Genomic DNA, 126200 nt, shown 5'->3' with positions numbered 1-126200 from the left:
AACCCGAGTCTCATTCCCGCGGCGCTGCCGAGGCACGCATTATCTTTTTAGCACCGTTTTGGGGCTTAGCTGTCCGAACCTATTTTTAAGAAGCGTCAGAGCAGCAGCTTGCTTTGGCTCTATGCCTTGTTGTTTTGTTTTGTTTTGTTTTTTAACCAAAGGATTAAGCGCCTGACTTGAGCTCTCACTTCTTTAACCAACGTGTGGCCAAAGGACATTTGACTGTTTCCAAAATTTAGATCCATCCTCCGTAGACAAAGATTAAGCAGGGGGCGCCTGGGTGGCTCAGTCGTTAGGCGTCTGCCTTCGGCTCGGGTCATGATCCCAGGGTCCTGGGATCGAGTCCCACATCGGGCTCCCTGCTCGGGGGGAGGCCTGCTTCTCCCTCTCCTACTCCCCCTGCTTGTGTTCCTGCTCTCGCTGTCTCTGTCTCTGTCAAATAAAAAAATATCTTTAAAAATAAATTAATAAAAAAGATTAAGCAGGAGTCTCTGATATATGTTTAAGGCTCTGAGCTCAGAGATTCCTCTGAGTATCCAGGCTCTCGGCAGACTACTTGAAGGGAGCGACAATTAGGTGCAGAAACTGTTGTATGTTTACATAAATAGTACCCTCCCTTTCCGAGTACCCAGTACCCTTCACAGGGTGAATCCCGGCCTGTGCTCTGTAGCGCCACCTCCTGGCTCACAGTCACACTTCCATTTGCTTCCTTCCTGATTTCATCTGTGCGTTCACTCTTCCACCATTGCTGGCGCCCCCGTGGCGGGGGGACGACAATGGTGGCCCGTTCACCTTATAAAGAACTACATAGACCATATGTATGGACTCTGTAGTAGCCACAGTTCATTCCAAGTCCTATTTCTGAAAATGTCAATATTTGGTTAATCTAGGGAATACATACATATAATTTAAAAATTCAAATATTGCAAAAGGGTGTGTGTCTTCCTCACTGAGTTCCCCAGTTCCCCTTCGCAAAAACCACCCTGCCGTCAGTCTCTCGGATATGCTTCCAGGTACAGGCTGCGCATGTGCAAGCCCACTTTTTTCACACAGCTGTGGGATGTGATCCTCTTTCTTCATTTAACAATACATCTTAGAGATCTTTTTGTATCAGCACCGTAAATCCTCCTTGCTCTTTTTAATGGCCATGTAGTAATGCTTCATAATGTAGATATGCTCGTTGATTTAACTGGTTCCCTAGTGGTGGACTTTCAGGTTGTTTCCTTTCTTTTTTTTTTTTTTTGGTCCTGCAAACAGTCCTACAGTAAATGTCTGTATGCAAAATGTTTTGTGCAGATGTGTAGGTATATCTACAGGAGAAATTTATAACTTGGAATCATGACATGTGCATTTATTTTTTTTTTTAAGATTTTATTTATTAGAGAGAGAGCACAAGCAGCGGGGAGGGGTAGAGGGAGAAACAGACCTCCCGCTGAGTGGGGAGCCTGATGTGGGACTCGATCCCAAGACCTGGGATCATGACCTGAGCTGAAGGCAGACACTTAACCAACTGAGCCACCCAGGCACCCCAAGAGTATGTGCGTTTTAAATGCTGTTAGATAACGCCAAGTAGCCTTCCAACCCAAACTCAGTTTTTCTTGTTATTGTCATCTGCAGCTGCACAGGTAATTACTACATCTCTGTCAGTCCTTTTAGATGTCCATATATACATCCTCCAAAGGCCCCCCTCAGACCTGTGAGCTCCCTCTTGGCCCCCACTCTGTTGCATACCTGAAAGCCCAGCTTTCTGAAACTGACTCTGGATCCTGGCAGATCTTTGGTGTAATGAGTCCTTGGCCTTGATGCTTGGGTTTGGAATTTGAGGATGGACATGCACGGGTGGACATGGCCAGGACTCAGAGCTAGCCTTGGGCACCCCACCCCACCTCTACAATCCACACCACCCCCAGCAGTTTCCTGGGGAGGGAGTGTGATCTGACAAGAGGGGCCCTTATAAGCTGATATGACAGGGGCTACAAAGATAGAGTCCAGCCTAGCCCTGGCAGGGCTCCCGTGGGCAGTTGCTGGTGCAGTGACCTCAGGCAGAAACAGCCAGCTGTCTGGACTCACCTGCCCACACTGCTTTCTTCCTGGAGCTTGCGAAACCACACTCCTGACAGTCCACTCCTCCATTGTCCTGTGGCTCTTCCTTCTAGACCATACCCCAGTTGGCACAACAACTGCCCTCTCAGCAACCCAGAAGAGCTGGGGCCTTGACAGGGCCGTAGCAGTGAACACACTTGCTGGCCAGGCCCATACCCCTCACCTCTTGGGGTGCTGGGGGCCAGCATATGGAATAGCACAGCTCAGGAAACAAACAGCTGAAGTTGTAAAGGTTCTATCATTAAAAATCTCTTGATTAGGTAGCAAAGTGCTCTGAGCCTGGCCCTTGGGGCTTCTGAACACTTTTTGAAGAGAAATGAGAGCAAAGTATCTCCTCGAAATGACAGAAATGTGCTTCATTGTCTGGTGTGGGACTTTTCGCTGTTCCAAGAGACATCACTTTGGCAACTCTTGCTCACGTGGATGTGAAGATTCATCCACACTCATCTTTGGACACTCATGACCTCGGGAAACCCTGCCATGTCACACTGGGATGTCAGGGCCCCTCTCCAGAGAAATATCTTACCCCCCTCTCTTCTAGTCCAGCTCACAAAATGCACCTCAACTCAATCACAACTTTTGGAGATGGAAAAAGAACCATTACCAACCACAAAATACATTTATCCATGCAGTTATTTACCACTTTTTTCTTACATAATTATTTAGGATCTTAATATCCGAAGGACTTCTGTGTCTGGAGACAGATAGCCCTGTGACTTGGCTTTCTTGCTCATTGTATGAAGCAGAATTTTCCTAAACATTTAAACACTTCATACTTGGGCGCCTGGGTGGCTCAGTTGGTTAAGCGACTGCCTTCGGCTCAGGTCATGATCCCGGAGTCCTGGGATCGAGTCCCACATCGGGCTCCCTGCTCGGCAGGGAGTCTGCTCCTCCCTCTGACCCTCTTCCCTCTCGTGCTCCCTCTCTCTCATTCTCTCTCTCTCAAATAAATAAATAAAATCTTTAAAAAAAAATAAACACTTCATACTTAATCAAAACTTGTAAGATGCATAAATCAAATTATTTTAAATCTTGAAATGTTGGTTACAAACAAAAGTCAAATTCTCTTACATATTCCTGTAAACCCTGAGTCAGTGGAAACTTCTACATGTCTCACCAGCACCTCACTATAGTTAGCAGGCATCCAGAGGTTCCCCTGTCTGCAGAGAGGGGACAAAGTCTGCGTGTCCTGCTGGGTGGACCCTTCTTCTACCCACCACTCAACGTAAGAGACAGAATGTGAGCGGTACCGTTACAGCGTCCTGTCTGGCTTCTCCATTCCCACCCTGGCCCTGCCCCCGGAAACCATAATCTGGAATTTTGTGTTTACTGTACCTTTGCTTTGCTTTATAGATTCCTTTCCTGTGCATATACCTCATTCCAATACTATTTCGCTTTTGCAGGCTTTGAACTTTAAGTGGGATATATGTATTCTTCTGAGACTTATTTTTTTCACTCAAAATGAAGTTCCTGAGAGTCACTCATTTTCACTAGAGATTGTTTTTTTATTATACAAGTATTGCTGTGATCTGATTGTATTCCCCCTCCAAATTCATATGTTGAAATCCTATCCCCAAAGATGATAGGATAAGGAGGTAGGGCTTTGGGGAGGTGATGAGGTCATGGGATTAGTGTCTTTATAAAAGAGGCCCCAGAGAGCTCCCTTGCCCCTTGCACCATGTGAGGACCCAGCAAGAGGCACCGGCTATGAGCCAAGAAGAGGGCCATCACCGGAACATGACCATGCTGGCGCTGTGATCTTGGACTTCCCAGCCTTCAGAACTGTAAGCAATAAATTCCATTGTGTATAAGCTACCCAGTCTGTGGTATTTGGTGACAGCAGCCCAAATGGACTAAGACAAATACGTTTTATATTTAATACGTATGTAAAATTAGTATATTAATATCAAGTATATTAATTTAGTCATTTGTATTAGAATTGATTCCGTTTTGAGAGATAGAAAGCCCTAAATAACAATGTGTATCAGTCAGCCTTTGCCATAATATTGCTGCATAACAAATATCCTACAGATTGTGGCTATGACAGCATGCATTTATTCTTATGTTTGGGGGTCAGCAGGTCGACTGTGGTTCAGCTCACCCCTGTGGCACTCCAAGTGGCTCTGTTCTGGCCTGTGGATCATCTGAACTTGGCTTCAGACTGTGCATGACTTCAGATCTGCTGCAGGTGTACTATTTCAGGGATCCAGGGTAAGTAAGGGTCAGTGGCTCTCTGGGGCATGCTCTCCCACAACAAATCACAGCCCTCTGCTTGCATCCTGTCTCCTCAGATTCCATTGGCCAAAGCGTGTCAAGTTCCCACCAACGGGGAGAGTGATCTGCTTTACTCAAAGTTCACCAATTTATATGTTAATCTCACCCTAAAATGCCCTCACAGAGACATCTAAAGTAATGTTTGACCAAATATCTGGGCAGCCCCAGGCCCAGTCAAGTGGATACATAAAATGAACCATCACATTTGCCAACACCATGCAGACCTGTCTCATGTTCATATTCTAAGCCGTCATAGTCATTCTGGAAGTCAAACATTACAGTGGTTACTTCCCGGGCAGCAGCCCTAAGCCATGTGGTACAGGAGATGTGAGGGAAAGCAGATCTTAGGGCTCCCAGGAAAAGTTCCTTTGATCTGAAGAGTGCAGCATGATACCGTGCTCTCTTCCTCCTCTGGATGTTTTATGGTGGAAGGTGATGGCTGGGGAAAGGGACAAAGCCAGGTCCTCTGTCACACTGCCACTGACCCAACCTGCCCCAGAGCCTCCTCCCTCTTGTCTTTCAGCTGAGATAACACACAGCCTTATTGTTCAAGCCACATCGAGTTATGGTTGTGTTCCTTGAAGCTGAGGGCTTCCTAATATAGATCTATCCAGAGAGACTTGGTAACTTCTACAGCCTTTAATTGCACTGCCTGTCTATGACAGGCAATCTTCTGTATACATAATAAATTTTGCTACTACAGCAGAGTTCAATTTTTCTTTTTCTTTTCTTTTTTTTTTTTTAAGATTTTATTTATTTGCCAGAGAGAGACATAGCAAGAGAGGGAACACAAGCAGGGGGAGTGGGAGAGGGAGAAGAAGGCTTCCCGCTGAGCAGGGAGCCCGATGCGGGGCTCAATCCTACGACCGCGGGACCATGACCTGCTTAATGACTGAGCCACCCACACGCCCCCGGAGTTCAATTTTTCTAATGACATTTAACACCACAAATATGTTTTTAGATTTTAATTAAAATTCAACCACACGTGGCGCTCCCAGTGTAACCAGTCCATCAGAGGTCACGGAGGTGAAGACACCATCTCCTTGAAGTGGCTGGTGGACGTCCCCATCACCTCTCCTGGTGCCAAGTTTCCCCGGGGAATGACTACAAGATGCAATTCCATCTCACAAATGTGACAATGTGAGAAAATGTGAGTCTTAGAAATGAGGGAGCATTTTTTTTTTTGATGTGGGGAGATAGACATTTCTACTGTTTTTTTGGGGGGGTTCAGGGCTGAGAGTACAAAACAGAGGTGACTGAAGACGGGACCCTGAGCTGAGGACAAGATGGCCTCCAGATGTGGGCCTTGACTTCTAAAGCATAAAATGCCATCAAGGGGATGCTTCTTTATTCTCTAGATGTGTCCTAAGTGCCTTTCTGTCACTTTGTGCCTACGATATGAAAACATGAGCCATAGTGATCCATATCCATATTTCTGCTAATGCAAAAAGGTTTTCCTTCCTTTCTTCAATAACTTTTACTGAAAACCTCTATGGAGTGACGGTGCCAGACCATGGGCCAAGGGAAAGAGACACAGGGGTAAATAAGGCACACTCCTCTCAAGGACCTCTCAGTAGGTCAATGGACCTACTAATGGCTTAGTAGGTACAATGGACAAGTGACAATATGTGTATTATATGTGTGTGTAATATGTACGTATGTGCTTGTATAGCGTAAGGCTGTAGTCTGAATGTTCGTGTCCCCCTGCAGGTTCATACGTTGAAATCCTAACCCTCAAGGTGGGGCCTTTGGGAGGTGATTAGGTCATGAGAGTGGAGCCCTCGTGGTTGGGGTCGATGTCCATATAGAAGAGGCCTCAGAGAGTTAGCTTGTCTCTTCTGCCACATGAGCACACTGTGACCTGGACCCTCTGGGACATCCAGGAAGTGCGCCCTCATCTGACACTGAATCTTCCAGTGCCATGATCTTGGACTTCCCAGCCCCCAAAACTTGAGAAATAAATGTCTGCTGTTTATAAGCTGTCCCTCCGGGCATCTGACATTTTGTTATATCAGCCTGAATGGACTAAGACACAAAGAGAGTAAGAGTTGGAAGACATTGACCTCCAAGACATTGACTGTTCTTACCTGCCTCCTTCATACATTGTGCTCTTTATTAGTATTATTACTGTTTTAACTGGCGTGTGTTACGGGACAGGGGGGAGACCAGTGAAGAGGCTCTCCAGTGGCCCAGATGGTGGCTTGGGTGGCCAGGGTGTAGAGGACGAAGAGCTTTGCCTGGACTGGAAGCTATGGGGGAGGGGCAGTCAGGATGAGAGCAGGAGACAAGGATGGCTGGAGTGCTGGGGTGGACAGTGGAGGACACACTGGAAGTGATGTGTGGGGGCAGTCCCTTGGGCAGCACCTGCCCAGGTAAATGCAGGACGAATACCTCTGCAAGGTTCCCACTAGCTGTTCACCCAGAATAACCTCCCTAACTAGAGAGGTTGGCTGAGAACTCTACAACCTCACCTCCCCGTGGCCTCTTTCTGGGGCACTTGTCCCTCCAGGAACCCGAGGCTGGGTAGCCGTGCAGTCTACCAATAGACCAGTGGTTCCCCTGCTCATTTTAAACTGGGGGCTTCCAAGCCAGGGCTGTGGAGCCACGCCTTGTCAGGGCCCGCCTTGGTGAGGCTCCCCCAGGGGCAGCCTCCATCCTGCTCTCTGTCTGGCATGCCGGCTTCCTGGTGGCATCCACCTTCCCCCCCTCCCCCACCTCCCGGTCTTGGCGGAGAAGGGGCACAGCGACGACTCTGATGTGAGTGCAGAGGGTGCAGCCAGGGCCCATTCACACAGCGTGGAGTGGGCCCCCAGCCCAATCTCGAAAATCTCCTGGGGGATGGATCCTTCTCAGCTTTAGAGAGAAAAGCAGGGTGGAGGCTTCCTGGGGATGGGGAAGGGAGAGCTTTGCTGGGCTCTGAGGGGGCGTAGGGAGTGCTGCGAAGCGATACAGGGGTAGCAATGGCGGGAGGAGAGAAGGTCTGCACCTGAACGAATGAATTAATGAACAAACAGTAGCTTATCTTTCATCCACTGTTACTCAAGAGTCTACGGTTGGAAAATCCAACCTCCCCTCGCGGAGCGAGGTCTCGTTGTTAGCTTTCGTCTTCTCACCTGTTGCAACTTGCATTGTAAGATATAGGTGCCCCGCTCCATGAGCAGGTGGGCTTCTCCAGCTCGGAGCATCAGGCGGGCCGTGGTGGTCGCCGTGTCCCCAGAATTCCCCAAGTCTGCGCTGGAATCAGAGAGCAGCGTCTGCGGCCCGGGACCACGCTGGGCCCCCCACCCCTTGGGACGTATGACCCCGCCCCCTGACGAAGCCCCGCCCAAACCCCCGCCCCTTCAGCCCCGGCCCCGCCCCGTTTGCGGACAGACTCCGCGGCGCCGCCCGGCTAGCGCCTCCGCCCCCGAGCGCCCAGGCGGGCGGAGTTGCGGGTGAGGGGCGGGATGTTTTGGGGGGCGGGGGTCCCGATGACGGCATCGGAGCGCGCCGCGCGGAGGCTCGGAGCCTGACTGCACCGCGGGGGGACTGTGCTCCCACCCAAGCAGGTGGGTGCGGGCCCGGGAGGGGTGGAGGTCGAGGACGGGGTGGGTGGGGGGAGGCGCGCGCTCGCCCCCTCCCCGCGCAGGCCTGGGCCGGGTGGCGGTGGGAGCCGGCACCTGGGGAGCTCCCACCGAGCACGAGGAACCCCCATCCTTGCGTACCAGCCTCCTGGAGGCCCCTTCCTGGGCGGGCGAGAGCACCCCCTTCCCTAAGTCGGGGGCCTGAGGCCAGCATCCCGGGCCTGGGCGGGAGGAGCGAGCGCCGTCGCTGCGAGGGTCGGGTCCGCATTTGTAATCACTTTTCCAAACTCCGGGAGCTCCTGTCCGGTGCCCGCCTCCTCCAGCGCCCGACCGCACCGGTGGAGTTGTCCGGGCGCCCTCGGCGCGCGGCGCTGGAAGAGCTCAGGGTGCGGGGCGCGCGGAGGAGTCCACTGTATTGCGCGATGGTTACCGCTGTGTTCCCAGGGCCCGGCACCCGGGAGGGACTGGGTGAGTGAGGGAACGAACGAACCGTTACGTGTGTTGAGAGTTAGTGACAAAGTGAGGACTGTGGGCCCGGGGGTAGGGGGCGGTGTGGACTGCGATAAGAGGAGAATGGGGACGGGGAAAGTTTTTTGGATGCAGTTTCATCATCACTGTTGGGCAGCTACTAAGCGACCGACCTTGTGCTGGGCGCTGGTGATACAGCACGAAGCGGGACAGCAGGGTCCCTGCCTCCCAGCTCCCTCTGCAACAGAGTAGCCAGTGGCTGGTGGGAGCACCACTGGGCGCTGTGTGTGTGTGTGTGTGTGTGTGTGTGTGTAAGCCCGGGAGAGATGGAGTGTGTTGCAAGCAGAGAAAGGTGAGCAAAGGTGGGGTGCAGGAGGTTAGTAGACAAGGTAGGCAGGGCTGTTAGACTTTTGAATATCAAGGGCAGTGGGGAGCCTCTTTTGGGAGTGTTTAAGCAGGAGAGTAACAAGATTGCATTTGCAGTTTTGAAAGATGCCCCTGGTTGTCCTGGCGGAGGGCACAGGGAGGCTGAGAGCAGTGAGGAAGCTGGTCAAGAGGTCAGTGGCCAGGACCCGGGTTTGGCCATAGAATGGGGAGAAGCAGGTGAACCTGAGAGATATTTAGGAGATGGAATTGGCCGATCTGGTGGCGGGAATTTGGTCTCGAAGGATCTGACTGTTTTGAAGAAGGTGGGGCCGGGGGTGTGAGGTGACAAAGGCAGAGATTATGGAGACCCCGGTGGGTATCGGGGAAAAGAGTTCCCCGGTGTGGCGGTGGTGGTAGTGGGGGGTGTGTGTGTGTCCTAGGAGACGGGGTTCCAGGGGAAGGGTACAGCTAGAACACAGAAGCCCATGGGCCTATTTTGCCGGTGATGGGAGCCATGAAGTGTTACCTGTAGGACTGAGTCGGCCCTTGCAGTATTTGGGCGCGAGGCTGGTGCAGACGACGCTCTGAACTTTAATCACCCTCCCTCCCTGCTCTCCAAGGTCAGGAGCCCCAGCATCTGGCTCCAGGTCACCTGCGGGGTGGGTCCAGCCCCTGGAGTACAGGTGCTGATGGGAGGGGCCTCTTCCTCTCTCTCTAGGGCCAGGAGGAGCCCCCCTCCCCGACATGGGGCTGGAGACCCAGAGGCTGCCAGCTGCTGAGGAGGCCCCGGTGAGGGTGGCCCTGAGAGTCCGCCCGTTGCTGCCCAAGGAGCTGCTGCATGGGCACCAGAGCTGCGTGAGGGCGGATCCTCAGCACAGCCGCGTCACCCTTGGGCGAGACCGCCACTTTGGCTTCCACGTGGTGCTCGATGAGGACACTGGGCAGGAGGCTGTGTACCAGGCCTGTGTGCAGCCCCTCCTCGAGGCTTTCTTTGAGGGCTTCAATGCCACGGTCTTTGCGTACGGTCAGACAGGATCCGGGAAGACATACACCATGGGGGAGGCCAGTGTGGGTGAGTGACCCTGCTTGAGGCCCCGGGCCCCGTGCTGAGGGGCCTCGCTGTCTCCGAAACTTCTGCCTTTGCCATTCCCTGTCGAAGGTGGGAGCGCTCGGGCAAGGAGAGCAGGTTTCCTCCTCAGATCTGCAGCCCAGTGGGGGGACCAGCCATGGCAGTAGGCTGACCAAGGGAGGAAGGGAGAGTCCTTGGAGGGGGGGTCTTTCAACTCCAGAAACGAGGTCACACTGTGTGGTTCTGGTGATCTCGGCGGGAGGAAAGGCAAGAGAAGTCGGCTTATGTCTGGAGGTTGTCGGGATGCCTGCCAAGGGTCAGGAATCCGTGTTCAAGTCAGAGTCAGAGTAGTTGGAATGGGGACGGTCCTGGGAGAGCCATGCTTTGGCTGCCGCCTGGTGAGGGAGCAGGCAGTTCAGTGGGGCTTGGGAGCAGACTCTTGGGAGATATGCTTTGGGCCAGTTGAAGGAACTGCCCCCATTTCTCTTGGGTTATAAAAGTATCCGTGTTTGTCATGCAAAATTAGGAAAATACAGAAAAACACAAGCACAAAAGAAAACTTACTTGATAATTGCTTTTCAGCCCTGTTAGCATTCCAGTTTCTTTCTCTGAAGAAATTATTTTGCCTTTAAAAAATGGGATTATACCCATTCTTTTATATCCTGTTTATTTTTCTTAACAATCTGTCATAAACATTTCTCTATTTCATTATTCTTCAAGCTAATTTTTTTATTTTTTTTTTCAATCTAATTTGTAAATGGTGGCTTGGCATTCTATGGTGTATATGAGATAATTTATTTAACCAGATCCCCTATTGGATCTTGGGACTTTTGCATTGTTTTGAAGTTGTGAAGAGTGCTGCTCTGAACATCCTTGGGATAAATTTAGGAGGTCCTTTAGATAACGGAGCATAGACTGTGGTAATGAGCTCCCTGTCCCGGGGAGTAATCAAGCCAGGGGTATCTGATGATCTATCAGGGATGTAGTGGAAGGGATGCTTACATCGTGAAAGGAGTTGGTGGGACCTTGAGAGGTTGCTTCCAACTCTGAAATTCTATAATTCTGCCTGACCACCCTGGAGCATGGGCTGGCTCAGGCTACCCAGCCATCCTGGCCTCTGCTTGTTGCCTTTATGCTGGAGCCCCAGCCTCCAGTTGCTGGCAGGGGCCTTGCGGCCTTGAGCCCTGTCCAGCTGAAGGCATGGTGGCAGGAGGCTCTGTGGTGTGTCCCCAGCTTCCCTTCATGAAGACGAGCAGGGCATCATCCCACGGGCCATGGCTGAAGCCTTCAAGCTTATCGATGAGAATGACCTGCTGGACTGCCTGGTGCATGTGTCCTACCTGGAAGTGTATAAGGAGGAGTTCCGGGACCTGCTGGAGGTGGGCACTGCCAGCCGTGACATCCAGCTTCGGGAGGATGACCGGGGAAATGTTGGTGAGGAACTCCCAGGGCCTCCACTGGCTGGGAGTGGGGCTTCGCCTGCTAAGGGGTGGTTCACCTGTCTGGGAGGGGTACCTCCTAACTGGGGAACCCAAGCTCTGGAAGGTTGTGCCTTCCTGTCTCCTGTCGCCACTGAGTTCAGTATATACTTCTGTACTCAGAGTGCAAGGCATTGAGGTGGGCTTGGGACAAGCTGGAGCCCCGAGGCCCGAGCCAGGATGAACAGGACACGCCACCCCCTACCCGCCGGGTGTCCCGGGCACGGGGAAGGGGCACCTGGGTCAGGAAGAGCCGTAGAGGGCCAGCCCTCTTCTGCCTGCCCTCCTGGCGGGTCAGTCCCGGGCAGCCCCTGGCCGGGGCTCACTGCCTTCCTTGCCCGCAGTGCTGTGTGGCGTGAAGGAGGTGGACGTGGAGGGCCTGGACGAGGTGCTGAGCCTCCTGGAGATGGGCAACGCGGTGCGGCACACGGGGGCCACACACCTCAACCGCCTGTCCAGCCGCTCACACACCGTCTTCACCGTGACCCTGGAGCAGCGGGGGCGCGCCCCCAGCCGTCTGCCCCGACCCGCTGCGGGCCAGCTGCTGGTGTCCAAGTTCCACTTCGTGGACCTGGCGGGCTCGGAGAGGGTGCTCAAGACGGGCAGCACTGGCGAGCGGCTCAAGGAGAGCATCCAGATCAACAGCAGCCTCCTGGCGCTGGGCAACGTCATCAGCGCCCTGGGTGACCCCCAGCGCCGCGGCAGCCACATCCCCTACCGGGACTCCAAGATCACCCGGTGAGGGCCCTGCGGCCAGTGGCCCACGGGAGCAGGGGCCCCTCTCGGGCTGCTGAGCGGGAGGAGGCGAGTAAGGGATGGGTCCCGTCTGGCTTCCGGGGCGCGCCGCCCACCAGTCCGAGGTGCCGGCCCGCGGGGTAGGATTCGGGGTCCGGGCGCTCTGGGGCCCCTGACGCGCCCCACCTGGCGTCCTCAGGATCCTCAAAGACTCGCTGGGCGGGAACGCCAAGACGGTGATGATCGCCTGCGTCAGCCCCTCCTCCTCCGACTTCGACGAGACCCTCAACACCCTCAACTACGCCAGCCGCGCCCAGAACATCCGCAACCGCGCCACGGTCAACTGGCGGCCCGAACCGGAGCGCGCGCCCGAGGAGGCCGCGGCCGGCGCGCGGGGGCCCCCGCGCCACCGCTCGGAGACGCGCATCATCCACCGCGGCCGGCGCGCCCCCGGCCCCGCCAACGCCCCTGCGGCCGCCGCCGCCGCCGCCGCCGCCGCCGCCGCCGCCGCCGCCGCCGCCGCCCGCCTGGGCGCCGAGTGCGCGCGCTACCGGGCCCGCACCGACGCCGCCTACAGCCTCCTGCGCGAGCTGCAGGCCGAGCCCGGGCTGCCCGGCGCCGCTGCCCGCAAGGTGCGCGACTGGCTGTGCGCCGTCGAGGGCGAGCGCAGCGCCCTGAGCTCCGCCTCCGGGCCCGACAGCGGCATCGAGAGCGCTTCAGCCGAGGAGCAGGCCATGCAGGGGCCCGGCGGGCCGACGGTGGCCAAGGGCCAGGTGTGGCCCCGGGGAAGGAGGGAACGGGGAAGGAAGAGGTCTTCATATAGCCAGCCGTGCCCCTGCCCCTTGTTCATCAGCAGAGCACATTCCCTATTCAGAGGCAGTACTGCTGATGACCTCGATCACATTCCTTACCCTCCCCGACCCTCAGGATCTCTATCTGTGAAATGGGGATAACATTGGTATCTACCTCTGGGCATGTTCTAAGGGCCGAAGGGGTACCAAGTGCCCAGCCCAGCATGCTGTGGAGCCTCAGTAGGTTGTTCCTAATAATAGTGGTGATGTTATTATTGTTAATAAGAGTATGATTAATAATGACAAGAGATGGTGCAAATAGCTTGCAGGGGGGACCACTGGCAGGGTGGGCTCTGGAGCCCCGATTGCTGCCAAGGCTTGCAGTAGAGTAGCCAGCTGGGCTAGGGGAACTCCTGGCCGTGCAGAGGGAGGGCTGGGGTGTCCCTCAGACAGGCAGGCTTGTCCTGAAGCCTCTCTCCTTGCCCCTTAGGACGAGGAAGGGGCAGTGCAGTTGCTTGCCCTGCAGAGCCAGGTGGCCCGGCTGGAGGAGGAGAACCGAGACTTTCTGGCTGCGCTGGAGGACGCCATGGAGCAGTACAAATTGCAGGTGGGGGGCAGGCTTCCTTGAGGTGAAATTCAGCTAAGTTTCCCGGGAGAAGAGGGAGTTAGCCAGGGCAGGCTTCTGACAGGGTGGAAAGAGATTGGGGAGGAACAGAACGGTGAGGGTGGATGTGCGGGATGGCGATGAGCGGGATGAGAGGTGGGACTGTAGGGGCAGCGGGTCTGGTCCCTGGAGTCAGGCCCTTTTGTCCCAAGGTGACTGGGTCAGCATTGCTCCTGGCGCCCTCTGGCGGCTGTGATTGGCATGGAAGTGGCGGACTGACGGAGGGAGGGATAGGACCTAACGGGGCGGGGTGAGTTTGACCCTGAACTAGTGCGGGGGCGGGGGGGGGGCGGTACGGGGGCCCACGAGGTGTTCAGAGGTATTGGGCCCTTCTCGGCTTTAGCCCAGAGAGGGTGGGGTGGCCTCAGACGTGTTCTTCAGTTTTCTGTCAGCATCCCTGCCCTCCCCATCCGCGTCCCCCGTCAGCCCCGGGAACTTGTCTTCCAGAGCGACCGGCTGCGGGAGCAGCAACAGGAGATGGCAGAGCTGCGGCTGCGGCTAGAACTGGTGCGGCCTGGCTGGGGGGCCCCAGGGCTCCTGCAGGGCCTGCCTCCCGGGTCCTTTGTGCCCCGGCCTCACACAGCCCCCTTGGGGGGTGCCCACAGCCACGCGCTGGGCATGGTGCCCCCTGCCTGCCTTCCTGGAGATGAAGTTGGCCCCGAGAACTGGGGAGAGGTGAGGAGGTGGCGAGGCCGGGTGTCTGTTGAACTGGACAGCCTCGGGCAGGGGAAGGGCGGTGCCGGGGAGTGTGCCCCTCACCCCAGGCTTCCCTGGGACCAGCTGGGAGACGCCCCTTTCTAGTGCCCCTAGAAGAAGGGCCAAAATTTGGGTGACTCTGTAGGGCCGCTCAGAAGGATCTGCTGCCATTGGGCATCCCTGGTCTGGCTGCAGATTGTGGAGGTTACAGAGGGGATTCTGGCTTCTGGCTGTGGATGGGAAGCTTGCATACCTCCAGAGATGGGGAGCTTATCACCTCTGAGGTTACTTCTTCTGTTTTTGCAAGTTTACTTTTCCATGAGCCCTAATCTCCCTGAGCTTGGCTTCCTACTTGGGACCTTTTGGACAATGGCCGCTCCTGCATCCTCCTGAAAGCTCTGGGTTATCTCAGCTGTAAAAGCCCGAGGCGCAGAGGAGAGGGAGGGTGTGAGGTTGGCAGGAGTCTGTTATACACCCACCACTCGGGCAGAGTGTTGTTGGTGAGATAGAGACTTGGGTACAGATGGTCTGTATAACAGAGATAGGGCAGACTGTCACCTGAGGAGTCCCAGGTGCTGTAGGGGGGCGGGGAGCTCCTGCTCCAACTTGGGATGGGCAGGGCCGGGCATGGGGGCAGCACCAAGACTGGTGATGGGAAATGCCTGGTGGAGGGCGCCCTGGAGCCTTCCTGTCCTGAAGCCCTTGGCACTCCCCTAGCAGGTGACAAATGGCAGAGAGGCTAGAGCCACAGCAGAGGCAGACAGGCCCGGAAGCGGCTCTTCAGCTGCCTCGGAGGAGGAGGAGGAGGAGGAGGAGGAGGAGCCCCCCCAGCGGACCCTGCACCTGCGCAGGTGAGTGGGACCAGCTGCCACCCGACAGAAACCACCTCAGGGCCCGGGCTGGGCTGGGGGAGGACCCCGCTGTGGTCTCAGGGTGCCCTCACCTCCATTCCCCCGTGCGGTTGGGAAGAACAGATGGGGGCGGGGGGGCTTGGGACCCAGAGTTCTCACTGGGGTGAATGTGCTGCAGGGTGGGCCGAGGCTTCACGGTTCTCAGCCTTCAAGGCAGCCCTCAGTGCCCCCAACAGCCCAGCACCCCCTAAGCTCAGCCCCCTGGCCTCAGCTTTTCCAGACTAACACCCTGGGGTTCCATTGGCCCTGAGGGGATAGAGGGCCCAATGGCTTCTCTTCCTTCCTCTGGCTGGGAAGGGTACAGACTCCTGCTTCTGTCTTCCAGAAACGGGCTCAGCAAGCGGAGCCAGAGGGTGGGGGCCTGCCCAGGGAGTCCACTCGACAGGAAGGGCCCAGAGCTTCACCTTGAGGAACTGGGTGCAGCCATCCCGGGGCCCAGAGGTGAGCTGGGTCCGGGGCAGAGAGGGCTCTGACCCTCCCCTCCGTGGTCCTGCACTGGCCATCCTGGGCAGTCCACACCTCATCCCTGGCTGCCCCTGCCCAGGGCATGCTTCTTCTCTCCCCCGCCACCCCCTGTTGGGGCAGCGGCCTTGACAGTGGGCTTGTTACAGTCGTTGGTGGGAGCAAGGCCCTGGCTCGACCCCGTCAGACCCCCGCTGCCATGGCCTCTGAGTGGCGGCTGGCGCAAGCTCAACAGAAGATCCGAGAACTGGCCATCAACATCCGCATGAAGGAGGAGCTCATTGGCGAGCTGGTCCGCACAGGTGAGGTGGTGGGCTTTCGGGTGGGTCTCCCACCTGAGGGTGGTTAGGAGCCGGGGCCGGGTGGTTTAAGTTTGGTAACCAGCTAGCCTCTTCCAGCTGTAGGACCTTGAGCAAGTAGGGTAGCGCCTCTGTGACTCAGTTTTCTCATCTCTAAAGTGGGGATAGTAATTGTCCCTGTTTTATGGGTTGTTGAAGTGAGTTAATTCAGCTGAAGTAATTAGGCTGGTTCTCGGGAAGCATTACCTATGAGTAGTGGTATTTACTAGTTGTCTGCTGTGTGAGGCACTGTGGGGCACACAGACCTCTTGGTCTTAGGGAGCAAACAGTGTCCCCAAATCATGCTCTACCACTGGTGACGTGTGTAAAGGGACTGGGAACGGTTTGAGGTAGTGACCAGCTGAGAGTTTTTATTTTAATAGTTACATGTTTGTTACAAAATGCCTGATGAAAAATTTCAAACACATGAGGAGACTGGACCAGTGGGGCCCTCCCCCCGTCACCCAGATTTAGTGTTACAAGGTTTTCCCCACATTGATCTCTCCCTTTTCTCTTTGCTGAGTGTTTTGAAGCAAATCCCCAGCATCTTGTCATTTGGCCCCCACGCATTTCGGTATGCCTCTTTTTGGACATTTTAACCAAAATGCCATGAGCACATCTAACAAAACTTCCTGTCACCTGGATGCCCAGAGCACGGCCATCCCCGCAGCTCCTCGGCAGGTCTGTGGACCGCTGGTTTGCTGGAACCCAGCTCCACACGTGTCCCACATGCTGTGTGTGCTTGTTAGGCCTCTGAAGTCTCCCTTCTAGCTCCTTCTCAAAGTCCTGTAGAGTGTTTGAACCCCCACCCCCCCAACCCCATGTTCTCGGTTTGCCTGTTTGTTTATGTTGTTATTTAACTTGTTCCTCTGTCCTCAGATGTCCTGCAAATGGAAGTTAGTTCTAGAGGCTTAATAATATGCAGGCCCAAGCTCTATGTTTGTTAGTATGTATTAGGTAAAACTAAAGCCAATTTAACCCATTCATATCCCTGGATTGCTGTTACCGATAAGGCTCATTTAAAAAGCGAGGGATTTAAAAGAAAGTAGATTAAGTAACTCATGGTACCGGTGGTACCAAGGCTTGGCAAAACCCGTGCAGGCGCCCCTGGCTGGCGGATGACTGGAACCTCTCCCAGGGGTGTGAAGGGATGGTCCTCCTGGGGGAGAGGGGCGGCCTGTGATGAGCCCCCCGCCCCCGCCTTCTTCCAGGGAAGGCGGCCCAGGCCCTGAACCGCCGGCACAGCCAGCACATCCGGGAGCTGGAGCAGGACGCAGAACAGGTGCGGGCTGAGCTGAGTGAAAGCCAGAGGCAGCTGCGGGAGCTCGAGGGCAGGGAGCCTCAGGACGCTGGCGAGCGCTCCCAGCTCCAGGAGTTCCGCAAGAGGGTCGCTGCCGCCCAGAGCCAGGTGCAGGTCAGTGTTGGGACCCCGGGGTGGCGGCTGGAGTCCTGGGATCGAGACACGTGGGTCCCAGGGTCCAAGTTCACTGGAACCTGTGGATGTTCAGGCCCTTGTGCCCCCAGCTTCCGGCTGGTTTGGTGAACACCCTCCCGGCCTCCCAGGGTGAGGCTGGTGTTACACAGAAGTTGGCAGCCTGGGGAGTCGGCTCAGCTTTAAGCACGGCAGAGGCAGGGAGGCCAGTCCTGCCTGGAGACCAGTGAGAGGGGAAGGGCGGGCATCGAAAGCAAGGTACCCATTCCTCATGCAACGGTCCCCTCCCAGTTCCCCCAAGCACTTATCTCTCATTCCATCCAGCCTCTGTCTTTCTACCCATCCGTCCATATGTCTGTCTCATCCGTACACCTGTTTATCATTTTGTTGGTTCATAACCCCCTCTGCAGCTTCCCAGGTATAACCTGAAATGGGTCCCCACGCTCGGAGGGAGAAATGGAAGAGACAGCCACTCCAAGTGGGAAGGTGGCAGGTTTACTAAGCAAGGGAACTTGTCTTGGGTGCCCCTCTTTCTGCAGTGGGCTCTGAGCCATCAGCAGGGGGTCTGATGCACTTGGAGGTGGCTCCTTTGGTGGCTCTCTGGCTACAGTAGAGGCAGATGCCCCAGCAACAACGTAGGCGCATGTAAGAGAGAATGCACAATAAGACACTGATTCCAAAATCCAGTGACAGCTTTTCCTAAGAGCCCCGTGATTCGAACCACTGATGTAATAAGTTCCCGAGGCTGGGGGTTGGATCACTCAGGGCATTCACTTATGTCCTTATGTGATTTAATAAAGATCATACGTTAGCTGGTACATCAGCTGCGAACACACCACATTGTTTGGATAGTGGCACCCAGGTGCCTCCTTGTGGCGTGATAATGTCTCAGGCCATCCTGTTTTGGAGAATAGCTGTTCTCTTCAGAGACATTTCAGTGTTCGGTAACAACAGACTTTGTTGGCTATCATCTAAGGCTTGCTGGATGAATTCAGTAAGGGCTTCTATGTGTGCTGTAACCTCCAGGCCAGTGAAGGGAACCAAGATGGCAGCCACATCTTGGGTGGCTCAATTAAGCGTCTGCCTTCAGCTCAGGTCATGGTCATGGGTCCTGGAATTGAGCCCTGCGTCAGGCTCTCTGTTCAGCGGGGAGTCTGCTTCTCCCTCTCCCACTCCCCTCTGCTTGTGCTTTCTTGCTCACTGTCTCTCAAATAAATAAAGTCTTTGAGAAAAATAATAATACTGCAATAAACATAGGGGTGCTTATATCCTTTCGAATTAGTGTTTCCATTTTCTTTGGGTAAATACCGATTACTGGATCATCATATGGTATTTCTATTTTTAGTTTTTTGTGGACCCTCCATACCGCCTTCCATAGTGGCTATACTGATTTGCATTCCCAGCAACAGTTCATGAGGTTTCCTTCCCCAACCCCCCATCCTCACCAACACTTGTTATTTCTTGTCTTTTTTATTCTAGCCATTCTAACAAGCATGAGGGGATATCTCATTGTGGTTTTGATTTGCATTTCCCTGATGATGAGTGACTTTGAGCATCTTTTCGTGTGTGTGGGCCATCTGGAAGTCTTCTTTGGAGGAATGTCTGCTCATGTCTTCTGCCCATTTTTAATTGGATTATTTATCTTTTGGGGGTTGAGTTGTATAAGTTCTTCATCTCTTTTGGATACTCACCCCTTAATGGATATGTCATTTGCAAATATCTTCTCCCATTCCGTAGATTACCTTTTAGTGTTGTTGATTGTTTCCTTTGCTGGGCAGAAGCTTTTTATTTTTGATGTAGTCCCAACAGTTTATTTCTGTTTCTAGTTCCCTTGCCTCAGGAGACCTCTCTGGAAAAAAGTTGCTACAGCCGATGTCAGAGAAGTAACTGCCTGTGCTCCCTTCTAGGATTTTTATGGTTTCAGGTCTCACATTTAGGTCCTTAACCCATTTATTTTTGTGTATGGTGTAAGAGAGTGGTCCGGTTTCATTCTTTTGCAGGTAGCTGTCCAGTTTTCCCAACACCAATTGTTGAAGAGACTATCTTTTTCCCATTGGATATTCTTGCCTCCTTTGTCAAAAATTTACCCTATAAGCATGGTTTATTTCTGGGCTTTCTGTTTTGTTTTGTTGATCTATGTGTCTTTTTTTTTTTTTTTAAGATTTATTTATTTGAGAAAGTGCATGCCCAAATGGAAGGGGCAGAGGGAAAGGGAGAGAGAAATCCTCAAGCAGACTCCTCACTGAGTGGGGAGCCCAACACAGGGCCTGATCCCAGGATCCCGAGATCATGACCTGAGCCAAAAATCAAGAGTCAGACGCTTAACCCACTGAGCCACCCAGGCGCCCCTCTGTGTCTGTGTTTGTGCCAGTGCCATGCTGTTTTGATTACTACAGCTTGGTAACAACATGGAATCTGGGATTGTGATACCTCCAGCTTTTTCATTTTCAAGATTGTTTTGGCTATTTGGGGTCTTTTGGGTTTCCATACACATTTTAGGATTGTTTGTTCTAGCTCTGGGAAAAAGTCAGTTGGTATTTTGATAAGGATTGCATTAAATCTATAGATTGCTTTGGGTGGTGTGGACATTTTAACAGTATTTGTTCATCCAGCCCATGAGCATGGACTGTCTTTCCATTTGTGTCATCTTCAATGTCTTTCATCAGTGTCTTAGAGTTTTCAGAGTACAAGCCTTTTACCTCCTTTGTTAGGTTTATTCCTAGATGTTTTATTATTTTTGGTGCAGTTGCAAATGGAATTGTTTTCTTAATTTCTCTTTCTGCTGCTTCATTATGAGTGTGAAGAACTGCAACAGATTTCTGTACATTGATTTTGTATCCTACAACTTTACTGAATTCATTTATCAGTTCTAGCAGGGTTTTTTTGGTGGAGTCTTTAGGGTTTTCTATATATAGTATGCCATCTGCGTATAGTGACAGTTTTACTTCTTTCTTACCAATTTGGATGTCTTTTATTTCTTTATGTTGTCAGATTGCTGTGGTTAGGACTTCCAGTACTATGTTGAATAAAAGTGGTGAGAGTGGACATCCTTGTTTCGTTCCTGACTTTAGGGGGAAAAGCTCTCAGTTTTTCACCGTTGAGTGTGATGTTAGCTGTGGGTTTATCATATATGGCCTTGATTATGTTGGGGTTTGTTCCCTCTGAACCTACTTTGTTGAGGGTTTTTATCCTGAATGGATGTTGTCAAATGCTTTTTCTGCATCTATTGAAATGATCGTATGGTTTTTATCCTTTCTCTTATTGAGGTGATGTAGCACATTGACTGATATGCAAATATGGAACCACACCTGCATCCTGGGAATAGATTCCACTCGATCGTGGTGAATGATTTTTTTAATATTATTGTTGGATTTGGTTTGCTAGTATTTTGTTGAGGATTTTTGCGTCTGTGTTCATCAGAGATATTGGCCTGTAGTTCTCTTTTCTGGTAGTGTCTTTATCTGGGTTTAATATCATGGTAGTGCTGGCTTCATAGAATGGATTTTCCTTCTATTTTTGGAATAGTTTGAGAACAATGGGTATTAACTCTTCTTTAAATGTTTGGTAGAGGGGCGCCTGGGTGGCTCAGTGGGTTAAGCGTCTGACTCTTGATTTTTGGCTCAGGTCATGATCTCGGGGTCCTGGGATCAGGCCCTGTGTTGGGCTCCCCACTCAGTGGGGCTTATGCTTGACTCCCTCTCCCTCTGCCCCTCCCCCTGCGCAAGCTCTCTCTCTCTCTCTAAAATAAAATTTTTAGGGGTGCCTGGGTGGCTCAGTTGGTTAAGCGACTGCCTTCGGCTCAGGTCATGATCCTGGAGTCCCGGGATCGAGCCCCGCCTCGGGCTCCCTGCTCGGCGAGGAGCCTGCTTCTCCCTCTAACCCTCCCCCCTCTCATGTACTCTCTCTCTCTCTCTCATTCTCACTCTCTCAAAATAAATAAATAAATCTTAAAAAAGAAAGAAAGTCAGCTACCTCTCCCACTCTTGAAAGTAGTGGCCTCATGAGGAAGAGGTCCTATAGTGCCCTGCAGTGCAGGGTCCCATTTTCCCCAGAACCTGGTGTTTCCAAAATATCTCGTATGTGTGTTGTAGGCACCCTAGTGTCGTGGCTGAGCCACTTCTGCCGTCAGCCCACTCGTCTGCAGTGGCTCTCTTTGCCCGTCGTGGGCAGGGTTTGGGTCCGGTGCCGTAGTGGGCCAGGCTGGGACCACCCTGGGCTCGAGCTGAGTCACACTAGGCATTTGCCAGAGCTATGGCAGCACCGAACTGCAGGGCCCTTTCCCTTTGTTCTCCTCCAAGAAGCTTTCGTCGGTGCACGCAGCCTTTAGTCAGACCAGATGTCTGCCCCCAGCCCGCTGCTGGGGCCGCAGTCTGACTGCCCCCGACCGGGGCAAGAGTCACTTTGGAGCGGTGCTGGCTCCTCTCAGGGCTGTTTGCACACCGCCATGCCCGTGGCCCGCGTTGGGATGGGCTCCTGCCAAGCGTGGATTGGAGGGGACGGAGATGCAACACGCACAGGGGCAGGGCATCCAGTTTTAGCAAGGTTTGCGGGCTGGTTCTCTTGTGAGAGGGAACCTGCCGCCATGTCTGGGACTGACCGTGGGGTGGGAGGGGGCAGAGCTGTAAAGCATGGGGCACAGAGTGTTTGCAAGGTTTGTGCCCTTCTTCCAGGGGAGGAATCCTGTCTCGCTGGGACTCAGGCAGGCCCGGCTGCAGGGGGCAGATCCGCTTGAGCACGGTGGGATGGGATCGGGGCTCAGTGTACGGAAGTTAAGTAGTGAGTGTTGGTGCTGCCTGGTTCCTGCAAGTGGCCAAGGATTGATGCTGGGGGACAGAAGAGGGAGAGGGTGCCTTCCAGCTCCTTTGTTCCTGGAGGAGTCTCGCAGTGACCTCTGTCCCTCCAGAACGCCTCTGAGATTAGTGAATTACTCTCCCTCCCGTAGGCGCCAGGCATTTTTCAAACTCCGGCTTCTGTGCTGTATCTCCTTGGCCCACGTGTTGTGCCGTCTCTTTCAGGGTGGGGACTCGGCTTCCTGTCGCCCTCAGGGCTCTCCCGGAGCTGAGCCTGCTCAGTTTTGTAGCTGGCTAGTTGCTAGTTGTAAGAACTCTGGAAATTTGGCCCCTCTGGTTTTTAAAGCCAAATGCTATGGCGATTGTCTCCCGTGCGGGCTCCCTGGTGCGAGGGTGTTTCTCTCCCTTCTCCACTTCCTTGGCATCCGTCCCCCTCCTGTGGACAGACCTGGGGTCCAGTTAGCTCCTCGTGGCTCTGCCCTCCCCGCCCCCTTCAGTGTCCCTCTTCTGTGCATTTCGTTGTAGAGTTTGTTCTGCCATTCTTGGACTGTTTTCTGCGTTGTTTGCTCCGATGTGTTATCTACTTGTACCCTGGGATGAGGTGCACCTAGGGCCCTCCTACCCACCCCCCCGTCCGCCCCCATCCCTCCCGCAGCTTTCGGTGTCCATTCAGCTTTTCACTGTAGCGCTCCAGCCATGCATCACTGCCCACTCACGGCTGAAGCTTTTACTGAGACTCTTCATCTTCTGGAGGCTGTGGCCTGGACTTGGGGCAAGGAAACTGCGACAGCAATTTGCAAAAGGTCTCCCCCCGCTTTTTTCTTTAGTCTCTGTGGGCAGCGCTTTGGTTATCTCCCCGGGTGTTTGTATTTGGAAGACATGATGAGATTTACAAACTTAAGGGACAGAGAAAGCATGCAAGTTTTCTTCTTGGAGTTTTGGGGTAGCTGCTCTTTAAATTTTTCCTTGGCGGGGGCGCCTGGGTGGCTCAGTCAGTGAAGCGTCTGCCTTCGGCTCTGGTCATGATCCTGGGGTCGTGGGATCGAGCCCCGTAGGGAGCCTGCTTCTCCCTCTCCCTGCCCGCTCCCCCTGCTTGGGCGCTTTCTCTGTCAAATAGATAAATAAAATCTTTAAAAAAAATAATAATAAATGTTTCCTTTGTGTCAGGGGTCAGAGGGATGGGCCACTTCGTCTGCTTCGTCCTCAGTTCCCACAACATCCTCCTCTTTGTTCCGATCGCCTTCCCAGAGATTCCATCTCTTACCGTCTGGACCAGGCTTTGTCACAAGCCCAGATGCTGATCGGAGGTGTCTTGTGCCCTCCTCCACGCTCGTGCTTCTTACTCTGCCTTCCCACCTTGTCCGCCAGCCCGGAAGGCAGCAGACTGGGAGACATTCCCACGTCCGTCTCTAATCTCCGCTCTTCTAACTCTACCTCAAGCCACGGCCTCTAGCTGGGCCTCAGGGGCCACATGAACTGCCCACGGTCGAGGCCAGCCCACCACGCAGCCTTGCCTTCCACTTCTTTGCCACAGCCCACGGTCCCCTAAATCAGCCAGCATTTTCAGGGCGCCCCCATACTCATATTCACGCGGCCATCCATAAGCATCTGAGCTAGGCACTGCCCCTCTGCACACACAGGCCGGTGGCTGGCTCAGGAGTTCCCCTGATGCCTTTTGCCCCGAGGCCCATTTCTTCAGTGGTAATCTCCTTGGGAGCTTCCCGGATGTGATCTTAAATCGGTCCCCACACGTGGAGGGTGGGGAGAGACCAAAGAGGCAGCCACTCCAGGTCGGAAGGTGGCAGGTTTAATAAGGAAAGGGAATTTATTGACAAAGCTTGTCTTGGGCGGAGCCCTGTGCCCACCTGCTACATCTTAAAAGTTTACCAAGAGGCCTTAACTGGGTTCAGTCTTATGAACCATGCACTGTTCTCAGCTCCACATCACCGTCTCAAGGCTGTGTCCCTGGAGCCCCTTCTGGGAGTGGGAAAGGCAAGCGGCACCCACATTCCAAGGACGGGGGAGGGGGGGCAGGTGCCTCTGATCATCCGGGTCCAGCTCATGGGTCAACCAGTGATCACATCTTTCGATGACCTTCCCCAACACATTCGGTCACAGTTGATGTGACCCACTGTTCATCCATCCGTTTGTCTATTGCCTTTTATTGATCCATGCACTCATTATTAATCTCCTCATTCTGTTTTTTTTACCCTTTTATGATCCCATCCATCTGTCTGTCCACCCTTCCATCCATCCATCTTTACAGCTGTCCATCCCTCATTCCTTCCTTTTCTCTGTTCAGGTATCCGAGAGACATTTCAGTAGAATGATCGAGACTGTGGGCTCCGCAACCCGACTGCTTGGGCGTGAATCCCAGCTCTGCCGTTTACTAGCTGTGTGTCCTTGGTCAAGTTTCCCGAGCTGTCGGTGCCTCAGTTTCCTAATGTGTGGGGATAATGATAATCCTGTTTTTCCATAGGAAGGCCAGGATCACTTGATACCAAGCACTCGCTGGGTGCCTGGTACGTAGAAACTGTCAGACTGGCCACCTTCACGAGTCTTCTGAGGTCATTGGTCCATGACCCCCTGGACTTCTGTGTCCCCCTCTGTCCGCCCCTCTGTCCACTCCCCGTCCTTTGGTCCTGCCCCCGCTGGTTGGCTGTCAGGCGTGCTGGCGGCAGCCCAGCGGAGGCTGTGTCGGTCCAGGTGCTGAAGGAGAAGAAGCAGGCGACGGAGCGGCTGGCGTCGCTGTCGGCCCAGAGCGAGAAGCGGCTGCGGGAGCTCGAGCGGCACGTGCAGCTCATGCGACAGCAGCAGGGGCAGCTGCAGAGGCGGCTTCGCGAGGAGACGGAGCAGAAGCGGCGCCTGGAGACGGAGATGAACAAGCGGCAGCACCGCGTCCAGGTCGGGCTTGGGTCGGGGGAGGTGCGGGCGCTGGGGAGGAGGGCGGCCGTGGTGGGGGGGCCAGCAGGCTGCATGTCGGGGCCGCTCTCCCCTCCCCCCCCCCCCCCCCCCCCCCCCGCCGTGGCTGTGTGACCGCCTAAGCTGCTCGCTTGGCCTCCCCGGGTGTGTTCTTTGGCCTGGAAGGGAGGAGGGCCGTGGGCACCGCGAGGCTCGGGAGGCGAGCCGTCTCCACACGAGCTTCGGGGAGCACGGGCAGCTCTTGGAGAGACCCGGCGCCCCCCACGGCCCCGTCGCTGAGCTGCTCGCCTGCTGTATCCCCAGGAGCTGGAGCGAAGGCACGAGCAGCAGCAGAAGATCCTGAAGATCAAGACGGAAGAGATCGCGGCGTTCCAGAGGAAGCGGCGCAGCGGCAGCAACGGCTCCGTGGTCAGCCTGGAGCAGCAGCAGGTGGGCCTGCGTCCCCGGGAGCGCCCACACCCGCCCTTCTCCCCCCCAGCCCTTCGGCCCCCCGGGGCGAGAGCTGAGTTCCCTCCCCGCCTCCCCCACCCTCCCCTAGAAGATCGAGGAGCAGAAGAAGTGGCTGGATCAGGAGATGGAGAAGGTCCTGCAGCAGCGGCGGGCCCTGGAGGAGCTGGGGGAGGAGCTCCACAAGCGGGAGACCATCCTGGCCAAGAAGGAGGCCCTGATGCAGGAGAAGACGGGGCTGGAGAGCAAGCGCCTGCGGTCCAGCCAGGTGAGGCCCCGCACACAGGGGGAGGCTCCGCAGGGCGGCCTCTTGAGGGAAGGGCCCGCAACCTCCTTAGCGTCAGCCCTGTGAGGACGGGGCTTGCTCCCTCCCCGACCCCTGGCGGTGCTGCCCCCAGGCCCTCAGCGAGGACATCGTGCGAGTGTCCAGCCGGCTGGAGCACCTGGAGAAGGAGCTGTCGGAGAAGAGCGGGCAGCTGCGGCAGGGCAGCGCCCAGAGCCAGCAGCGGCTGCGCGGGGAGATTGACGCCCTGCGCCAGGAGAAGGACTCACTGCTGAAGCAGCGCCTGGACATCGACGGCAAGCTGAGGCGGGGCAGCCTGCTGTCGCCTGAGGTAAGCCCTGCTGCTTCCCGAATGTGCTTTTCCCGCCCGGGAGACCCAGAGAAAGGGGGTGGCGGCCAGGGACATGCTGGCCTGGCCCTGCCGCCGGCTCTGGCCCCCGTGGCTGGGACACCTGGGCGCCCCTCCGCATCCTGCACGGTGTCGGCCCGTGTGTCCCACGCTTGGGCCCCCCAGGTGGGAATGAGTGTCAGCAGCACATTCCCACACCCCACGGCCAGTCCCGAGCAGCAGGGAGAGCCTCGTTGCAGTCACCTCAGCCCCGCAGACCCTCTGTGGCCTCCGTGGCAGTCCCGCCATGCCTTCCCTTCGGCATAGAGTGTTTGGCGCTCCCTGCTGTAGATCACGGGAGAGCTGCTGCGGAAGGCAGCCTCTGAGAGCCCTGGCCTCCCCCTGGGGTCAGGGCTGTGATGGAAACTGCCTGGCCCCTGTCATAGCAGGCAGGGACCCTGCTCCTGACGTGCTGACTGCCTGCTCAGGACGAGGGGACATGATGTCTCCCTCGTGGCCAGGGGCTGTCGTTCTGGGAGTGGTTGCGGGAAGCCGGGCCTCCCCCTCCACACGTGCCCGTGTCCCGCAGGAGGAGCGGACGCTCTTCCAGCTGGACGAGGCCATCGAGGCCCTGGATGCGGCCATCGAGTACAAGAACGAGGCCATCACGTGCCGCCAGCGGGTGCTGCGGGCTTCAGCCTCCTTGCTGTCCCAGTGTGAGATGAACCTCATGGCCAAGCTCAGCTACCTCTCGTCCTCGGAGACCAGAGCCCTGCTCTGCAAGTATTTTGACAAGGTGGGTCTCTGGCTCCCAGGCCCCCGGCTGCCGCCTTCTGGCGCTTGCCGGGGGCGGGGGTCCTTTAGGCAGCTGCAGAGATGGCCGTTTCCTCCCAGGGGTGGGGACAGAATCCGGGATAACTCCAGTCTCCAGGGCTGCCTCAGACTCTCCTTTTTAAAACCTTTCTTAGTGAAAGTAAGCCCCAGTTCTCTCCCCGCCCCTTTCCCCCCGGTCGATTGGCCCCTTTGGTGTACCCGGATCAGTGGTTCTCAACAGGGAGGGTTTTGCCCCCAGGGGACATGTGGCCATGGCTGGAGCAGCTTCTGGTCATCACAGCAGGGGGGGTGGAGACCAGGGATGCCGCTAAACCTCCTACAACACACTGGACAGCCCCCCCCCCCCCCAACCACACATTCTTTGCCTGCAACGTCAGTAGTGCCAAGGGTGAGAAATCCTGGCCGTGGTGACATCCCACCGCTCGAGGCAGGCACAGGACCGAAGCTTCGTCTTGAGAGCAGACTCTTGTCACTGGGAAATCACTGCCTAGCACGCTGTGGAGGTGTCTGAAGCTCAGTCTCCGCTCAGCAGGGCCCCCTGGTGATTTCCCAATGACAAGGGCCGCGGGGCAGTGGTGGCACGTTGGCCTGGCCCCTGCTGCGCCCGGTCAGGGAGGAGCTGGGGCGGGGGGCTGCGCTGGGGCACTGAGCGTGTCTGGGTTTGGGACAGGCCGTGGCACTCCGAGAGGAGCAACACCAGCAGCAGATTGCCTTCTCCGAGCTGGAGATGCAGCTGGAGGAGCAGCAGAGGCTGGTCTGCTGGCTGGAGGCGGCGCTGGAGCGGCAGCGCCTGGAGACCGACCGCCAGCTGACCCTGCAGCAGAAGGAGCACGAACAGAACGTGCAGCTGCTGCTCCAGCAGAGCCGGGGTGAGCGCCGCGTGCCCCGCCCCTGCCACGTGCCCCGCCCGCCGCCCCTCACCCCCTTGCCCTGGGTCTGTCCCCTCCAGATCACCTCGGTGAGGGGTTAGCAGACAGCAAGAGGCAATATGAGAGCCGGATTCAAGCTCTGGAGAAGGAGCTGGGCCGCCACATGTGGCTGAACCAGGAACTGAAGCAGAAGCTCAGTAGTTGGAGCGCTGCCGGCCCGGGCAGGGGTAATTCTCCCCCAAACCAGCGAGACGGCCCCCCCGGGTTCCCCGCTTTGCAGTGTCAGGCTTCAGCCTTGGGGGAAGCTTAGGAACCACGCTAACCAGCTCTTCCCGGGGCGGCTCACACGTGGCTCACGGTGCGGGGGTACTGGGAAGCCTCCGTCTCTGATGACAGTGCCCTTTCAGTGACAGGTGCGGAGAAGAGGACCCTGTGCCTGGAGAACAGGCCGCCCCCGGGAAACGAAGAGGAGCCCCCCGCCGCACCCGAGCTTCTCTGGCAGCAGGCCCTCCCTGACGGCACCCCCCGCACCCGCGACGAGGTGCGGGACTTGGTCCGGGCCCCGCTCCCGCTGACGTGGAAACGCTCAAGCCTGTGCGGTGAGGAGCAGGGCTCAGCCGAGGAGGCGCGGCTGCGGGAGGCCGCTGAGCCCCTGACAGGGCGGGTGCAACCCGGAGGTGAGGTGGGTCTGCCCTGGAACTTTGGGCCCCTGGCCAAGTCCCGGCGGGACCTGCGCAGAGCCAGCCCGGGGATGATTGACGTCAGGAAGAACCCCCTGTAGGCTCATGGGCGGAGCCTGCCTTGGGGGTGGGGGGGTGACCCTCCGAGCCTGCTGCGTGCCTTCGCTTCTGGGAAGGACAGTCTTTACTTCCCACTGCAGATCTGGGTCCCGATCTTTACCCCATTGGAGTCAACAAATTCGGGCTACAGCCCAAATGAATTGGACTCAATTTTTTCTAAAACATGCAAACTCCTGCCCCTCATTTCTTTTGAGCTATGGTACCACCTTGCCATCTTTTGGCTTGAGAGTTTGCAAAAGGCAGTTCTGGTCTCAAGCCTGCATGTGTGTGCCTGGCGATCTGGGGTTCAGCCAGTGCTGGACCCAGAACACTCAGTGGCAACCGGTTTGGGTTTTTAAGTGGTCTTTTGTTTATGGTGGGAATGGGGAAGTTTTGCCTATTTTTAGAATTTTGTAAAACCATTTTATAATAAATGAGACTCTCTGAAGGGAGAAATAGGAGTTCTGACTTGGTGTGATCTACAAGATGGTAAGAGAATTCCATCTGAGGACACGACAGGCTTGCAAGCTTTTCAGGCTCCCAGGAGGCCACTCCGCACCCCCAAGCCCCCACCAGCTGCATCTCCCAGAGCATGGTGAGGACAGGGCCGGGCCGGGTTTCAGGGCTGACTCGGAGACGCAGAGCTGGGAACCACTAGAGCTCGGCCAGAGTGAGGCAACCTGAGGCCTCCAGGTATAAACAGAAAGGCACTGAACGCTACGCAGCCCGAGAGGATTTTATTGTGACATAGGGAAGGTAAGAAATTGATTCTGCTGTTGGCCGCAGCCTTCAGCTTTGTGAGGGGCCCCTGAGGAGCCCTTCTCCCACTTCACAAGTAGGGGGGGTGGTTGTCGGACTGGCCTTGGGGTCTCAGAGGCGGGGGCCGAAGGGGAGCCTGCTCTTAACAATTCCTGGTCTGCCTCCCCAGCTGAGTCAGAGCACCCACCTCACCACCTCCCTAACAAGGGGCAGGGCTGGGAGGAAGGCACCCCTGGAGGGGGATTAAAACCCCTAAGGGACTCTTGTGGCAATTGGAGAGCTGACACAGTAAGAGAGGACTGGGACCAGGCTGACTTATCTTTTGAGCTTTCTTGGTTCCAGGGAGCCCTCCAGGGTGACGTAGGACAGCTTAGGCCCTGGCTCAGATGAACTGAGTTTCGGGGGTCAGACATCCTCTGTGACAGGGGCCTGGAATTCCTGACACGTCCAGAGGAAACTGCTCTCAGAGCACTTCGTCTGGCCTGGGAAGGCAGGCAGTGGCTCTGGCCAAGCTCAGTAGTGAGTGGAGGTTTAGGTCCCCCTGCCAGTTCCAGCCTAACTAGCTAAGGAGTTTCTTCCGTGTGTAAGTCCTGCTGATGGGGCGTCTCCTGGAGAATGCGCGGCTGAAAGGAGATTCTTCGGCCGTGGGGGGGACGACCTCCATCTCCTCATCTAGAAGAGGGCACAGGGGGCATGCAGGAAGTGAGGGCGGAACAGGAGAGAAGGGGCTTGAACGGGAGAGAGGTCCCCATGCAGGCACTGCCTGCCGGTGCGCGTGCTGCGCGTTCTTCCAGGCTCTCCACACTCACGTCAGCGCAGGGCTGGCAGCGGCTTGGAAAAGCCCAGTCCTGCGGTCTGAACTCCCTCAGCTGGATTGTGCATTCTGCTGTTTTGCGTGATTTATAGCCCGGTCTCGGGGGGGGAAGGGAATCCCTGGAGCCTCCAGCCTCCTGGATTCCCTTTCCATTCTAGATGTTTCTAACCCAGTGCAGAATCACTGGAGCCTCCAGCCTCCTGGATTCCCCTTCCATTCTAGATGTTTCTAACCCAGTGCACTGAGCACCTGCAAGCCTGTCCCTTTCCCGGGTGGGGGGTCGAGGAAAGGGACCCCTCAAGTCTGAAGGCTGATCACAGCGGCCAGTCCCTAATCCTAGCGCATGTACAGAAGCGCAAGGGGGTAACCCCCTGGGCGGGGGGGGGGGGGGGGGGGCGGGCTGCCATCGTGCTGCCAGACACACGCTCCTCAGGTGCCAGTGACTACACCGCACTGTAGGTCCACCTCTGTCACTGCTTCCAGAAGCTGTTTTATGACACAGGGGAGTGCTAGTGTGGTTTCTCTGGGAAGAGCACAGGACACTGCAGGGACAAAGTCCGCTGTCCCGGATCAGGCACGCCCTCCGACTCCACAATCCCACTGCCTGGCCACCCTGAGCAAGCTCTGGGGAGTCACCCGAAGGACCCCAAGTTTGGTCAGCCTAAATCTCCAGGACCTTTGCTCAACAAATTACCTCTGGCCTCCTGACACCGCGAGGAAGGCGTCTTCCCCTGGAACAGCAGCGGGGACTGGGTGAGAGCCTGCAGGCCGCTAGCCGAGAGGCAGCTCCGCGGCGCGTGGCCCGGCGGGGGCGTGGAACCTACGGGAGGGTCGAGGGTGAGCACGGCCCCGTGGTGCCCCCGCCAAAGGAACCGCCGGCTGCCACCCCAGGGCCGCGGACTCACCTGGCACGAACACGTCGTCAGCCCCCAGGGAGGGGACGTGCCACCCACTGGCACGTGGAGACCACTCCTCACTCCTGCTCAGCTCTGCGTCTCCTCTCTGCTCCTCACACACTCTCTTGGCTGGACACTCCGCTTCCTCCTTGGCGGGAAGGAGCCTCTTCCTGGAACCCCACCCGAACTGGCCCCAGGAGAAGGCTTCCTCAGCCTGAGGCGCACTGTCCCTGGGAGGCGACTGGTCTGGCAGCTGGCACACCCCCTCAAGCTCAAAATCCCCCAGGAGGGGAGTCCTGCTGCTGCCGAGTTCAAGGCCGCCTCCTCGCTCCCTTCGCTCCGGCTCGAGCAGGAACACGCCTGCGGGAAGGTCTGTGCCCATGTCGCCCCTCCCGGCAGAGCTGCCGCCCCCCGCCCTCTTCCTCCGCGGCCAGTCCTGAATGGTGTCAGGGGTGGTCTTCCCGCTGTGCTTGGGAGACGGGGTCCAGGGGACACCGTCTGTTTGAAACGGAGAGGGGGTGCTAGAGGGGCAGCGGGTGGGGGTACAGGACTGGCAGATGTAGGTCTGTCCCCCGCTCTTACCGGGGGTGCTGTGTGAGGGACGAAGGCAGGGGGGCGACACGTAGGTGGCTTCAGGTTTCCCTGAGGACTTGCTGGCCCCAGGCATGCTGAGTCCGGGGAGGGAGCTCTCCTCCCTTCTCGGGGGCTCGGCTTCCGCCAGGCAGCTGGGGTCTATCTTTTTAATGCGAAGCTTGGGCAGGCCCGAAGCTTGCATCTCAAGCTCCACCTCGTAGGTCTGGGGGCTGGCCGAGGCTTTCGAAAGCCGAGTCGAAGCCTGCAGCTTCTCCGGCGGCATGGCCGCCTGGCGCTGCCTTCTGTCGGCGGTGCGGCGCAGGACATAGGACGAGGCCCGGGGAGAGTGGGGCCCGCGGGAAGGAGGGGATGGCGGGCTCCCGGGGTCCGACGGAGGCGGCTTCTCCCGCCCCATCACCGGCCTTGACGCCTCACCTTCCGCTGCCGTGACGTGGCCTGGCGAGCCGTCGCTGCCGTGGTGCTCCGCTTCGTCCAGGAGAGCGAGATGGCCCGGGGCACTTGCCCTCAGCACAGGAGAGGACATACACCAGTCACTCCCGCAGCCGGTCCCAGAGGAACTGTGTCCTTCCGGGGAAGGCTGGTCCTTTCCAGCGTCTGTGAGGGCGGCGGGGCTGCCAGCTGCGGCGACCCTAGGAGCAGCAGAGGTGCTCGGCCGGCCCTCCAGGGAGCTGCTTTCCAGGTCCGAGGTCTCTCTGCACCTTTTTCCAATTTTTGCAGGGGCCCGAGGGGGCACGGGCTCAGACTGGGCGATCCGTGAGACTCGGTGGGGAGTGGAGGGACCAAGCCAGGAGAGAGACGAGGCTACAGGGGGTGCCTTCTGGGGCTCTTCCCAATCCAGTTCTTTGCGGGGAGGAGATTCTATCGAAAATTCCCAAAATGGACTCTTGGCAATTTCACCTAAGGGAGAGGCCAAAGGTTTTTTTGGAGAAAGATCGGGGGGAGAAGTCAGATTGGTGCTCCGCGGTGTCTTGGGGACTGAGGCAGCTTTATCCCTCCATTTCTGTGTGAGTTCCTCTGCCTGAGAAGCCCCGGGGACATGGGGATGGGGGTGCGCTGGATCCGGAGGGGTTTCTCTTCGCCCCCCCGGGGCTGCTGCTCTTGGAGGGGTTCTCAGTGCGGACCTGACAGGCGTCAGACCCTCACTCCCGGTCAGGCCTGCTGGGCAGGAGGTGCTTTTGGGACTGGAAGTCACTGAGGGTGGCCAAGTAGAATTCAGAAATCCAGGTGGCTGACCCCCTGGCCTTTGGGGAGTTCTTGGTATCTCCGTTTCAAGAGGAGAGGTTCCTCCTTTTGCCAGGGAGTGTCCTTTCCAAGGAGTGACTTTGGGTTGAGATGGTGAATCCCAGCTATGTGAGGAGTCTTTTAAGGACTCTTTAAAAATGACCTGTTTGGCAGGAGTCACTTCTGTAGGGGGTTTCCGCCGCCTTTCCGGGGTGCACAGTGAAGTTTGTGGCGTACGAGGGAACCTTCTTGGGGTAGCTTTAGAAGAGCTTGGAGACTTCCGGTTACTCTTCTTAGGAGTCTGTAAAGAGATGCTTATTTCAGTGCCTAAATATCATAACCCCAATTCTCTATCGAGCATTTTAGTCCTAAGGCAATGAGAAAGGCAGATGGGAGATTTCTGGGCCGATGGAATGACCGTAAGCTGATTTCCAATAGCAACACATTTCCACTTCCAACCATGACCCAGATTTCACTTGTCTGTTTTTTCCTAGCACCAAACACTGAATCTAATCTTGGGTCTAAGACAAAAAATTTTCGTAATATGCATACGGCAATAAACCAGACTTTGCCTCTAACGATGTGTCACTCTACCACTCACAGCTACCTTTCTCTTCAAGGAGATAGCTCCTTCTGATCTCTGCCTAACATGGCCTCCAGGTGTCACATCCTCTGCTGTTCACCTGCATTCAGCATGTGCTTGCCACGCCCCCACCATGTGCCGGGCCCCGTGTGAGTGTGTGTGTGTGTGTGTCTGTGACGGGGGAGGTAGGGTATGCAATATACAGACACCTAAAGTACAGCAACACAGCCATCTCAGGAAGGAGACCCCCAGCCAATCCCCCTCCCTTTCTGCAAAAGGCAGTTACACACCCAATATATAAAGGAGATCAGACACCTATCGTTTCTATTTGATTATCTCAAGGGAATCCTGGTCTAGTGGGCATTTCACGTTCAATGGGGCACAGCCAGATAACAACACAGTGTCACCAGTGCACTGACAGGGCCACGCACGGGACAACGTGGGAGCACAGGAGCGGGCTGGCTGTCTAACCCAGCTAGCAGGAAAGGGGGACAGGAACAGGGAGTCAGGTCTTTAAGAAGGGGGTGTCAGCAGGTAAAGGCCAAAGGTGGGAAAGTAGGAACTCTTCCTTTGCCTAAGACGAACAGCAGCAGCTGTGTGCAGGCCAGCATGCAGCCTGATGTGGCCGGGAAAGTGGATTATGAAGCAGAGGAGGGTGAGAGGCAAGGGCCATAGCCAGCCCACAGCAGCCCATGCCTGTCTGGGAGGACTGACCCTGGTCCTGGAGATCGGTGGTCTTCAAACCCATCCCCAGAGTTTTGTGTCCTCCCCCAACCTCTAAGCCGTTTTATTGGGTTTCCAAGCAAAGATTATTTTTTTAATAAAAGGGTTCCATTGTAGGAAAACCTAGAAAACCCTGCTTTAACAAAGAGTCATAGAGCTTTAAGCAAAGTGACGCAGTGTGAAAGACCACTCCGGCTTCTGGGGGCAGGACGGACATGAGAGGGAAAAGGCAGTTGAAATGTTCCAGGCAGAACTGAAGGCAGGCAGGAACTGCAGGGGATGGAGAAGAGGGAATGGGTATCAAATGCGGTCTATAAATAAAAGTGGTAGGATTGATTGATTGGCTCTGTCTGGAAAGAGGGAACAGTCAAGAGTGACTCTCAACTTTCTGAGGTGGGTGACTAGATTGGGTGGACAATGTAGGGGAAACAGGACTGATCCCTGCACATTTCAGAAAGATATATACATAGTGTTTGATAAAAGTGGTGGATGAAACCAACAGACCAGAGGAGATCATTTCTATTTTCTCCCCACCACAATGGCCTCAGCCAGACTACTGCCTTACATCCCCACATACCCAATATTCATTCATCTGGATCAACCCAACCACCCCCAAATAGCTGTTAGTAGCTACAGATCACCTGCTTTCTCATTCCTAATGTACTCAGTGGGTTTTCTGGGCCACGTCTCTGTTTTCCCCTCAAGACCACACTATTTTAAACATTACAGAAATGTTTTACCTGGTAAGCTATGGGTATCTCAGAGCCCAGTGGGTTTCTTGAAGGCCTCTGAATTCGAGCTGAACCCTTCTCTGAGGGACTGACCATCTCAGACAATGCCCCAAAAAACAGCCTCTTGGGAGAACGAATACTTGGGTTTGGAGAATTTTCTCTTTGGTCTGCAAGTCAAAAACAGTGAGTCTTTCTTAGCTCCTGCCCTCCCAATACTAATAGAACAGCCAGTCTATACAAGAGGACAATTTTTTAGAGCAAGTGGGAGTGGGGACGGATCCCACCTAATTGTGCCAGCAACTACAATTATTGCTGCCATCTTGAATTTTAATAAGCCCGCATACTAACTTCAGCCCTTATATATGTTAGGCAAGTAAAACTATTTGTAAATGTAAAAACACATATCTGAGGATCCAGACCTAATGGATAAAAGCATGAAGGACAAACCGATATCACCTTCTACCTGGACGCTTGAGTGTAGAATATGAACACAAGGTGGAAATAATGGGTAATTCCTGTTGAATGGATAAATCACCTCTAAGGATAGTGTGGATGACCAGTTGTAGGAATCCAAAGGGAGGACCCTGTTAATGAAGGTCATGGATCGTCCATCACTCTGAACCTCTAACGGACAGAGCTATTCTACTGCTCCAGTGTCAAGAAAGAAAATGTCAAATTTTGTACTTTTCCCAAAAACACTTCCCGCTGAGTCGGCCCAGACTTCTGAAGGCAGGTGAGCAAGCATGTTACCTGACTTGTCTTGCTGGAATGAGTGAACTCTTTGCACATTTCGAGACTTTAGCTGAGACCCAGAATAGAAGGAACCAGAATTCGTCCTGCTGAGTGACAACTGCTTGATTCGAGGACTTCGTCTCAAGCTTACTTCTGCAAAACCAGAATCCCAGTTAGTAACCAGGGAGAAATGCAAGCTTTTTACACTTTCCCACATATGAAATGGTAAAATTTACATAATGCCACATACAAGACGGAAATCTGACAAGTTACTAACTTGAGACTTCTGAAGTGTTGTAACAAAGCTACAAAGAGTATAATATATTGCCCCAGGGCACAAGAAACCCACTGATCCACTAGACTGTCACCCTCAGAAGTCTCAAACTGCCAGCCTTTTAACCACGATGTTGGGTGGGGGGGAAAAAGGGTTTATATACTGTGACTTTTGTTAAAAAAAAAAAAAAAAAAAAAAAATTTTAATTGCAGTTTTGTTTATGTTACATACATTTGTATAGAAACGACACCAGTAAGAGTATTATTAAAACTCAAATCTTAACGGTATTTCCAAATTGTGGGATCACCGACTATTAAAATTTTGCTTCTATTTTCTTAATTTCTACAATAAATTACTTGAATCATTAAAAAAGAAGGTTTTTTTGGGGTAACTCCTGAATCACAAGTACTATTTTTTTTTTTTTTTAAGATTTTATTTCTAGGGGCTCCTGGGTGGTTCAGTTGGTTGAGCGTCTGCCTTTGGCTCATGGGACAATGTGGGAGCACAAGAGCGGGCTGGCTGTCTCACCCAGCTAGCAGGAAAGGGGGACAGGAACAGGGAGTCAGGTCTTTAAGAAGGGGGTGTGATCCCAGGGTCCTGGGATTGAGCCCCGCGTCGGGCTCCCTGCTCAGTGAGAGTCTGGCTTCGCCCTCTCCCTCTGCCTCTCCTCCTTGCTCTTGCTTTCTCTCTCTCAAATAAATAAAATTTAAAAAAGAAAAAAAGATTTTATTTCTAAGTAATCTGTACACCCAACGTGGGGCTCAAACTCACAACCCCAAGATCAAGAGCTCTACCGACAGAGCCAGCCAGGTGACCCCACATGCACTTTTAAAATAAGCCACAGCACTTTGTATTATACAGTAGTGAGCCTGTACCCTGAATCCCATTTCTACTGTGTAAAAAGATTTCTCCAGAAATCCCCTTGGTAAATTCTGTGTAAGAGACCATTTACTAATAAATATTTACTGAGCTATACTGTGGGCCCAGAGCTGTCACAACATCTCTAAAATATCTTTAGGATATGCTGAGCGAGAACACAAGTACAGAAAGGTTTTCAGAGGAACTAGTTAAAATGCAACACAAAAGAGAGGCTGCTGGGTAGCTCAGTTGGTGAGGCATCTGACTCGATCTCAGCTCGGGTCTTGATCTCAGAGTTGTGAGGTCAAGACCTGTGTGCAACACAAAGCAAATGTAGGCACTACCGTCTGCTCCTTTTTCTGGGGACTCTTCCACAATGTCAATATCAGGACCAGGATCAGAGGACCTTAAGGAACGACAGGCATAAGGATTATTCAATGTCACTATTAACTCCTACTTAATGCACATTAGAGATACACCGTCTCTCACCTCACAAAGCAATGAAGAGCCCCGGGTTTGATAACACCAGTGCCGGCACGCATGCTCATACACGTTACCGGCTGAAGTAAAATGGTTAGCACGTTTTAGAAAGCAGTTTTACAATGTAAAAATTAATTAGAAATATGTATGCCTTCTAATCTATCAATTTCACTTCTTGCAATTTGTCCTGCAGATTCTTACACAAGTGTGTAAAATTTGTACACGAGTAATGTCTAGATGAAGCCCTGACAAGGCTCCCTTTTGTTCCTGTGACGTGCAGCTAAAAACCCTGGATGTTGTATAGAAAATGAACTACAGACTAAAAGGCGGCAAAGGAGGCAGATTGCCTGGGGACCTCTGGACTCCAGGAGAGACAGAGTAAGCTCCCGGAGTTACCTTTTTGCTTCATAGATCCCAGACTGGGTGCTGCGGGGGGACGGACAACCCAAATACATCAACAAGTACAAAAACTGCTCTAAGGAAAGCCAGTTCTCTCTGGCTAAAGAACCAGGAAAGGGGCAACCTAGCATGATAAACTCCCAGACACTAACTGCCATGGAAAACTTTGGCCCCACCACGCCCATAGGCCAAGGTGAGATCCTAGACTTCCAGTCTTGCCCAGCAGCCAGGACAACTCCCTCCATCCAATGATGAATGATTTTTTAAAAAATGCTGAATATCCATTTGATGGAATGCTTCTCAGCATGCGCGCGCACGCGTGCGCACACACACACACACACACAGATGAACTATGGACACATGCAACACCATGGATAAATCTCAAAATAATTATGCCAAATGTAAGAAGTGAGACAAAAAAGTACATTTTGTATGGTTCTCTGGCCTTTGTAGAATTTATAGAATGCTGAACACTCTTTGGTTATAAACAAGACAGTTAAGATGGGAGTCACAAGAGGCTTTTGGAGATGGACAACAGCCCACATGACCATTAGCAAGGCAGTGTGGGTGCACGAAGCAACTAGACAAGGATGTTACTCACCTGCCCTTGATTTGTCTATGAAGAAGCCTTCTGGACACTTGCTTATGTACTGGAGTCTCAGCCACACTCCTAGTCAGCAGTCTGTGATAACCTAAAATGTAAACAGCATAAATTTCATTTAACCTTATCAAGAAGTAGCAGCAAGCCAAAGAGGGCAGTTTAAACTTATGTATGGCTTACTACTCATGCCAGAGTGGTTTTTGTTTGTTTTCACTTAATGGTTTTTGGACTAACGTCTAACCAACCATAGGATTCAATTTAACATGATACAACAGTTTATCAGCATTAGAGACTAAATAACAACCCAATATAAAATATTGTAAAATTATTCTCTAATAAGCAATCCTGAAAAAAATAAAAAACACTTATTAGAGCTTATACCGTCACTCATCAGTGGTTCTTATATTTATAATTAAATGAAATAAAGTACGCAAAAATGCTGATATGTCATGCAGCTTTAAGGTATTTAATAAGATCCAGCCAGCTGGCATAAATTTCCGCAGTAGATTGTGTAACTCAGCTGCTCATGGGAGGACTAGTTTAAAGGGAGTTAAAAGTGACTAGGAAGTGGGACGCCTGGGTGGCTCAGTTGGTTGATCGTCTGCCTTCGGCTCAGGTCATATTCCCAGGGTCCTGGGATCAAGTCCCACAACAGGCTCCGTGCTCAGCGGGGAGCCTGCTTCTCTCCCTCCCTCTGCCTGCCGCTCCCCCTGCTTGTGCTCTGTCAAATAAATAAATAAAATCTTTAAAAAAAGTGACTAGGAAGAGAAGGGATATCAGCAGGAATGTGGCATAAGGACCTCTGAAATAAGTCTCCTCCATAAAAGGAATGAGAACACTGGGCAAAAATAGGCAAAATCCGTTTTAGAACTCTGGAAATTAACCAGTTTATAACAATCCATGGAGTATTTATCCAAGAAAAACAGTGAATGCAGTACAGCGAGCTTCACAGAACTTTATCTTGCCTGGGTCCTGACCCCCCTTCTCCCCAGCCCTGTAGCCTTGAGAACAGTCTGCAAACACTGTGCAAACCAACAGGGGCCTGTGAATGGGCCGAACCGGACTGAGGTTTCTCCAAAGCGCCACTCCCAGCTGTCATTATCTGACCTGTCTGGCAGCTTCCTGCAAAGCCCCAGGGTGGGGTGGTCTCTGTTTGACCTCAGAACTCACCCCAGGCAAACAACCTCTTTGCAGGGAGCGCTTTCTGAAACCAATCGGCAGCAACTGTAAACATCACAGCTGCCAGAGGGAGTGGTAACAGCTGGGGCAAACAATATGCTAACCAAAAGTTTAAAAGGGAACACGGGAAGGAGACGTCTACAGGATCCTCTGCAAACCTCCAACATACTCTTAGGAATCTGAAACTCCATGCAATGTAGGGGTGTGTGCATGCCCCCCGAGAAACCGCTAAGGCCTGGGGCGCCTGGGTGGCTCAGTTGTTAGGCGTCTGCCTTCGGCTCAGGTCATGATCCCAGGGTCCTGGGATCGAGCCCCACCTCGGGCTCCCTGCTCAGCGGGAAGCCTGCTTCTCCCTCTCCCACTCCCCCTGCTTGTGTTCCCTCTCTTACTGTGTCTCTCTCTGTCAAATAAATAAATAAAATCTTAAAAAAAAAAAAGAAAGAAACCTCTAAGGTCTAAGCTGTCACCCATGGCTAACCTGAGGCCTTCAGTACTCAGCCAGGCAGCTTACATTTCTCTCTGAGAAAATGAACCAATGCACCTAAGACCCTCACAGCAAAAGCTGAGAAACTTACTGGTTCCAGGCATTTAAGGAAATCTGTCTGATCATTAGCGGGATCGCTAAGCAAACTGAGTAGACGTCAGTGGCCACTCATGACAGAATACAGGCTTTAAAGAATTAAATTCAGGAAAGCCACCAAGCAAACAGTGGCACTAATGATGACAACAAACCCTGGCTGGGAGGGGACAGGTCTGTCAGAACTGCCTTATTATGTCTAACTGTCAATAAAACATAAGACATGCAAAGAAGCAAGAGAGTTTGGCTCAGGTACAGGAAAAGAGAAAAAAAAAAACCCAACAACAAACAGTCATTAGAAGCAGTCCCTGAGGAATTCCAAACATTGGATTTGTTAGACCAAGACTCTAAATTAGCTGTTTGAAATATGTTCAAAAACCTAAAAACTTCCATCCAAAGAACCAAAAGGAAGTAGGAAACTGAGGACTTGCCCCAAAGAGACAGAAATCCCAAAAAAGAACCAAACAGAAATTCTAAAGCTGAAAAATGAAAAAACTAGTAGCCAAACTCTGGAAAGAGCCAAGATGTCCATCAACAGATGAATCGATAAAGATGTGGTATATACATATACAATGGACTATTATGCAGCCATCAAAAAAACGAAATCTTGCCATTGGCAATGACGTGGATGGAACTAGAGGGTATTATGCTAAGTGAAAATAAGTCAATCATAAAGATAATTATCATATGATCTCACTGATATGAGGAATTTGAGAAATAAGACAGAGGACCATAGGGGAAGGGAGGGAAAAATGAAACAAGATGAAACCAGAGAGGGAGACAAACCATAAAAGACTCTTAATCTCAGGAAACAAACTGAGTGTTGCTGGAGTGGAGGGGGGTGGGAGGGATGGGGTGTCTGGGTGATGAACACTGGGGAGGGTATGTGCTATGATGAGTGCTGTGAATGGTGTAAGACTGATGAATCACAGACCTGTACCCCTGAAACAAATAATACACTATATGTTAATAAAAAAATTTTTTTTAAATTTTATTAGAATGGTTTAGCCACAGATATGAGGTAGGAGAAGAATCAACAAATTTGAAGATGGATTAATTTACATTATCCAGACTGAGGGACAGAAAAAAAGACGACGAGAAGCCGTCTCAGACATCTGTGAGACACTGTCAAGTGCAACATCCACATACGGGGAATCCCAGAAGGAGAGGAAAGAGAAGCATGAAGAACATCTGAAGAAATATGGGCTGAAAACTTCCCAACTCTGATGAAAGACATTACACATCCAAGAACCTCAATAACCCAAGAAGGATAAAGTCAAAGAGATCCACACTTACACAAATCATAAACTGTAAGAAGTCAAAGAGAGAATCTTGAAAGGAGCCAAAGATCAGGGAATTCATCAAGTACAAAGGAGCCTCTAGAAGAATAACAGCTGATTTCTCATCAGAAAGGAAGGACAAAAGACTGTGATGATGTATTCAAAGGGCTGAAAGAGAAAAAAACTCAACCAAGAATTCTATATCCAGCAAAATTACTGTTTCAAAATGAAGGAAATTAGCATGTTCCCAGATTAAAAACAAACTTCCCCCCAAAAAACAAAACAGAGAATTTTTAAGTAGCAGACCTGCCCCACTAGAGGGAGTCCTTCAGGCTGAACAGGCACTCAAGGGTGAGATGAATCCATGGGAAGAATTAAAGAGCACCAGTGAAGGAACTACATACATAAATATAATGTACAGCACAAAAACATTTTGTGTTTGTAACTCTTCTTCTCCTAGGAGTTAAAAGATAAAGTGACAATAAATTGGTGTCGATGGGGGTGCCTGGGTGGCTTGGTAGGTTAGGTGTCCGACTCCTGATCCTGGCTCAGGTCTCAATCTCAGGGTCCTGAGTTTGAGCCCTGTGCTGGGGCTCCACACTGGGTCATGGAGCCTACTTTTAAAAAAATAATTAAGTAAAAATAAAAATTGGTGTTGATGGGCATACGACGTACAAAGATATAATGTGTATGACAATATAGCACAAAGGAGGGAGTAGGAAAGAGAACTGAATTTATAGGAGCAAAGTCTTAGAATACTACTGAAATTAAACTGGTATTAATCTGAATAAGGCTGTTATAAGATATTAATCATAATCCGGGACACACACACACACACACACACACACACAGTGCCATAAGAAGCTCTCAAGGTTGGTCTCTCCACCAAAAACAACTAGTAAGCTAGGGGGAAAAATGATCAGAATCAAGTATTTTGGAACTATGGAACCCGACTGGACACTTGCAACAACAAGGGAAATGCTTTACATGAAAGCGAGATGCTGATTTTTGGTAAGGGAACGCCATGCGCGAACAGGTATGATTTCCTTTTCTCAGCCCCGCTGCAGCTGTGGGGAGAGGCCCACCTTCTCAGAGCGGCTGGCTGATGGGGAGCAGACAGACAGTGGGGACTCGGTCCTCCAAACCTGGGGTTGTGTGCTTTGGTCAATCTGGTGGACTCCTGTGGGGCTGGTGCAGACACTTGCCTTGTTTTTGGACCTCTCAGGATGCAGTGGCTTTCCCTAAATGCACCCCCGGCAAGATTTTTTTTAAGATTTCTATTTATTTTGAGAGAGAGAGAGAGAGAGAATGCGTGCAAGCGGGGGGAGGGGCAGAGGGCGAGAGAGATACTCAAGTGGACTTCACATAGAGCACAGAGGCCGACTCAGGGCTCGATCTCACAACCCTGAGATCATGACCTGAGCTGAAATCAAGAGTCAGGTATTTAACCAACTGAGCCACCCAGGCACCCCATCCCTGGGAATATTTAAAGGGACAAGAATACCTTCTTGCTTTTCCCTTTTTGGAGTCAGACATTTAAGGAAATCTTTGTCAGGTCACTGGTTAACAGAGCTAACAGAACAGAAACTTCACTGACCACACACAACATGGAATACGATGCTTTACAAAAAGTTTGGAAAACAGAGTTGATGCCCTCAAAATGCCAAAAACAAAAAAAGTCACTGGTCAAGGACATCAAAATCAAGTTTTCTAAATATGCTCAATGAGCTCAAGAAAATCATGAAAACAATGTATGAACAAAATGAGAATATCAATAAAGTGATAAAAATTATTAAAAGAGGGACGCCTGGGTGGCTCAGGTCACGATCCCAGCATCCTGGGATCAAGTTCCACATCGGGCTCCTTGCTCAGCAGGGAGTCTGCTTCTCCCCCTGCTTATGCTCGCTTGCGTGCTCTCTCTCTGACAAATAAATAAAATCTTTTTTAAAAAATTATTAAAAGAAACCAAATTCTCAAACTATTCCAAAAAATAAAAGAGCAAGAAAACTTGTAAATTCATTCAACAAGGCCAGTATTACCCTCATACCAAAATCAAAGACACTACAGAAAACTATAGGCCAGTATCTCTGATGAGCACAGATGCAATAATCCTCAACAAAATATTAGCAAACTGAATCCAACAATACATTAAAAAATCATTCACCACAATCAAGTAGGATTTATTCCAAAGAAGCAAGGATGACTGAATATTTGCAAATCAACGTGATACTTCACAAAAACAAGAGAAAATACAAACCATTATGATCATCCCAATAGATACAGAAAAAGCATTTGACAAACTACAACATCCACTCATGATAAAAACGCTCAACAAAATAGGTTTAGAGGGAACATACCTTAATGTAATAAGGCCATAGATGAAGAACCCCCACAGCTAACATCATACTCAATGGTGAAAATCAGAGCTTTTCCTCAAGATCAAGAACAAGAGTGTCTACTCTCAACCACTTTTATTCAACACAGTGCTGAAAATCCTAGCTGCAGCAATCAGACAAAACATAAAAGGGATCCAAATTGGTAAAGAATAAGTAAAAGTATTGGGAGATGAAACAATGCCAAATATAGAAAACCCTAAAGATTCCATCAAAAAGCTACTAGAACTGATAAATGAATTCAGTAGCGTTGCAGGATATGAAATTAATATACAGAAATCTGTTACATTTCTACACACTAGTAATGAAGTAGCAGAAAGAAAAAGAAAACAAGGGTGCCTGGTGGCTCAGCTGGTTAAGCATCTGCCTTTGGCTCAGGTCATGATCCCAGGGTCCTGGGATCAAGACCCACATTGGGCTCCCTGCTCAGCAGGGAGTATGCTTTTCCCTCTCCCTCTGCCCCTGCTCGTGGGCTCTCTCTCATGCTCACTCTCTCTCTCAAATAAATAAAATCTTAAAAAAAAAAAGTTTAAAAAAAAGAAAAACAATCCCATTTACAATTACACCAAAAAGAACAAAATACCTAGGAATAAACTTAATCAAGGAGGTGAAAGACCTGTATTATGAGTATAAAACACTGATGATAAAAATAGAAGATGGCACAAATAAATGGAAAGATATACCATGCTCATGTATTGGAAGATTTAATATTGTTAAAATGTCCATACCACCCAAAGCAATCTACAGATTCAATACAATCTCTATCAAAATACCAAAAGCATTTTTCACAGAACTAGAACAAGTAATACTAAAATTTGTATGAAACCACAAAGACCCCAATTAGCCAGAGCAATCTTCTCAATCCCAGATTTCAAGATCTACTACAAAGCTGTAGTAATCAAAACCTTATGGTACTGCCATAAAAACAGACTCAAAGATTGATGGAACAGAATATACAGCCCAGAAATAAACCACACTTATATGGTCAATCTACAGCAAAGGAGGCAAGAATATGCAATGGCACAAAGACAGTCTTCTCTTCAATCAATGGTGTTGGGAAAACTGGACAGCTACATGCAAAAGAATGAAACTGGACCACTTTCTTACACGATACACAAAAATAAAATGGATTAAAGACCTAAATGTGAGACCTGAAACCATAAAAATCCTAGAAGAGAACACAGGCTGTAACTTCTTTGACATCAGCCTTAGCAACTTCTTTCTAAGTATATCTCCTCAGGCAAGGGCAACAAAAGCAAACTACTGGGACTACACCAAAATATAAAAAGCTTCTGCACAGCAAGGGAAACCAACAAAACAACAAGGCAACCTACTGAGTGGGAGAAGATATTTGCAAATGACATATCCAATCAGGGGTTACTATCCAAAATAAGAACTCGGGCAAGTCAACACCAAAAACTAATCCAATTAAAAATGGGCAGAAGACCTAAAACAGACATCACTCCAAAGACATCCAGATGGCCAACAGACACATGAAAAGATGCTCAACATCACTCATCATCAGGGAAATTCAAATCAAAACAACCAATGAGATATCACATCTGTCAGAATGGCTAAAATCAGCAACACAAGAAACAACAAGTGTTGGCGAGGATGTGGAAAAAAGGGTATCCTCGTGCACCGTTGGTGGAATACAAGCTGATGCAACCACTGGGGAAAACAGTATGAAGTTTCCTTAAAAATTTTAAAAATAGAATTACCATAGGATCCAGTAATTCCACTACTGGGTATTTACCCAAAGAAAATGAAACTGCTAGGGGTGCCTGGGTGGCTCAGTTGTTAAGCGTCTGCCTTCGGCTGAGGTCATGATCCCAGGGTCCTGGGATTGAGCCCCGCATCGGCCTCCCTGCTCGGTGGGAAGCCTGCTTCTCCCTCTCCCACTCCCCTGCTTGTGTTCCCTCTCTCGCTGTGTCTCTGTCAAATAAAGAAATAAAATCTTAAAAAAAAAAAGAAAATGAAACTGCTAATTCTAAAAGATACAAGTACCCCTATGTTTACTGCAGCTTTACAATAGCCAAGATATGGAAGCAACCCAAGTGTCCACTGATAGATGGATGGATAAAGATGTGGTATATATACAATGGAATATTACTCAGTCATAAAAAAGAATGAGATCTTGATATCTGTGACAACATGAATGGTCCTAGAGGGTATTTTGCTAAGTGAAGTAAGTCAGAGAAAGACAAATACAAATACCATATGGTTTCACTTACATGTGGAATCCAAAAAACAAAACAAACAAACAAAAAAACCCAGACTCTTAAATACATAGAACTGGTGGTTGCCTGAGGGGAGGTGGGTGAGGGATGGGTAAAATAAAGGGAATTAATTTTCAATTATAAAATAAATAGGTCAAAAGATGAATAGTAATGCCCTCCACCCAGCAAGAGAATGCACATTATTCCTGAGCATACACAGAACATTCTCCACTAACAGGACAAATGGTAGAGCATAAAATAAGTCTCAAAAAATAAGACTAAAATACAAGGTTTGTTCTCCAACCACAATGGAATGAAATTAGAAATTAACAACAGCAGGAAATCTGGGAAACTCACAAATACACGGAGGTCAACACACTCTTAAAATACCCAATGGGTCAAAGAAGAAATCACAAGGGAAATTAGAAAATATTTTGAGATAATGAAAACACAACATACCCAGACTTAGAGGATACAGTTAAAGCAGTATTAGAAGGGAATGTGTACCTGTAACGCCTGTATTAAAAAAGAAGATCTCAAATCAATAACTTAAAGTTAACCTTAAAAGCTCAAAAAGATCAAACTAACACCAAAGCAAGTAGAAGGAAGGAAATGGTAAAGACTGCATAGGAAATCAATGAAATCAAGAATTAAAAACAAAACAAAAATCAATGAAATCAAAAGTTGGTTCTTTGAAAAGATCATTAAACTGACAAACTTTTAACTAGACTGACCAAGAGGGAAAACCCAAACGACTATGAAAGAGGGATCATAGATACCAACCTCACAGAAATTCTAAGGACTATTAGGGAATGCTATGAACAACTGTATAACAGCAAAGTAGAAATAGACAAATTCCTAGAAAGACACACTGAAAACAGACTCGAAGAAACAGAGAATCTAAATAAATCTATAACAAGTAAAGGATGGAATTAGTTATCAAAAAATTTCCCACAAAGAAAACTCAGGACTAGATAGCTTTAATGTTGAATTCTACCTAACATTTAAAAAATAATTAACACCTTAAAATATATGGTCATTTTACCTTTGACCAAGATGCCACAACAACTCAATGAGGAAAGAAGTCTTTTCAACAAACGGGACCGGGACAACGGGACAGCCACATACAACAGAATGACATTGTGCTCCTGTCTCACACAAAATAATGCACAGAAGTTAACTCAAAATGGATCAAAGACTGAAATGGAACAGCTTAAACTCTAAAACTGGATTAAGTAGCAGTTTTTTAGCTATGACACCAAAAGTATAAGCAATGACAAAAATTCATAAATTGCTTTAAAATGGACTTCATCAAAATTGAAAACTTTTTGTGTATTGAAGGGCACTATCAAAGTGAAAAGACAACCCACAGACTGGATAAAATATCTACAAATGATTTATCTGATGAGGGACTAATATCTACAATATATAAAGAATTCTTGCAATTCAACTATTACAAGACAATTTTTACCTGACATTTCAATTAAAAAATGGGCAAAAATTTGCACATTCTCTAAAGTAGACATACAGATAGCCAGCAGGCACATGAAAAGATGCTCAAAATTAGTTATCAGTGACATACAACTGAGAACCACAATGAGATCCCACCACACATGCACCCAAGAGGACAGTCTGAATCAAAAAGAGGGACAACAGGGGCCCCTGGGTGGCTCAGTCAGTTAAGCGACCGACTGTTGATCTCAGCTCAGGTCTTGATCTCAGGGTCATGAGTTCAAGCCCCAGTTGGGCTCCACGCTACGTGTGGAGCCTACTTTAAGATTTTATTTATTTACTTATTTTTAAAGATTTCTTTATTTATTTGAGAGAGAGAGGGAAAGAGAAGGGGCGAAAGGCAAAGAGAGAGGGTGAGAGAAACTCAAGCAGACTCCATGCTGAGCGCAAAGCCTGACCCAGGGCTCGATCTCACGACCCTGAGATCATGACCTGAGCTAAAACCAAGAGTCAGAGGCTCAACCAATTGCCCCACCCAAGCACCCCTTATTTATTTTGGAGAGAGATAAAAAGAACACACAAGCAGGGAGGGCGGGAGGGAGATGGACAGGCAGGAAGGAGAGCGAGCCTATCAAGCAGACTCCATGCTGAGCGCAGAGCCTGAGAGCCTCGGGGCTCAATCTCCCAACCCTGAGATCATGACCTGAGTCGAAATCAAGAGTCAGATGTGCAATCAACTGAGCCATCCAGGGGTCCCCAGCCTACTTAAAAAAAAAGGGGGGTACAACAGAAGGTAGGTGTGGAGAAACGAACCCTCATACATTGCTAGTGGGAATGTAAAATGGTATAGCCACTTTGGAAAATGATTCAGTAGTTCCTCACAGTTAAAGAGTTACCATATGGCCCTGCAATTTCATTCCAAGGCATGTGCCTGAGAATAGAAAACATGTCTACACACAATCTTGTACATGAATGTTTATAGAAACATTATTCACAATAGCTGAAAAGTGGAAACAACTCAAATGTCTACCAACTGATGGAAGGGATAAATAAAAGGCAGTTCATCCGTACAATGGTATATTATGGGCAATAAACAGAAATGAGGTGCTAAGACATGCTACCACACGTATATAAGGCTTAAAAACATTATGCTAAGTGAAAAAAGCTGGTGTATAGTGTATGATTCCACTTATAAGAAATACCCACAAGAGGGCGCCTGGGTGGCTCAGTCGGTTAAGCATCTGCCTTTAGCTCAAGTCATGATCCCAGGGTCCTGGGACTGGGCGCCACATTGAGCTCCTTGCTCAGCGGGGAGTCGGCTTCTCCCTCTCCCCTCTGCTCATGCTCTCAAAATAAAATCTTAAAAAACAAAACAAAACAAAACAAACCCAGAAATACCCACAAGAGGAGAATCCACAGAAACAGCAAGTAGATTGATTGGTGGTTGCCTCCAGCTAGGAAAGTCAGGGGAAATGGAGTTTCTTTCTAGAGTGATAAAAAGGACCCAGGGGGTGCCTGGGCAGTTCAGTCAGTTAAGCATCTGCCTTCAGCTCAGGTCATGATCCCAGAGTCCTGGGATTAAGTCCCATGTCGGGCTCCCCGCTGAGCAGGGAGCCTGCTTCTCCCTCTCCCTCTGCCCCTGCTTGTGTTCCCTCTCTCACTGTCTCTGTCAAGTAAATAAGTAAAATCTTAAAAAACAAACAAACACAAAAAAAAACGATCCGGAATTTATGATGATGGTTGCATAACTGTGAATATAACAAAGACAGGTGAATCATATTTTACTCAATTACTAAAAGAACAAAAAAGAAAAAAGAAAACAAACAAAAAAACCCTCAAAAGACTTGAAAACAACTGGTCACTATCCTTCTTCATTGGTTTTGTAAAATAGATGTTTGTCTGTGGGGGCGACTAGGAAGGGGAAGACTGAGCAGATACCAGGATCAAGTCTTCATCCAAGCTTGGAGGGAGAGAGACCCCAAGGGGAAAACTGATGGTAACCACAGAGAGGAAAACAGATCAATGAGTTTCTGCAACAAATAGAGTCTGGAGGCTGCTTTGGATCCAAGAGCCCCCCCTTCTCTTGGCTACCCTAAAAGATAGTACCTTTGGTCCTCCTGAAGTTGTCAAGTTTACACTCCAGACCTTCCACTGCGGACACAGAGTGGCTTCTAGGCAACCCCCGCTTTGCTGATCTCTTTGAAGGAGAAATCATTTCCTTGTTGAAGAGATTTCTTCGAACTTTGGTCACTTCTGAAAGCATTAAAAAAAGAAAAAGCAACATTTACTAATATTCACATTTACTAATAGGATTTCCTTAAATATTATACTCACATGATGCAAACTACTCTTACAAATTCAGTTTAAATCCAACTTTTCAGGAACATGAGGAAGGCCCACATCACTTAAATTAGAGGCTGTCCTCATTGTAAAATGGACACAATCCTTAAGAGGCTGGCTAATGGAGGTCAGAGTCCTTTTACTATACGCCACTGTTATGATGATTTTCCTCACTTTAGACCTTTTGACTGCTTTGTATTCTGCTCAACTCCAAGGAGAGGAACTGTTCCTTTCAATTCCACAAATCTCATTCTTCTTACGATATTTTACGAATTTGCTAGGTTATTTTAAATGCTCTTCTTGACTCCAGGACATGAGAATTGTGTGGCCACTTAGACTCAAAGTTAGGAGAAGCAGCTCCCGAGTCAAAAACTACTTGACAAAGCTAGCAGGATGGCATCTTAGTCCAAAGCAAGATGGCCCAGAGGCGGCTACCCAAACACTAAGGATAAATTCCTCTAAGAGCAGGTCATTTAAATACAAACCAAATTAACCCTGATCCACAAGCTGGGAGGAGCCCTGATATTTACCCACTAGTGACCGACATTACTGTTATGGACACCAACAACACTCAAGTTTCAAAACAAATGCCTGAAATGGATTTAGGACCTGACAGCCAAGTCTGATTTGTTCCTTGGTTTTCCCAAGTTTTTCAAAGTTTAATATTGACAGAAAGCTTCAAAGAATAACACATTACACATAGAATCAACACTAAAATTCACCAGCCATCAACATCTGTTTTCTCTCTGCACCTCTATGTTTACAGAATTTTTCCCCCACCGAAGTTGCACAGTAAGGTGGGGCCATCCCAACCCTTCAGTTCCCTGCACTTCAGTGCACATCTCCCAAGAACAAGGGCAGGGCACCCAGCATACTATCCATCTTCCCACTTCTCTCATGGTCAGCAATATCCCTTACCGCTCCCCGACCCCGACCCATGAAAGTTAAGACGCAAGCAGGGATCATGTGGTGCGTTCAGTGGTCACACTTTAAGTGCCTTCACCTAAACCAGTTTATCATCACTTCTTTTCCTTTCTGTGGTTTTCATAATAATAGTGTTTTTAAAAAAATTTCCAGCCAGTGATTTTGCAGAATGCAGGATTTTGAGACCATGTGAATACCTCATTCTCCTAGCACGTGGTATTTGGACAGATTTCATTAACCAACGATTATACAAAATTCTAATTTATAACTGTATGCAGCTGCTAAAATATGTGCAATTAAACTAAGTTTGTCGTGCTAGTCAATAAATGTGTGCACTGCAAGAGCACAGTGTACCTTGTACTGGATCTTTCACCGGAAGTACAGGCTGCTGAAGAGGAGGACGAGAGCTCTCCTGGAAGAGGAGGAAATCGGCATTCAGTTCAAAGAATAAAAATTCCACATGAAATCCTCTGACCCTTGCAGTTCCGCTTGTAGGAATCCCTAACAGTAATACTTGTAAAATGCACAAAAACAGATACATGTTCGAAGGACACTGAAGCCTGCATTGTAATACAAAACAAGAAACACCCTTGATATCCGTAGAGTGAAGCAAATTTTGATACATCCATCCAATGCAGACATTAAAACCTCAGGAAGACCTCTAGAAATAGAGAAGGAAGGAAGACCTATCTGTACGTACAGAGAAACAAGTCCACGATGGGAAAAAGGGAAAAAAGAAAAAAACGAAACCAGAACAAGTACAGCAGGTTTGTTCAGCTTGTAATGTGTACGTCTGTGTGTAACAGGGACGAAGACACCTTTGATGTGTGCTATCGGTATATAGAGAAAAGGGCCTGGGACAGACACAACAGTCATCAAGGATTACTTCTGAAGAATGAATGGTGGGGCGACTGAGTGGCTCAGTCAGTTGAGCATCAGACTCTGATTTCGGCTCAGGTCACGATCTCAAGGTTGTGAGATTCTCAGGGCTGTGAGATCGGACTCCTGGGGCAGGCTCTGCAGGGAGTCTGCTTGAGATTCTCTCCCTCTCCCCTGCTCCTCTCTCTCAAATAAAATCTTAAAAAAAAAAAGAATGAATGGAGAAGGGACATTCTTAAATTTAACTTTATAGGATTTTTAATTTTTTTTAACGATGACCATATATACTTTTTATAACTAAAAAATAAGGGAAAACCCATATAAATTAGAGGATGACTATACTCTTAGGGACTTCTCTGCATTAATCTATTAACTATTCAATAGTCTAAAAATCTAGATGCATCTAAACAACGGAATTAAGGGGCGCCTGGGTGGCTCAGTCGTTAAGCATCTGCCTTCGGTTCAGGTCATGGTCCCAGGGTCCTGGGATCGAGCCCTGCATTGGGCTCCCTGCTCAGCGGGAAGCCTGCTTCTCCCTCTCCCACACCCCCTGCTTGTGTTCCCTCTCTCACTGTGTCTCTCTCTGTCAAATAAATAAATAAAATCTTTTAAAAAAATAAACAACGGAATTGTTTTTAAAGCTTTTGTTTCTTTCCAGTTATGCCAATATATTTCTTGAAGAATGAACTACCACATAGAGGCTGACTTGAGTGCTAGAAAGGACTGCAAATCATTGTAACATCTAGAGAGAAAGGAGGTCTGACACCTTTGTAGCCACCCACTTCTGGATTTCCTGCTCTCCAATCAGGATTCCAAGATACACAAGATTTGCATTTTTTCACTTATACTTATTAAGGCATACTAAGGAAGTGAACACCACTAACTCTTAAAACAATCCCACCTCCAATTCCAAAGGACAGCTATACATCTCTAGAAACAGAAGCACTATTGTGATGATTAATGCTAGTAAAGCTAGTTCTTACAGAATTTTAACTCTTCTCAGTTCATGCAGTTCAAAAAGTTTCAATGCACCCTGTCTCCCTTCTTTCCTTACCAAGATATCAATTCTACTTAATAAACAGACTCCAGCTGGGTTTCTTTCTTTTTTGCAACCAACAAAGCCTCAAGTTCTCACACCTGCCACCAAAAAAAAACCAGCAATCACCTGGCTTCATGACAGCTGCCCCCACCCCACCTTACTGAAGTAAAATGTACTGAAAAGCACCTTCTGGTCTGCAACCAAAGTCCTATTATGATGCACATTATTTTTCAGTGGTCTCTTTGCTTTGTTATTATTTTTAAAGATTTATTTATTTTATTTATTTGACAGAGAGAGACACAGTGAGAGAGGGAACATAAGCAGGGGAAGTGGAAGAGGGAGAAGCAGGCCTCCTGCTGAGCAGGGAGCCCGATGCGGGGCTCGATCCCAGGACCCTGGGATCATGACCTGAGCCGAAGGCAGAAGCTTAACAACTGAGCCACCCAGGCGCCCCTGCTTTGTTATTATTTTGAGTTTGCTTATCTAAAGATTTTTTTTTTAAAGATTTTATTTATTTATTTGACAGAGAGAGACACAGCGAGAGAGGGAACATAAGCAGGGGGAAAGGGAGAGGGAGAAGCAGGCTTCCTGTTGAGCAGGGGCCCAATGCAGGGCTCGATCCCAGGACCCTAGAACCATGACCTGAGCCGAAGGCAGACACTTAATGACTGAGCCACCCAGGCGCCCCTCTAAGGATTTTTAATTAACTTATTCATTCCTTTCTGTTTTTCTTTGTATCACCTCTGTCATACTTTTGGGTAAACTGGTTTATCTTTAGCAAATTTATAGTTCTTTAGTTGTTGGATTCCAGTTGAATACTCATTCATAAAAACATCGTTTTATTTCTGTATCCTCCAGTGTCCACTTCCTCAAAGTAGACACTGCCCTTCAAGCTTATTGTGTCAACTTGTGCTGGGAGGAACAGATCTGGTAGCACTATTTCCTGTCCCTTGGGAAAAACTTACATTTTTTGTAGCTCTCTTGGACACTTTGGGGATCTCAATTTGTCGAAGATTCTGCGAAACCTCTGCAATGCTTTTATGTCTTATTAATGCATTTTTCCTTTTAAAAATAGAAACAGCCATTATACATTCAATAGAGGTTACGAGTAAATTAGAAAAGAATCAGGGTTGAAAATAATACACTAATAGAAGCCAGTTATGTTGGCATTGGCCTGAATTTGTAGCAAAACACAACTTCACAATTTCCAAAAGTTAACTACTATCAATTCAACTAGTTATGAAGAACGAAGAGCATCAAGGAAAACAGAAAGTACATTGAAGCCCGAAGCTTATCTCATAAAAGGCTCCTAGCTCCTGGAGACCCCACGTGGATAGGCAAGGGCACTGGGGACTACATTATCATTCCTGTATATTCCTTGGATAATAAAAAGGATGCCAGATGCTGCATGTTAGGAATGCCAATAGATGGCTTTTGGGATTCAGACAAAAGGGCAACTAGTAATTCAACAAGTTATATACCAAGACAACTGCCCTCTGTCAGAACTACAACAGAGCAAGTAATTCCTTCAATTCCTGGAGCTCCCACCTTCTCTTCTTAGCTGATCGGGTTCGAAGCTCCTCCAGCTGGTCAGATTCAGTGCCACCCGACACTGATCTATGAGCACTTGACAGAAGAGGCACAGAAAGAAGGGGTGATATGTTCTCTTGTGTCATGGAGTCATCACTGAAAAAATCTAGAGGAAGGACACCAGCCAGCTTCTGAGGAATCATAAACCCTAGGCTGTCATAAAGATTTCCAAGGGTCTTCGGGATCGAGTCAATATACCTGTGGAATAAATTGGTTAAATATGCAATGGCCACCATTCCACCCTCTCTGTTCCATCCCTCATCCAGCAGGACAAACAGTCCTTAGAATTCCACAATTCTCACATAATACCACATGCAATTCCTGGTAAAATAGTTCTAAAGTTAGTAGGCATCAAACTCACAATCCCAAAATTTCTTCCAGAAACTTTGCTAGGTATGCCAAATCCTCAGTCAAACACACCATGCGCAGCAAGTCTGTCACCTGAAGAAGATATTCGAAAATTACCATACGCCTTCTGCAGGGAAGCTAAGAGCCTCAGGCTTATTTCCAGCAGCACTGAGCTATATACTTGCCTCCTTCACCACCTGCTCCATCTCAACGATGCTTTCGTGTATGGAAGGGCACTGCAGACACAGCTCCAAACGAAGAAATACCTGAAGTTGGCACCTTGACAGAATAAAATACTTGGGTCATATCTATCTTGAGTGCCATTTAACTAAAAGCAAAGATCTGTTTACAAAAGAACCGACAACCAAAAAGGAGAAGAGCCACTGCCTTCTCCAAATAACGATATGCTTATCAGGTAAACAGGAACTCAAACTGCACATCAGAACATCACCAAGAATCAACCACAAAAAGCCTCTATGAGCAACTGGCAATCGAGTTTGCATTTATTTATTTACTTATTTATCAATCAATTTTAAATGGATCCAAGAAAATCTTGGAGCTGTTTTGTTGGAGTGATGGTAAAAAATAAATAAATCAAGGTAGTTACTTACTCTCTGACTTTATCTTCATCCAATTGTTCCCCTAGATTCTGTCGAAGACTTTTGCTAGTTTTTAAGAGGCTATTTTTTACTTGATTCACGCAGTTCCTCTGAAAATACAAAATTATTAAATAGAATTCTGAGTTACTTACTATTTCTAATTCATTTCACAGCTGATTAATGTCCTAAGAAGGGAAGTACATTCCCTTATGAACTGCTCCCTTATTTCATTTGAATGAAAAATAGTTGAAATGAATGTGCAGGGTGTCTGGGTGGCTCAGTCGGTTGAGTGTCAGACTCTTGGTTTCAGCTCAAGTCATGATATCAGGGTTCATGGGATCAAGCCCCCCCACTGGGCTCTGTGCTTGATGCAGTCTGCTTGAGATTTTCTCTCTCCCGCTCCCCCGCCCCACCCCGTGCTCACACACTCTAATAAAACCTTAAAAAAAAAAAATGTTTTTCCTTCATATTTTCAAAAGGAGCATGGTAAAAAGTATTTGAGAGCAAGGGGGCATAGCTACAACAAGCCTGCATATCTGACCTTCCTTAAAAAAAAAAAAAAAAGATTCCATTAAGTTAGTGACTGAGAAATCTAAGGACCATGGGGATGCCTGGCTGGCTCAGCTGGTAGAGCATCTGACTCTTGATCTCAGGTCTTGATCTCAGGGTTGTGAGTTCAAGCCCTGCGTTGGGCATGGAGCTTACTTTAAATAAATAAATAAGAAAAGAAAAAAAGAAAAGGAAGAAAGGAAAAGAAAAAAAGACTGTAAACAACTCCTGTCCACTTTAGAGGCGCCTGGCTTGCACCACTAAACACGAATAAAAACAATGATAGCATGGTCTAAACCAATGACTGGCAATACTCCCTGTGCATAAGAATCATCTAGCAAGCTTTTTTTTTTTTTAAAGATTTTATTTATTTATTCATGAGAGACAGAGAGAGAGAGAGAGAGAGAGAGAGAGAGAGAGAGAGAGAGGCAGAGGGAGAAGCAGGCTCCCAAGGAGCAGGGAGCCCGATGCGGGACTCGATCCCAGGACCCTGGGATCATGACCTGAGCCGAAGGCAGACGCTTAACCATCTGAGCCCACCCAGGCGCCCCTAGCAAGCTTTTTATAAGTACATATGCCCAGCCAAGGCCCAAAGATCTGTTTCAGTTGGTCTTGAGGAAGCCAGGCATCATCAGCATTTTAAAAAAGTGTTCTAGGTGACTCTGGGTAAGAAACACCAGCTTAATTCATGCAGCTAACATGCAGCTGAAGACAGAGATTTCATTAGAAAAGAAGTATATGTAATTACCACTACCTTCACTTGGCCTATTTCCTGGGTTTCTGCCTTACCAGTTCACCATGTCCACCTTCCAAGGTCTGGAATTATGTTTACCCCCTTGCTTATCTTACTTGTGAATCACATACCACATAATAGTCATTTCCCAAGACATATGAACCAAACCCACCAACAAGCAACCAACCACCCCATACTCTCTTACTTCTAATTCCTTGGTGCCTTTGGATTTTAGGAATGCTTTAATGGTTGATATCATATTCCGAGCACATGAATGCAATGTGATTTCTCCTGCGGCCACAGTCTTTTGGTAATTTTCATGTATGTAAGATAGGAGCTCCTCTTCGGTTTTAAAATCTATGAAAAAAAAAAGTAAAATTGATCATCACATCTAGCTGAAGTCATTGTATTGTTTAAGCCAGTGGCTGTCAACTGGGAATTTTTGCCTCCCAGGGGACATTTGACTGTGTTTGGGTTGCCAGACTGGTTGGGATGAGGAGGATGCTCCTGGCATCTAGTGGGCAGAGGCCAGGGATGCTGCTAAACATCCTACCGCACAAAGGACAGCCCCCACAACAGATTACCCCACCCAAAATGTCAATAGTGTGGAGGCTGAGAAATTGCAGAGATGGTAATTTTAAGGCTTTGCAAATCAAGTGTGCATGTTATAAATTTAAGGATAATCATTAATGGAAAATAAACTATAGGGGTGCCTGGCTGGCTCAATTGATGGAGCATATAACTTTTTTTTTTTTTAAGATTTTTATTTATTTATTTGACAGAGAGAGACACAGCGAGAGAGGGAACACAAGCAAGGGGAGTGGGAGAGGGAGAAGCCGGCTCCCAGATGAGGAGGGAGCCTGATGCGGGGCTCGATCCCAGGACCCTGGGATCATGACCTGAGCCAAAGGCAGACGCTTAACGACTGAGCCACCCAGGCGCCCTGGAGCATATAACTCTTGATCTCAGGGCTGTGAGTTCAAGCCCCATGTTGGGTATAGAGACTACTTAAAAATAAAATCTTAAAAAAGCAAAACAAAACTATATAACCTCCAAACCTAACAGAAAGGAAAAAGAGGAATAAATAAAACTTGATTAATCCCATAGTCTGCTAGAAAGGAAAAAATAAAAACTATAGAAAGCACAAAATAAGACACCAAAAAACATCCAAGCTTATCAGTAATTATAAACATTTATTTTACAAATATACTTGCTGGGTAAAAGAAACTATCAGATTGGATTAAAAAATTCCCTTACATTATGGATGTCAGAAAATATTTAGAAATAAGTATCAGTGAAAACAGAATATGGCAAACTTGTATAATGCAGTTAAACTTAAAGGAAAATTCATAGACTTAAATAATCTTTTAAAGAAAAAAAAATAGGGGCACCTCGGTGGCTCAGTTGGTTAAGCATCTGCCTTTGGCTCAGGTCATAATCCTAGGGTCCTGGGATTGAGCCCCCCCATCGGGCTCCCTGCTCAGTGGGGAGCCTGCTTCTCCCTCTGGCCCTCCCCCTGTTCATGCTCTCTCTCTCCCTCCCTCTTAAATAAAATCTTTAAAAAAATAAATAAAAATAAAAACCAATCGGCTAAGGGTCCAACACAAGAAATAACATGAGAGTAAACCCCAAAAAGGAATAAAGATAGGAACAATAGGAAAAGAAAAAAAGGAAACAAGAGAGATCAACAGAAACAAAACAATGATTCTCTGAAAACCCAAATATAGAAACCTATAGTAAAACTGAGCCATTTAAAATGGGAGAAACATAAATAAGCAACATTACAATGAAAAAATAGAGCAGAGATTTGAAATACTAGTAAGAGGTAAGGTTGAAGTTCATTTTCTCCATACAAACACCCATTTGTTGAAAAGATTATCCTTTGGCCACTGAATTACTGGGGCACCTTTGTCAAAAAGCTGCGTGCCACTGTCGGGCAGGTCTATTTCTGCTCAGAATCTAGTCCAGAAACAGTTAATAGCACACAGTCTTGGGTGCTGTTAATTTTGCTCTCCCTTGAATGAACCATCCACATTCTCGAATACTTTTATTAGCTCATTAAACATGTTCTGTCTCATTCAGACTGATGATCATCTATGACTCTAACATTCCACAGGCAAAAAAAAAAAAAAAGGCTTCAAGGAGAATTCGTTTATTTATTCCAGAATTCTCAAAAGAAATCAAAGGTGACATCATGCAGTTATTGCCCGAAGTCCATGAGCTATCTTTACAGTCCTCCCACAGGACTGGCTCTGAAAGTGCCCTGAGAAATGAGAAACCTACTGCAATTTTATCCCTTTTATTTTTTTATTTTTTATTTTTTGAATTTTCAAGCCGTTTTAATAGGATAATAAATGAATGAACAAAAAATAAAAATATCTAAATTGTTTCTCACTGTTCTTAAGCTTTCCTGTAACTTTCTGAGCTTTAAGAAAGCTTCTGGGATGGAAATACAGGCTATAATTTGGAATCCAGTTGGAACCTCCTCTTTTGTAGAATTCATACCAAGGCCAGTTTTCTGTTGCATCTAAACAAATACTGAGAGAATGACCTAACAGTCACTAGAGTTTCAGGGCATGGGGTGTTTATTCACGTCTGTTGTGTTTAATTATGTCATGGTAGATGTATGAGCCTTTAGAATCATAGTCTTGCCTTATTTTCTGTTCAGTGAGTTGGATGTTGAGCACTTTGAAGCCCTTGCTCAAAGGCTGCTGGATCTGGGAGAGATCATTTCATAGGGCCTGGAACATTAGAGTTTGTGAGCTTGCCATATTGGGCTAGGGTGACCTAGGAAGAAATAAGTCTGAATCAGATTTGATCTCTGCCCTCTAGATGCTGTCAGAAACAATCCTGCTCAAGGCCAGCCATGCAAAGGACCATGAGTAAGCTCAGCAATCACAGTGGCAGAGAGGTTAATCTTGTCTGGGACAATCTGGGAAAGTCTGTTGGAGGAAGTGAACTTGAAAGTGGAACTTGAAAGAAGAGCAAGAGTGTGGGGTAAAGCTGGATGATGGAAAACACATATTTTTCCTTTAAATCTTATTGGCCATTAAATACATTCATTTTTGCTGTCTGGCTTGGCAATGCCTAAGTCCACAGGGCCTTGGGAACATTGGAAGGTAGGACGTGCGGAGAAGTGAATCCGAGGCGATATTCGGGAGGATAGACGGCGGGGGAGGGGCCTCCGTCGGCCGCTTCTGGCAAGTGATAGAGCGGCGGAGCACAAAATCGGAACTGTTAGAAGTCGGCTCCGCTGAGAGACGTCGCTGCCGTGGCTAAGCAGGGGGTGGAACCCTCCCGGGACAGTGCGGTCTCAGGACCCTTGGGGTCACAGAAAGACCGGGGGAGCCTGAGTGCGCCAGAGCTCCCAGGGATCGGAGCGGGGAAGGCGGCTGCAGAGACGGAGCTGAGGCGCGGGCTCTCAGCTTGGGGTTGCCACAAACTGTGATCCGCGGCCCAGTCGGGCCACTGCTCCTGCAGCAGGGACCCAACAAGCGGCAGATCCGGGGAGACTCCCCTTCCTTCCCGGGGAGGAGCGGCGCGGGAGCGCACCGCAGGGATCCGCTGGGCCTGGAGACTCTTTATCCCTCTTTTAGAAAACAAATAAAGAATGGTAAAAATTAGGGGCACCTGGGCGGCTCAGGCCGTGATCCAGGAGTCCTAGGATCAAGCCCCGCGTCAGGCTCCCTGCTCGGCAGGGAGTCTGCTTCTCCCTCTACCCCTCACCCTGCTCTCATGCTCTCTCTCACTCTAATAAATAAATAAAATCTTAAAAAAAAAATAGTAAAAGTAATGTACTGGACGCAATTCTTCTGCCCAACTCTGAAAGACCTCAATACCCTCGATCACTCCCAAAGCTTTCTCCTCTCCCTTAATTCCTCAATGTATAAAGCTTCTTTAACCACCTCTCGTATGGCCATGCCATGGCCCGTCTTGTAACTTTGCTTATGCCAATCCCCTTCTAGCACGCTCTCTCTTACCTTGCTGCCATCTCAACTCTGCTTGCTCCTCAGCATCTAGCCTGGGCTCCCCTGACTCCTGAGATGCCCCCTCAGCCTGTTCTGGCCCAAGACTGCCCTTCAGTTCTCCAGTCCTTCCTGTTGTAGATTCCTGGCTCTCTCAGGTACTAGGCTGCATTAGTTCGTTATGGAGAGAGAGAGAGAGAGAGAGAGAGAGAGAGAGAGAGTGTGTGTGTGTGTGTGTGTGTATCTGCATATATGAATTATTATTGTGTGTGTGTGTGTGTCTGCATGTGTGTGTGTATCTGCATATATGAATTATTATTGTGTGTGTGTGTGTGTGTGTGTCTGCATATGTGTGTGTGTGTGTGTGTGTATCTGCATATATGAATTATTATCATCTTTGCGGCTGGATCTTAAACCTGAGAATAGGACACGATCTTATTTTTATTGTATTCCCCATAACATACTTTGAGGAATGCAGCAGATGTTTGATAAATATTCATTAATTGACGGATAGGATTAAAACTTACAAGAATCTGAGGGTATGAAAGAGTAAACCTGGCCTTAGACACCAAAAAGCTGTGGAACTGAGGAATACCTTTAGGTTTAGAGCTTCTTAGTGTCCTTCCTCGGTTTTCCCCTTTATCTGCTGTCCTCCCACTGGCCGGCCTTTGGACCCCCTTCTCCCCGGCCGCCTCTGGACTGCCTTCTGGACACAGCTTCTGCGCCTTCATGTTCAGCCTCGCCACGTTCAACATCTTCAGGGAGCGGCACATGGTGTTCATCTTCTGCCGCACTGGAGTCCGAGGAACCCCTCCTTCCAAAACAGCATGGAGAGAAAAGGAAAATAACTTTCACTTCTGCAAATTTAGGAACCACTTTAATTCAGATGAAAGAGTCTGTGAAAGAATACTGAAATAAAGCATATCCCTTTAGGAGGATCTCAATTTGGGGGTTCGTGCATCTCCTTGTACCTACAACCTGGAGTAGAGAGCTCTTCTTTAAACTGAGGTTTAGGAACAAAACATCGCAACAGGATCAGATGATTTTTAGCAAGGCAAATGCCAAACAGACCCATTTTGGTGTTCCCCAATGGTCAGAGTTGTGACGAAACTCTCCTAAAAGGCAATTGAGCAGTCTGCATCAAAAGCTACTTTCTCCCACTTTTTGGTACAGTAACTTGTTCCTGACAACTTATTCTAAGGAAGGCACTCAAAAAATAAATCACATGCAGGGCGCCTGGGTGGCTCAGTTGTTAAGCACCTGCCTTTGGCTCAGGTCATGATCCCAGGATCCTAGGATTGAGCCCCACATCGGGCTCCCTGCTCAGCGGGAAGCCTGCTTCTCTGTCTCCCACTCCCCCTGCTTGTGTCTCTGCTCTATCTCTGTCTGTCAAATAAATAAAATCTTAAAAAAAAAAAATCGCATGATGTACACTCTAATATTATTTATAATGATAAAAACTGAAAATCTGTTCGACAACGTAAGAATTTTGTAAATCTTGTGAAGCAATGAGGTAGAATAGTAACCAAAAAGGCAAGGTAGCAGATGAGTAAGTATTTATAAGCAGCACATAAAGTTGGATTTATATTTCTGTCATAACTAAAAACGGAAATGGTTTATTAAGAAAGTAGGATTGTGAGCGATTTTTTAATATCACTTTTGTAACTAATGTAATCATTTTCAAGTTTGAAATATAAGAACTTGTCCTTCTCTTATTCAGTTACAATTTCAACCACATTTTAGGGAATGCCAATCTTTTAAAACATACAGGCTCAAAAAACAGTCTATGCACTTACGTTTCTTTTTGCTGTCTTCCTGATTGGACACAATGGATTCTTCCCGAGACTTTCTCTGGTAGAGCTCAGACAGGCAACATATTAATTCACTTTCAGTTTTGGAAGACTCTTCCTTATTAGATGAGGCAGCCTGTAGTAACCTGTGAACAAGGCAAGATGTCTAGTATAAAGCTGAAATTCTGGTTTTTCCAAAATGCTATAACAAAATTCATTATCCTTTTAAAAGTTAATCAAAAGATGTCCACACAAGAAGACTTCAAAAATATTTTTTTCTCAGGAAGGAAAAGGTCCCTCTCTTCTCACTTACGATTTAAACACTCACACGAGGAGATAGGAGAGAAATATGCAGTAGACTCCCCCCTCATAGCTCTCAGAAGAAACCAACCCATGCAACACCTAAATGATCAGACTTGTAGACTCCATAATTGTGACACCATAAATGTTTGTTGTTTAAGCCCCTCACAAAAAAAAAAAACAAAAACACTCAGGAATGGAAGCAACCTGTTCACAAAACCATTAATCATGACATACAGTATTGACTTATCCAGTTATTTTTTACTCAGTGAATTTTTACTCACTTAATATACTGATGTAACAGTATATTAAGTGTCATAGTGAATTCTGAATAATTCTTTCACATAGTAGTAAACTAATATGGGATTGATGAGAAGGGGATGAAGTGAGGCAGAGGGGGTGATTAGTTATCAAATGCTTTTCTGCCTAGGACTACAGATCAGTCGCTAAGCAAACTATGAAAATGGCACAACTTTCAAAATGCATTACTTGTATTTCACTGTCCTCCATTATGTGATATTATTTGATTTAAAGTAGGAGAAAGTTATGGCGACATGAGTTGAATCTGCTGGGGCTCTCAGTTTCACATATGTAGCAGGTCTGAAGCAGACTAATTCTCCCTAAGTGTGGTGGGACTGCCTTTCACTGAGGGGCTTTGTTTAGAACTTATGAACCTTTCAAATACACAGTAGAGAAAGCATTATTAGATATGTACCTCCCAGCAAGATTAAATACTTGCTTACGGTTTGCCCTATCTACTTCAGATTTTTTAATGAAATTAAGCATTATAGACACAAAAAAAAGCCTACTCTATCTTTTCCCATCGCTTCCTTCCAGAGATATTCCTAGACCTGTATTTAGAGACATAGATATGTATGGAAACCAATATAAATTGCTATTATATGCATTCTAAGTTTTTAAAAATATCATACATCATCCTTTGCACTTTTTTGTCTGTACTCAACATATTTTTCATGAGCATATAAATAGCTCTAGTTTAATCAGTTCTACTAATATATAATATTCCCTTGTATAACTATATCACAGTTTGTTTCTCCATTTCCCCACTGAGAGACAGCTGGTTCTTTCCACTCTTTCACTTTTAAGGACTGGCAGTGAACAATCAAGTGTAGCTCTCCTCACGTTTGTGCAAAAACTTCTCTAATGTAGACACATGTAAATGGAATTGCTGGTTGTCAGTATGCGAAGTTTCTGCTTTACCAGGAATACAACCTGCTCTCTGAAATGGTTGTAATCATTTATAATTCATTGTCTAAAGTATCATTTCCCCTTGTTCTAGATCAGATTTACTGACCTGGGACAATCTAATGGTATAAAATAGAATCTTGCGGGGGTTTTCTTATTACGGTTTTCATTTCCATTTATCTAAACTGAATTGTTGTTTTTTTTTTTTTAAGTTCTATGCCCAATGTGGAGCTTGAACTCAGGTCCCTGAGATCAAGAGTCACGTGCTCTCCGGACTGAGCCAGCCAGGTGCCCCAGCTGAGTATCTTAGCTTTTCAAATTACTGCTCTGTTGGATTTCATTGCATGAACCACTTGTTCGCATTCTTTGCCCAATTGCTTGTCTTTTCCTTGTTGATTTTTAGGAGCTCTGTACTAATTTAGATACTAATCCTTTCTTAGTTATATGGATACAGCCACCTAGGCCTATAACTAGTCCTTTCCATCATACAGAAAATTTTAAATTATAGTCATCTATTTTCCTTCATGGTTTGAATGCTTAAGGTTTTATATAAGAAATCCATTCCCAGCCTGAACTACTCATCTTCCCTTCTTACGATTTTAAAGCTTTACTTTTCACACTTGTTTTTAAAATTTTATTAGGACTTTGTCATTGTGTATGCTGTGAAGTAGAAATCTAATTTTTATCCTTTTTCTTCTAGAGAGCGAATTGTCACACCACCATTTATTGAACAGTCTATGCTTTCCCAGATTTATAATTCTGCCTCTGTCATATGCTGAGTTCCCATACAGATGTGGGTCATTTTGGGGGCACTCTACTGTTGCATGGGTCTCTCTGTTGATCATTGCACCCATGCCACGGTGCCCTACTCATTAGAGCTTTACAGTAAACACTGCTTTCTTATAGGGGAAAGTGCACCTGTTCTGTCTTAGCCCTTTTGAGCTGTACCATGTTCATGAATCAGAAGACTCGTTATTAAGTCAATTCTTCTCAAAATGACCTACAGACTCAATGCACTCTTGGTCAAAAATCCCAGCAGGCTTTTCTGGTGGAAATTAACAGATTGATTCTATAATTTACATGGAAACACAAAGGATCTAGAATAGTCAAAGCAATTCTGAAAATAAAACAAAGTTGAGAGGATTATCTGATTTCAGTACTCAAGACAATATGACATGAACACACTGTCTGGACTAGGTTCTTTTCATAAATAGACCTACATGATGGTGGTGAACTGATTTCGACAAAGGTGCCACAGTAAACTCAATGAGAAAAAGACTATCTTTTAACAAATGGTGTTGGAGCAACTGGTTATCTGTATGGCAAAAAATAAATCTTAACTTTACGTCTTAATACTATTTTGAATTTCTTCTATATCTCTTACATTTTTTTTTTTTTAAAGATTTCTTTACTTGAGAGAGACAGTGGGGGGGAGGGAGCAGACAGAGGCAGAGACAGGATCTCAAGCAGACTCCCTGCTGAGTGCAGAGCCTGACGCAGGGCTCAATCCCATGACCCTGAGGTCATGACATGAGCCGACACCAAGAATCGGATGCTATACTGACTGAGCCCTGGGCGCCCCTCTTTTACATTTCTAATATGGTTGTGTCTGGGTGGCTCAGTCGGTTAGACGTCTGCCTTTGGCTCAGTTCATGATCCTAGGATCCAGCCCCACATTGGGGTCCCTACTCAGCGGGGAGCCTGCTTCTCCCTCTCCCTCTGCCTGCCACTCCCCCTGCTTGTGCTCTATCTCATATAAATAAAATCTTTAAAAAACAAAAACACTGCTTGATTTTGCTATAGATAATTCTATTTTATTTGGCTTCTCGAAAAATCACTTTATGTTTGTTGATTTCTATTTTTTTTTTTCTGTGATTCATGTTTATTCTTATCTTTATTACTGTCTTATTTTGGGGGTTTACTCCCTTGTGTTATTTCTTGTACTGGACCCTTAGTTAATTGGTTTTTAACTTTTCTTCCTTAAAAGGTAAGTTCTATAAATCTTCCTTGAAGTATAAACTTAGCTGCATTACACAAATGTTATTTTTCATTTTTGCTGAGGTTTAATACCAAATATTTTCTGACTTCCATAATGAGTGCATTTTACTTCCGTAATTAATTTTTTCCAATTTTTTTTTAATTGTGGTAAAACATACATACCATGAATGTAACATCTCAACCACTTTTAAGTACACAGTTCAGGGGTATTAAGAAGATTCATAATTAAGCTACCACCACCTCCATCTCCAGAACTCTCTTCATCTTGTAAAACTGAAACTCTATAACCATTAAACAATGCTCTCCATTTTTAATTAGTTTTTAATATTATTGGACTATACTACACAAACCAACCCATGTGCAGATAAGTGAAAGCCAATTTCATCCACCAATATCCAGAGAAATAAAGAAGTTTTACCAAAATGACTCCATCAAACTGGAACTGGCCCCACTAAGGTTAGAGCAAGGAAACCACTTCTCCACAACAGCCGCACTCCAGGGACCGGTGCGGCCGAGCTCCTGCTGGGCCCACTCTGGAACAGCAGCAGCTACAGGGACAGGAGCAGAGATGGGAGAGGAAGGAGAGAAAAAGAGGCATTAGGCCCAAAGCGGAGAATGCAAGCGCTTGCCCTGCCCTTGGACAGGCGGCACTCTCACAAAGGACACACAAGGCCACATCATTAACAACATTCCTTCATCTACACCACCAATTCCAACGGGCCTGTGTTGTCTATGAAAAATGCTACCCCAACAATGTATAAACGTAGGCTAGCTCACGGCTCCTCAAACACAGCAGACACCCACCCTTCCAGAGTCTTGGCGCTTGGGGTTGCCTCTATCAGCAACGTTCTTCCCATTATCACCTTCCTTCAAGCCTTTGCTCAAATATTACTTTTTCAACAAAGCGTGTTCAAAATTGCAACCCTCCCACCCCCTTACACTCCCCATTCCTTTTTTCCTGCTTTATTACGATGGCACTTATCTCTTTCAAACATACTATGCAACCTCCTTACTTATTGTTTCCCCCGACTAGATGGTACAGTAAGAACAGAGCCTTTTGTCTACTTTGTTCTCTGATACATTCCCATTAGAACAGTGCCTGCCACAGCAGCCACTCAATAAATCTGAATAAATTAATGGAATAAGTATCAAATTGATTATATTTCTATCTACCTAGCATAAATAAGGTTTGTGTTCTATTAGTAACAATGCAACAAATTGGAAGGTAGACAGAATCACAACAGTTTTATATACAGTCTTCATTAAATATATTAGTACAAGTTTCATCTTATACCTTTGATTTCAACCCACATCTTATACCTTTGATTTCAACCCAGTTTCACAGAGCCTTTGGACCCCTCAGAAGTGCTTTAGGATTTCTATAAATAATAATGACTTAAATTGCCTGAAGCATTGTAGCTTACTTTTATCTGTTCTATAATAGATATCGGGGTTCTACTAAGAGCACAGTGAAAAAAAAAATTCTGATGGTGGAAAAAAACTACACCACTGCCCTGGAGTATGTTAGTTATTGGTTCAGAAGCTTACCACAGGTAGCAGGATCTTCGAGTGAATTGTGAATCTGATTCAATACAATATCTACAACATCAGAAAAAAGGGAAGCTGTATCCTGGGGGCTCTCTGCCACAACTGTTTGGAGAAAAGGTCTTTGAAATTCAGCCTCCTCAGTGCGGAACACGGTGAGGATTGCAGCGTTGGTAGAGAGGGGGGAAATAACTCCCGTGATGGGGGGCCAGCCTTCACCAGGGTCCACACTGGCAACCTACATCAGAAGTTCTAATTAGTTGAGAAGATGGCTGTCCTATGGCTAAAGAAGAATGTAGCTTAGTAAAAGACAGAATGATAGTTTCCCCGAAGACTGTTATTATAAAAGAGAAAACTGTAGAAAAGACAGGCTGGATGGGTATTAGTGCTAGAACTGAATTTAGTGACCATATAATCCTAATCTCTCAATTTACAAATAAGAAAAACCTAAGGTTACCAGGAATATTTACTAAGCACTTATTATGTGCTTATTATAACTCACTGAGTCCTCAAAACTGAGGGCCTCACAACCTCACTCTGAGGTAAAAATGGTTATCATCCCCTTTTTACAGAGGAGGAATTAAGGCTGAGAAATAACTAACCTGTTTAAGGTCACCCAGTTAGTAAGATGCAGAAGCCAAGCACATATGAATTCGAAACCCATGCTCTTAACCACAAGGCAGTACTACCACTTAAGGGATTTACTCAGATCATACAGTTGGGCAGCAGAGCTGAGACCCAATCCAGACCGCCTGACTCCCAACCCAGTGCTCTTTCTATAAGAATACACAACTCTTAGAACAACATCGATTCAGAGACTATACAGCTTTTCTCTAAGTGTCTCACAATGGGATCCAGAAGATAGAAGCCTTCTGAGGTAACAAAGGCAAAAGACAAAGTAAGGTAAGAAATTTGCTCATTGTTTAAAAATAACCATCACCTTTCAATCAAATCTGGGTATATATGTATTTTTCAGAAGACATTTCTAAGTTTGTGTAACTACTGAACCCTATTACACCTAATTTTACAGCGTAGGGCTTTTAAAAAATGATATTATATAAAGTTAATAAATATATAATAGAACACTTACAAAATAACTAGAAACCAGGCATTACTTCACCACCCTAAAGTAATACTTGCATTCCATTCGGCCCACTGCCTTTTGTTCCCATATAAGAATATAATTTAACTTCGTTGGAATCAAGGTACATGCAGTTTTATAAACTGTTTCTTCACTAAGGAGCATTGTCACGATGCTACATGTGTAACTGAAACTATGTCATGTAGAACAATCCTTGGCACTTTATAAACACATTAATTTCACCTCACCAGTGTGTTTTTAGACAAGAATAATTTAGCATGTGCCAGGTACCTACCAGGTGTAACTCTTCAGCAGTCAGCCTGCTTACCAGCTGCTGAAATAACATCCTCTGCGTTGACTTGTTCTCCTCTGGACTTTGTAACATCCAGCTCTCCGTGCCCAACATGCTGCTTGCTGGGAGAGACCACTGGCTTGCCGTGCCTTTTAGAAAAATTCTGACTGGTTTTTGAAAATGTCTCTGATGCATGGCCAAGGGCTCTAGGGTGACCGTCCATGTTTCTTGAGTCTCTTTGCCTGTTAGAAATAAGGAATATTAAGATTCTAATGTAATCGTTACTAAAAATAGATTTAATAGTAAGAAGAAAAAAATGAGATTGTCCACATGGTACTGGGATTGTCACTTCATGCTTCATCCCTCATCCCACTGCCCACAGACCAGCAGAGCAAGTGCATTTTGTTCTACAGGAAGAGCTACATATGAATGGAATCACAAGGGTCCAACTAAATGTCAGAACTTCTCACTAATTACGCCTTAGAAATAAGTATTCAAGCAATACTCATGAGTTATAAAAAAGACAACACTGCTTAAATCTGTGAAATACAGTGTATCACATAAGAATGTTGAATTCTAAAGATTATATGACAAAACTGCTTAAAACTACTCTTGAAATTTCCTTAAACTGCACACAATGTATATAACATAGTTTTATGTATACATCTCTACAGAGTAGGACTTTTGTGTGGGTAAGGGATTCAGAAGTGAGATTCACTCTACAGATCATAGAGTAAACTTATGAAGAGTCTAACATGCTGGCTCTTCCTGGTGACAGGCACCAGTTTCAGAGGCTGTTGACTTATTTGTTATTTCTTCTCTTAATCAATCATTGTTTCTCTATGGTCTTCCATTTATCAGTCTCTTCCATGAGGCAGGAAATCTTACCACCCCTTTGCTTGGGCACCTGAACACTATTATCCTTTCTTTTCAACAGCTGGGAAATCCTTTAAAAATCACTCACTAGTTCTTTTTAAAGGTGGGCTGGCAGATACACTGAGCCCATGTTCAACACTCTCCTGTGGTACCTGATTCTGCACAGACACCTTTTAATTCCAGGCATTAATGGAGTGCCTAGGCTATCGGAAACTCTAAAGAAAAGCATGGGCTTGCCTTGAAGAAATCAATGTACCTGAGACCATAAAACCCCCCCAAAGAGTATTTGCTTACCTTCAACAGGGAGAAATAACATTCCTTCCATCTGTGGAAATGAGGCTTCATAGGCAGAATTATAGAGCAAACAGTTCAAAGTGGCATCAGGTGGCAGAGTTGAAATCCATGAAGAGAGGGGAGATTCACTTGCCAGCTTTTTTTCACTACCAAGCAGGATTTTCCCAGCTTTAGTACAATCCTGGCTAAAAGTTTCGGACGGTAAGATAGTGCCTCCTACAAGGTGGAGCAGTTCACACACTGTCCAGTACCCAAGGTGGTCCGGGGATTCCCACAACTAAAATAAAAATTACAAAGAAACTCAGGTGGTTATAAATGAGGCATCCATAAATAAAGCTTGGGGAGAGCAGGAGAAAGTAAAGTTGACATCTACATTAAAGGATCGAATTACTCAATTATTGTGTTTATTAAGTCCCACACAAACGGCCAGTATCCTGTTACTATACAGCCTGCTCTCACTACAGCCCTTGTCATCTCTTGCCTAGACTCTTACTGTACAGCCCCTCCAGTCTGTGTCCTGCCTCTCATCTGTCCTCTATGGTGCTCTAAGTATTCTTGCAAATCATGAATCTGATCGCGCTACTTCTGTAAAAACTTTCAAGGGCTTCACACTGCCTCCACGATAAAGTAACTCTTGGGTATAGCCCAGCCCTAAACAACCTTTCCAAACACATTATCTTTCCCTCACCCACTGCTACCTTCCAGGACACTGAACCATTTACTGTTTCCTAAACACACCATACTTTATCTTCCGTGCTTTGGTTCATGCTGTTTCCCATGCTTTCCCCTTCTTCTCCAACTTGGGTAATCTAGCTCAAATCCTGCTTTCTCTGTAAAAGCCAGTCTTTATTTCCTTACACACAGACAACTGTTCGTTCAACTTTTTTTTTTTAATTTGAGAGAGAGCGCGCGCAAGCAGGGGGAAGGAGCAGAGGGAGAAGCAGACTCCCTGCTGAGCAGGGAGCCCGATGCAGGACTCGATCCTGGGACTCCAGGATCATGACCTGAGCAGAAGGCAGTCGCTTAACCAACTGAGCCACCCAGGCGCCCCATTTAACCTTCTTTTAACAAATTATTTAATTTATTTTTTTATAAGAATTGTCCTTTTTTTTAAGATTTTACTTATTTTTTTGACAGAGAGAGACACAGCGAGAGAGGGAACACAAGCAGGGGGAGTGGGAGAGGGAGAACAGGCTTCCCTCGGAGCAGGGAGCCCAAAGCGGGCTTGATCCTAGGACCCTGGGATCATGACCCGAGCCAAAGGCAGCCGCTTAACGACTGAGCCATCCAGGCACCCCTTAACAAACTTTTACTGAGCAACCTTTATATGCCATGGATTAGCAAGACCTAGTCTTAGTCTTCTAGAATCTTAAAGTTAGGGGTAGAGTAAAACCGCAATAATGTGAAATGTTTAACTCAGCATCACAATATAACATGACAATATTCAAGTAGTATAGGAACATGATGGAAGAGCGTCTACCCCAAAATACAATTATTATGCTGGTTTGCCTACTCCACAGGAGTTAACAATTATAGATCATAAATTGCTATGGAATGTGAGGTCTTCAAAGTCATCTCCAAACTTTTCATATATTCGAGTTCAAAAAGGGGCACGAGAGTACCTAAGGTCACAGCAAGGCAAGAACAGACTAGTCCAAGAACCAAGAACTATCTTGGATAGTGCTTTTAAAATGAGGGTCATGACCCTTTGGTGGACTCGGATGGATCCTTTGATGGATCAATTGGCTCATGATCAGCATCAAAAAAAAAAAAACAGAATAGAAAATATCAGAGCACAACAGAAAATATCTCATGAAGTGAAGATAAACAATACATTGTAAAACTTTTGTTCCAGTTATGCATGCCAGTTTGGAAATTAATCAATTAATTAAAAGTTGCTGTTACCATCCATTTGTCCATGCCTGTGTTCACCACTATGGGGGAGAATAGTAAGCTAGTTCATATACCATAGATCCTGATTAGGATTTTTTGCCAAAGGGAAACAAAAAATTTGTTGAAAATGTTAGATATTCTGGCTAGAGGACAGCTAGGAAAAAAAAAAATCTGCTTATCAACTGAAAGGTAAAGCTTCAATAAGAGTTGAAAAAGACATTAACTTTTGATGAGAATATACATACATGATTAAAAAACATTAACAATCACTATATAGAGTATGGTCACATTTTTCATTTTTATGCATATTACAGATTAAGTGAGAGACAAATCTTAGTGATAAGTTTCAAATTTGGAGATTTATAAATGTCCACAAGACTATAAATTCAGAGGCACCTGGTTGGCTCGGTCAGTAGAACATGGGACTCTTGATGTCGGGGTTAAGTTCGAGCCCCACGCTGGGTGTAGAGATTACTTAAAAAAAAAAACAAAACAAAACTTTTATCTCCAAGACAGCAGGAACTACATCTGTCCGATTCACTAATGGTACATCCAGCACCCAGCAGATATGTAATTAATGTGGCTGAATAAATCAGGTATAAAGTCGAAAGCATGCCAGTGGTCTCCTATGCTCCCTTCTATCCTGCAAGAGTTCTGTGCTTGGATCCCTCTCACCCCAGTCTGTGAGTCCAGGTTCTAATTTCTTCCAGTTCTGTTTCCCAGACTGTGAGCTCCACAAGATAGGACCTGGATTTTCTCTCCTTCCCTTCTCTCTACCCCTGTAGTGAGAGCTCTCCAAGCACTAACCTAAAGCTCCCTTTTGTCTCCTCAGTGTGGCTGGGCAGAGGCTTTCTGAATAGGAAAAGATGGCTCTTCACCAGAAAAAAAATTCCAGAAAAGCTTGTTTGATGGGCATTTTCTTAGGGTAAACAACATAGCAGATGTGAGAAGGGAAGCCTCAGAGAAGACCCACCCCCTCAGATGGTGGAATGTCAGAACTGGAAGAGATCTTTGAGAAGTTACTGTCAATCTACTTATTGTAATGCTATTCCAAAAAAAGAAAAGGCAGAAGAATCTGCAAGCCCCATCTGCCAAGATTTCTTTCCAGCCAGTATTTGATATAATTCCAGAATAAAGTCTTTGGTGTGATTTGGTATCAGTTACCCCAAATCAAGCAGTTATGTGTTGTGTACCATGTCCAACACTTGATTTGATGCCTTAACAAATTTTAAGTTCTAGGATTCCATTTTCTCCACCAAACGTTCACAATCCCCTTAAACACCTTTGTTCTTTCCTTTTCTTTGACAAGCCACCGCTGCCTTATTTTACATTTACCATTTACCATTTCTGGGCTTTGAATGTGAAAGCATGTTGGAAATTTTAACAAGGTATATCATTTTTTAAGTACCTGCTCATTTTCCATTTGTAATCTTGCAATTTAACCCACTCCTAGTTTAGTCACATGTGTTCCCAATAAGTGGAATCACATCTTTTACCTGGTTAAGCCACTGCTCATCAATTAGAAGAAAATCCGCACTTTTACTGCCTAGGTCCTATAGACATGTGCTTTCTGAAACAAACTAAGCTCCTTTCCAGTTCAAATCTTTATACCTGCTCTTTTCTGGAATGTTCTTTCCCAACCTTCCTGTTCCTCCTCCTTCACCTCCTCTGCTCATAAAGCTCCCCCACCCCACCCTTCAACGTCCTCTTGCTCACCTGTTTATTCATTTCTGTTTAATGTGGGTGGCTTCCTCACTAGAAGGTAAACCACCTCAGCTGACCACCACGCCCTCCGCAACTTTAACAGTATAGTAGGCAGTTGGTGCAATGGCTTCTCAATGACTATTTGTTAATTAAATGAAGGTGACAGGAGGAAAATGGTGAGGGTAAAAATACATACTTATTGGGTGCCTGGGCAGCTCAATCTCGGCCTTTGGCTCAGGTCATGATCCCAGGGTCCTGGCATTGAGCCCCCGCATTGGGCTCCCTGCTCAGCGGGGAGTCTGCTTCTCCCTCCGCCCCTTCCCCCACCCGTTCTCTCTCTCTCAAATAAATAAAATCTTAAAAAAAAATACATACTTATCTCGGGGTACTTAACAGGAGCAGGGGCCCCCCTGCCTCAACAAAATTCCAAATGAGCCATTTACAACTGTAAGCTTTAGTCAACAACTATTTACTGAACTCGTACAATGTTCAATACGCATCTGCAGGGGATACAAAGGTGCGTGTGTGCCTGCCTCTGAGGTATTTTTAGACTAGATGGAAGGTACGAGACTTGCATATGGGAAGATATAATGGGGAAAGGGTAAGTGCCACAAAAGTGCGTGGAAATTCAGAAGCTGAGACTAAGTAGTTGCCACGGGGCAAGGCGTTAGCAGTTTGGACTGGCACAGAAGAGTGAGCACTGGCATTCGGCGTGACCGATGAGACAGAACGCGGGGTCGAGATTTGCTGACCGACTGGCCGATGCTTCAATACGCTGGAGTATTCGTCGTGTGTAGGAAACACAGAACCTGGGAAGGCAGGTAAGGGCCCTAAACGCTTACCTTAGTATGTACCAAGGACCTACCTATTGTCCCAGTTTATGACCACAGGACTTCCCTTCTGAAGGGACACAGGCTAGTCGTGCTAGTCTGGTTCTGAGTCTCCCAGCTGCTCTGCAGACGCTTCCAGGTTCCGGTCAGGTTCCGGTCAACCAGCAGGACACCGTGCGCCAAGCCCGAGTTTACATCGAACTTACCTTCGGCCACTCGGTGGTATCCAGCCAGTACAAGGTGATTTTTCGGGCGATCATAACTTCCTGGACTCTCCTGGGCAGCAGCTTCTCCATCACCTGCTTAGGGGGAGGCGGCAGGCGCTGAGCCTGGGCCTCGCTGCCGGACACGAACTGCAGCAGCTCCCTCTGCGAATGCGGACAGGGGGCCAGCAGGAAGACCGCGTTCGCGAAGCCCCCGAGCGCGGTCTCGGCCTCCTTGGCCTCGCCCTCCACGTCCAGCAGTCTCCTCCCGCTGCTGCGCAGGATCGGCTTCGTGGGCGACGTGATCTCGGGCCGGTCCCACTGGTAGTCCAGCAGCGTCTCCATCAGGGCGCTGTGCGTGTGGCTGGCCCTGGGCGCCGGGCCCGGCAGGTGGGCGCCGTGGGCGACGTCCCCGAGCCTGGCGTCCAGCTCCTCCTCGAAGTCCTCCCAGGAGCGGGCCCCCAGTTCGCGGAAGTCAGACACCCGGGACGGCCGGCTCCGCGCCCCCTCAGAGTCAAAGAACTTGAAGGCCCAGCGGACCCTGGCCAGGCCGAATCGGCAACTCAGGTAGGTGAGGAGGCGCAGGGCGGCCCGCCGGACCGGGCTCCGGCCAGTGGCACCGCCCGCGGTGTCCAGCAGCAGCATAACGTTGTGACAGCAGGCCATGTCGGCCGCGCCGCCTCCCCGTGGCTCCGGCAGGGGCCCGCGCGGCTCTCTTCTCGGCCCGAGCTTCAGAGAACCTGCGCCATTCACCGCTTCCCTCAGGAGCCCTGGTGGAAAAGCTCCCGCGCTCTCCAAGTGCTCCTGCCATTGGCGGAGTCAGCCCCCAAAGTCAGCTCCCATTGGTCACTTGCCTTACGTAACTTACGGGAGTAACTTCCATCCTTGGCGCTGATTGGAAGGACGACGGAAAAGCTCTCTGTCTGATTGGTGGAGGGCGTGGCTGTGAGCGGGGCACCGTGTTCCGGGAGAAACTTAACATTCATTGGCTTGGGCCTTCGTTTTAAAATTTAAAGAGGTTGCGCTTCGGGGGCGTGTCCTTAAGGTTCCCTTTTGGGCTGCAGGGCGGCGTTTGGGCGATTGTGCGCAGGCGTAGGTGCGGACTGCTGGGAGGACTTTGCAAACTTGGTACAGGGAGGGAATTGGAGATGGTCTGAATCAAACTGGGATGAAGCCACCCTCGAATCCGATGATGAAGACTTTCGTTTTCTGTAATTTAAGAAAAAATTATTAACAATTTAAAGTTCACTTCCTTTGCCCCAACAATTTGAAGGAGTTTCTCTGAAGAATAAAAGACGTTTGTACATCATAGAGTTACCTGGCTTGAGAAAGATTGGAAAACAGCTCAAGTGCGAATGACTAAAGTATAGTACACCCTAATGGGAAGGAACATCATGTAGCTTATTATACGTAACAATAGTTGAAAAAAGTCCTGCGAAACAGAGAGAACCCCCGATTTTCTATCTATGTGTATATTTTTAAACTGTTAAAACTGTACGGAAAGTTGTCTGTGATGGTGATGACATGATGCTGATTTTTTTAAAAAAGGATATATAGTACACTTTTCTAAATTTTCTATAATTCTGTATTTCCTTGTTTCATAGTGGGGGGGGATACACTTAATGAATAAAAAGTATTTCCTGTTGCAAATAGAAGAGGCCAGGTTTCCAAAAGGGCAAGAAGGTAAAGGGAATGTTCACGGTAGAGGCTGACGACAAAGGGGGAGTTAGTTTGTTTATGGTATACTGTAGGAAGGTCAAGGAAAGGGGGAATCGTGGGTCAATCAACCCTTAGGGGTTGGATATACAGAGCTGTCAGGGGTTAAAATCCAGATGAGGAGGATGACATTGGGAGGCTTAGTAAAAGCTGCGGGTTCAGTTCAGGACTCCGTCTGTCTGCAGGGTCTGCAGTGAAACCTGTTTCATTCTTGATATTGGTAATTTGTATTCTCTTTTTTAATATCAGTCTTACTAGAGGTTTATCAGTTTTATTGATCTTTTCAAAGAATGAGCTCATTTCATTGATTTTTTTTTCTGTTTTCAATTTCATTGATTTCTGCTCTTTATTTTCCTCTTCCTTCGTTTTGCTTTAGGTTCATTTTGCTCTTCTTTTTCTAGATTCCTTAAGTGAGAACATAGATTATTTAGGTGAGCGTTTTCCTCTTTCCTAAGGTATGCATTTAGTGCCATAAATTTTCTTAGCACATCTGTGTCCCATAAATTTGGACACCTTGTATTTTTTTCCACTTATATCCGTGTATTCTTTAATTTCTCTTGACAATTCCTCTTTGACCCATGGATTAATTAGAGGTGTGTTGTTTAGTTGCCAATTGTTTGCAGATTCCCTGTTATCTATTTTTGATTTCTGGTTTGATTTTATTGATTGGTGGACACATTCTGTACGATTTCAATTCTTTTAAATTTGTTGAGGTTATTTTACGGCCCAGGATATGGTCAATCTTCATATATGCTCCTTGAGTATTTGAAAACAATGTATATGCTGCCATTGTTGAGTGGAGTGTTCTATAAATACCAATTAGATACTGTTGGTTAGTGGTGTTTTTGAGTTCTTCTGTATCTGTGCTTTCTGTCTAGTTGTTCTATCAGTTGTTGAGAGAGAGATGTTGAAGTCTTCAACTCTAATTGCGTATAAGTCTATTTCTTTCAGTTCTATCATTATTTTGCTTTATATATTTTGCATCTCTGTTTGATGCATACACATTTAGAATTGCTATGTCTTCTTAGTAGATTGGCCCTTCTATCATTATGTACTATCCCTCTCTGTAACTGGTGATTTTCTTTGCTCTAAAACACTTTGTCTGATATTAATATAGCTCGCTTGCTTTGATTAGTGTTTGCACAGTATATCTGGTTTCATTCTTTTTCTGTCAACCTATCTATATCATTGTTTGAAGTGATTTTTTTTTTTAAGATTTTATTTATTTATTTGACAGAGAGAGACACAGTGAGAGAGGGAACACAAGCAGGGGGAGTGAGAGAGGGAGAAGCAGGCTTCCCGCTGAGCAGGGAGCCAGATGCGGGGCTCAATCCCAGGACCCTGGGATCATGACCTGAGCCGAAGGAAGATGCTTAACGACCGAGCCACTCAGGCACCCCTGAAGTGAGTTTCTTTACATGACATATAATTGAGTCATTTTAAAAAATCTGTTCTGCCAGTCTCTATCTCTTAATTGATGTATTTAGACTATGTGTAATATATTATTATTAGGGCTTATGTCTGCCATTTTATTTTTTTGTCTTTGGTGTTTTTTTTTTTTTTTTTTTGGTTTTCTGTTTTCCCCCTGCTTCCCTCAGGGAACACTTTTTTTTTTAAAGATTTTATTTATTTATTTGAGAGAGAATGAGAGCAAGAGAGATCACAGAGGGAGAGGGAGAAACAGACTTGCCTCTGAGCAAGGAACCTGACACGGGGCTCAATTCCAGGACCCTGAGATCATGGCCTGAGCAGAAGGCAGATGCTTAACTGAGTGAGTCACGCACGGGCCCCAATTGAACATTTTTTAAATTTAATTTTGATTTATCAATTTTGTTTGTTAGTGTTTTTCTTTGTCTAGATTTTTTAGTGTTTTGTTTGAGTATTACAATATGTACATATAACTTACCACAGTTTGGTGAAGTGTAGTTGTAGTAAAGTATGGAAATATTACCTCCTTTTGAGTCCCTTACCCTCCCTCACTTAAAATTGTCTTAACTATTTCCTTTACAAATATTGATAACCACATTAGTTATCATCTTTGCCTTAACCATCAAACTTATAAAACTTGAGAAGGAAAGCTTATTGTATTTACCCATACTTTTCCTCTTTCCATTCTTCCTTTCTTCCTGATGTTCTCAGATTCCTTCTTTTATCATTTTTTTCTGTTTTACCACTTCCATTAGCCGTTCTTTTAGGGTAAGTCTGCTTGCAGTAAATGCCTTAATTTTCCTTCATCTGAGAATGTCTTTATTTTCCCTTTATTCCTGAAGGACGTTCACGGGTTATAGAATCCTGGGTTGACAGTTCTTTTTGTTTGTTTTTTCCCATCACTTGAAAAATGTGGGGCTGCTTCCCCCTGGCACTCTGTGGCTTCCTCCGCTGATGCTGCAGGTAGAGGAGCCGCGTTATTGGGGGGGGCAGTCCTTTGGGAGTCGAGGTTCCCTAAGGGACCTCCGCTGATATGCAGGAGTTGGGTCTCATTACCATCAGGTGGGGATAAAAGTCCCAGCTCCCCACTTCACCTCTGATACCACCTGGCAGGAGAAGGCACTGCCTCATTATGCCTGGCTCGGGGGGCAAGTGTAGGCTCCTACTCAGTTTTTGCTGATGGGGCTGGGATATTGTTTTTTGGAGTTTGACTGGACTGGCGTGATTATTGTCTACAAGTTTCCTGTCTTGCTTGTCTGCCCCTGTCCTGGTCTTTTGACTAAAGAAAGCAGACTTCTCTTGGGGCTTCTTGTGGTCTGCAGCCACTGATGTATTAGGACACCAGCTTCTCCGGTATCCAGTCAGCTGTAAAAGGGCAAAAGAAAACCCAAAGAACTCACTGCCATGTCGTTCTTTGCATCTCAAGGTTGCTAGCAAGTCGGCCTCTTCTCTCAACCTCAAAGAGTCTTTTCATGTCTGTTTACATACAATGGCCAGGGGTTTTAGCTTTACTTACTGGGAAAAATAGGAGTAAATATGTCTACCCCATTTTGTCTGGAACCAGAAGTCAGGAGTCTTTTTTATTATAACTTACCACATTACACTCTATTCCAGCTCTTTAAGAGTTCACTTTACTTTTTTTTTTAAGATTTTATTTATGTATTTGAGAGAGAGAGAGAGAGAGAGAGCATGAGCAGGGGGAGGGGCAGAGAGAGAAGCAGACTCCCTGCTGAGCAGCGAGGGCAACTCGCAACTCAGGGCTGGATCCCAGGACTCTGAGATCATGACCTAAGCCGAAGGCAGACCCTTAACCGACTGAGCCACCCAGGTGGCCCAAGATTTCGCTTTACTTTATAAACTGTGAATTGTTAGAGGGAAAGAACTGTGTTTTATTTGTCTATGTATCCCTAGTGCCTAGCAGAGTAGCGATACATTATTTTTGTAATTGAAATGTAGTATGTTATCTGGGCGCCTGGGTGGCTCAGTTGGTTAAGCGACTGCCTTCGGCTCAGGTCATGATCCTGGAGTCCCGGAATCGAGTCCCGCATCGGACTCTGTGCTCAGCAGGGAGTCTGTTTCTCCCTCGGACCCTCCCCCCCTCTCATGCTCTCTATCTCATTCTCTCTCTCAAATAAATAAATAAAATCTTAAAAAAAAAAAGAAATGTAGTATGTTATCAAGCATTTCCCAGGTTAAGAATTTGTGCAGATACAGCTATATTACCACCAGAGGGCAGTAGCAGCAACCCTTCACTAGGGGCTCCCAAGCCTATATGCCCCACAGCAGAACGAACGCTTTCCCCAGAACTGCTTGTCCTTTTTTTGGGTGAGAAAAGCTGAAGTCTGGGAACTTATTGTAATTGGGCCTCTCAGGGATAAAAAAGGACCTTGGGGTGGCTGACAAGGCTGCACCTGGATCACGTGGGTTCCATTCTTTTGGGTTACGATGTGTTCTCTGTTCCCATAAAGGGAGGGAAAGTCACTCACATATATCTAGCATCTAGAGGGCAGTCATGATTCTGGGCACTCCTCACAGTAATCCTACAAGGCAGGCATTATTTCCTCCCTTTTACTGACGAAACTGAGGCTCAGAGGGTCTCTCACAGCTAGTAAGAGGGAGCACTGAAACTCTTACACTGCTTCCCCCCAGGAGATCCAAGGACAGCCTCCTCCCCTGACAGAGTGGCGGCGGGGGGAGAGGGGGAAGGGACCTCACTGGCAATGGAGGGCCAGGTCAGCCCCACATCCAGCAAGCCTCTCAGCCCTGTGTTCTTCATCCTTCTTTAATGGGATGATAGTCAACTTTGCTTTTAAGAGCTGTGTGATCTAGGGACAGGACCAGCAGGGCCCAGTACAAAGTGAAAATGTGGGACCCCTTATTTAAAAAATTAAAAATTTCAAAACAGGGGTGCCTGGGTGGCTCAGATGGTTAAGCATCTGTCTTCGGCTCGGATCATGATCTCCAGGTCCTGGGATCAAGCCCCACATTGGGCTTCCGGCTCAACGGGGAGTCTTGCTTCTCCCTCTCCCTCTGCCACTCCCCCTGCTCATGCTCTTTCTATCTCTCTGTCTCAAATGAATAAATAAAATCTTTAAACAAAACAAAACAAAAACTTAAAAACAGCAACAGCAGAGCATTAAACCAAGCATGGGGCCCTTCTAAATGTGAGGGGCCTGTGTGACCATACAAGGCACATGTCCATGAAGCCAGCTTTGTCTAGAGCAATAATAGAAATAATGAAATAATAATAGCTTCCCTCTTTAGCACAACTAATCTGCACTATATTCTTTCACTTTAAATCTTTTGTTTCTTTCAGTCTTTCTGGGGTTTTCTCCCCCTGTGTGTGGGTTTTGTTTGTTTTTTCAGAGAGAGAGAGAGAGAATCTTAAGCAGGCTCCATGCCCAGTGTGTGAGCCTGACGCAGGGCCTGATCCCACAACTCTAAGATGATGACCTGAGCTGAAATCAGGACAACTGAGCCACCCAGGCACCCCTCCCCCTGTGTGTTTTTATCTCTACAATGAGGAGGTTGGACTAAACCAGAAGTTCTTAACCCTGGTTACACATTAGAAGCACTTGAGGACTTGAAAAAACTATCCAAAGCTGGCCCTAGCCCCGCAAAGATTCTAGCTGAACTAGGTGGCGGTGGGACTGGGACATATCACTAAACTCCCCCCCAGTTCTGAGACTCTGATTCCTACTTGAGGGTGATGATGACAAAAATGTCCTTCCCCTCCTTTGAAAAAGCAGCAGAGGTATCTGGACCACTCTAGCTCCCATTGGGCAGGGAGCCTTGAGATCTCAGGTCTGGGAATTTTTACTGGCAATGACACGAAGAGTATGTGTCCTTGGTGGGTCTGGATAAGGGGTGGGTCTTCTGAGGAATTTGTTTCTCAGCCACAGCAGTCGTTTGCTCAACTCTCCATTCTGCTCAGGGTCCCGGTGCTCCAGTGTTCCCTGGGGGTCTCGGGGCACGCCGTCAATTTGTGGCGGGTATTCCTGGGCGTGAAGGAAAAACAGTGGCTTTCCCGAGCCTTCTGGGAACTGCCAGCTTGCCTAACTTCCTTGACAGAGCCAGAGCAATGTGCGTAAAGCTGTGAGGGAGAAGAAAGCAGAAAGGAAAATGTTTATCACACATTTTCTGAGTGCCTGGCATTGCACTAGGAACACTCACATTTAATCTTCCCAAACCCTTCTGGGTATTTTTTTAAAATCTCCATTTTAACAGTCCAGAAAAGCTAAGTAAGTTGCGGGATGTCCCACAGCTCACTGAGTGGTCCCTCTACTTACTGGAGGGGGAGGGCTGTGGTTCAGAGATATGGTGGAGTGGGGTGAAGGCTGGGTGGTGCTTGCTTCACCCCTGCCCTGTCATCTCTCTGACCCCTGCTGGCCAAAGGCCTGGGACCCCAATCTCTTGGTCAAGCCCCACCTCTACTCTCACCCCAGCAGTGCTCCCTGGGAAACTGGGTCTGAGGGCCAGTATGCTCCCAGAGTCTGTGGGACTGGCCCTCTTTTCTGGCTGAGAAAGCCAAGCTGTGGCCGGAGCCAGTGAGGCATGGTCTAGGCCTGCCTTATCAGGCCTGCACAGAGCTCAGAAACCCTTCACCCTGGGTCCTGTGGAAATGGTTTGGAACACTGGGTCCATTCACTGATGTGAGAACCCAAGGATGAAAGGAAAGTCCCCTGGGAAGGCAGCCCAGGCTCCTCACAGAAGCCCCTCAGGAGATGGGGCTAATGCAGTGATCCTGGAGCCACTGAGCAGGCTGAAACTCCTTCTAGAATCAAACTCCTTCTCTGAAGTCAGTTATACTGCCCAGAACCTGAATCTGCCACACAGATTGGGGTAGTTCTGTGAGAATGATCATCAGCCTCAGGCTCTGCTCAAGGGGGGTTAGCCTCACCTTTGAGGAAGGGTCTCAAATTCCCCTCCCTACACTTGAAGGGGCTTGTAGAGGCTCAGGAAAGCTGTGGGGTCCTGGTGGAAGGGTGGTAAGGGAGGAAACCCTAGACAATTTAGGGGGGTGGGCAGGACTGCAATCTCCCTAATGGATTCATGGCCAGACCAGAGGGGAAGGCTGAAGCTGATCTGGAGGCCCCACCCCCTAGGAATCCACCCACACCCCTTCAGGAGGGGGACCTACAGTTTCAGAGCCCTGGGTTGGGCTGAGCCAGTGAGGCCTGGACCCACTAATAAGTGCCATGATGAAATATTTCTATCACATTGTGACTCTCAGGACTGCCAAGTGGCTCAAAAGTGGAGGACTGGGGAATATTCTTTTAGTTCATTCTTTAAAAGCAAAGGTCAGATGAAAAATATTTTGTAAGATGAACTGTGATATGGGATGAGAGACAGTCCAGGAGATGGATGAGGGTGATACTTGCACAACAGTGTGAATATACTTACTTAATGCTGCCAAACTGTTCACTTTAAAATTGTTAAAACAGGGGGTGCCTGGGTGGCTCAGTCGTTAAGCGCCTGCCTTCAGCTCGGGTCATGATCCCAGAGTCCTGGGATTGAGCCCCGCATCGGGCTCCCTGCTCAGCGGGAAAACTGCTTCTCCCTCTCCCGCTCCCCCTGCTTGTGTTCCTTCTCTTGCTGTGTCTCTCTCTGTCAAATAAATAAAATCTTTTTAAAAAATTGTTAAAACAGGGGGCGCCTGGGTGGCTCAGTCGTTAAGCGTCTGCCTTCGGCTCAGGTCATGATCCCAGGATCCTGGGATCGAGTCCCGCATCGGGCTCCCTGCTCTATGGGAGGCCTGCTTCTCTCTCTCCCACTCCCCCAGCTTGTGTTCCTGCTCTTGCTGTGTCTCTCTCTGTCAGATAAATAAATAAAATCTTTAAAAAAAAAAAATAAAAAATAAAAAAAATAAATAAAAAATTGTTAAAACAGTAAATTTTATGATATGCGTATTTCACTACAACTAAAAAAAGAGGAATGTGAAACTGTGGTTAGCTTAGGAAGTATGTCAAGTTAACCTCCTCTGAGGCTGAAGAGAGGATTCATGTGCTCCAAGAGTGCGTGCAGGCTGTGGCCACGCAACTTTTGAAGAAGGTATTGTCTTCTCCTCAAGGCTCACAGTGACCCACCCAAGGGGTTAGAAATAGATTTTGAAGAGCCTGACAGATGTGCCCCTCTTCTCACTCTTTCTGGCTATCCTTGGGTCAATGAGACAGGATTTTCTTTCTCCAGTAATATTTGGGGATGAATGTGAGGAATGAGCCAATAGATCGGGTCCTGGCTCAGGAAGCATGTTTTGCCACCATGTTTTAGGACTGATAAACCATTTTACAAAATCACAGCTGGCGTAATTATGTGGAGTTTGTAGTGGAGAATGTAAGCATCCAACCTCAGAGAGCCAGATAATGACCCAGAGGAGAAGACACTTTGGGCAGAGATCCCAAAATGCTCCCTGTAGGGGTCCATAGTGGTATGCTAGGAGCACAAGGAGCCCCAGGAAAGAAGGGACTTCCTTGCCTGGAGTGTATCTTAAAACTCCTGTATCACAGGAGTGGACCATATTATGTTTTTATACTTTGGCAACCCATATACTGAAACAGGAGTGATAAAGAAGATTAACTTGGTCCCTGCACAAGGATGACATCAAATTTGTGAAGCATTCCATATTTTTTAGTAGTAGATAGTTGAAAAGTAAAATTAAAAAAACAATCCAATCTGGGGGTGCCTGGGTGGCTCAGTCGGTTAAGCATCTAACTCTTGATTTTGGCTCAGGTCATGGTCTCAGGGTTTTGAGATTGAGCTCTGCATCAGGCTCCACCCCCAGTGTGCTTAAGATTCTCTCCCTCTACCTCTCCCCTCCCTTAAAAAAATAATCCAATTTACAATAAAAAAAAAAACAGAAAATACTTAAGAATAAATTTAACAAAAGATGTGCAAAATTTACACACTAAAAACTATAAAACATTCCTGAGGGAAATTTTTAAAGGATCTAAACACATGGAGAGATATACCATGTTCATGGATTAGAAGACTCAATACTGTTAATTCTCCTCAATTGATTTACAGATCTCATAAATCATAATCTCCATAGGCTTATAGAATTATAAAAATTGACATGCTGATTCTAAAATTAATGCAGAAATGCAAAGGACATAGAATATCCAAAGCAATCTTTTTTTTTTAAAGATTTTATTTATTTATTTGACAGAGAGCGACACAGCGAGAGAGGGAACACAAGCAAGGGGAATGGGAGAGGGAGAAGTGGGCTTCCCACTGAGCAGGGAGCCCGATGCAGGGCTCAATCCCAGGACCCTGGGATCATGACCCAAGCCAAAGGCAGACGCTTAACGACTGAGCCACCCAGGTGTCCCCAAAGCAATCTTGAAAAGAAGTTAGAAGACTTACATTACGTTACTTCAAGACTAAATATAAAACTACACTAATCAGCATAGCATGGTACCATTATAAGGATCAACCAATAAATCAAGGGGCAGAACAGAGAACCAAAAATAGACTTACACTTATTTAGTTATTTGGTGTTTGACAATGGTACCAAAGCAACCCAAGGGAGAGAGAAAAATCTTTTCAATAAATGGGGGCTGGAATAACTGGATATCCAAATTAAAAAAAAAAGAGCCTTAACTCCTATTTCACACCATACACAAAAAGTAACTCAAGACAGAGCACAGATGCAAAATAAAAGCTAAAACCATAAAGCTCTTAAAAGAAAACCAAGGAGAATACCTTTGTGGCTTGAGAGTAGCAAATGTTTCTTAGGAAAGTAATAGCCATGAGTTAAAAAACTGATAAATAAGACTCTAACAATAACATAAGCTCATCAAAGACATTGTTTAAAAATCAAATAGGCAAGGGGTGCCTGACTGGCTCAGTCGGTAGAGCATGTAACTCTTCATCTCAGGGTTGTGAGTTTGAGCCCCATATGTGTGTAGAGATTACTTTAAAAAAAAGAAAATCTTAAAAAAAAAAAAAACAGGTTAGCTATAGACTGGGGTCAAATTTTGCAAAATATATCTGAAAAGAACTGATATCCAAGATATATAAAGAATGTCTACAACTCAATAATAAAAAGACAAACAACCCCAGTGAAAAATTGGCAAAAGATCTGAACAGATGTGGGGTGCCTGGGTGGCTCAAATAAAAAAAAAAAACAAAACACTTTTTTTTTTAACAGATTTTATTTATTTGTCAGAGAGAGAGAGAACAGGGGGAGCAGCAGGCAGAGGGAGAATCAGGCAAGCAGCCTGATTCAGGGCTCGATCCCAGGACCCCGGGACCATGACCTGAGATGAAGGCAGACACTTAAGGACTGAGCCATCCAGGCGCCCCTAAATAAATAATATCTTTTTTTATTAAAGATTTTATTTATTTATTTGACAGAGAGATAGAGAGAGAGAGAGCACAAGTAGGCAGAGAGGCAGGCAGAGGGAGAGGGAGAAGCAGACTTTCCACTGAGCAGGGAGCCCGACATGGGGCTCGATCCCAGCACCCTGGGATCATGACCTGAGCCAAAGGCAGCCGCTTAACAGACTGAGCCACCCAGGCGCCCCTAAATAAATAAGATCTTTAAAAAAATTGAACAGGGGCACCTGGGTGGCTCAGTTGGTTAAGCAACTGCCTTCGGCTCAGGTCATGATCCTGGAGTCCCGGGATCGAGTCCCACGTCGGGCTCCCTGCTTAGCAGGGAGTCTGCTTCTCCCTCTGACCCTCCCCCCTCTTGTGCTCTCTCTCTCATTCTCTCTCAAATAAAATCTTAAAAAAAATAAAAATAAATAAAAAATAGGGGTGGGGGGATGGGTTAGCCTGGTAATGGGTATTAAAGAGGGCACATTCTGCGTGGAGCACTGGGTGTTATGCACAAACAATGAATCATGGAACACTACATCAAAAACTAATGATGTAATTTATGGTGATTAACATAACAATAAAAAATTATTTAAAAAAATAAATAAATTGAACAGATGCTCCACAAAAGATGATATATAAATGGATGACAAGCGCACACAAAAGACAATATTATTAATAATCAGGGCGATGCAAATTAAAACAATAAGATACTACTACATACGCAACAAAATGGCTAAAATTTAAATGACTGACCCCCTACCAAAGGCTCATGAGAATAAGGAGCAACCAGAACTCTCATATATTGTTAGTGGGAATGTAAGCTAATACAACCACTTTGGAAAAAGGCAGTTCTTTTAAAACTAATTGTACACCAACCCTATGACCCAGGAATTCCACGTCTAGGTATTGACCTGAGAGAAATGAAATTATGTCCCCAAAAAGACTTACACAGGAATGTTCATAGCAACTTCTTCGTAATAGCCAAAAAGCTGGAAAAAACCCGACATCCATCAATAGGAAAATGGGTAACAGTGCTATATTCATAAAATGGAATATTACTCCAAATAAAAAAAGAACAAATTACTGGTACGTGCAGCAACGTAGGTGACACAAAACCATTATGTTGAGTGAAATAAGCCTTACACAAAAGAGTATGTTCTATATGATTCAATATATATAAAGTTCTAGAACAGGTAAAACTAATCTATGGTGGAAACAATCCAAACAGTGGTGTCCTCTGAGAGGTTGGGGGCAGGTATTGATTGGGAAGGGGCATGAGGAAACATTCTGGGGTGATGGTAGGGTTCTATATCTTGCCAGAGGTTAGGGTGTACAGGTTTATGTATTTTTGTGAAAACTGGGCAAATGCACACTTAAGATTCTGTGTTTCATTGCTTGTAGGTTTCACTTCAAAAAACTATAAACAGGGGCTCCTGGCTGGCTCAGTTGGTAGGACATGCAACTTTTGATCTCAGGGTCATGAGTTCAAGCCCTACACTGGGTATAGAACCTACTTAAAAATTTTTTTTTAACTATAAACAAATAATACCGAGCTCTAGTTAAAGATAAACATACTGAAGTAACTAGGGAGATGTTACTGATGTCTGCAATTTACTTTGAGATGCATAAAAACATAAAATGTATTGATGGATGGATGGAGAGGTAGAGAGAGATATGATAAAGCAAATATAATAAAGTATTAAATTGGGTGATGGGTATAGGAATATTTTCACTGTGAAAATCATTATGTTTGAAAATTTTCATTGAAAAATGTTGAAAAAAGACATGCAGCTATATCATGGATAGCATATAAAATTTATGTGAATTTTATATGATAGAACAGGAATGTTCCAGACAATTCTTGAACATATTCCCTTTATTGGCCTGAAGTGCCCCCTTCTTCTCAACATTTAACCATAGTGATTTTTTTTCCCCTTCCTTTCTCTTGGGAAACAAAAATTCTAGTAAATTGGGTCTGATGGCTCTTGTTCTCTCTGTAACCAGAGATTCGGCTTCTGGCAGTTTTAATTTGCTACTAGAGACTGAAGAGGACGGCCCACTGTGCTTGTCTAAAAGAGATAATCAAGTTATAGTTGACCAGTTAGATGATATCAAGGCCTCTGGAGGACAAATCCTTCAGCATTCGCCAAGTGGAGACACAGCAGGGACCCAAGGCCAGAAGCCCCAGCACCCTGCAACAGGCGCTGTGCAGAAGCTAACTTTGGTTTGGAGCTGGAGGCCATTGGAAAGAGGAAGCCTTTTATCCCAGCCCCTGGGGGGGAGTAAAAGGAAGAGCTGGAGTGGGGTCTGCTGAGCCAGTGCTGGGGAGCTGAGCATCAGGGCATCAGGCCAAGAGGACCCTCCCAGGTCACTATGGTCCCTCCCTGCCTCCTGGCCTGGTGACTTACTCCTGGGTTGGGTGATTGCTCAGTTAACCTGAGAGCCCAGGGACCAGCCTGAGCTGCTCTTGCCAGAACTGGCAGGGCTTGGAGTGGGGATAGGGCTGGCTGGGGAAAGGTGGTCTTCACAGGCAGGGCCAGAGGAGGGAAAAGATGAGGGTGACCTGACTTCTTTCAGCTGAGGGCCGGTGGCAGCCTGCCTGCTCAGCCCGTCCTGCCCATCCCACGCCGCAATGAGTGTGGTAACCATGCGTCATGAAGATGACGGAGAAGGAGAGTGGATGAATAGGGGTGCAATGTCCCCACAGTCACCTACGGGCCTAGAGTCCTTGCATCTGAGCATCTCTGACCTTGTTGGCATGGTAATGGGTCACCCCCATTCTTGTATCTTTCCTGGTTATGTCTATTTTTTGAGTGTCTTTGTGTGTTTATCCTGATTTCTTTTCTAAAAAAAAAAAAAAAAATTATCTCTTGTTAAAAAGAAATATGTACTTATCATAGAAAATTCAGATAAATTAAATAAATTGAAATAATGACCCAAAGGTAACCTCTATTAAGCCTGCGATGTGTTTCCTGACAATGTTTATTTCCCACTGGATATATACCCAATTTAAAAAATGAGATTATAATATGTGTGCTGCTTTGTAGCCTGCCTTTTCCACTTAACAGTGCATCATGGAGGTCTTTCCTGGTCATGAAATACAAGGAAATAATGATCATTTTCACCAGTTGCTTAGCATCCCAATAACACGGATGTGCACTAAGTTGTTTAATCTCCTCTTAGTGGACATTTAGCTTGTTAAAGCATTTTGCTATTATAAACATCCTTGGACTCAAATCTGCCCTGTGATTTTTTTTTGGTATGGAATTATTCTCTTAGATGGAAGGTAGACTGCTTTAAAGTCTTTGTTGACTTTTCTTTTGCTAAATGGAAGGGACATCTGATGTGCTTCCCTGCTCAGAATTCTTTATCCCCCTTCTTCTAATAACAGCCTTTGTTTTTCCTTTAGGGAGGCACACCTCCCCTACCCTCTCTGGCCCTTGCGGGCTGTCAGTCACTCTGAGCCTTTCCTCTAACCAGTCTGAACATGTCACTTGAGGCAACCAGAGTACTCTTCCCCGGGCTGCGTGTTCAGTTCAGAGATGGGTGTAAGATCCAGAGAGAGTTAATCAGAGTATTCCCTGAGACTTTATACAAAGCTTCTGTGAGGGGGGGGGGTCTTTCCCTTTTCGATCAGAAGCCACAAAGATAAAGGCTTGAGGCTCTAGGAGGCCATCTTCCCTGCCATGTAGATTGAGTCTCATCAGAATTAAGCCAACACAGTCAGAGAAACAGTCAAGAAATAGGGAGTCAGAGCCCTGATGACCTTGGTCAAGCCCCTGAATCCAGCTATGCCTGAAGCCATCCCTCCCTAGGTCTTCCCACTTAACTGAGTCAATGAATATCCTTTGTTTGTTTGTTTAAGCTAATTTTGTATGGGTTGCTGCCATTTGTAAGTGAGGGAATCCTGAATAATATTCTATGTTGTCCTCCTGAAAAGTGGTACAAATGCATACTCCAATAGGGACCAAATTTGGGAGCTGACAAGGCAAACCTAGATTATTAGAAAATTATTCCTTAGAATTCTGCATGAAATGAGAATATTCACAGGCTACAGTGAGCGTAGTGGTTAATGGATAGGTGGGTCCTGCACAGATGTTTATTATGTTTAAGAACAAGTAAGGATGCATGGGTGGCTCAGTCTGTTAAGCGTCTGCCTTCGGCTGAGGTCATGATCCCGGGGTCCTGGGATCGAGTCCCGCATCGGTCTCTTTGCTCAGAGAGGAGCCTGCTTCTCCCTCTGCATTTGCCGCCCCCTCTGCCTGTGCTCTGTCTCTCTCTCTCTCTCAAATAAATAAATTTTAAAAATCCTTAAAGAACAAGTAATCAACAAATAAGAACAACAAAACAACAACAAAACAATGAAGAGACATTCGATTGCCTGTGTGCTGTAGCATAAAACGACAGAAACTTAAAAGCTGAGGTGGCAAACTAGCATGCCATAGGCTGTATCCACCCGAGGAACATGGTTTATTTAACTTGTCCGCTGCCTTTAGAATATTTGAAAATGGAACCTGGAACTCTTGCAGAAATGGCTAATGTCAGGGCTGGAGCAGGAACAGTTCCCTTGGGAATGTGAGACATCAAATTGTGCCTGAAAGGAGAAAAGTGACCAAAGACAGCAGAGAGATGTCAAAAAAAAAAACAACAAAAAAACCCCACCGGGGGCGCCTGGGTGGCTCAGCTGGTTAAGCGACTGCCTTTGGCTCAGGTCATGATCCTGGAGTCCTGGGATCGAGTCCCACATCAGGCTCCCTGCTCGGTGGGGAGTCTGCTTCTCCCTCTAACCCTCCCTCCCCTCATGCTCTCTCTCTCATTCTCTCTCTCTCTCAAATAAATAAATAAAATCTTTAAAAAAAAAATAACCCATGGAACCCATCTTGAAGGGCTCCACTGGCCAACGACAGTCCAATTTGAGCATCAGAAAAGAATAAAGACTGTAATTCCTTATACAACATGGAGTACAGAAAAATCCAGCAGTCCATAATGATACTTAAAAAAGGAGAACACATTGTCATGACAGTTGTCCCCCCTTACCTGTGGTTTCAGTCAACTGCAGCCTGGAAGCTGATGATCCTCCTTCTGAAGCATCATCAGAAGGCTAAGTCACTGAGCCTCCGTCATCCATTTCGCTTCATGTCATCACACAGGCGTTTTATCATCTCACATCATCACAAGAAGAATGAGTACTTAACAATAAGATATTCTGAGAAAGAGAAACTGCATTCACATAAGTCTTATTATAGTATATTACTTATACACAGTATACTACATACAGTATGTTACTCTTATTATAATTGTTCTGTTTTGTCATTAATCTCTTACTGTCCCTAATTTATAAATTAAACTTTATCATAGGTATGTATGTACAGGAAAAAACATAGTATATATGGTGTTCAGTATTGTCCACAGTCTTAGAACATACTCCCCAGGGATAAGGGGAACTACTGTATTGGCCAAAGTTGTTACACCAACTCCTTACTCTGAAAAATGTTAAAGCCAAAACATGATGCATTTTTTTCTGCCTTCCGGAAGGAACCAGTAGTTCCGGTTTCAGGATAACCACGTAGCCCCAGTTGATGATACAAGAAAGCTCTTCCTTACCGAACAATGCCAGCAAATAGATGTCGAAGGCATAGTATTCGCAAACACCCTCTTGCAATCCCTAATGAAGTAATTGATTTGGGCAAGGAGCATCAATGGATGCTAAACCCATTAGGTAAAATGTTTCTGGGGGCAGGGATGGATCTAAGGAAGAAAATACAAAGTGACAAGGTAGGGAATCATCTCAACCTAGTCCTTCATCTGACATCTGTACTAATAGGACGGCATCCTGGGCCTTCTGAGATCATGGATTAAGCAGTCAGCATCAACCACAATACATTCTTGCCAAAATGTTAACATAAATTTGATCAAGCCTTTAGATCTAACTTCTAGTTTGCAGGAAATGCAGAGGATAAAGGAACAAGGTCAGTGACATCACAAGGAAACAATCAGACCTATCTAGATAAATAGAACCATCAAGAAGAGACTGGTCTGAGTTCTTCAAATCCATGTCAGTAAAAACACACACACACAAAATAGCAAAACAAAACAGTGGAGGTCTCTTCTAGATTAAAGTTACTTAAGACACATAACATCAAATTCAATTCTTGGTCCTCGATTGGATTCTGGTTTGAACAATCCATCTTAAGCATTGTCTTTGGGGATAGTGAAAAAAATCTGAGTAAAGACAAGGTATTTGTTAATATTAAGTATTATTAAGTAGCTACTACTTAGGAAAATATGTTTTGAAGAGATACCTATTGAAGTATTTAGGGATAAAATATTTTATTAGCTCCTCTGACTTTGTTACGTTAAAATACTTCAGCAGGATGGGCCCCCCTGGCTGGCTCAGTTGGTGGAGCATGCAGCTCTTGATCTCGGGGTTGTGAGTTCAAGCCCCACATCGGGTGTAGAGATTACTTAAAATAAAAAAAAAAAAAACTTATAAAATACATAAGCTGGAAAAAAATAGATGAAACATGACGAATCATTCAAAGTGTTAAATCTGAGTGATGAATGTGTTTGTGTGTGAGTGTTCATTATACCACCCCTCTATTTTTCTGTTTATTTGGAGTTTTTTATAATAAATTTTAACAGATCAAGAATATTTGAACAATTATTGTTAAATCTGGATATTTCATGTAGAGAAGTCCACGGAGTATCTGGTCACTGGGTCCATATTTCCAAATGGAAACCTCTCCCCTTCCATCCTTCTGACCCCAACACACCCCTCTTTCATCTACTTCCTTCACTCCTTTACCTGCCTGGCCCTTGAAAGTATTTGCATTTGCCTACAAAGATCCACTCAAACGTACAAGCAATAATTAATGCATTACTTCTGGGATACACAGAGGATGAAGTTTCCTGGTAAGGAGGCAAGACCAACTTTAGGAGCAGCAGAGTGAGAACCTCAGGACCCAGGCAGCGGGTCAGGGCTCAGGGGCCTTTCTCAGGGCAGTGTCATTGGCTCCGGGGCTGTCTGAGTCGTGTGATTTTAAGTCACTGATTGTGTGTGAATATTTATCCTTCCTCTTGGCTGCCCACGAACACTTTTCTGATGTTTAGGATTGCCTCCACCTTTGGAGTCTGTCTCCCTAAAGTAGGAAACAGAAACGTACCTTCCCAGCTTCCTTTGCAGTTAGGGCATAGAGGCGAGACCGGGGTCCACCAATCAGATGCAGCCTCGGAGCCTACCAGTTGGGAAGGGAGTGCCAGTTTGGGGGGGGTGGTGGCAGACCTGTGTGCCCAGCATCAGCCCTGGGAGGGGCCACACCTGGCCACAGTCCACTGGGGTGGCCATGAGCTCTCCTTACAGCAGCTCTGCCTTGTCCCAGCTCTCACATCTAGCCTCATCTCCTCACAGTGCTTCTCAGAGGCACCAGAAAGCTTTTTCTGCTTACACTCACCCCAGTGGGTTCTGTTTGCAGCCAAGAACTCCGAGTATTTGCCACCTAATCTCCCCAGGCCTGTAACTGAAGAGTGAAGGAGAAAACTTCAGTGGGATAGAGTCAGAGCCCTTTTCACCCATATCCTCTACTTCCCCAAACCCCAGTCATTTGGGGAGTGAGCCCCCACTGAGGTGTGAAGCCCCAGGGTGCGGGGGCGACCTCAGCAAGACAGATGCTGAGTGAGGGAGTCCCTGTTCCACTGCTGAAGTCTGCCAAAAGAGCCGTCTTGTCTACCTTGGCTATTAACTTCATGTTTCTTGGCACAGAAGAGTTCGTCTCCTAAATCAGACCATACAAAGGAGAGCTGAATGCTTTCCAAGCCAGCCCAGCAGATTTTCCCTGGGGCTTGAGACTTAACAATCTCCTGTGAATACTTCCTTCCAGACGTTCCCAGAGCTCAATGGATAGTATCACCTTGGTCTTAGGACCCCATGAGCCTTTGATTCCCCAAGATTCCCAGAGACCAAGTCCAGTAAATATGGTGGGAGGGTGGAGAAGAAAAAGAAAACCACACCCATAAATTCAGAATACTGAGTTATCCAAATCAATTAGCCGAATGATATATAGCAGCCATGTCTAAACAGTGCATTCTGACTCAACTCTATTGATGCCATTGTGGGGATGAAGCCCATGCACGTCCTGGGCCCCAGTCACCTACCCAGAGACCCCTCATAGCTCACAGTGGGTGAGAGGGGAAGAGTTTCACTGCCCGTGACTCACTGCATTATCCGCTCACCCAGCCCAAACTCCTCCCTACCCTCCTGGGTCTGCCCACCTTCCTGCCTTTCTCTGGGACTTGAACCAGATACGTAACTCTCCAGGAGTTGGAGATAATCCAGCAGCCAGCCGTACTCAAACTCAGGAGTCATCCCCGCGTGACCTGGACTGCAGATAATAATAAATAATAGCCAGTATTTCGGTGGTTCTTCCAGTGTACTATGCACTGTTCTAAGAAACACACATCAAGCCTTGGTTTAATGTTTTATTGATTGTCCAGACTTAAGAAAGTGATAGGAAAATGTTAATTCAGATTAAATGTAAAAGTGTGTTATGTCTATGCCCATTACCCTGTGAATAGCGCACGCGCGCACACACACACACACAGGAAATATTCTCTCATCATTCGAAAATAATTCTCTGCTTTAGCAAAGCAGCAGCTCATGTTATTGACTAGTGAGTGAAGTTCCAACATGTCTTGGTTGTTTCATTTCCTCTTCCTTGTTCACATCAACCAGAAAAGTGTTCACCAACATTCACGTTCGGACTACAGTGAACAGCAATCGTAGGTTGGCTAGGGATGCAAGAGTTTGGCAAAAATCAACAAAAGCGTTTGTGTGAATCAGTTGTGTAGAATTTATAGTACAGATTATGTTTTATTATTATTTATAAATGATGTGCCATATAGTCTTTGTATCAGTAAAGTGTATGTACATATGCATGCATATATTTTTCCCTGCATCCTCGGATGGACCCTAAGATTTATCTTCTCATCTCTTATGGGGTGGTGGGGATGGGGGAGGCAGCAAAATGCAAGCTCACAGTCTCCAGCATCCCGCAGAAACCCTCAGAGTACCAGCCGGCTCTGGAGCTTCTTAACTCCAGTTTTGGGGTCTGTGGATTCCTCACTTTTGTGTCAGTTCAGTGATTCATTTAAGAAGATACGTTTCATCTTTTACTCAGCTTGCAGTTTTTTAGTTTTTTTTTCCCTGGGTGAATCTCTCAGGTATCTAATCTACCACACTCCCATTTTCCACTGATGTGCAGGTGCAGGGGGCCTGGCTAACCTAGGAAGCAGGCTTTGTTTATTCATTTTATCTCTCTGCCCCACAAGGACGCAGACTCAGACATCTTGGAACAGGGAGAAAATTAGTGGATGGTACCTGATTACTGTGTCATTTCCTGTCTTCTCATGAAACATGTGTGGGTTTAGGGTGTGAGGTTTGGGATAGCTACATTGTTCTGAGCTTGTTTTATTGTGTTTTCATTTTGTGAATGGTATGGGTGGCTTTAGCTTGGGTGTGAATTTTTATTGTTACCATCACCATCATTATCACCATCATCATCACCACCGTCATCACCATCAACATCATCATTGTCATCACCGTCGTCATTGTCACCATCATCACCATCATCATCACCGTCATCATCACCATCACCAACATCACCGTCATCACTATCAACATCGTCATCACCATCGTCGTCATCCTCATCATTATTGTCACCACCATCACCACCATCACCACCATCACCGTCATCTTGGCTCTCCTCCAGTCCCGCTCAGTTTGAGAAGAGCAACATTCCATGCAAGGGGAGCCATTCATTTTAATCGGCATCCTTGGCTGATTGGTAGCAGCTGGGCCCGTCTCAGTGTGCTAGGGCTGCCGGAACAGAATATCTGTGAGCAGAAATTTATTTCTCACAGTTCTGGAGGCTAGAAGCCCAAGATCAAAGTGCTGGCCAGTTTGGTTCCTGGTACAACCTCTCTTTCTGGCTTATAGCTGGCCACCTTTTCACTGTGCCTTCGTCCTGTAGCAGAGAGAGAAAGCGAGCTCTCTGATGTCTCCTCTTATAAGGACACTAGTCCTATTGGATCAGGGTGCCACCCTTATGACCTCATTCAACCTTAATTACTTCCTTACTCCAAATGCAGCCCTGCTGGGAGGTAGGGCTTCACCATTTGAGTTTTTCGGGGGGAGGGCACAATTCAGTCCATAGCCAACCCTCTGGCCAGAAGGCCCAGCATCAGCCATGGAGTTGAACAGACCCAAGTTCAAAGCCCAGCTCTGCTACTTACTTTGTAAAATATTTCACCTTTCTGACCCTCAGTTCCCTACTCTGCAAAGTACATATTAAGTCCCATTTCAGAGCATCGTTGTAATTAGTACATAGCACAAGTGTAGAAGGTAGCTTGCGCAATGCCTGGCAGATCTCAGGGGCTCAGTATAGAGATTCCTGGATGATGCCACTCCAGGTGTGGTCCTTGGACCAGCAGCATCTCCCAAGATCAGGACAGAAAGGCAGAATGTCAGGCCCCATCCCAGACCTGACAAGTCAGAATCTGTGTCTTAGCACCATTCCCGGTGATTTGAACACACGTTGAAGTTTGAGAAGCACTGAAGTAAATGGTGTGACTTGCCCCAGCTTGGTCATGAGCCATACTGAGAATGCGGTGGTAGAATTCAGGGGGGGTGGGGAAGGGAGCCGGTGCCAGGCTGCATTGTGAGTTCCCTTGGCCAGCGCAGCCCTGGGGACTGCTGGACTGGAGGAAAGGAAAGGAGCCAAGCCTGAGGAATTGGGACTGCTGAGAACTGACCCTGGGCAAAGCTCCCAGCCAGCCACGTGCACTGCCCAAAGGGCCCCACTGGGCGAGGTCCCCACGGCTGTGCTGCTTTCCAAGGAGTCTGCCTGGGGCTTGGGCCAGTGGTCACTGGCCATTACAGAAGGCGAGTCCTCAGCCAGTTCCTCTCTGGTCTGAACTCTTAGTTGTTCACAGAACCTGCTATTTCTCTCTTATCTCTGGGTCTTCACACCTGATGCTCTCTCCGCCTCCTCCCCCTTTTCTGCTGGCTCCTTTCTACTCCTCCCCGAAAACTTGGCTTGAAGGACACCTTCCCCACGAAGTGGTCGCTACCCTTCCCTTAACTGCTCCTTTCCCAGCCCCCTACCCCATGCTCATGCACCCTTGCCACACACATACGCATGGCTCTAGGGATGTGGTGCACCTGCCCACCTTCCCCTTTGGTTTTTTGGAAAAGTCTAAACAGTTTTAAGTTCGGAGGCTGAGCTTAAGCTGGAATGCTGCCTTTGTCACTTCCCAGAACAAGTCTCTGAATATCTAGGAGCTTCACTTTCCTCATCAGTGAAATGGACACACAGTTCCCTTGAGAATTAAATAAGATATGGGTGTATGGCAGGCAGGCTTTGCAGCTACTACCAAGGGTGCTTACACTCGACTCCCAGTGGGCTGGAGGGACATTCAATCTCAGTCCTTCCCGGGGCCTCCCTCCCTCTCCCTCCACTACCCCTTCCGCTCACACAGGAATCTCAGTAACTTTCATGACGTGTGGAGAATGAGAGAGGGGCCCTAGATCTTGAGTCCCACCGTGGACGTCAGAAATTGCATGCTTGAGTGTGTAGGATAGTGTAGTTGTTAAGAGGGAGGCTCTGGTAGGACCCACCTCCACCACACACCAGCTGTGTGCTATTGGAAATTCACTTGACCTCTCTGATCCTCAGTTTTCTCACTTTTTGAATGAGGATGGTGATAGTACCAACCCTACAGAGTTGTTCTAAGGACTTAAGCTGATCCATAGAAAGCACTTAGCACAGAGTAATGTAAAGCTCATGGCACCTGGAAAAAGTTAATCTAATAAAGGTTAATTATTATTATTATTACCGGGCACAATGTGAGATCAGTGAAAAAAGAAATGATTGCCCAGGGGCGCCTGGTAGCTCAGTCGGTTAAGCACCTGCGGTTAAGCACCTGCCTTCGGCTCAGGTCATGATCCCAGGGTCCTGGGATGGAGCCCCCGCATTGGGCTCCCTGCTCAGCGGGGAGCCTGTTTCTCCCTCTCCTCCCCACTTGTGCTCTCTCTTGCTATCTCTGTCTCTCTCTCTCTCTCTCAAATAAATAAATAAAATCTTTCTAAAAAATGATTGTCCATTACTGATCATGAAGTCAACCATTTTGCTGAATTCTATTATTTCTAATAATTTGTGGATTCATTTGGCCTCCCCTGCAGACAATCACATCATTTGCGAGGCTGGTTTATCTCTTCCCCTCTTCTCCAAATCCTTTTTCCTTTCATTTTATGACCTCTGACCTCTGACCCAATGCTAAATAGAAAAGGTGGTAGCGAGCCTTGGTGTTCTCATCTGGATTCTAAAAAAGATATTTCCTACTTTCCCTGCTAAGAATGATGTTTCCTACAGGTTTTCATAAATTAAGATCATCAGTGTCCAGCCTTCAGCTGCACCCCCCACCCCCCATCTAACCCTCTTGCCCCTCTTCTGGTTGATTATAAGAATTTCACTCCTTTGAGTGGAGAAAACTTCCCGAGTCTCCTGTACTGTCACACACAACCATCCCCACAGTACTTCTGACCCCGGATGTGTGGGGCTCCCCCTACCAAAGCAATTCTCTGTGACCCCAGTAGCGTGTTGTACAATTTAACCCAATCCTGACACCATCTGCCTGGAGATAGCCTCAGATCCCACAGGTTAAGGGCTCAGCACCACGAGACTGTCCCCACTTCAGGTGCCATTCGCAAGTAGTAGCCCCCAGGTTACCCACAACCTCTGTCTGCCTTAGCTGCCAACCAGAGGTTCCCGTGACCTCCCCTCCCTGCCACACTTGGATTCAGTTCCTTGCTAGAGCAGCCCACAGAACCCAGGGAAACATGTTTACTAGTTTATTAAGGGACATGATAAAGGATGCTGATGAACAGCCAGATGAGAGAGACACACAAGGCAGAGACTAGGAGGGTCCCGAGCGCAGGAGCTTCTGTCCCCATGACATTGGGATATATGACCCTCCCTGTGTGGACATGTTCACCAACCTGGAAGCTCGCCAAACCCTGACTCTCGGGATTTTGTGGCAGCCTCCTCATGTAGGCAGGATCATTTCCAGCCCCTCTCCCCTCTCTAGAGGACAGGGTGCTACTGAAAATTCCAAGCTTCTGATCGTGGCTCAGTCTCTCTGGTGAGCAGCCCCCCGCCAAAAGCCATCCAGGAGCCCACTCAGATGTCACCGCCCCAGAACAAAAGACACTCCTATGACCCAGGAAATTCCAAGGGATTTAGGAACTCTGTGTCAAGAACTAGGGTCAAAGACAAAATATTGGAACAAAAGATGCTCCTAGTGCTCTTATCACTTAGCGATCTACAAGGGTTTTCGGGAGCCCAGTGTCAGGAACTGGGGCAGAAACATACATATATATTTTATTATGTCACATCTCTACCTTGCTTTCACACCCAGGAGTAGATAACCAAAAGGGTCACTGCCCAGACCCAGGGATCAGGTGCTGGCTGACTTCTTCCTTAGACTCTGGCTTTTTTATTTTTTTAAAGAGAGAAAGAGAGCATGCAGGTGGGGGGTGGGGAGCAGAGGGAGAGGGAGAGAGAAAGTCTTAAGCAGGCTCCACGCTCAGCATGGAGCCCAACCTGGGGCTCGATCTCATGACCCTGAGATCACGACCTGAGCTGAAATCAGGTGGGGTTCTCCTGGACTCTGGCTTCTAATCTCAAGCCAAACAGGGCCCCAAGTCAGACCCAGCCCAGAGGACTGGCCCAGAGGTCACTTGGCAGCTTCCCTAGACGCAGGAAGGCTTTCTCCAGACTTTTTTTTTTTTTTTTTTAAGCAGCACAGGGCTCAAACTCACGACCCTGAGCTGAGATCAAGAGTCTGACACTCAACCAACTGAGCCACCCAGGCGCCCCCCAGATTCTTATTTAGGACCTTTCCCCTTTCTGGGGAGGTCCAACAAGCCAGGGCCCTGGGTGGGGCCCAGTGATGCTCTGGGGAGTCCGGCTTCCTCATACTGCCGGTAATAAACAACCCCCTTTCTCCCTGTCTTTCTGAGACTCTTCCCCACGCCCCACACACTGTTCCCCTCTCCGTCTCCCTGCCCAGCAAGCCCCCCCCCAACTTGAAACCTCACTGCTTACTCTTACCCATGTGACTTATCAGCATCTCTTTATAATCAGCAGGCCTCAGGCAGCCACTTCCAGTCCCCAGGGATGAAGGAGGCACCCTTCAGGCCATTAAGCTGAGCCAGCACCTTGTCACACAGGGCAGGACCTCCTCTAGCCCCGGTTTTGGGAGCGGCGCCATGTCTGCTCAAACCTCCATTTCTACTCCATTCCTAATTTTCTGGAACTGTCTGGCTTTCTCACAACTCCATGTACCTACACCATGTAGCTACACCTCCCTACTTAGGACACAGGGAGAGAGAGACATATCTACTCTGAGACAGACATATGCTTCATAAAGAAAACAAACACCCACATGGTTCTGTAGGGCCCACGGTGGGCAGCTGACCATTCATCCCAGGTAAGGGCCGTGGGGTCTGGAGGAGCCCGGGGCTTTTGGAAGCTCTGCCTTACATTATATAAAACATTTTAAAGGACACCTCTCCACACATTTCACATTAAATATACATTTGCTGTAAAATTGTTTGAAATTATGTGGGGACATTTCTTTCTCCTCTTTTTTGCTACCAGAACATATTTTATTATTTTTACTTATTTATTTATTTAAGAGAGAGCATGAGCGGGGGGGAGGAGCAGAGGGAGAAGCAGGCTCCCAGCTGAGCAGGGAGCCTGACGTGGGGTTCGATCCCAGGACCCTGAGATCATGACCTGAGCCAAAGGCAGTTGCTTAACCAACTGAGCCACCCAGGCGCCCCCCAAAACATATTTTAAACTTTTATTGCATTTTTCATAAAATAAAGAAAGAGATAAAGAATAATCTTCATTATTATAAATAATTATGTGGTATGGTGGTCACCACCGCCCTTAGAAATAAAAAGTTACCAAGATAGTTGAAACATTCTGTATACCCCTCTCCCCTCCCTGCAGTGGAAACTAACATCCTGAATTTGGAGTGTACTGTCTCCATTCGTTTCTTTAAACTTTTTATATATACATATTTATATATTTATATATTTTTTAACAGATTTAATTATTTTTGCATTTTCAACTCCATCCCAGTGATCTACTAAAACAATTTTTACAATTTTGCCTTTCAGTTATTTGGCTACAAATTACTTAAATGATGATTGGTTCTGATTTCTTATCATCCCTGCAATTCTTGCAGGATGGGAAAACCTAGCCTATAAATGAATTTCAAATGTTATTGAATGTTTAGGAACACAGTTCATAATGTTAAGATAATAGGGCATTTAACAAAGCATTCACTAATTTTGACTTTACAGTTTTCCTTTGATAGTTGGAAGCCAATCATTGTTTTCTAGGTCTTTCTCTCTATAGAAAAACCTCTCAGGCACCGCTCTGTGTCTAGAGTTTCTGGGAGCACCACAAAGCAGGAGCAACAAAATAAGGCTGCCACTTGGGGGCACCCACTGAGCCTGGCCCTGTCAGAAGCCTTCCGCATCTATGAGTTCACTTACTCCAATCAGGTGGGTGCTACTGCTCCCCACCCCCCCTTTCTGGTAGAGGAAATATGCACTCCCGTGCCAGGTGGAACCGGAGCTGGGATTTGAACCTAGGCAGTCTGAACCCTTCTTCATGCTGCCTTCCATTTTCTGAGCCACACATGTACATACATGGATGTGAATTTTCTCAAAATCCTCCCAGGACCAGGAATCAATAGCCCCATTTCACAGGAAGGCAAATGCTTAGTGACACCTCGGTCATACTGCCTCAAAGTGCGGGATTTGAATCCGCATTTGTGATTCCAAACACTGCCTGTGATTTTAAAGACACCAAGCCGCAGCCCCTCCCAAGCCTGCCACTTTGTAGCCAGGCCGAGTCCCCTCCTTGCCCCTTGCGGGGGGGGGGGGGGGGGGGGGAGTGTCCTGCAGGTGTTGAAGGGAGGGTTAAGGCACCAGAGGCCAGACAAACGGACTGACCCTCACCGTAATGCCCTGCCCTTGTTAGCCCGAAGCCCCCGAGGGCCAGGGCAGAGGGGAGTGCTATTTATTTGCAAGTTCTTGCCCTGCGCTCCCTCCTGCATCGGCCCTCTCCTCTTCCCCCATCCCCCCAACCCAGGGCCCCACGTAGGGGGCTGGGAACAGGCTAGCTGTTCCGCAGGCAGGCGATAGTCTCAGCTCGCTGCCTCTCCTCCCCAGCAACTCTCGCTTATCTTGGGCCATCAGACTCTCTCCTGCCTTGCCCTCCCCCACCCCCCCAACCCAAGGTCACCTCCAGAGGGTTTGGCACTTGCTCACTGCACAGGCCCCCTTCTGCCTGGACGTGGGGGATGGTTTTAAAGAGCCAGCTCCCTTCCTGGAGTCCTCCGCTCGTCATGCCAGGGAACTGGGTCAGAGTGTGGAGGGGAAAGGACAGTGGGCTGCAAACTAGGATTTTGTCCCAGGCTCTGAGCTTCACTCACTGTATAACCTTAGACTAGCCACGTCCTTTCTGGGCCCCAGTTTTCTCAACTGGGAAGAATGTGGCTGGACCAGACACTTCTCCAAGATCTTTTCCTTCTAGGAGTATGTGTGACTAAATCTATACCCCACAGTTTGTTGAGTTTGTGACAGACATTATATATATATATATATTTCCCCCCCCCCTTTAATTAGGAATACTGGCAAACCTGTCCCCTACCATCCCAGGATGACGTCTCACTGACTGTTCAGCCCAGAGAGGGGAAGAGAAGACCAAGAGGGAACCCATACCCCAGGGGTGGGAAAGAGCAGAGGCTGAAGCGGGAACGGGAAGGGAATCCCAGGGTTCAACTTTGGCAGGGCACCAGAATGAGAGATGGAGCTTTTGAAAGCGGGGTGCCCGAGCCCCCCTCCAGGCCAATTAATTCAGAACTTCGGGGGGTGGAGAGGGCTTGGGTGTTCATGTTTTTTAGAAACTCCCAGCTGAGTCTGCTGCACAGTGAAAGTCAAGCACCACTGTTTGGGAGCACTGGTTCCCAAACTTCAGCTCACGTCTGCAGCCCTGGAAAGCCTTGTAACGCACAGGGAGGGTGCCGGGCCCCACGGTGGTTTCTGAGTCAGTAGGTCCCGGATGGAGCCTGTGTCAGTTTCCTACTGCTGCATTTTTTTTTTAATTGAAGTAGAGTTGACGCACAGTGTTACATTAGTTTCAGGTGTAAGACATAGTGATTCAGTCTATACATGATGCTGTGCTCACTGCAAATGTAGCCGTCTATGACCACACAGCTATTACAGTATTATTCACTGTATTCCCTGCTGTACCTATTATTCCCGTGACTTACTCATCCCATAACTGGAAGCCTGCATCTCCCACTCCCCTTCACCCATTTTGCCCATCCCTCCTCCCCAACCTCCCCTCTGGCAACCATCAGTTTGTTCTCGGTATTTATGGGTCTGTTTCTGATTTTTTGTTTGTTTTGCTTTGTTTTTTAGATTCCACCTATAAGCAAAATCATATGGTATTTGTCTTTCTGTGTCTGACTTCTTTCTCTTAGCATAATACCCTCTAGGTCCATCCTATTGATGCTTTAACAAATCACCGCAAACTTAACCACTTAACGCAAATCTATTATCTTACAGTGCTGGAGGTCCGAAGTCCGAAGTGAGTCTCAGTAGGCTGAAATCAAGGTGCTGGCAGGTCCGTGTTCCCTCTGGAGGCTCTGGACGAGGCCGGTTCCCTCTCCTGTCCCAGCTTCTGGAGCCCCTCGGTCTTGCTTGCCTTGTGGCGCCTCCCTCCATTTTCAGAGCCAATAATGGCACCCTCCTGCCTCCCCTTGTCCACATCGCCTTCTCTGCCGCTAACACACCTGCCTCTCTTTCACTTACAAGGAACCTCTTGATGATACTGGGCCTACTCAGATAATCCAGGATAATCTCCCCAGGTCAAAATCCTTAATTTAATCCATCGGAGAGTCCTTTTGCCAAGTAACATTTTCACAGGTTCTGGGAATTAAGAATGGGCCAGTATTCTGCATACCACAGGTCCCAAGAATTTACCTTTCTAACAAGCTTCCAGAGGAGGTTGTTGCTGCTGGTCTGGGGACCATGCTTTGAGAACCACCGCTTTAGAGTTTACGGAGAATAGGATCCAAATGAGTCGAAATCACGCTGAGAAGTGGTTGTCTAGAGGTAGAGATGGGTAAGGAGGATTTTGGCTGACATTGGGGGAGATTTCTCTTTGCTGCTCTGACCCCAAGTCCAGGAAAGCCTCCAGGAAATGCATAAACAAGACATTCGAAGTAAAATTGGTGTTTCCTTTAGATGTGACCACTGGGAGACCCACCCCAGAGTGGGAGCAAGTAGACTCAGCCAATTTAAGACTCCCTTTTGGACCTACGGCCTGGAGCCTTCCCATCCCCTCTCCTGACTCTGTGGCACTGTAATCTCCTCCTTCCTAAATCTCTTCCTCTTTCCCTTCCCTTCCCCTCCTACCAGGTCTTGGACAACCTCCAGGAAACACTTCCTTCTGGAGTGCTTCACAGATTTCCCTTCAGTGTTTCACTGTGTCCCCCAGTTGCTCAACGTTTTCCCTGACAACAGAGAAGAGCGCTCATTTCATTACTGTTTGTCTGTTTTGTACTTATTTGTATTAGGTCTGGGTTCAGAAAGGTCTTAAAACAAATCCCCCAATGACTCTCATATCACATTAACCCCCAGCTAGAAGGGGCCTGTCTGATCCAACCTCTTCGATTCAACCAGAGAAAACGTGCCAAGTTCCCCCGTTTGTCAGCAGCGGGGCAAGACAAGCGTTTGTAGCCCTCACGCCTGGACCAGTGCCCTTTTAGAATCATCTTCCTGGGGCACCCGGCTGGCTCAGTCGGTTAAGTGTCTGACTCTTGATTTCGGCTCAGGTCATGATCTCAAGGTTGTAAGATCAAGCCCCAAGTCGGGCTCTGAACTGGGCGTGGAGCCTGCTTAAGATTCTCCTTCTCTCTCTCTCTCCTCTGCCCCCTCCCAGCTCCCTCTCTTAAAAAAAAAAAAAAAAAAAAAAAAGAATCTTCTTTCTTTGGTTCTGGGGATCAAACTTGGACCATAACTAGGGTGACCCTAGTTATCACCAAAACCAGAGTGAGGGGGGCATTATTAATAATTACACCAGGACAGCAGGTGTAAACAGGCCTGCCCTGGGCACATGGGACACATGATCACTCTAGCATGACAGCTGAACACCACCCACTTGCCCACCAGGAAAGCTTCTTCGTAGCCTTATGACTAAAGGGACCTGAGAACTTGTTATCACCCTCCGCACCCAGTGAGGGGCTGGAGGACCAAGCAGCCTTGAGGGTCTGGCCTTCCTTCCCAGAGATTTTCAGGATGCCCCAGAACTGGCTGCTCCGTGGGTGGCCTCCCTACCCCACCCAGTGCTGTGTATGCATAAACAGAGGCCCCATTTTACTGCCCCTGCCTAGGAGAGAGCAAGTGCCCTGCCATGTGCAGCAGAACTCCAGTTTCGGGTGCTTCCCTCTGGGTGATACCCACTGAACCAAAGCTCTATGTTGTGGAGTTTGAATCTGCTAGAGCTGCCCTCCACCTTTATTTTTACTTGCACAGCGAGTGCAGATTGGAAATACACGCAGGGGACTGAGATTTTTCTAACAGAAGGACCTCTAGGCAGGCTAGCCCGGGCTTCTTCACTAGAGAGCAGTGTTCCAAGAGGGCAAGCCCCGTGCACAGGTGCTTTTCACGCCCGTGACTGCATCAGATTGCTAGCGTGCCGTTGGCGCATGCCGGTCACGTGGGCGGACCCCTGTCATTATGTGAAGAGGCTTCACAAGAGTGTGTGTCTGAAGAGACACAATGAATTGGGGGCAGACTGTAACAATCTCTCACAATCAGTAACAAATGCATAGACCAATGCCAAGTTATGACGACCACTCTGAAGGAAGTGAGCAGGTGCTGAGAGAGGGTCAGAGGAGGGACTTCCCTAGGTCCATGGGGACATTGCCCCTTCTCTAGTGTTGACCTCATGGCCTGCTGGGAGCCCCACATTCTCCTAGTACTTCCTCCAGGCCCTTCTCTCTGTGTCCACAGCTCATGGGGGCTGTAGGCTTGTGTCTCTGCCCAGGGCTCCGTGGTGGCAGGGCTGCAAGGCGCCATCAGCTGCCTTCTGCGTCCCTACACTCCACCCCGATGGGACCCTTCTCTGGCCTGCCCTTCCTCATTGTGTGATATTGGGGACAAATAATTTAATCAGCTGCAACTGTGTCTCCCTCCACAGGGAATAATGATGTCCATATGAAGACATTAGGGATGGGATAATGTTCATGAGGTGCCCTGTTCATGGTGGAACTCACCCAGGGATTACTAAGCCTATTTCCCATCTTAATGTTAATACATTCTATTTCTTCATCTTCAAGTTAACTACCTGCTGGGGGGCTCAGCCCAGGTCTTAACAGACTTACCTGAGAACTAACGGAGGTGATTGACAAGCATGAAAGTACCAGAAGTTTCTGCAGAAGTTCTCCCCCCACCCCCACCAGGCTCACCTCATGGACAACATGTTCTGCCACTCATCTGACTAATGCCAGGCGACATGGGCACATTAATTCCTTTACGACAATCACATAGCTGTAGTCATCTTTATTCTTGCAACATCATGTGGTTAAATTGAACTTTCTTCCCGGACTTGCTCCTTTACTCTTGCTTTTGGGTGCTTTGTTCCAGCAGGAAGAACACCAGCTCTGAGTCTGACACTTAACCAGCTGCAGCCTTGTCTCTTCCTCATTTCAACCGGGGAAGAATTGTCTCCAGCTCACATTATCATGAGAGTTATATGAGGTAGTGTATGAAAAGAATCTGTCCTGAGGCAGGACCCAATAAATGTAGGTTTTATTGCTTTTATCCCATTATCTTTCTTTTGGCTGAGAATATACAAGTTTTTATGGGGCAAAATAAGCAACCAAGTAAGCTAGAGTTTCTAGTTTCTATTGCTGCACAGCAAATCATCCCCAAACACAGCAGCTTAAAAAAATCTTTTTTGGGGGGCGCCTGAGTGGCTCAGTGGGTTAAGCGTCTGACTCTTAATCTCAGCTTAGGTCTTGATCTCAGGGACGTGAATTCAAGCTCTGCATTGGGCTCCATGCTGGGGGTGGAGGCTACTTTTTAAAAAATCTTTATTTTGGTCATAATTTTATAGGTCAGAAATTTGGGAAGACTCACCTGGAAGGTTCTTGCTGAGGTTTCCCCCAGGCAGTTGTTGAATGGGGCTGTCATCATCTGAAGGCTCAACTGGGCTGGATGTCCAAGGTGATGCACTCACTTGGCTGGCTGTTGATGATGGCTGTTGGTTGGGAGCTCCATCTGGGACTGTCTAGTACCTTGGTAGTTGGATTTCTTTTTTTTTTTTCAAGGTTTTATTTATTTATTTATCAGAGAGAGAGCACAAGTAGGGGGAGCGGCAGGCAGAGGGAGAAGCAGACTCTCCACTGAGCAGGGAGCCCAATGCGGGACTCGATCCCAGGACCCTAGGATCATAACCTGAGCCAAAGGCAGACGCTTAACCAACTGAGCCACCTAGGTGTCCCCTGGTAGTTGGATTTCTTATATTGGGGCTGACTTCCTCACCAGAGCAAGCATCTTAAAGGGATAGGCCAAAAAAGAAATGGCTTCTTATGACCTAGTTTTAAATCACAGAGCATTCACTTCTGTCATACTTTACCTGCAGAAGCCTGCTCAGACTCAAGAGGAGGGAACATAGACTCCACCTCTCCATGGAAGGAGTGGTTATATTGTCAATCAGCACGTGGGATGGGAGAAATTATTGAGGTCATCCTGGAACAATGCAATCTGTCACATCCTCCAAATTCATATGTCAGTCGGGGTTTTTTATCAGACAGGATTCTTGCTCATAAACTAAAGAAGTTGGCTCTGGTTAACTTAAGCAAAAAATTTTTGTAAGGCCTTTAGGGCTCACAATTGATGGAGGCTGGAGGGCCAGGATTGGCAAATGGGCCACAACCAAGGGGGTCTGGAGGCCTGGGCAGCAGGTACCCTCACAAAAGAGGAGCATAAGGACTGTCCAATCCAAATAGTCTAACCCATCACTGCTAGAATACATATGACCTTTAGGTGCCCAGGTTCCTTAAAGCACTCTGAAGAGCAAAGCCCAGGAAAAGTGAATTCATGGGTTGAGTCACATGCTTTCCTTCTAATTGGGCCAGTGTAGACAGAGGGAGGACCCACGGCTACATTTTGCTTTCATATTGGGAAGTTGGGACATCCTTCTCAGAGACTGTACATAGTAGGAGATTCTCCAAAGGAGAGGCAGGGTGCTATGGGGCAGGGGAAGTAGATGCTGAATATTCCCAAGCCACAGATGTCCACCAGAGAGTCTGCAGACTCAGAGACCCCTCTGCAGTGATTGTTCCCCCGGTACTGAGAAGGAGGAACAAAATGCTGAAGAAGATGCTCAGAGTCAGCAGACTATGGTCTTCAGGACTTAAAGGGCTGTCACTTAGAGGAGTCTTGTTCAACATGGTTGTAGGACAGATCTTTGGCTCAATATCAGAAAGAACTTTCTTTTTTAAAAAACAAGTCATTTTGGGGCGCCTGGGTGGCTCAGTTGTTTAAGCGACTGCCTTCGGCTCAGGTCATGATCCTGGAGTCCCGGGATCGAGTCCCACATCGGGCTTCCTGCTCAGCAGGGAGTCTGCTTCTCCCTCTGACCCTCTTCCCTCTCGTGCTTTCTATCTCTCGTTCTCTCTCTCTCAAATAAATAAATAAAATCTTAAAAAAAATAAAATAAAAAAATAAAAAACAAGTCATTTTATATTTAATGTTTGAACAAGCAATAGGTTCATTGGAGAAGTATTAAAGGCACGTAGTGAAAATCTACCTCCCTTCTCCATCTGCTTCTCACTCCAGTCCCCATCCCCACTCCAGACACTCATCTTAGTAGTGATTTGAACATGCTCCCATGAGGGTTTGTTTCCTTTTGAGTTTTTTTTTCCCCCTGAAGTTTTATTTATTTAAGTAATCTCTACATCCTACATGGGGCTCAATCTCCTCTCCCTCAGATCAAGAATCACATGCTCTTCCGACTGAGCCAGCCAGCTGCCCCTCCTTTTGAGTTTTTAAAATTTAACTTTTAAGGGCACCTGGGTGGCTCAGTCGGTTAAGCCTCCGACTCTTGGTTTCGGCTCAGGTCATGATCTCAGGGTTGTGAGATGGAACCCACCTGTGGCGCTCTGTGCTCAGTGTGGAGTTGGCTGAAGATTCTCTCTCCCTCTGCCCTCCCCCCGTCATGTGTGCACATGCACTCTCTCTCTCTAAATACATACATAAATAAGATCTTTTAAAAAAATAAAATAAAATTTAACTTTTATTTGTGGTAAGATATACATAACATAAAGATTACCATTTTAAATATTTTAAGTGTACAACTCCGTAACATGAAGTCCATTCACACTGTGCACACGTTGCTAACTTTTTTCATCCTTTTTTTCATCTTCCCAAACTGAAATTCTGTCCCCATTACACATGAACTCCTAGTTCTTCCCTCCCGCCAGCCCCTGGCAACCACCATTCTTCTTTTTGTCTCTATGAATTTACCTATTCTAGGTCCCTCATGTAAATACAATCATACAGTAGCTGTCTTCATGACTGGCTTATTTCAGTTAGCAAAATGTCCTTATGGTTCATCTACGTTGTAGCATGTGTCAGAATTTTCTTCCTTTTAAAGGCTGATTAATATTCCATTATATGTATATACCACATTTTGTTTATCCCTTCATCCATCAGCGAACATTTGGGTTGCTTCCACCTTTTGGCTATTGTGCACAATGTTGCTATGAACACGGGTATACAAATATCTTTGTATACCCTGCCATCAATTCTTTTAGATGTATACCCAAAAGTGGAATTACTGACTAATCTGGTCATTTTATTTTTAATTTTTTGAGGCATTGTAATATGGAGTTTTGAGACTTCTTTGTGTATTCTCGACGCAAGTCCATTATCAGCTATTTAACTTGCAAATATATTCTTCTAGGTTGTCATTTGTCTTTTCATTTTCCTAACAGCATCGTTCAAAGATGCTTAACTTTGATGAAGTACAATTTATCGAAAAAATTATGGATCAGGCTTTTGGTGTCATATCTAAGAAATCTTTGTCTAGCCCAAGGCCACAAATATTTTCTCCTGATTTTTTGAGAAGTTTTATAGTCTTAGGTTTTACATTTAACTCTAGTACCCATTTGATTTAAATGTTGTTAAGTAGTGTGAGGCATGGATTAAGGTTTTTGTTTTTTTTAAATAGGCCAGCATGGAGCCCAATGTGGGGGTTCAACTCACGACCCCGAGATCAAGACCTGAGCTGAGATCTGGAGTTGGACACTTAACTGACTAAGCCACCTAGGCACCCCTTTTTAAATATTTTTATGTGGATAGCCTATTGTTCTGTTCAAAGTTTACCCTTTCCTCGTTGAAATGCCTTTGCAGCTTTGTCAAAATTCAATTGACCATATATGTGTGGGTTTATATCTGGACTCTATTTTGTTCCATGGATCTACACTATCTTTTTGCCTACACTGTCTTCATTATAATAGCTTTAGAGTAAGTCATGAAATTAGTGTGAATTCTGCAACTTTGTTGTTCTTATTTGTAATTCTTTTGCTATTCTAGTTCCACGGCCTTTCCAAATAAACTTTAAAATCAGCTTGTCAGGGGCACCTGGGTGGCTCAATTGTCTGGGCGTCTGCCTTCAGCTCAGGTCATAATCCCAGGGTCCTGGGATCAAGCCCCACATCAGGCTCCCTGATCAGTGGGGAGTCTGCTTCTCCCTCTCCCTCTGCTACTCTCTCCCTCTCTCTCTAAGAGATAAATAAAATCTTTAAAAAATTAAAAATAAAATAAAATAAAATCAGCTTGTCTGTTTCTACCAAAAAAAAAAAATTCTGATGGAATTGTTGATACGATTGCATTGAATTTATAGACTAGTGTCGGTAGAATTTTAGTAAGCCTAGATTCCAATTCACGGACATGGTATATCACTCCATGTTTTCCGTTTTCTTTGATTTCTTTCACCAATGTGTTGCAGTTTTCAGCATATGGATCTTGCACATACTTTGTTAGATTTCTACCTAAGTATTCCATGTTTTCTGGTGCTATTGTAAATGATATTTTCAAAATTTTTTTCAATTTCCACTTGTTTATTGCTAACATACAGAAATAAGTTTGATTTTTGTATATTGACCTTGTATCTCATGACCTTGCTAAACTCACTAATTAGTTAACACTTATTAGTTAGTATTAGTTAACACATAATAACACTAATGTTTTTATATTAAAATTGCAATCCAATCCTTGCCATTCCTGATCTACTTTAGCATACTTCCCCTCCTCTTTTTTGCTATAGCGTTTATTACTACCTAACATTTGATAATTTACCTATTTTGTTTAATGTTTGTTCCCCATAACCCATGCCATTAGAAGCTAAAATTCACAAGAGCAGAGATTTTTGTCTGTTTTTTTCACTGATTTATTTCTAAGTGTATAGTATATAGCACTCAGTACATAGCACTGAATACACACCGTTTGATTGAATGGATTGATAAATAGTGGTATCCAATAGAACAATTGGACCACGTTGAGAGATAAAATGCTTCTTGCCACCTAAGTTATCCCCTGAAGGGGGCTGGGGAATCAGAGAGAAGATTCAATCCTCAGCAGACCAGGCCGGTTAGACAAGGTGACATGTAAGTTCTTTGGCAGCCTCATGAAAACACAAGTGAAACTGGCATGAGCTCTAGAATGGTAGTACAAACACCATGTGCCTGAATGGTCTGGGTGGCTGGTATCTACTGTGCAGTGTGGTACAGGTTACTTTGGAGCAGCTACAGGGAGGAGGCAGGGGATTCCATCTCGGTCTGTTTGGGAGAAGCATCTTCCCATTCCCCGGGAGTGGGCAGCACAGAGCCAGTGCCCAAGAACTCCTTAATCACAGCAGCTGCTCAGACCACAGAAGGGGTGAGAAAGCTGGCTCTTAGAGACCCAGCATGCCCGTCTTTACTGAAGGTGTGAGCACCTCCTTCGCTTCTCCACTAAGCCTCTCGGGAGGTGAGAAGTGGGTGGGTCTTGTCCACCACTCTAACCCCAGACCCTAGCACAGTGCCTTGAGCAGAAAGGGATCCCTAGTGAACACTTTCGCCAGGGGTGCCCTGAGAGGGCACAATAAAAAAAAAAAAGAGAAAGAGAGAGAGAGAGATTGATAGATGGAATGATTATGGGCAATGGTTTGTTCAAAACAAAGATATGTGGAGAGGTCTGTTTTTGGAAAGAAAGAAAGAAAGAAAGAAAGAAAAAGAAAGAGAGAGAGAGAGAGAAAGAAAGAAAGGAAGGAAGGAAGGAAGGAAGGAAGGAAGGAAGGAAGGAAGGAAGGAAGGAAGGAAGAAAAAAGAAAAAAGAAAGAAAAAGAAAGAGAGAGAGAGAGAAAGAGAGAAAGAAAGGGAGATAGATGATCGATAGATCGATCGATCGATCTCCCCAGTGTTCCTTTCAGGAGAAAACCTCTCCCTGTCTCAGCTCACTCTCAGTCATCTCAATTTCAGATATTGCCCAATTCTTGGTTTTTACCACAATTTTTGACTTTGATGAATGATGCAGTAGCTCATTTACAAGCAAGTTATTTCTAGAACTTGTGATTCAAAACCCACCATCTTCTGTAATGCACGTGTATCTGTGTGGTTTAAAAATGACGCTGTCAGGGCTGCATCTTCCCCAAAGTTGTTTTTTAACAGTAAAAACTGGGGGGAAATCCTAAATGTTCAAAGACGTTAAGTAAATAAATGATGGGACCTTCATTCACTCAAAATATTGGCAGCCGTTGTCATGATGTGAAATTGTATTTGCTGACACGGAAGAGTGTTCACAGGGCATTAATGGATGGAAACCAGCAGGTTACAGAGCACTATGTACAGGGAGATTCCGGTTGCGTTTGCTTTCAAAAATCCTTTCTATATTTAACTATGTTAATGTACATACATCACATAGTTATGTTATGGAGCAGGGGTGAGTTTTGGGCATACATGGATATATACATTCTAGAATGATATGCCAGAAAATGTGGATGACAGTTACCTCTGGGATTTCAGGTCATTCTTGTATTCTTTGTTTCTATTTGCTATAATGCGCAATCTTTCCTTTATATTCAGGAAGAACAAGAACACTATTTTCATTCTGTGAAAAACATTAAATGAAAAGCACATTTCCCTGTAAGAACACAGCTCGGAAATTATGCGAATCAAGTAGAAATGAACAAGAAGCAGATATAATGGCAATCTGCCACGGAGCTCTCCCGTGGCCCCCAGAGCTGTCCGCCCTCACCCACCAGCCTGTGCCTATCACCTCCCCTGCAGCCCCCAGCTCGGGTGCTCAGCAACCGCCAGCCTGGGCTGACCCTCTCCCTGGGCTGGGCCCGCAGCGGGGGCCGTGGGGGTGAGATGCAGAGCAGCCTGAGTCCCAGCCACCAGAAAGCCTGGGGTAGTGTTGCTATGGATGAGCCGCTGTCCGTGGAGCAGGGGTGAGCTTTGGGCATCTGTGTCAGCTCTGGGCAAGGAGTCCCTACCTCCTCCCCTCCTCCCTCCTTCCTCCCTTTGTCTTGCCCTCCGTCCCTTCCTCTTTGCTTCCTTCATTGCCTTGTCATCTCCAAGCACCTGTCAAGCACGAGGGACAAATGATGACCCCCGCCCCCGTCCCCCCACTCAAGGGATCTGCAAGCAACTGAGTCCAGAGTGCGCTGCTATGTGCTCGGAGCCCTGGGTGTGGGCTTCCTGGAGGAGGTAATACTTGTGCTGAATCCTGACAGACACGGAGGAGCTGATCAGGAAAGAAAATGGACAAAAGCCAACCCTCATGGGCAAATCTGTTGTGGCTTCAAGTTCCTGATGGGCCTCTACAGAACCAGCCCCGTCCAGAAGCCCTCCTTGGCTGGGACAGACTCCCTGGCCATCTGGCGCCCCTGCCTCCCTGGCGACCTAGCGTGCCTGACCCTGCAATGGTGGTAGGCCATGACTTTAGGGCTGGGCTCCGGCTCAGCCCATAAACTCACCTGAATCAGGAATCGTCTTTGTGTTCAGGGCTCCCCTGAAGGGGCCTGCCCCACTGCTCCTGACAGGTCACGCCCAGGTTCCGTGTTCTCACCATCAGTTTGGCCCTTCTTCCTGATTTGGAGCCCCAATCCTTCCTGCTGCTTTTAATCCAGGGTCCTTTGCTTTATCCCCGAGGATTTAAAAACTGAAAACAAAAAACTGGTCTCCTCGCTCTGTTGGAGAACAGCTCTCCAGGCCTAGGCACGAGTGATTAGGTGTGTCTCTGGCACGGCTCGGCTCTTGGACCCGCTTCAACCAAAGGTATGAGGGACCAAGAATGTGTTTGGGGATCTTTCTCACTGCTCTCCCTTCTGCCAAGGGCTCCTCCTCGGCATCCTGATCCACCTGCCATGTTTGGATTGTAATTTGACAAAAGACCTAATCAGGGATTATTAGCCCTTGTGGTTAAAGCCACTGCCCTCTCCAAATTTTCTCTTGGTTTTAAAAGGCGTTGCATGTGAACATAGGCTTTGGGAAGGTCAGGTTCAGGATGAATCACGCTGGAAGTTCCGACATGGGAGCTGGAGACCAGCATGAGAGGTTTGGAGCAAGGGAGAGGAGAGAGACCCACTGAACTCTTTTAAAGAAAGGAGAACAAATAAACATGCATGGTTGTGTGATAAGAAATAACATTTTAATAAATTCTATTCAAAAAAGGAGAGAGAAAGTGAGGGATTGGCAGGGAAGCTGCTGAAGGCATTCAGAAGGGAGCATCCACCGTGGAGAGGGATGGACGAGAATCTGGACGAGCCGTGAGGCAGACCTCCCACCTGAGCCAGCAGCGACAGAGGGACCCTGGGCTGAAGGAGTGGAGCCTACCATATGGTCTAAGGTTGGGGAATGTGAAGGGCTTTGGGATCAGTGTGGCCACAAGGCCTTTATTTCTCTCCTTCCTTCATTCTATTAACATGGATAGTCCATCTCAAAGTCCTTAGAGTGCATCCTGAATGCTCTGCGTGGTTCCAGAGACCTGCCCATTGTAATTTCCCGTAAAGGGAGTTGGGGCGCAAAAATGTACCGAGGTCTTCAAACTGTCCTGATCCTGGGCACAGACCAGCCTCACTGCTCACTGCCCTTCCAACAGGTCCCTGATCTCCAAGGCCAGAAATCGACGGGGGAGACATAAACATAACCTTGCAGGACTTACATGATAAGAGCAATGCTCACACATTGCTGAGAGCGATCTTAAGTTCATTCATTCATTCAGTGCTTTTGCATGCTACCACATGCAGGCCCTGCTCTAACCTCTAAGGATACAGAGTTGAGCCAAACCAACAAAAATCTCTGCCCTTTTGGAGCTTGCATTCTTTTTTTCTTTTGCATTGAGGAATAATTTATATATAGTGAAACATATCAATCCTAAGTGTAAAGCTTGATAAATTTTTATAAATGTATACATCTGAGTATCCACCACCCTCAGTCAATAACTGCCCCCCCCAGGTAACCACTCTCCCGATTTCTTTCACCATCGATTAAATTTGCCTGTCTTTGCACAGCAAAGCAAACAATCAACGAAATGAAACAAAAGGCAACCTACGGGGGCGCCTGGGTGGCTCAGATGGTTAAGCGTCTGCCTTCGGCTCAGGTCATGATCCCAGGGTCCTGGGATCGAGTCCCGCATCGGGCTCCCTGCTCCTTGGGAGCCTGCTTCTCCCTCTGCTTCTCTCTCTCTCTCTCTCTCTCTATCCCTCTGTCTCTCATGAATGAATAAATAAAATCTTTAAAAAAAAATAATAAAGTTTAAAAAAAAAGGCAACCTACGGAATGGGAGAATATGCTTGCAGATGACATATCTGATAAAGGGTTAGTATCCAAAATATATAAAGAGCTTATGAAATTTAACACCCAAAAAATGAATAATCCAATTAAAAATGGGCAGAAGACATGAAGAGCCATTTCTCCAAAGAAGGCATCCAGATGGCCAACAGACACATGAAAAGATGCTCAACATCACTCATCAGGGAAATGCAAATCAAAACTACAATGAGATATCACCCCACACCTGTCAGAATGGCTAAGAATCAACAGGTGTTGGCGAGGATGTGGAGAAAGGGGATCCCTTGTGCAGTGTTAGTGAGAACGCAAACTGGTGCAGCCACTCTGGAAAACAGTATGGAGGGTCCTCAAAACATTAAAAATAGAACTACCCTAAGATCCAGTAATCACACTACTGGGTATTTACCCGCAAAATACAAAAACACTAGTTCAAAGGGATACATGCACCCTGATGTTTATTGCAGTATTATTTACAATAGTCAAATTATGGAAGCAGCCCAAGTGTCCATCAATAGAATAGACAAAGAAGATGTGAGATATATATATGGAATACAGAATATTATTCCATAAAATATTACGGAATATTATTCTGCCATAAAAAGAATGAAATCTTGCCATTTGCAATGACGTGAATGGAGCTAGAGTGTATTATGCTAAGTGAAATGTCAGGCAGAGAAAGACAAATACCACTTGATTTCACTCCTATGTGAAATTTAAGAAAGAAAACAAATGAGCAAAGGGAAGAAAGAGAGAGAGACAAACCAAGAAACAGATTCTTAACTATGGAGAACAAACTGGTGGTGACCAGACGGGCAATGGGAGGGGGGAGGGGAAACAGGTGATGGGGATGAAGGAGGGCACTTGTAATGAGCACTGGGTGATGCATGGAAGTGTTGAATCACTATATTGTACACCTGAAACTATCATTACACTGTATGTTAACTAACTGGAATTTAAATAAAAACTTTAGAAAAATTTGCCTGTCTTTAAAATTTGGGTAACATTGATGTAAATGGAGTCATCCGGTGCAAATTCTTTGGTGCCTGGCTTCCTTCATTTCTCTTTGTGAGAGCCATCTAGGCGGCAGCACGTATCAATAGTTATTTCCTTTTTTTTTAAATTTCTGCGTAGTATTCCATTGTGTGAATAATCCACTATTTGTTTTTTTAAAGATTTTATTTATTTATTTATTTATTTATTTATTTATTTATTTATTTGAGAGAGAGCGTGCACAAGCAGGGGGAGTGGCAGAGGGAGAAGCAGACTCCCCGCTGAGCAGGGAGCCCGATGTGGGGCTCCACCCCAGGACCCTGGGATCATGACCTGAGCCGAAGGCAGATGCTTAACCGACTGAGCCACCCAGGTGCCCCAATCCACAATTTGTTTATCTGTTCCCTGAGTGATGGACGTTTGAGTTATTTACAGTTTGATATGTTTATGAACATTCTCATACATGTCTCCTGGAGAACATGCGCATTCATTTCTCTTGAGTATATCCAGAGGCATAGCTGGAATATCTGACACTTAGAATGGATCATTTTTAATGCTCCCAGTCCTCTATATGACAAAATTCGTTACAGCAATACTAACGAAATTAATAATAATCATAATGGCAAGAAAAGAGATATTTTTATTTTATTGTACCTAAGGTACATGTAATCACACCAGCAAAAAATTAAAAATAAAATAAATATTACCATACCCAAAAAAGGATTAACACTTTTAAAGTATGTTAGCTTTAAAAAAAATTTTTTTTAATTAAGTAGGCTCCACTCTCAACATGGGGCTTGAACTCACAACCCTGACATCAAATGTCATATGTTCCCCCAACTGAGCAAGCCAGGGGCCCCTACTGTTCTCAGTTTAAACACAAAAATTCCAGTAATCCCATAAAATGATGGAACTAAACTACCTTAGGTTCTGTTTCTCCATCTTTAAAATCATGGTGCTACCATTATTTCAAATACACAGTGAAGTTCAAAAACATGTCATACCATAGGGACTGGAGACAGCAACTGTAATCTGAAAAATTTGCATGGTTCTGAACCTTTAGGAAATTATTCTCAAAATAAATGCAGGTACGATGGAATATGATTCAGCCATAAAAAGGAATGAAGCAATCATGGGGCGCCTGGGTGGCGCCTGTCGGTTAAGCTTCTGCCTTCAGCTCAGGTCATGATCTTGGGGTCCTGGGATCAAGCCCCACATTGGGCTCCCTGCTCAGCGGGGAGCCTGCTTCTCCCTCTCCCTCTGCCTGCCGCTCCCTCTGCTTGTTCCCTCTCTCTCAAATAAATCTTTAAACTAAAAAAAAGGAATGAAGTAATCATGTACATGTGACAACATGGATGAACCTTGAAACATTTAGACTAAGTGAAATAAGTCAGACATAAAAGGACAAATCCTGTAGGATTCCACTTACACCAGGTACCTAGAGTAGACAAATTCAGAGAGACAGAAAGTATATTAGAGGTTACCAAGAGATAGGAGGAGAAGGGGTGAGGAGTGAGTGTTTAATGGGTAGAGCTTCCCTTTGGGAAGACGCGAAAGTCTAGAGATGGGTGGTGGTGATGGTTGCACAACAATGTGAATGTAATTAATGTTGCTGAATTGTACATTCAAACATGGGTAAAATGGCAAATTGTAGATTACATATATTTTTACCACAATTAACAACTGAGCCACTCAGGTGCCCCTAAATGAGTTTTTTTGGTTTTTTTTTTTTTACCACAATTAAAAAAACCCCTCACTGGGACGCCTGGGTGGCTCAGTCGGTTAAGCGGCTGCCTTCGGCTCAGGTCATGGTCCCAGGGTCCTGGGATCGAGTCCCACATCGGGCTCCTTGCTCAGCGGGGAGCCTGCTTCTCCCTCTGCCTCTGCCTCTCCCCCTGCTTGTGCTCTGTCTCTCTCTGACAAATAAATAAAATCTTAAAAAAAAAAAACCCTCACTAAATAAATAAATGCACAGAACCCATGTGCGTTGGGGGCCAAGTGTATACATGGACATCCTCCACATTAAATTCCATGTAGAATGCAATGCTTATGAAAGGTTATGTACTGTAAAGATGCTCATTTGAAGCTTATAAGTGTGTTTTTGTAAAACTCAATGGTCACTGCAGTACTTGTTTAGAACTTAGACCAAAAAAGATGTTCTGGGGTAGAGGATATTTCTTCGTTGTTTGGAATGGCTGATCCTGGTGCACAGTGATAATAAAAAGCAGACTGTCTTCTTTTTTTTTTTTAAAGTAAACTCTGCCCCCAGCGTGGGACTCAAACTCATGACCCCCGGAGATCAAGAGTCAAACACTCTACCGGCTGAGCTACCCAGGAGCCCCTAAAGCAGATTTGACGTTTAGTTGTTTTTATTACTGTCCTAAATTCTCTGCAAGTACCCCCCTAATTGCCTGCATACTAATTGAACTGCAGCTACCATTTTGCTTTGGATATATGCCAAAGAGTGGAATTTCTGAGACCAGAGCAGGGGTGTGTCTGGTTTTTACTTATTTATTCTCCCACTTGCAATGTATGAGTGCTCCAGCTGCTCCATTTCCTTGACAACTTTTCTTATTGCTGATCGCTTCAATTTTAGTCATTCTGTTGAGTATCATAGAATCTCACTAAGGTTTTGTTTTGCATTTTCCTGATGACTAATAGTGTTGAGAGCCTTTTCATATGCTTACTAGCCCTTTAAATAGCCTCTTTTTCAAGGCTTTTGCCCAAATTTTGGTTGGGTTGGTTGTCCTTTTCTCACTGATTTGAAAGAGACCTTTATATATTCAGGATATGAGTCCTTTGTCTGATATAGGTATTGTGAAAGTCTGCTCTTGCTCTTTCACTCTCTTAATGGCATCTTTTGATAAACAGAGGTTTTTACTTTAATGAAGTCCAATTTACCAATTAAAAAATTATAACCAATATTGCACTGTATGTTAACTAAAACTTAAATTAAAAACAATTATAGTGAGTGCCTTTTATGTCCTGCTCAAAAGATCTTTGCCTGTTAGTGAAGATTCCCTCCCTCATGTTTTCTTTCAGAATGTTTCTTGGTTTAGTTTTCATATTTAGGTCTATGACCCATCTTGAATTAATGTGTAAGGTATGAGAAAGGGATGAGAGCTCACTTTTCTTCCCTCATGAGTATGCATAGAAAAAAACACTGTGGCCCCCACAGAAGTGCATAGGTGTCTTCGTTGTAAATCAAGTTACCATATATGTATCGATCTACCATGAACAATTTTAAAGATACCAATTTCCAGGTCCTCAATTTCTCTAGGTCCTGCTTTCCAAAATGAATCTGTTTGCCTCTGCAGTCAAACCTCAAGCCAGTTTTCCCTTCTCATCTCACTTAGCTTTCCAAGTTAAGGTTTTCTTTTCACTCAACCCCACTCTGACCATGGGGCATCATCTAGATGTGTGCCAACCACTGGGGACCCAAACAAAGGGGCAATTAGAGTGTGTACACTCCTGAGGGAGAGACCCCCTTCAAAAAAGCACACTGAGCATCAGCTATAAATATTGATGAGGCAGCATCTTATTACATCAAAGGGACCAATTCTAGGTGATAAGACTGCGCACTATTTAGCTTAGAAGTAGAATATGGAAGTGAGATGGTTGTCACAAGGCTATGTATTAATATATTTATTTGAATTGAAAAATATGTCCAGGCTTTCTTTTGACAGAGAGTCTAATTGGGCTGACTGCTTTGGCAATGAATTCTGGTGTTGCTAATTAGCTTCTTTGGCAGAACTTTTCCATAAATTAAATAAACCAAATTTGCAACTCCGAGGTTCTGGAGAAGATATATATAACATATAGGAAATGATATATTTGCAGCTATTAAAATTATGATTAGGGGCCCCTGGGTAGTGCAGTCGGTTGAGCATCGGACTCTTGGTTTCAGCTCACGTTGTGATCTCAGGGTCATGAGATGGAGCCCCAAGCCGGGCTCCATGCTAAGCAGTCTGCTTGAGATTCTCTCTCCTTCTCCCTGCACCTCTGCTCATGCTCTCTCCCTCAAATAAATAAGTAAATCTTTAAAGAAAACAAAATAAAATTATGATTAAAAATTTAGACATCAACTTAAAAACACGAAAGGGAATGTGTTGTTTTCCAAAATCCTTTTAGGGGGCATATAAGCACAAAAGTCTGAAGAAACCCGATCTAAGGCAGTGGTTGTCAACTCTGGTTACAATTGAAATTACCTGGGGAGTTTAAAAGGAGATGGTGTCTGGGCTTCACTCCAGGCCAATTAAATCAAAGGAGCTAGGAGTGAGTACTTTGTAAAAAGCTCCTAGGTGATTCAAAGGGCAGCCAGGCTGAGAACCTTGCTTCCTCCTCCACCCTGCTCTGTTCCCCTCCATCTAAGCTCTTCTCCCTTCCTCCCCGCCCAGCACCCAAGGCTGTCTCCCTGACCCACACCCATGTCTATCTCCAAGCCTAGACATCGCCTCTTGGACATTTACATGCCCTTCAAATATAGCACGTCCTAAACAAGGCTCGGCAACAATTTGGATTATGCATCAGTAAAAATGTGGGGGTGTGCCCTCAAAATACATATATTAAAAATAAACCATATATAAAAATGTTATATATTTATATATACATATAAATCACATATTATATACATATAAACACATATAAATTACATTTATATATTTATACATACATATTAAGTATTTATATTTCTATATGTCTATATAAATTTATAAACATATATTTTTACATATGCATATGATACATATATTCATATTATACATATACATTTATATATACATATTATATATACATATACCGATGTTATATATGTATATATGTTATATATATAACTATGCTAATATGTCATATGCATCATTAAGTGTTTATAAAATAGAAAATATATAAGTATGAGACTAAAAATGAGTATAAATACAAGCTCTAATATTTTCTCTCCGCATCCTATGGATGACCTCTGTGTGTTTTGCACATGCTGGTCGCTTTTCCTGGAATTCCCTTCCCTTGTCTTTCACTATGAACTTCCACTTATTCTTAAGACCCAGTCTACATACCTGAGACTCCACCACGACGCTTCCTACCTCCGTGGTGCCCCCAAGGGACTCTCTACAGGCCACTGTCTTTACACCTGCTGTGCTATGTTAAGGCATTCAGATGTCTCTCCTCTGGGGACTCAGGAACACATTGAGAGCAGGACCTAGCATAGGACCTGGCTCCTGGTAGGCTTGCAATAAATGTCTATTGGATGATAAAGAGATGGTTAAAATATTGAACAACAGTAGGGCAGTATGGTGGGGGCGGGATAGAGGTAGGGGTGGGGAGGAGGTTCTGGACGGTCCCCATTAGAAGAGTGTTGAGCCTCCAGTGACTGGGTTGGGGGAAGGCAGGGGGCCAGGTCAGCTGGGATGGGGAAGGACACTGGCTTGGCCATACCACTGCGTACTGGCTGCACTTTAGTGCTAATAGCAAATTCCCAGAGACCTGGCTGTCTGAGGGCCCAGAGACTTTTTAAAATTGTCTAGAGGGGCGCCTGGGTGGCTCAGTCAGGTAAGTGTCTGCCTTCAGCTCAAGTCATGATCCCAGGGTCCTGGGATGGAGCCCCACATTGCGCTCCCTGCTCAGTGGGGAGCCTGCTTCTCCCTCTTCCTTTGCCTGCCACTCCCCCTGCTTGGCTCTCTCTCTCTCTGTCAAATAAATAAATAAATAACCTTATAAAAATAAAATAAATAAAATAAAATAAAATTGTCTAGAGAGCAGCACCTTCATTTGGGCTGCAGAAAGAACTCCAGCCGTCCCGCGTGGGGATGTGGGGTTAGCACGTGTGCAAGATCCTTCCCTCCGTTTCTGACTGTCTGGCGTGCCAGGTCTGGCCAGGAACCCTGAGGCCACTGGGACTCCTCAAAGCACATTCCAGGTTGGGGTGGTGGGGTGCTGGCAGGGGAGACCTTCCCCGGGCCTGAGGTTGATGAACAGGGCTTGGCCTGTCTCTGGTCGCTCTCACCTGTCCCGGTGGGGCTGTCACTCACTGGATCCCGAGGGAGAGCCGCTAGGAGAGTGACGGAGGCAAGAGCAACTTGGGGGGTAAGCCAGGTCCAGCCTCCCCTTCCCTGCTCTGTGGGAGGAAGCTGCAGAGGTAGCCCAGAGCTCCCTCCGGGGCTTGTCCGCCTGCCCACCACGGGGGCAGAGACACAGCCCCCCAGTGAGGAGCAGGGCTAGGCCCAAAGCTGCCTTTCAGCTTCAGGCAGAATGTAGATGCTTGGCCCCACTGTCTGGCAATGTCTGTGGAGGGTGCTACTGGCATCCAGGATGCTTGGATGCTGCTAAACATCCTGCAAAGTGCAGGACAGCCTCCGCAACAGAGATTTCTTGGGCTCACGACGTCACCAGTGCCCAGGCTGAGAAACCCCGCCCCACGCGCTCGTCCCTCCACGTCTCCCCTCCGGTTGTCCCACTGCCTGCCTGGCATGCCCTGCTCTGCTAAGTCAGCTTGTTAAACCCCTTCATGGCTGAGATCATGTCACCTCCCTTTCCACAGCTGTCATCCTCTAGCTATGTGACGTTAGGCAAGTGGTTTGAACTCTCTGAGTCGGAGCTCCCCCCTTGCTTAAAAAAAAAAAAAAAAATTCCTGCAGCACGGTCAGCCACGGTGCGGAGGAGACACAGGGATGCCCAGGGAAGGCCTAGCTCTGTGCTTCGCTCCTAGATGCTCCCCGTTCACAGAGCTCCTGCCATTGTATTTTCTGCTTCCGCCTTCCCCCAGGCCCCCGCGAGTTGTTTGTGAGTCCTTGGACTCCCTTACCCACAACATACCCTGCAGTGATGCAGGCTGACCCCCGTGAACCATGTGCCCTGACAGAGCAGAGGCCACATCTTCATGGCGCAGTGGCTTGTCCAGGGCCTGGCGTGGAGAGGGTGGGTGCTCACTAAGCGTGTGCTAGCCCCTAGGCCGTAAGGAATACAGACAGCCCCGTGGGTTACCAGAGTTCGAACTGTCTTCAGGCAGAGGGCGTGCGTGGGATTCCCCTTGAGCCTATGACTCTGTGGCTTCTGCCTGAGGCCTTGGGGAGGCAAATTTTTCCTACAGACTCAGAGACTTCCCATGAGGGCCCCACAGGGCTTTTCTCCAAACTTCTTGTTTACAAATTTTCAAACCTGTAGAAAAGATAAAAGAATAGTACAATGTGGGCGCCTGGGTGGCTCAGTCGGTTAAGTGTCTGCCTTGGGCTCAGGTCATGATCCCAGGGTCCTGGGATCAAGCGCCGCATCAGGCTCCCTGCTCAGCGGGAAGCCGGTTTCTCTTCTCCCTCTGCCCTTCCTCCCACTCCTGCTCTCTCTCGCGCGCAAAAATAAATAAAATCTTTAAAACAAACAAACAAAAAGAATAGTTACAATGCACATGCATACACCCTTCACTTGGATTCACCACCTTTGCTTCTTCTCTCTCTGTGTGCACACACACACACACACTCACACACACTTGAGAGTTGTAGATAGGACATTCCACCTCTAAATGCTTCCCCAGGCATCCTCTAAGAACAAGAACATTCTCCTAGACAACCACCATGCAATGATCATACTCACACACCTTCACATTGTTAAATCGCAGATGAGTTGAAGCATTGCGTGCACTTCACATGTCTTCCTAACCCAGCTTCCCTTCTTTTGGCATCTGAGATACCTACATTTTTAAAAAGACTCCAGGCCAGTTATCTTGCAGACTTCCTCAGTTTGGGTTTGTCCGCTGCTTCTGGACTGAATTCAGGGCAAGTGTTTTTGGCAGGAATAGTACAGATGGGATGTTGAGTCCATCTCAGAGCAGCCCACCAGGCAAAGTAAGCAAGATGGCCATTTCCCCACCATCGGTCACCTTATTTTTGATCCCACAAGTTGTCACAGAGGAGGGAACTTTGCGGAGAGGCCCACATCCTCTCCCTGACCCACAGGCTGGCCACACTGGAGAGCTCCCCATGGGTGTGGGGAAGTGGCTTTAGTGCTTTAAGGGCATGAAGGGGATGGTGCGTGGCCAGAACTGCTTCCCAGAGCCCCAAATCCTGCTCCCAGCCCTGCTATTCTGGGGAGGGCATGGGGCTCTGTCTCCAGGGCCTTACCTTCTGCAGATTTTTTTTTTTTAAGATTTTATTTTTTATTTATTTGACAGAGAGAGACACAGCCAGAGAGGGAACACAAGCAGGGGGAGTGGGAGAGGGAGACTCAGGCTTCCTGCCGAGCAGGGAGCCCCATGCGGGGCTCGATCCCAGGACCCTGGGATCATGACCTGAGCCAAAGGCAGAGCCAGGCCCTGGACAAGCTTAATGACTGAGCCACCCAGGTGCCCCACCTTCTGCAGACTTTTCAAAGAGCACCAGAGGAGAATGCCATTATCCAGCATCATAGAGGACACCCCTGGTTGTATTTATGACTCCCCAATTTACAAGGGACTTTCCCATTCATTTCCAGTTGCAAAGGAGAGCTACCGTTTCCTCCAGCGATTGCCATCCAGCCCTCCTAACCATCCTGGGAGGTGGATACTACTGTTGCGCCATGGTGTGGATGGGAGGGTGGAGTCACAAAGCGATTAAGCGGCTTGCCCAAGTTCACCCAGCTAGGAAGTGGCCACACTAGCACTCAAGCCCCGGCCCCCTTTGAACCTCTGGGCCAAGGCGCTAAGCATCAGGCTGCTGTCCTCCTTTGAGCATCACAGCAGACTGGAGTGGTGAGCAGGGCACGTACCCATTCACAGATGGAGGAAATAAGGCCCAGAGAGGTTGTGCAGACCGGCAACTGGGTGGCATTGAGACCAACCTCGGGAACTTGTGAGTCCTGGTCTAGTGCCCTTGCCACAACCTCAGGCTGCTTGTGGGTCCCAGGCCAAAGATGCTAAGGATGCTGATGGTGATCTGCCCTGAGGCATGGGCACAGGGAAATGTAATGGCAGTGACTGTCCCTGCACAGCTCCCCCTGCGCGACCACCAAGCCTAGAGCAGGGAGACCCTCCTGCAAAAACAGGACAACCTGAATCATCCCTGGCCCAAACCACATGGCCACCGCTGCTCCCACCTCTGGCCTGGCCAGCCCCTGTCACCGCCACACCCCACCTCTCCAGCTGGGGAGGGAACCATCCCGACTCATCATCCCCACCTATCACTCCCACTTGTCGAGTCACCCACATTTTAGGAGGAAGTGGCTTACTCCTCTGGCAAACCCCTGCCTGGCCCGATAGACCTGAGCAGCCAGTTTCTGAACCCTGGTCTCAGAGGACAAGCCCAGAATTCCAGCCTGCTGGTGGACAGAGGAAGTACCAGGTCAAGATGGGGAGGTGGCCTGGAATCATCTGGTGCGGGGGGTGGGGGGAGTAGGTGAGACCAGAAAAGCCAGAGAACAGAGAAGGAAAGGTCTACTTCCTACCTGCTCTGCAAA

The 126200-nt window shown here is 47.0% G+C and overlaps 3 protein-coding genes and 1 non-coding gene across 7 annotated transcripts in view; 3 read left to right on the top strand and 1 right to left on the bottom strand.

The window, feature by feature from the left end:
- Positions 1 to 391, top strand: part of PLIN1 (perilipin 1) — an 11999-nt gene extending 11608 nt beyond the window's left edge. The window contains 1 exon segment of the mRNA XM_027572221.2: positions 1 to 391. This exon segment is cut by the window's left edge and continues 161 nt beyond it. The gene's annotated coding sequence lies outside the window, so the exon portion shown is untranslated.
- A 7403-nt stretch (positions 392 to 7794) lies between these two features.
- Positions 7795 to 29080, top strand: KIF7 (kinesin family member 7). Of its 3 annotated transcripts, none has more exons than XM_027571385.2 (19): positions 7795 to 7925; positions 9493 to 9846; positions 11077 to 11277; positions 11666 to 12059; positions 12256 to 12829; positions 13338 to 13454; positions 13959 to 14186; positions 14928 to 15058; positions 15444 to 15559; positions 15730 to 15882; positions 17130 to 17332; positions 24847 to 25044; positions 25366 to 25491; positions 25601 to 25777; positions 25908 to 26123; positions 26710 to 26916; positions 27625 to 27823; positions 27904 to 28050; positions 28231 to 29079. In XM_027571385.2, exons 2-19 carry the CDS (start codon positions 9519 to 9521, stop codon positions 28602 to 28604), a joined length of 4089 nt encoding a protein of 1362 aa, XP_027427186.2. In that variant the 5' UTR covers positions 7795 to 7925; positions 9493 to 9518; the 3' UTR covers positions 28605 to 29079. The 3 variants fall into 3 exon arrangements, with proteins under 3 accessions (XP_027427186.2, XP_027427185.2, XP_027427187.2); XM_027571384.2 differs by having other exon boundaries at positions 14925 to 15058; XM_027571386.2 differs by lacking the exon at positions 27904 to 28050 and having other exon boundaries at positions 14925 to 15058; positions 28231 to 29080.
- A 248-nt stretch (positions 29081 to 29328) lies between these two features.
- On the bottom strand, positions 29329 to 75094 carry TICRR (TOPBP1 interacting checkpoint and replication regulator). Of its 2 annotated transcripts, XM_027571382.2 has the most exons (22): positions 74349 to 75094; positions 69716 to 69992; positions 68549 to 68787; positions 67176 to 67410; positions 66046 to 66175; positions 62130 to 62269; positions 60929 to 61147; positions 56574 to 56725; positions 55099 to 55196; positions 54673 to 54766; positions 54501 to 54580; positions 54098 to 54337; positions 53515 to 53611; positions 50986 to 51043; positions 49474 to 49620; positions 38268 to 38358; positions 37132 to 37193; positions 35674 to 35808; positions 34933 to 35090; positions 31081 to 33187; positions 30870 to 30995; positions 29329 to 30033 (listed from the first exon to the last, which is right to left on the bottom strand). In XM_027571382.2, exons 1-22 carry the CDS (start codon positions 75009 to 75011, stop codon positions 29921 to 29923), a joined length of 5661 nt encoding a protein of 1886 aa, XP_027427183.1. In that variant the 5' UTR covers positions 75012 to 75094; the 3' UTR covers positions 29329 to 29920. The 2 variants fall into 2 exon arrangements, with proteins under 2 accessions (XP_027427183.1, XP_027427184.1); XM_027571383.2 differs by lacking the exon at positions 30870 to 30995.
- Positions 75095 to 84011: 8917 nt separating this feature from the next.
- On the top strand, positions 84012 to 84117 carry LOC113910645. The gene has a single exon (XR_003516152.1). It is a non-coding gene; the product is annotated as a U6 spliceosomal RNA (small nuclear RNA).
- The last annotated feature ends 42083 nt before the right edge of the window (positions 84118 to 126200 follow it).

The sequence above is a fragment of the Zalophus californianus genome, chromosome 6 (genome assembly GCF_009762305.2).
Source record: "Zalophus californianus isolate mZalCal1 chromosome 6, mZalCal1.pri.v2, whole genome shotgun sequence".
Taxonomy (NCBI): domain Eukaryota; kingdom Metazoa; phylum Chordata; class Mammalia; order Carnivora; family Otariidae; genus Zalophus; species Zalophus californianus.
This window is presented reverse-complemented; position numbering and strand designations above follow the sequence as displayed.

Coding starts and splice junctions, on each gene's coding strand:
- KIF7 (XM_027571384.2), top strand. CDS start 9,519: ATGGGGCTGGAGACCCAGAGGCTGCCAGCTGCTGAGGAGGCCCCGGTG. Junction 13,455..13,958: donor TGGAGCAGTACAAATTGCAG/GTGGGGGGCAGG, acceptor CTTGTCTTCCAG/AGCGACCGGCTGCGGGAGCA. Junction 27,824..27,903: donor GCTGCTCCAGCAGAGCCGGG/GTGAGCGCCGCG, acceptor TGTCCCCTCCAG/ATCACCTCGGTGAGGGGTTA.
- TICRR (XM_027571382.2), bottom strand. CDS start 75,011: ATGGCCTGCTGTCACAACGTTATGCTGCTGCTGGACACCGCGGGCGGT. Junction 66,176..67,175: donor CGAAGATCCTGCTACCTGTG/GTAAGCTTCTGA, acceptor CTGTCCCTGTAG/CTGCTGCTGTTCCAGAGTGG. Junction 37,194..38,267: donor CATAGACAAATCAAGGGCAG/GTGAGTAACATC, acceptor TCGTTCCTTAAG/GTCCTCTGATCCTGGTCCTG.